General features: G+C 37.8%; 2 protein-coding genes and 1 long non-coding RNA gene across 6 annotated transcripts; 1 reads left to right on the plus strand and 2 right to left on the minus strand.

The window, feature by feature from the left end:
- Positions 1-15,465: 15,465 nt before the first annotated feature.
- Positions 15,466-32,828, minus strand: KIAA0408 (KIAA0408 ortholog). 2 transcript variants are annotated; one of them, XM_004469039.5, is made up of 5 exons: positions 32,715-32,828; positions 22,066-22,428; positions 21,896-21,975; positions 18,803-20,141; positions 15,466-16,554 (listed from the first exon to the last, which is right to left on the minus strand). In XM_004469039.5, exons 2-5 carry the CDS (start codon positions 22,390-22,392, stop codon positions 16,381-16,383), a joined length of 1,920 nt encoding a protein of 639 aa, XP_004469096.2. In that variant the 5' UTR covers positions 22,393-22,428; positions 32,715-32,828; the 3' UTR covers positions 15,466-16,380. The 2 variants fall into 2 exon arrangements, with proteins under 2 accessions (XP_004469096.2, XP_058163381.1); XM_058307398.2 differs by lacking the exon at positions 32,715-32,828 and adding an exon at positions 22,531-22,661 and having other exon boundaries at positions 22,066-22,452.
- On the minus strand, positions 26,343-92,796 carry MTCL3 (MTCL family member 3). Of its 3 annotated transcripts, none has more exons than XM_071218656.1 (7): positions 91,729-92,796; positions 91,012-91,236; positions 89,208-89,366; positions 53,119-53,190; positions 47,045-48,211; positions 45,338-45,646; positions 26,343-26,592 (listed from the first exon to the last, which is right to left on the minus strand). In XM_071218656.1, exons 1-6 carry the CDS (start codon positions 92,794-92,796, stop codon positions 45,536-45,538), a joined length of 2,802 nt encoding a protein of 933 aa, XP_071074757.1. In that variant the 3' UTR covers positions 26,343-26,592; positions 45,338-45,535. The 3 variants fall into 3 exon arrangements, with proteins under 3 accessions (XP_071074757.1, XP_071074756.1, XP_058163378.1); XM_071218655.1 differs by having other exon boundaries at positions 47,036-48,211; XM_058307395.2 differs by lacking the exon at positions 26,343-26,592 and having other exon boundaries at positions 47,036-48,208.
- On the plus strand, positions 91,836-97,074 carry LOC131280450 (uncharacterized). The gene is made up of 2 exons (XR_009188048.1): positions 91,836-93,216; positions 94,335-97,074. It is a non-coding gene; the product is annotated as an uncharacterized lncRNA (long non-coding RNA).
- The last annotated feature ends 47,105 nt before the right edge of the window (positions 97,075-144,179 follow it).

Genomic DNA, 144,179 nt, shown 5'->3' on the forward strand with positions numbered 1-144,179 from the left:
TGCTTTAGCCTTATAGTTCTGGCCTTGTTTGAAGTCTCTCCTCTAGGCAATCTGGTCTACTCATTGTCCTCCAAATTCCTGTTGAAGACCTTGAAAATTCACATTGCCACACCTTTTCCAACAACTTTCTCCTGCATTTAGCCTGACCTATGTATCTAGGTCCATTCAAATCCAGCATAAATACTCTACTGATCAGGTCATGCTTCAATTCTGATTTTCTAGACATTTAACTGCCTAGAATTCTCAGAATCATGAATTTGGTATCATATCTTATTTATTGCCAGCAGTGAAATCTTGGGCAAGTCTGAATCTCTCTAAATCTCAATTTCTTCACCCATTGCACCCTAATCCAATATGAATTGTGGTCATAATGTACTGTGAGGCTTATGAAACACTGTAAACTCTAGAGTTACAGATATATCATTATAATTTCTGCTCAAAAGCATGTCTTGCTTATTTGTTACCACTTTCTGTGTAAATATTCTATTTTTCCATCTCCATCAAGAAATTTCAGAGAATTTCTGATTAGTTCTTACATGTTGTCTACTCATTATCCCTGGTCAAGTGTCCTTTCTATTCTATATGAACAAAAATATTTATAAATTGATGGAGTAGGATTTGACCTGTGATGAAATGCTTCCAGGTATCTCATATTTGATAATCTATTGATTGGTTAGTAGAATGTGAAGCAGCACTTAACTATTTTTGTTATTGTTGTTAATCACTGGGCAGCTGGCTTAATTTAAAAAATATATTATTATGACAAAGAGGAGCTATTTCTGTTTATTAATACAAATTTTGTATACTCTTTTTAGTCTGTGCTTGAAAACCAATGCTGATTTTGAGCAGATGTAGCCTGTTATTCATTGCTTCAGTGTTACAAGTTAAGACATAGTCTTAATTCTCTTTCTGGGACTACAGGTTGACCTGTAATCCAACCTATTAGGTGCTGGCTGGACATCAATACACCGTGGCTTTAATTAGAGCTTTCAAACAGAGCTGACAAAAGTGGAAAAGCTGGGGGATGGAGTGGGAGAGGAGAGAAAAGATGCTTTGTTTGAGGAAGTTATTTTCTTATCCATTCATCACAGGACTTCAGTGGCTGCTTTAGGGACCCAGGCTAGTGGAGTCTCCAGGGTTTGCTTTAGTAGATCTCTAGGATAAATTTTATAAGGCAAAGCAGAACAAGAAAATATGTACTAGAACCAAATCGATTATTTGAAAAGACATCTTTCAGTTATTATCATAAAGTCCAGTAATCTATCTCTACATAAATATATAACTAATCACAACTTTTGTTTAAGTCTTTAAACCATAATCAGAGACAACTATTAAGATTCCTTCTCCTCTCATATTTAATAGCTGCTATTGGGTGATTAGTAATGGCTCATTGTGCTTCCAATGAGGACAAAGAGAATTGGATGTTTTCTCCCTAAAAAAGAAAAAAGAACAGGAATATTCCTTTTCACACTCACCAATGGTTTTGAGTTTTAAGGCATTTCATTAGAATAAGAAGTAGGAATGGTTAGAGTCATTTTAAAAAGTGATTGCTTAAAAGCAACCTATTCTATAGGATATAGTGTATTATTTAGAAAAATAAGGTGTTGGCTATTCAGCGACATCTATCAAAATCCTTGAAGTGTTAATTCTCATGTACTCAGAAATCCTATGTATGAACATAATAAACATTAAGAAGAGATTTCAGCAAGGCCCTCCTTTCTTTCCAAAGCCTACAGCTTTCTTTCCAAAGCCTACAGCTTTCTTTCCAATGCCTGCAGCTTTCTAGTGCTGCTTCCCACAAGCTTTGGAGTTCCTCTGCTTGGATCTGTCTCCTGTTCCATGGCAGTGCTCTTGGTCTCCTCCTGTACCTGCTCTTCCAGTTTCTGATGATGTCTGCTTTTTTCTGTGACCTTTGACTTCCTTCTTAAGGCCTCAGTAATACAAATTAAGGCCCACACTGATTCAATGGGCCACATCTAAACTGGATCTTTGAAGAAGATCTTATTCATAATGAGCCCACAACTTAACCGATAATACATCTGCAAAGGATCCATTTTAGAAATGGATTCACATACACAGGAGCACAGATATAAGATTGAAAACAGTGCTTCATTGGGGTACATAATTCAATCTACCACATATAGCCAGGAAATACATCAATACCATCTGGTGACAACTAGCAGCTCCACCAGCCTTTCTTTCACTGAGGTCAGATTAAGCCTGCCTGGCCTTTCAAAGCAACCAACTTAACATTAGTTCTGTTTAGACCTTCCTTTGTTAGTTTCTGCTACTCTGTTATTGAACTTTCCTTTTATTCTTTCTTTCGTCTATCCTCTGATACACTTTTGAGGGCTTTGAGCTGCATTTTATATATATATATTTTTTTAAAGATTTATTTTTATTTATTTAATTCCCCTCCCCTCCCCTGGTTGTCTGTTTTCTGTGTCTTTTTGCTGCGTCTTGTTTCTCTGTCCGCTTCTCTTGTCGGAAGCGGCAAGGGAAGTGTGGGCGGCGCCATTCGTAGGCAGGCTGCTCCCTCCTTCACGCTGGGCGACTCTCCTTGTGGGTGCACTCCTTGCGCGTGGGGCTCCCCTACGCGGGGGACACCCCTGTGTAGCACGGCACTCCTTGCGTGCATCAGTACTGTGCATGGGCCAGCTCCACACGGGTCAAGGAGGCCCGGGGCTTGAACCGCGGACCTCCCATGTGGTAGACGGACGCCCTAACCACTGGGCCCAAGTCCGTTTCCCAAGCTGCATTTTATATTGAATGTCACAGAATGACTCTATAAAGTTCAGCTGGATGGGATACTTTTGAGAGTGAAAAGGAGATGAGATTAATAATTACTAGGAAGACAGGTTTACACCAGGACTCTCCCAGGCAAACCTGGATATATATAGGATTGCCAGATAAAGTATAGGATATCCAGGTAATTTAAATGTCAGATAAACAATGAGTGTCCAGTGACAACCCTCCTTAAAACCCTGTAGCTTGCAGCTCTAGAAGAAAATGGAGCAGGCTGTGCTGAAGTTAAAAGAACCTCGGGTTGAAGGAATTTATGGCTCAGAGTAGCATAAATCAACAATATTGTTAAGAACCAAATATTAGTAAAAAATAAGTAAATGCAGTATTTGGGATATATTTATGCAAAAATATTTTTCATTGTTTTTCTAAAATTCAAATTTAACCGGATAGTCTGCATTTTTATTTGCTAAATTTGGCAACCATAGATGCATAGTCATCATTAATATGATTATTGAAACTGTTTTCACCATGTATGGTTATTTTGTGTTCAGGATTATGGTGATTAAGTGACTAATAACATTTTGCAGTCTATTATCTAAAATAAGTTAATAGGCTAAAAACAGTAAAACTAACAAATAAGGTATTTTCTTATTCTTCTGGTGAAAAATAAGTTAAATTACCAATGATGACACTAAAGGATAAACATTTGAAAGGCTACACAAAACAAATCAGATGCATTTTTAAAGTATTTTGGTTGGTTTATCATGCCAACTTGCATGATTTCCCTTCTCACATTTCTATTTCCACAACATTTTGAGTAGAAAATGCAAAATATTTTGTTATATATAAATCATCCCGTTACTTTCTTGGCATTCTACAACATAGCCACATTTTCTCCCCTAGAGTTAAAAGAGTAAATGCCTATTTGCTGCCAGATTGTCCTCTGAACTCTTCTTTCTCTCTCTCTGGATTGCTATTGTTCAAACAGAATAAGGAGAAACAACTCCAGACAGCACTGGAAGCTCATTTCTGCCCCCCTTTGGTAGTGAAGTGAGATACAGGTTTCAGTTTAACAAAAGGACCAGCTGATAAGAGTCTGTGCTACGGGACTCCTCGTGTCTAACGAGACCATACTTTCAGTGTCCCATGGCATGTCATTGTTAAAAGAAGCTCCCTTTATTGCGTTGTCCAAGCCAGGGAGCCATGCCCTATCTCTTCTTGTATCAATGTGTAGAGTGGCACCCTCTCCACCATGTGTCCTGTTCCCACTGCCTCAGCATGGCTCTGGGCGGTGACATTAGCCAATGGGATGCCATGCCCTTAGCTGTTTTGCTGCCTATGTTTCCTCAGGACACTGGCTTTACTCTTTTGCTTCTGTGTGTGTGCCTCTATTGTGTGACATATATTGTCTGAATTTGGGGAAGTTGACAGTGGTGTGAGCCAGGACTAGATATGCCAATTCGTTGTATTTTTAGGAGGCCCAAAGGGGCTCTGACCTCAAACCCAAACTGAAACCAAAATTCTAATCACTTCATTTCAATCAGTTGTAAGTTTTCCCTCTTTCCATTCTTAAAATCTCCCCTTGCTCTTTACAAAATTTCACAAAGTAGTAAAGGAGAGGGAATATTTTAAAAGATGAAGATATCAATTAATATTGCTCCTATTACAAGATTTTTTCCACCTTTTAAAATGGGCTTGATTATGAAAGCTTTGTTTAATAAGCCATGAACATTTTAGAGTGAAAACTGCAGAGTAAGAACAGAGATATATGGTGAGTAAATAAAATTTACAGGTTTTAAGTTAGTTGCCACGGGTTTTCAATTGGCCTTGTGAATTATTTTATGATGCTCTGGATTACAGGAGCTTGCTTAGTTAGTGCACAGGAGTCAAATGTAATTTAAGGAATAATCCTTAATCTTCTATCCTCCATTTGGAATGGACTGAATGCTTTTATAATGCAAGTCTTATACTTTTCTCTTCCCCTTCAGATGAACAAGTCAAAATCCTGACTGCACGTTGAAAACAAAATAAAACAAACCTCTGATTTTTTTCACTCGCAGTTTGAAAATTCTGTGTAGTCCATTCTGCCAACTTAAATTGTAAACACTTTTCACTGATTTTACTGAAAACTCTACATCTTATTTTTATGCTCTAAAATATTGAAATGAACAGAAAATCACCCACTGAATTACTATCATTCTACTATCATTCCTGTTGTTTAATGCATTTTATATCAAATATTTAATTTTATAAGAAGTTTTACAGAAGCGGTTTGGATTTTCCCCACCTGCCATTTTATACTCTACTCTGTGTGGCCTGGGCTGGGAAACTCCAAATACATTTTGAAGAATCCTTTAGTACCAGCAGGAGATCAGAAGCTTTTGGCCTGTAGCTCCTGCCCCGTGGTAGTTGCGGTAGTTGTTTTAATGGCAGTGGAGGTAAGGTGATTCCAGACTCTATAGTCTGAGTGGAACCAGAATTTTCTGTGTGATAGAATCCTTATTCGGTGTTTCAGAATCAACCATGACCATGCTTCCACTGGACCACTGGGTGAAAGTTCGATGACAGGATTATTAGCAGGTGCTGGTCTGTAGGTAGTCTCTCTTCTTCCTTTTTGCTCCTCTGGCATCCCCATCACCTTTTTTCTTTCCCAGACCTTTCAGAACCATTTATTAGTAATTGCTTGTTTGAAATTCTCCAAGTTGTTATTTATTTAAATTTCTAGTGTTGTTTCTGTTTTCCTGACTGGGAAAAAGTACGAATAAGGAGCTGCTGGAAATCCTGCACTACATTTTCTACAAACAGAAAATATTTGTCTTTGACACCAGAATAAAGAGGGACCTCAAAAATTATAATCATTTTGTAACAAGGTATACAATTTCAAAAAAAGTAAAATGGACTACCTTCATGCTTCTGAAATGAAAAGATCATATAAAGTAGGGTACCTTGTTATGAATTCAGCACTACTTTCTGGAAAATAAATTTTACATAAAGATTGTATTTTAAGAGATTTAATATCTTTTTCACACTTAAAAGTGTCCAGGCAGATGGATTTACTGGTGAATTATGCCAAAAACTTAAAGAATTCTTAATACCAATCCTTCACAAACTCTTCAAAAAATAGAGGAGGAGGGAATACTTCCCAACTCATTCTATAAGGCTGGTTTTACCTGCATACAAAAGCAGGCATCCTAAACCACACACCTTTTGCAACCAACACAAAATGGACAATAGATTTAAAAGTAAAACTATAAAATGTTTAGAAGATAAAATAGGGGAACATTTTGGGAACATAAGTTCAGGTAGAGTTCTTAGACTTGACACCAAAAACAAGATCCATAGAAGAAAAATTTAATAAATTGGACTTTATAAAAAGTTTTTTAAAAAATTGTGCTGCAAAAGACCCTGTTGAAAGGACAAGTTACAGACTAGGAGAAAATAATTGCAAGTCACATATCCAACAAAGGGCTTACATCAAGAATAGAGGCAAAGAAATCTCAAAACTCAACTGTACAAAAAGCCTAAATAATTCAATTAGAAAATGGACAAAGGACATGAATAACCATTTCACCAAAGAGAAGATAGTACTTTCAAACAAGCACATTAAAAGATGTTCAACAATATTAACCATTAAAGAAATGCAAATCAAAGCACAATGAGATGTCACTACACATCTATCAGAACACCCAAAATAAAAGCAATAATACCAAATATAGGGTACGATGTGGAGAAACATCCCTCTCCTAATTGCTATTGGCAATGTAAAGTACTATAGCTGATCTGGGAAAGACTTTAGTAAGTTTCAGAAAACTAAATATGTGCTTATCATATGACCCAACAATTCTATATTTTTTATGTGTAATTACTAATAGGAAAATTTGTTTTTTTCTGTATTTTGGGGTCTATTACAATGTTACCATTGCAGTACCAAAAAAGGGAAAGAACAGACTATGTTGTGCTTGTTACTCGCTTCCCCAGTACAAGAGCTGAAAAATGTGATTTCTTTGTCTGTCCTCAGATACTGGTGTATCCAATATTTGAGAAATTATTTTGTCACTGCATGAATCAGTGTTTTGTTTTAAACCTTTTGTTATACCTCATCCCCCAAAATAATTGGCTCCACAGTTGAGTTTAAGAATCTCTAACAATTTATACTTGTTACATATTTTGTTTTTTAGTTCTACTTTCTGTCAATAGAAAAAAGTACAATAATTTGTATAGACTAATTTTTTTCATTTATACGTCTAAAGTAAAATAATTTAAAATTATATTTCAAACAGGAAACACATTTTGTGGCTTAAAATGGGAAGTTTTGATTGTAAGGTTGCTATTGAGTAAAAGAAGAAAGGATGATTTAAAATTTTCAGTATAATAAGAAATCATAAAGATTGGAGAGATGAAGCTCTTCCAGTGAAATACATGGTGAAGATCTTAGACTACTCTCCATAGCCATCGAACTGGCATTAGGTAGCTGCCACCCAAAACTTACAGAAGGTGCTTAGAGTGTATTTAAAATATTGGCTTTTATATTATGGATCCACCAGTGGTCCAGTCTGTTATATCTTTCAGTGGATAAAACCCTTCGAATAACCATATGAAACATTATTGTTATTGTGGTAATGTTAAAAAAAACAATCATTTAAACAACCAGTAAATGTTGTACTGACAAATGAAAAAACTATTGACTATTAGTATTATGATGAAAAGGACAACTGAAGAGGCCAATTGCTTGATAATTAACTCAACATCTATTTCGGAATAGTGTTAGAAAGTGAAGTTCATGTATCAGGAGAAAACTTGGTGAAGTCTCATGTAGCAGTTATGGTCAAATATGCTTGGGGCCTACAATAAATTGGTAAGATGAAAAGAGTACACTTATTGAATGATGCCTAACCAAACATGCCCTAATGACATCCTGGAATGACTAGTTGAGAGATGAATGTTAACCTTGTTCTTTATCTTAAATTTGGAAAGTCTGGACACTGAATTCTCTCCTTTCTCTTCTGGATTTTGCTGCTTTCAGCTTCCAAAAAGAGTGAATTCTTTTAATGAAATTGTGAAATCTCTCACTTACTATAATAAGAGTAAAGCAGAATTAAAAAGAGTTGTGAAGAGTTGACTATGATTTTTTTTATTAGAGGATTTGTGGATTACAGAACAATCATGCATAAAACACATGATTCCCATATATCACCCTATTAATAACACCTTACATTGGTGTGGTACATGTATTACAATTGATGAAATCACATTTTTTATAATTGCACTAGTAACTATAGTCCACGATTTAACTTAGGGTTCATGGATTCTCTTGTCATGGTTGATTCTGGACCATTGAATAAGGATTCTCTCACATGGCAAATTCTGCTTCCACTCAGACTATAGAGTCTAGAATCATCTCACCTCCACTGACATGAAAACAACTACCAGCAGCTACCAGTGGGTAGGAGCTAGAGGCCAAAAGCCTCATGGATTTTTTAAAAAAATTTTATTTTAGTACCACAGATACAACCTAACATTTCTCCTTTTTATTGCACTCAGATAAATATTTCAGTAGTTAATTATTTTCACCATGTTGTACTACCATCACCACCATCCGTAACAAAAACTTTTCCATCATCCCAAATAGAAATATTTTAAACCTTAACTTTCTATACCCTACCCTCACTCCATCCCCTGGTAACTATATTCTATATTCTGATTCTGTAAGTTTGCTTATTCTAATTATTTCTTATCAGATCACACAATGTTTGTCCTTTTGTGTCTGACTTGTTTAACTCAACATGATGTCTTCAAGGTTCATCCATGTTGTTGTATGTATCAGAACTTCATTCCTTTTTATGGCTGGATAATATTCCATTGTGTGTGTGTGTGCATGTGTGTGTAATACTTTATCCATTCATCAGTTGATGGACGCTTGGGGTTCTTCAATCCTTTGGCAGTTGTGAATAATGCTGCTATGAACACTGGTGTGCAAATATCTGTTCAAGTCCCAGCTTTCAGTTCTTTTGGGTTATACCTGGAAGTGAGATGGCCAGGTCGAATGGTATTCTATACTTTCTGATGTACTGCTAAACTGTCTTCCACAGTGCCTTCACTATTTTACATTCCCACCAGCAATGACTGAGTGTTCCTATTTCTCCCCATCCTATCCAACACTTGCAATTTTCCATTTTTTGGGTTAAAAAAGGGAAATATTAGGTTGTATATGTGTTACTAGGATAAGATTTTTTTAAAAACCCATGCAACTGCACAACAGAAACAGTGAATCCTAAGTTAAACCGTGGACTATAGTTATCAGTACAATTATGAAGATAAGCTTTCGTCAATTGTTAACAAATGTTCCACGCCAATGCAAGCTGTTGATAACCGGGTGGTACCTGGGAATCCTGTATTTTATGCGTTTTCTGTAAACCCCCAACTTCTCTACTAACAAAAAAGCCTTCAACTTTTCCCCAAGATAATAAAACAAAAGAGACCACCTTATAATACTCTGTATATTTTAAGCCCTTGACCTTTTAGCTAAAAGATAGTTACCAAGATTTAATCAACTATCTGAAACATTCCAGAGTATTATCTCTTTGTTAGTGTTGAGGTCATCTTGACTGAGTGGTTATGCTGACAATACTTGCAAATCAATGAAAAATAAACAAAAAAAAGAAACTTTGAATCAGTAGCCAAAAAATTTTTTTAAGGTGGGTGAAAAGAAGAGAAATGACTTAAAATGTAAATTCAAATCAGGTCAATTTCATGAAATAAGTAAATTCAGCCCAGCAGGGATTAAATAAGGAAGTAGAGAGGAAAACGTTTTTGCTTTTCCTGATAGGGAGTGATTAAAATATTTAAAATTCAATGAATTCATTCAGCAAGTATTTATTGTGTACCCACTAAGGGCTGGCACTCTTTTAAGTGCTTGGCGCAATCCTTACACAAGACAAAGTCCCTATGTTTGTTTATGAACTGTAAAAAACTGTAAATGTAAAACCTCCAAAGTGCAAATAAATTTTCCCCTACAGTGGACTATTTCAGACACTGTCAGAGATCTTTGGATGCATTATCACTTTGCTCTGCTCCTATAGCAAACTTTCTGGAAGCATTCAAGAAACACAGGTCTAGAGTCTCTTTTCTCAGAAGGTACTTGGGTGAGGGTGGAAGTAGTGAGCTGATGGAATTGGGTGGCTTCGAGGGACATCTCTGTGGCCACGCGTCAGTCCGGGGACCCATCTGGTCCCACAACCGAATGACAGTCCTGCAGCCAGAAAATTCATGTTCCCAGGCTCTGCCTGGCCTTTTCTACTGGAAAGCAGTGTATCAGCACTGAGTATTCTTGCTCTCAGGTCCCTTCTGGGCTTCAGACAGAACTCAGAGCAGTCAAGTATATCTTCCTTAGTTACAATCACATTTGTTTTTCTATTTATTTGAGATTATATTCTTAATTCCCTTTGCAATTTGGGTATTCCCAATGCTCACCTCCTTCACGTGTGCAGATAATTTCATGCAATTTTGTTAAGTTTTTCTAAGTTCTCTTTAAAAATGGTCTAATTATGTGCCTGTTTTTGTCTTGAGGAAAATATCACTTTTAATTTCTGGGGTATCTAATTTTGCTCATTGCGGTATACAGTGGTCTGTTGTATAAGGTACAGAAAGTTTATTTTATTATCAGATTATCTCAATAAAAAGCACGGTTCTGGGTTAGAATCAGAGGAAAATAACAATAAAGAGCAGGTAGCTAGAAGAAAAAGGTATCCGTCTCCTCCTCGTCATCTTTGCCTGTCTCCTTCAGTCCCTCAGGGCAAGGTCCTTTGCTGGCCTCCCATCAATTCTAGTTTTGAAAATAATCCCAGATGAAGGCTCAAGAGCGTTTATTTTTTTTCAGCCTATTGGTGGGTGCTGACCTGGCTGCCCACACATGGATCTTTCGTTTGCTGCCCCAATTGCTTTGGCTCCCAATTTCAGGAAAGATCTGGCGTTCTGGAATGACCTCTGCACTGCGATTTCCGATGGCACTTCCTTCTCACCCCCTAGCTGTAGGGCTCAACTTTCCTCCGTGCTGGTTCCCAGGACTGGGTTTCTTGAGCTTGTTTTGCTTTTGTGGGTTTCCTTCCCTGGACAGTTCATGCCTGCCTCAGACCCCGACTCAGTGTCAGGTCGTTGCAACTTTATGAAGGAATTGCCTTATGGAGACTGTGCCTGACTCCTGAGCATTTGTCCAGCTGGGAGTCCTTGAGGTTGTGCTCTTCCCAGGCCCTAGAGCTACCTTGGAAAAGCCTATGGCCGAGTTGGGCACCTCAAACATTGATTTAGCCCGCCTCCCGTGGCCATGTGCCACCACCCTTTTCCCTTTGACCATGGTGACTGGCCAGGTCGCAGCGCTGCTCTCCTGGCCTAATCTTTCCTGGGAAAAATAGTCCCAGTGGTTTACCTACTGAATTTTAAGAGACTACTGCCCCCTTTTTTATTCCTCCATGTAACTTACTTTTACAAATTTTGTGGATGATTCTCTGGTCTGTGTTGCAGATTATTTCACTCCATATATCACAATCTCATAAAATTCTTTACTGGGTTAATTTTACCACAAAACTTCTTGCAAAGACTGATCAATGAAAACATTATCATTCACATTAGATGATCTGGTATTATTTTGAAGTTGAACAGCATGATAAAAAAAAAAAAAAACCAAAACAACCGCAAATCCCAAACTGCTGGTAATGTTTAATGATTTTTATAAAATAACTTAATTGGAGCATAAGCCTTCAAAAATAAGTTAGTGGAGTAAGACTATACGCTGGAAGTAACTGCAGGCTTCAAGTGAAACACTCTCATTTACTCTGCTACTGATGTAAATCATACCACATAGACATTTTCCAGGATTCTTTGGAAGTGTGGGTAGGTCATACCTCAAGAATTGGTGCTCTCAATGAGGATTGCTTTGGCTACTTACTGGCTTTACCTTTCACATTGGGTCCTACATACAGAATTTGCATTAAAAGCAAAAAAAAAAATGTTTTGATAGGTAACGGGTCTTGTTTTTTCATGACTTTTTGCAAACTACCTCTTGTTTGTTGAAACCATAAAAATCATGAATGATGACGTCTGGGTAAGATCGTTGAAAGAATTAAGATAAACTGTCCATGAGAATTAAGTAAACAAATTCAATGCCATGAATAAAAGATAAGCAAAAAAGAACTTTCACTCTTTTCCTTTCCTTTTCTCATCCAAAAAGTCATGCAATCTCATTTAAACAGTTTAACATTGGAAAAGAAGGTTGAGGAAGGAGAAGGAGCCTGTATTAGGTGTCTGAAGTGCCACCTATTTATTTCTATTACCTTGGGGAAGTGATAGTTTAATTTTTCCTTTTATAACTAGAAATCACAATGCCTGCTTTGAAATTGTGTTGTGAGAGTGAGGAATGTGAAGATGCTATGCAAACAATAAAGTCATAGAAGCATCTGGGGCATTTATACTGAGAGGCAGATCATGGTGTTTGACCTGGGAAATTTCAGTGTCGCCTTATGAGACACAGACTTCTCCAAGTATCAGGATCTTTACCTCTAAACTGAGACTGTCCTGAATGACTTCTAAGGTCCTTTAATTCTGGACTCTTCCCTCATCTCTAGACTCCTCCACAGGTTCATATAAGCAGTTTTTCTTTTCAGAATTTGCCAATCATAGTGTCACTGAAACATGTATCAGGTCTAAGTCTTGTGATTTTTTTCCCACTGAAACAAAAATTATTTATAAGAATTTGTTTAAATAAAATTGTTATTAAGTAGAAATCATCTTAGGCACTTGCCTGAAGGACCATGCACCTCACGTTTTTTTTTTTCCTTTGGTTTTTGATTTTTTACTTTATGATGCTTATTTTTTGAAGAAGGGTATCTTCTGAGCTATAATAAGAAAAATAAGTCAGATGTGGTATAAATTCTGGTAAAGGTCCTTGCTACTTTAACATGCAGAATTAGAAGCAAATAGCACTATAGTAGAAATCTGAATATATAACCAATTTCATCCTGTAAATTCAAATTTCAGAGGTGTCTGTGCTGTACAAACAAAAATTTAATCAGACTCAATTAGGAGTCAAATGGACAGAGTTGATGTCTGTATGGAGATCTATTTGAGGTTCTGTGATAGGGTGCAGGAGTTCAGGCAGGTTTGGCTTTAGATTCTACTAGCTAGAGCAGGGGTTCTCAACCTTTTTTGTTCCACAGAGCCCTGTGCCAGTCAGGTGAAAATCACTGACCCTTTACTAAGTCCACCCTATACTGTGCAATATTTAACAAATATATCACACCCACACCAACATGTCCCCACAAGAATAACGGTTTTTTGAATTTCAATTCAAGTGCACAGACCCCTGGTTAAGAAGCCCTATTCTAGAGAGAATTTGGGAGAGTCCAGGTTGAACTGTGTACATATTTGAATTTAGACTTTACAAGACTCTCAACTTTTTTTTTCCACTGCAGAAAAGGAAGAAAATAAAGATATTCTTAATGTATACAAATGCCACACTAGCTGTTTGCATATCTCTCTTATTTGATAGCTTCCAATGGCTGAAGGCGAAGGCGATCAAGTAGTTGTTTATCAGCAATGTGCCTAAAGGTAATTTTAAAAATCTTTTTATGGAAGCAGATTCTATCTTATAGGTGTAGATGACATGGATGACAGGATGACATGGAGCCTGGTTAAATTCCCCATGCAGAAGTAAAATCAAGGTTTGTGGTAAGATCTGCAAAATGAAATATGATCATGCTTACTATGTAAAAAGAAATCAAAATTATGGATACTTTTCAATAAAATGAATTATACAGAGCATCACTTTATATTCGCCTTTGTGAGGAAAAGGCAATATAGAGAACTGTTGTGAAGGGGTGTGTGCATGCACACACACACTCATGATCTCGTTTCTGTGCCCTGTTCTCAACCCTTCCTGAGCTCAGCCCATGATATTACTAATCTCCTGGTGAAAATACCTAAGATTATCCCCTGAACACTCAGCAAGGGAAAATTTCTATTCACAGAAGTGTTTCTATTCAAATATTTCTGGAGATGTTTACAATTCCCTTCCTTAAATCTAGCAATAATGGCATAATCAAGGATATGTTATTGAAAGGAAAATGTCCATCGAAAGTAGAAAAATTAACAGTTAAAAATCACAATACATCAAAAAATATTTTTCAAGGATAATTTCCATTTACCTGATAGTTTTTTTCATAAAATTTATAAAATACTTTGAAAGCAAGTACATTCAAATGATCTGTTTTAATTTCTTCATCTTTACCATCAAGCGGTTGAACTAGATACTGTTTTTTTAAAAATTTCATCTATAGTAGTCTATGATTCTAGTAAACACCAGAAAATTTAAAATGTGCCCCCAATGTTTTGTTTGAATGGAAATACAAAAAAAAAAAAAAAAAGTGGCTTAAAATTGTGAAGTCTGACAATATGACCCTTTCAATTTACAGACAACAAAGGTGAGGACCAGGGAATAAAGTGACTACCCAAGAGAACCCATCCATTTAGGGATGTGTTGTCAATCAATGTCATTGGTTCCAAATCTGCCTGACCCTCAAAAGGTTTTGCTTTGCTTTATTAAAGACTCCAGATTTCCAGTCTCCACCCCTGGGAATTCTGCATTAATAATTATGGGGTGAGGTCAAGAATCTCAAGTTTCAAAGAGATGCTCAATATTCTGACTTGAGTTAAGGGTAGGAACCACAGATCTATATTAGACCTGTGGGCACAGTAACAGAGAAGAATAGATCTGATGTGCTGTCCTTGGGCAGGCTCTCGAATGTTACACAGCAGCATCTTGCTAACAGTTGCACTGTTCTATGCCACAGGTTACCATCTCCCCAGTATTTTCTCCCTTCCAGGTGAATATGAAAAGTGACATCAGTTGGTTGTCTAGGTCATTATTATTATTTTTTTAAAGTCTTCTGTAGAAAAGCACAGTCCTGAAAGAAACAAGAATTAAAAGTGGATCTACAGCCCTTACTTAAATTCTTTGAACCTCACATTTTAGAGTTCAACTTAACTCCTGAAACTCTGCTTATTAATAAGAAAGTTTGACGCTATTTATTACCATGCTACAGTCTTGAACCTTTTAAGGTTGTCTGGAGTTTGAAAATTATTTATTACTTTACCTCAAATCATGGTATATAATGAAATGAATTTCTCTGAATGGTTAGAAAACCCTTTCCTTCATAAGGAGAAGGTTCTTTGAATACTTTGGCATAAAAACTCCTTAACCATTTTTTGTAGTAAAAGAGAAGAAGCTTAGATAGAATTAATATCTAACTAATAATATATCTGTTATTACATAGAGTCAGTGGAGAGCAATGTTGCTTCTAAGATCTTCCGTGTAGAATTCCAGGCACTTCAACATTCACATCTCTGTCAGTTCTCAATACAGATTTTATGTGTTCACTGTATGTGAGTTGTGGCCAAAACGTAAGTTTCTGTCCCTTATGCTATTGATGAATGCCAAAGTTTAGATTAAGGCTTTTTCTATAGCACACTATACGAAAGATACTATAATTCATCTCTCAATGAAATATCATTTCTGCTCATACTGTTAATAGAAAAGTGAAGTAGTCCTTTAGCTAATAATTTTAGGGAAAGGGTTAGAAAAAGGGAAAATAAATAACTTACCTCTAGATATGTATGACTCCAGATAAAGCAACTAAACAAAAAGCTTATTATAATTTTAACAAAAAAAAGTAGAATTCAACATAATTTAATTTTTTTTTTGCATCTCATTTAAGGAATGGTTGTTACTGACATTGACAAAGATAACTAATTATTTACTCATGTCATTTATAAGGTAGTCTCATGATACCAGGCTCTGAGGATCAAGTATAAAGTTAAAGCCATTATAGACTACCAAAGATATATTAAAAGTATTTCAAACATTTTATATTTGCTTAGAAGGCTGACCAGTTAAAACTGTGACATTTTTATTTAAAAGGGAAAATGAAGAATATCAGTGTAGTATTAGTATACCTATATATGAGTTAAGAAACTATGAGTTGTATTTAGAAATCCACCAATGTTAGATACATGTATAATTATTTTTTCAATGTGGTTGGGGCCAAGGAAGTGGTTAAATAATACATGTACTTCAAATGCCTTAAGCAGATACCTATTAAAAGGTATACAAAATATAAATAGAACTGCATATTTTCAAATTTTTAAAATAAACACAAAGAATATATAGGTATACGTGTTATAATTTCAAAGTCAACACTAGCACATAAGTTTTTCTCATCTAAATACATACTAGGGTACTTCCTATTTCAACACATGCACCTACAAACACAAGACCATGCACATAACCTTGCTTTCTGTCATTTGCAAGAAAGTTAGAATATACATTATTATACATTATTTCAACTTAAGCCGGCAAATTAATGAGGATGGCATTAAAAATTCTGATCTAAGAAAATCAAAACACAGGAAGATAATTATTCCATGGATTAAAAACACTGAAGACTGATGGAAAGTTAAGATTTAAATTTCTTGTCCCAGTGATCTGAAAAGACACAGAAGAGAAAACGACTGGCTGTAAGCACTCAGAATGCTCTGCTTGGCCAATGGGTCTAGAGCTTTCACAATCTAGCAATCCAGGCCAGAGACTCAGACCATTGATGCTTCCGATCTCAGAGAAACAGTATAGTTATGGGTAGTTCTCCGCAAGGTGGGTGGTGCTGATGGAGACCTGGAGGCCCATCTGGATGGGAGACGGCGATTTGCTGGCCTAGCAGGTCGGGAAAATCCTTTTCCAGGTGGAGATTTCACTGCCATGGATTCCTAGGATGCAAATGAAAACATGCATCTCACTATACAAGCACCAACAATGGCTTAATGTACTATGGATTCCAACCATGAGATTACTACATTAGCATATTTATAAGGAAGTATATGTATAAAGACGGTGTTTGCCTAATAGTTTGTGCTCTTGAAACGTTTTAATCAAAGCAAAGTAATTAAAATTTAATATGGAACATGGCATTTGATTATCTTTTATACACCACACTGAAATTCCAATCAATCTCATGTTGGAACTGTGAGTGATATGATGGAACCACAGATATTTGTTGGTGGAATATTAGAATATATTAATGTTATTTAAGAATAGCAAAGTAAAATAAATTATAGAAGAAACTTCTCTCATTTATGTTGCTAATGACAATTTTGGAGGTCTTGGGCAAAAGCTATAAAACAATTTGTCCAATGCCATCTTCTTTTTTTGCTAATAATTCTGTTACAGATTCCTCAACAGTTTCAAAATGATTATAATATTGTTAAAACTCTGTATATATAGCTCGAAACAGCAGCTATGTATGGTGGGGAAGCATTGAGAGATTGAGAAGTGAAGAATTTTATTATTTGTCTGCTTTATGTTTATTATTTTTATAGACATAATGAAAATGATCTAATGATGATTGAAGTGATGAGTGCACAACTATGTGATTATAGAAAATACCATTGATTGTGCACTCTGGATGAATTGTATGTTTATTAGTATGTACTATTAAAATTGATTTGTTATTAAAAAACTGTTAAAAGTAACTCCTTCCTGGTTCTAATAAACAATTGCTATGCGGGTATCTTCTGGAGAGTGAAAGCCTTTTCCTTTCTATCCTTCTTTCTTTTCCTTCCTTCTTTTCTTTGTTTTTACTTTAGTGGAAGAAAAATACCCTGTAATCTTTGCAATAAAAAATGAAAAGCTTTCACAACACATTTTATATTCTTGGTTCTTCCTGACCCTCTTAGCAATGCCCTTGCTCTTTCATCTGAGGTGGGCAGTAAAGATGGCCTCATGGTAACCTGCGTTTTCTTTTTCTCTATAGAGAGACTTGTTTTACAGCTGTTCCAAGTTAGAAAACAAACACAAAACTACTCCTAGGGATCTATAGTAAGGGGCTCCTTCTCCCATCCCCAATCAATGGAAAAAGGGGAAACATTGAGTAATATTTCTGCTTAGCTCATTAGAATTTTGGCTAGTTATTGTACACGTTTCCACTTCCCATGTCCTGCTACAGGATCTTACAGGTATTTCTGGGCTCAACTGTAAAAATAAAACAGAGACATATAAAGCCATGGTATATGAAGACATATAAAGCCTTAATTTGTAGAGGCAACTAGCATAGCTTAAAACTACGCTACATATATTCTGCACCTGGTAAAACTAGGACTTTTGAAGCTGTATCTAAAAACAGTAATAAATTACCCTGTAATATTTTATAAATTATGTTCTTAAAGATATTATACATAAAACGAGATGGCTGGATAATTCTTCACTGTAAATACCAACGTCTTCCGTCCTCCACTGTTGTATAATGAGGGAAGATTACAGTATTATGTAAACAGACTGGAACAAAAAAGGGATAATAGTTTATTTAATTACCAATGTTTACTTTCTTTTTGGCAAGCTCTGTGGTAAGAATATATTCAGAAGAATGGCCTCAAATTTTTAAAAGAATTATAATTCCGTCTTTACTTCCCATGAATTATATTAATGAAGAGACCTCTATAAGGTACTATTTTAAATAAAGTTTTTTAGCCATATTCACATTCATGTAACTAATCCTATGAGAAAAAATCTGAATCAAAAGCTGAGAATGGTTGAACCAATCACACTAAGTACAAGTTATTTAAAGATCATTCCATATATAATACTTTACTTAGCACTTAAAAAAAAAACAAAATTCTATACATCAACAAATGTACATTCTGAATATATTTTTTTCAAGAAAGAAACATTTTATCTTCTTGAGGTTCCTAAGCTATTTATTATATTTAAGTTACCCCATTTCAGAATTTTACAAAAGTTATAATGCACTCTTCCCAGTTTTAAAAACTATACTTTAAAGGTTATGTTGAGTTACAATCCTAGAGTATATATTTATTCAAATAAAAAGGTGAAGAAGTTAAGAAGATGCCAAAACATGTGGCAACAATTCTATTTATATGACTGGGTAACTGACTGACTAAATTCTGAGCCTTTGCTTAATGTAGAAACTGTTTTACCAAAATATGTTATTTGCCTTCTCACCTCTGTTATCTTCCTCTGGTCTATTCCTTGCTTCACTTGCTGTCCCCCCCAAATAGCTGTCTTTTGCTCAAGCTCTTGTTCCATTTGGAGCATTTCTAAATGCTGACGTAATGTGAGCCCACCAGTGACATCAGAATTACATTTGGTCCAATTATCCTGGAAGCATTTAGAAGTTTGCAGCGCAGACCCCGTTGATGTCTTGTAGGTTTTCAGAAGCTTTTCCACAACACCATAATTTGACCGTGGATCAGCAGACCTTGGACGGCCAGACAAGTTACTTGGTCTCCAGTGATGCTCATGGAGCATATTCCAATAACTGCCAGGACTTAGGTTTTCTTGCATTTGTGTGCTGACGCCTGTGGTGAATTTATTGGTAGGATTATCAGGCACATTTTCCACGGACACAGGCACATGGGCACTGGTTTTCAGAATACCAGACACAGTGTCAATTTCTGATATTTTACCTGTATGACTAATTAAGGTATCGCAGGACTTAGGCTCTTCAGATGATTGTGAGTAGCTCTGATTTTGCTGTATTGCGTGACAACTTCTGTCTGTCCTAAAAACAGTCCTGTTGAATTCATCAATCTTGGCTGCCAGCTTTTCATTCCTGGTGGTTCTTTCAAGGCTGTGACTGACATTTGTAAGTGGGCCACTATTCCGTGTCACCGTCGAGCTACAGTCATTGTTGACATGGAGATCAGGATGAGATTTAGCAGGGCAATTTGGGATCACCATTTCAAACTTCGGCTTATTGGGGCTAGAGCAGGTTTCTTGAAACCACAATGTGGAGGGGCTATTTTCTGCATCCATTCCAATGTTGCATGGCCACATGCTAAGTCCAGCATCTTCACCAGATGGAGGCTTGCTATTGATTTTGTCTTCTGCTACCAAAGAGGAAGATATGTTTCCATCATTTGAAGTCCTCCCTTTATGTTGACACAACACAGGCATCTGCTGCTGCCTCAAAAGGAAATGAGGACTGCAGTTCCTTTCACCTTGACCCTCATGGGCCACATAGATGCTGTTGTCTAAACTTTCCTTCCACCCATCATGGGTTTGCATACCTTCAGAATAGGAGCTGGGGAAATTTCGAGATGTGCTTCTTGGAGGAGGAATTGGTGGAGTTTCATTTCTGTGTAAGTCAATTTTATCAGGGCCACATATTTTCAGAGAATTGTTTTGGAGTGTATCTTTATGGCTCATATTCTTTACATTTTTCTGTTTTTCTTTTTCTAAACAGATTGGAAGAATGCACTGGTCATTGCTGATCATGTGGTCCCCATGAGGCCTATTAATTACATTTGGCATTTCCTGGAGAAAAGAATCTGACTTCATCCTAAAACAATGATAAAACAAAGCAGATTAGTGATCGGTTTATTTAGGATAAGCTTTCAAAAGAAACCAGGGCTTAAGCAATGAATTTTTGCCACAGTAGCCCCTATTCAAAAAATTCAAGGTTCTTTAATTGTAGGATAAATCCCACTTCTCTGTGTTGCGTTCAAGGCAACATCCTCTGTTCCAAATTATTTTTCCAACCTTGTCTGTCATTATTTCCATTACCTGAATGTTTACCTATACTCAGATTAGACTGCATAATGTCTTAGGTTTCCTGTATGGGCGGTCCCATTTCTATAAAATTTTCTCTGACAATTTCTTTACCTGGAATGCCTCTGCCTACTGAATTCCTACCCATTATGTATGGCGTGCTCAAGTTCTGTCCTTTGAATTTGAAATAACATTTTAAATTGTATAATACAAACATGAATAAAAATGCAATGAGATGTGAGTAATTCCAAATGGAAGATGTCATTTGGACTCAGGCCTGAAAGAAAAGAAACAATTTCCTGGATGAATAAAGGACACGTAAGCAAAGTGAACTGCACAAAAAATAGGGTGGCTATTCAGAAAAGGATGAATACTTTGGTGTTGAAGGATTACAAAGGAGAGTGGGAAGGATCATGGGAAATAGGAGTGAGGCATTAGGTCAGCGTAAAATTGTAATACCTTCAAATTATATATTAAGGATTTTGAAGTTTTTTCTAATGGCCCTAGAGCAACAGTGAAAGCTTTAAACGAGGTGTGATTTGTATAAGAGAACTAGCAAGTCTTTTTTGAGTTACCTAAACTAAACAAAGCAGCAATGTGGATTCACAAACCCAACTTAATCAATCATATTGATTTATTCATATCTATTCAACTTATAAAAGATTATGAGATAACATACAAAAAAGTGCAGATAAATACCCATTAACTGAGAATAGTAGGCAAAAGTTAAATGGGCAAGGAGAGTGGCATAAACATGGTTGATCTAAGAAAATGTAAAAGTATCTGTAAAAGTTCCCCCGAGCTTTCTAAAAGCTGGAGAAAAATAAAGAAACACAATTGTTTTAGCTTTCATAGAGAAGAATATAGTTCCACCAGGAGACTGGTGTTGATCCTAGAATAATCCATCTTTTATGCCAAATCTATTTTTTAATTTGGCTAAAGCTTACTCTTACCATTATACAGTGTTTCTGAATTGAAATAACAATTTTATGGCATTGTATATATGTGTGTACATATTCACAATATGGATGTTTGACTAAAAATTAAATATGAATCTATTATGTACATAATAAATGTGCAGAAATAAATGACAGACATAAACGCTTTCAATAGAACATCATGTAATTAAAATATCACATTGTTAAACCTGACAGATTAAAAATGAATTTAACCAGGTTAGTCCAGTCGTATACTCTTCCACTGGTCAAACACTCACTGAAAAAAGAATTACATTAGAAGACACTTGAGATAATTTAAGATAATTCATCAAGGGGGGTGGAATCTCACTTACCTAAACACCAAAGGAATAAAACATGCCCAACTATCCAATTTGCAAAGAGAATTGGAAAATTTAAGGTAGGAATTAGTAAGCCGAGAAATAGGCAATTACAATTTCTCTCTCCTATCCAAAATCACAAATTTTTATAATTCACTAGTAATTCCCACTAAAAAAGTATATGGCGGAGGCAGTTAGGACTTATTATCTAAAGACAATATTATTCTTGGTTTTCCAACATAAAAGAATCACAAGATGTACCAGCCTACCTTCTGTGGTTAGACCGCTTTTGAATTTCCTCTTGAAAGTTGCATAATTCTTCACTAACCTTAGCAAGTTCTTCAAGAGCCTTTACACATACAAGGAATAGCACACATTAGCACTTTGAAATGTAAACATTTCTTTAGAAACAGTTCTAGGACAACCACACCTGACTTACCGTGCTGAGGATGCCACAGCGGCTCTTGCCCTCTTTCTCAGAAATCCTCAGGTCAGGACCAGCGCCACATTCCCTGTGGCTGGTTGTGGCCACAGGATCTGTAAATCTGCCTTTTGTGTCTTCTGTTGTTTTTTGTTCCTTACACCCTTGATTTCCTTCACTAAGTAAGCTCTGCTCTGTTGTCTGTTCTCTTTCTAGACCGAGTATATAATTCATCCTTGTAAACTCACATGGTCCTAAAGTGGGGTAATTTGGAGAAGATTCCACCATTTTGTCTTGAACAGTCTTCTCAGGATCAAGATCAATGGCCTTAGCACGTTCACTCATGTTGATTTTCCTCCGGAGTTTTACTTCCTGGCAAAGCTGTAAGGAAAACAAAGATAAGATCTTCCCCTTGATTCAGTATAACAATATTCTTTATACTAAGCAAAGTGTTGAGTTCTTTGTCATATTACTATATACTACCTGAGGTACTAATGCTTATGCCTCCAAATAGTGCCTTTGCCTTTAAAAACTAGGTTAGCTGGAACAAAGCTGATGGACCATGAAGACCACTTTTAGTAGGCAAAAATGATTTCTGACTAGAAATCAAATCTCTGAAAAATAAAACGGGGGGGGGGGGGGCAAATGTAGCTCAGTGGTTGAGTGCCTGCTTCCCAGTACAAGGTCCTGGGTTCATTCCCCTGTACCTCCTAAAAATAAATAAATAAACAAACAAACAAATAAATAAATAAAATAAAATAAACTTGCTCCTATCCAAAGATATGATGATGTTACAGAACTTCTGTCACAAAATTTGAATGACCTACATCAATTATTGGCCACATTCTCCAACTCTTTTCAGATACAAGAGTTTAAGTAACATTAAAATTATTTTTATTTATATATTCGATCCTACTTCTACAACACCATTACTGTCTAAAATAGTTGGCAACCTCATACAGTAAGTCAGTTCATGTCATTTCCTAAGTAGATATTTAGCAATCAAAGGATGTTTCCTTTGGATGTTACATTTATGAGAGCTAACTATTATTCAGATCCTTTTTAATGCCAAGGCTACACATATTCCAATAATATTTCTGTCTCAGATTAAGATAAATGCGACCATGTTTTATGTGATATAATAGAATTGTAAGACTTTGCTCATTGATTAGTCAGTATTAAAGTGGACCCCAAATTATCTTTTGATTAGATGTCAGTTATGCCTGCAGGCACTTGGTCAGCTCAGCCCTGAAGAGAGGAAAGAAGTGGTCGTCTGTTCAGATATGAGCCCTGGGGAAGTGTGTGAAATTTGAAGATTGTCAGATAACCACTGAAGCAAATGGCTCCATATTTTACAGGCACAGCCAACACCTGTACTAAGGGTAATATTCAAGGAATATAGTAACAGACATACTGCTGTTCAGTATTTATCCAAATCCCAGGTGAGTGAAGCCTACACAAAGCTGATGCCTGAAAGATTTATAGTCCACTTCTTTCCCTTTATACTTACAAAGCTATGGATTAAGTCAGGACAGCATCAAACTGCAGCCCTGAATCAACTGTTTTGGCCCCCTATAAAATTTTTTTCACAGAATTGCTTTGGGCATTATGATTTTGCTGACTTCGAATGGTATTCTACAAAGCAGTCCTGAAAAAAGTGCTGGTCACACTGTCCTCTTTTTGAAAAGCCAAGGAAGAAAACACAATTGCTTTAGTTTCAAAACCAGAAAAAAAGTGTTATTTCTGGGAAATAGGTTTGTTTCTGTCTTCCAGATATTGAGAAATAGGCATCTGTCAATTTTTGGGTTAGTCTCCTGAAAGTGTAGGCTCCTCAGGTATATTTCATATATTATCCTTCCTCTTGTCTTCACTTTTGTTTTTGCATACTTTATCTCATATGTAATTTTCTAGGCCATTTTAAATCCTTTCGGGACTTAAGTGAGTTGCAAATATGTAACATAATATCACTGATGGAAAACTACTTATTTTGTATAAGGAAATCTGTGTGGTCTGGTACTCAGCCCTTGTTGAGGGTTATCTGATCATTCTACCTAAGGAGAGAAGCAAGAAAGAGTGCATTGCAATCAAGTTTCCAGATGTCAGTGCACTCTATCCAGAGTTTCTATCTGGATTTTTCCAGGCTTCAAATGATCCAAGTATGGACATCTTGGTTTTGCAATAGCAAATGCAATGATTGTAAATAGTGGTCAACAGAGAATTAGAGTCTTAATACATATCAGTAGAGCCTCTCACTAGGCAATAGTATCATTTGAAATCACTGAAGTTGTAAGTCTGTACTGGGGATCTATAATTACCTAATACATGGCTTAAAAATGTGCATTCAATTTAATACACAGAAGTTAGTAGTAAAGGTTATATAAATATAGTATATTGTCTTTAGGGAAAATAAAACTTTCCCAAGTGTTGATTTCTTAATTTTAGTTTTTAAGAATTGTCTTGATCCTCTCTGAGACATGTGACCTACTTACCTCCTGTTTTCTTCAGTCTTATTACCCTCAGCTTTGCAGCCGGTAAGAAAGTATCTTCTATACATATTTTAAAAGACATCATAAATATTTCCTATGTATTATAATTATATGTACGTATGTATATATGTTCACACACATGATAAGGCAACAAGTACAGTGCTAGTATTTAGCAATTACAGAGCTAGGGCATTCTGGGTAAGCACATTAAAACATATTCTGTTCCCAGCTATGGATATATATACCACAGGTTCTGTGGATGTCATGAGACCACAGGCCATGAATACAGCACTACAGCAACTGTCCAAGATGAAGAAAATACTTCTTCATTATAACCCTTCTGTCTCCTTGATGCAAAAAATATGGAGTCTTTAAAAGGACAGTATCTATATGAACCACAATCCCATGTTTAAAGTGTGTTTAATGCCTGCTAATTGATAAGGCTAATCTTTATCATAGATGGAATCTTCAGAGTTGTCAGAATTATTATTTGACAATAACAACTTTAACCACACACTGGATTTTTAAGCTAATGATGTTAAGTGTCTATACTAATTCTGTCTTCCTGAATTATATTGTTGGGATTCTAGAATTATCTGAGTATTACTAACTGGACCTCCCAGGCCTTTTGGGTCAGTGACCCATAACTACAAGTCAGCTTGTGACTGAATTGGACTTCTGGATTCTGCTCTGACCTGTGCATCTCCTTGCTGATCTAATCTGAGTCTCTGGATAGAGGAAGTAAGGGAGAAACCCAACACATTTTCCAAACTTTAGAGAGACAAGAAGTAGATTCCCCCAAGGAAAGAAAATACCTTTTTTTTTTGCCTTTCAATCTTTAATTATGCCCTCATTACAGGTTTGTCTTCTTGGTTCTATTTTAGAGGAAGGTTTAATAGCTACTTTTTTTTTTTCCTTTTATCCTGCAATTTGGATTTTAATCACAACCAGTTATGCAGTTGTTGGTAAGAAAAATATTGTGCTATAAACACAAAAAGTGCTTGTTTTGATTGCCTGCAAATAATGGCCAATGAACCTGTTAAAATAATCACTTTGGTAATGTGTATAAACTCATGAAAGTCAATCCTATGGAGGTCACCAGAAGAAAGTATAAACAATTTCCAGTTAGAACAAACCTGAATATACACTAATGCAAATCCCTGAAAGAAACATACCAGGCAGAGAGAAGGTTAAGGGAGATGAAATGACTATTTGTGTCAATCATGGCTTATCATTTTCCATCACCCCCTTCCTCATAAATGCACTAATAAATGTAGCTTACCTTGCCAGAATAAATCTCATATCTAGTGCCATTTTGTTTGCCATATGATACTCTTTTATTATACTGAGTTATTTAGCATGTAATTTCTCTTAGACATTATATATAAATCATTCTAGGAAAAGAAAGATCTATACTCTAATGCCCAATTGCAATTTTGCTAATATATGTCCCACCAATAAGTCTTACTCTCTTGAGTTTTCCTCATGGGACCTGGTATTTGAAAACTCATGCAAAACACATACCAACTTTTTGGTACCAAGGCTCTGTGGACATAAACTAATAAATGGACACATTTTAGAGTGACATTTCAAGATCTTAATTTCCATCCAAGGCTATAAAATAAGCTTAGGCCCTAAGATACCACTGGATAAGGTTATGCTATTTCTGGTCTAGTAAATGTCACTGAGACATGCATCTGTTAGGTTGGATAAGAAAAATAAAAATAGTTTCCAATTCAAGACAAAGTTTAACAGAATTTTCATCTGAGTGGGAAGTTTGCAACATATTCAAAACAAATCAACTTGTACCTCTTCTATCTTCTTCTGCATGATCTTCCATTGACTTTCCCATTCCTTCCTTTCATTGTCAAACTGGTCCAGTAATTCCATCTTTTCTCTGTGCCAGTCAGTCTCTGTGTTCTCCCACTGCTTATGGAGGTCCATGGCAACTGCGTGCCAGTGAAGAGGTCTTTCCACTCGTCTCTGCCTTCTCTTAACTGTTTCTTGGAAGCTTGGAGTTGTTTTATTTGAAGGGATCTCACTTGCCTTAAAATAAAGCCTAATATAAACATAACAAGAGAGAGTTCCAAATCCATGTGCTTTCTGGAGACATTTTATCATATGTCAAGGGCCATTAACATCAACAAACTATACGAAAATTGGACTTAAAAGAAATAGATGAAAACAATCTGCTTAGAACAAGAAACGAGCACAGTCTATAAAGAAGGACTGTGCCAAGTTTTCCCCCTTCCCCCATTTCTGAGATCAGACAGCAAAATTTACCTGGCAAGATGGTAACATGTACATGTGATACATAAGTATTCCTTTAACTAACCACCTAACTTAAAGATAGATTTTTTTCAAGAGTATGTAAGAGCTGAAGTATCAAATTAAACTGTATGGCCACATCTGTACAACTGCAGCAGATTCTGCTGCAATCTAATTACCATTTTGAGGCAACCTGATTTCTGTGACAAAATTCCTGATCCAGTGCTGAACTACAGTTTCAATTCTATATTCCCAGATCAATCCCATGCCAAATGTGATACTGCTATCAATTAAGACTCTAAAATTGGTAGTCAATCTTGCACTGACATATCACCAATAAACCAGACTAGATTATATAAATACATTTTCATTACAGTCTTCATCTAATAAAACTGGAAGATCAAAACTATGCTACAAGTGATAAGCTAAAATTTACCTAGGTTCTCTTTTCCTTTTCCTAGACTATATATCATAAACTGTTTAGGATATCAGAATACAGAAAATGGAAAACGTTTTACTCAGTTCTTGGAGAAATTTTTGATTACATTAAGCAGTGATGGAAATCGATTCTAGCATTTGGGTACGTGTATTTAGGGTTTCAAGATATAGTTTAATATATTAGATCTGCATCTCTGTTTCAGGTCACCTAAAATTTCTGATTTTCAGTTCATTTACATTAAAACAAGGATTTTCATGGGGTTATTATAAAGATTAAATGACATGTTGATTACAAAGTAGTTTCTAAATTTTAAAAATTTTCCCCATTTTTGCCTTAAAATTTTTGCTCTGCTTTAATTGATTTCTATAGTTAGAGGAGATGGCTGCATATTTCATATCCCAAATTAAGAGAAAAATTGAGGACTAATTTTACTTCTGTCAGATCGTTCTGAACATACATATCAGGGTATCAACATACATATCAGTTCTGAACATATACTTTTGACCTGCAATTTATCAATGAATTATAATATACTAGTAAGAATAAAAATGCTATTAGCCAGATATGTAGAGTTCCACCTCCAAAAGCACCTTAATAAAATTGAAATTTATATTGTGACTATTCTCTCAAACTGCCCAGCACTAGAAATTGCTTTAGCTATGGAAAGGGGAGGCTTTGTTGACTGGGCCATCTCAATATTAAATCATGAGTTGGTGGTTTTGGAATAGGTGATTTTTACCTCTTTTCTTGGCACTCACAATATTATGACTAATTTGGTTGCAAAAAATGAGTAATTTCAGATTGAGCCATTAAAGATGCTACCATGTCTCATTTTATCCACTTTGCCACACTCCATTCTATACTCATTCTCCATCCCTTCTGCCACTTTTTCTTCTTTTGTGCTCCCTTCCACACCTAGTAGGCAGTGAGTTCAAGTATCTACTCTAACAAATGCACAGTTGCCCAGAATGAATCTGCCAAAACGAAGAAAAACAGAAGTCAGTTTTTGTTTCTTTTGGTTAACGTTACTCTCACTGATCTTGATTACTTTGTAATCTTTTAGATTTGCTAGTAACTGCTCACAGGGAAATAGTGCTTATTTTCAGAGGCTGAAAGACTGCTTTAAAACTATATATAGGGAACTATATATTTGGCCCAGTGGTTAGGGCATCCGTCTACCAAATGGGAGGTCCGCGGTTCAAACCCCGGGCCTCCTTGACCCGTGTGGAGCTGGCCCATGCGCAGCGCTGATGCGCGCAAGGAGTGCCGTGCCACGCAAGGGTGTCCCCCGTGTGGGGGAGCCCCACGCGCAAGGAGTGCGCCCGTGAGGAAAGCCGCCCAGCGTGAAAAGAAAGAGCAGCCTGCCCAGGAATGGCGCCGCCCACACTTCCCGTGCCGCTGACGACAACAGAAGCGGCCAAAGAAACAAGACGCAGCAAATAGACACCAAGAACAGACAACCAGGGGAGGGGGGGAAATTAAATAAATAAATAAATCTTTAAAAAAAAACACAAAAACTATATATAATTAACTGTGAGCAGAATATATCTTGCTGACCAGAAGGTATATGCCAATGTAAGTGAAGGTATTTACCACTTAAGAAAGCATGATATATACATTTGAGATATATAAAAGTTTCACCCAGTACAACTAACAAGGAGGTGATGATGGACAACTACCATACCAAGGAACTGAGAGAGTCTACAACTGCAGGCAAGACAGTCCCATCCATTGGCTGTATGGTATCAAAGCCCCTTCTCAATTAGAGGTAGAGTGGACATCATCATCCCAGAATCCTCAGGATTGGGGCAAGAACTATGGACTAAAGTAGACTTACTAGTATTCTACTATAGACTTACTGTGATTCTAGCAATGGAAGAAATTATATCATTAGTGTGGAGGCAGTGGTCACTGTAGGCTCTGAGGGCAGGGAGGGGGAAAAACAGATGTAGTATGGGGGCATTTTCAGGACTTGGGAATTGTCCTGAATGACACTGCAAAAACAGATACAGGCCATTATATATCTTGCTATAACCTAAAGATAGTGGGAGAGAGTGTAAACTACAGTGTAAATTAATTCATGCTTAAGGGCAATGCTCCAAATTGTGTTCATCACTGGCAAGGAATGTATCACCCTAATGAGGGATGTTATTAATGTGGGAAAGTATGGGAGATGTGGGGAGCAGGGCATGTATGAATCATCTATATTTTTTATGTAGCATTTATGTAATCTAAGTATCTTTAAAAAAATTTTTTTTAAATAAAAAAAAAAAGGAAATAGTTGCAGTTTGGGGAGTGGATGTAGCTCAGAGGTTGAGTGCCTGCTTCTCATGTACAAGGTCCTGGTTTCAATCCTGGTACCTCCTAAAAGCAAACAAACGAAGAAAACTAACTCTTATTGGGGAGCGGATGTAGCTCAGAGGGTGAGTCCTGCTTCCCATGTATGAGGTCCTGGGTTCAATGTACAGTACCTCCTAAAAAAACAAACAAACAAAAAACAAAAGAAAGAAAGAGTTGCAGATTTAACTAAGGAAATTACAATATGGGAGCAGACCAATTTCAAATTATCTGGAAAAGAGGGGCTATGAGAATCTGGTTTATATTGTTTGTCGCAACCGTGTTTAAATATTGGCAATATTCAGAAATAATCATGAAGTGTTTCCTACGATTAAATGGCTCTTATTTTTTTCTCTTCTATTCCTAACTTTCCTGTAACCACACCAGAGCTAAAATGCAGCCAGACCCTTGTCTTTTTTAACCTACCAGAAGATCATCCTGGGAAACTATGCTAGGCTTGCTCCCGGTACCAGGCCTACACCAGGTAACATTCTTGAAGCAGACTTGGTCCCTCACTTAGTTGTGAAGAGCCAAACTCATCACATAATATAGAGAATGGGCAGCTGACAAAGCATCCCCTTTCCAAGGCCAGAGCAGTATCTAGTGCCAGGAAATGTGATGGTTATGGATCAAAAACAAGCCCCTAAAATTCCTGTGAGCAAAATTGGTGCCAACGTTTGTGGCAGAATTTATGTGGCCTTTTTAGCATCTTTGCCTTGTCATAAATATCAAGTGTAATATGGCTGAATATATTGCTTCCTCCTCTAAATATAAATGAGGAACTGTAGAGATGTGAGGATTAAAAAGAGAGATGATTCTTATTAAAAGCACACGGCCCTCTTTTGGCTCATAGCAAGTGCTTGATAAATGCCTGTTTCTTCTTTCTGAACATTTCCCCTCCCCGTATTATTATTATTATTTTTTTGTCTTTCCTCACTTCCTCCTTCCCTCCATATTTTTTCATTTATTTCTTTTTCTGGAATATATTATGATGTTTATCCTTATTTAATCAAGCAATTTATAGAAGCAAGTTCAATTGTGTGAAATCTCTTTCATCATCACCAGTTTTACTGTATTCTTCAAATACTTTAAGGATACATGGCAAATTAAATCTTAGGAAAAACTTCATTGTCAGTAAAAATTTGAATAAACAAATCATATATAAAACTGCTTTGGTTGGAACACTAACTTAAGTAATTTTAAAAAACTGAAAGGACAATTTTGTAGAGATAGAATGTTTTGTAATGAGAAGTTATGGGGAAAAGTGGTTCAGCAGATGCAAAAACTCAAACTCAGTGCTCTCTACTGAGGCAAACAAAAAGTTCTCTTTGTTCCTAGTTGTCAGCCTTTTACTCCCACAGATGTTGGCATCCACGTGGGAGAGAAAGAAGGATTTCTGATATCTGCCATCCTCCCCCATGTCTCTTTGATCCCCATTACACTTTAGTCCTTCCAGAATTTCATTCAGAATAAAAATTTATTAGAGCAGATGAGAAAAGACAGAGTGAGCTACATTACTTAGATATACATGTTCTTCTGATCGGGCAACTCTAAGCTAACATGACATAATTCCTTTTAACCCACTTACCCCTCCCCAGAGTTGGAATCCAGAATTGTAAAGAGTTTTGAGTTGGCTGGGCAAGTCTGGTGATGGGAGGAAAATAGTTCTGCTTACCTTCGGCCCTACTAATTAAGCAAAATTTCAAAGTAACGCTGTTAGGATTCTCACAAAAATTTATTTTTATTTCCCAAATTAGCTTGATCTGGTTATGGTAACACTTCTCCATTACTTGAGGGGAACTCCATTCTTACCACGCCTTCGGCATTGCCATTTCAAACCCCCTTTCCCACTGAAAACTGGACATTAGCCCAGCAAATGAAACCGTATTAGGGAGGTTTTCAATAGCTACTTCTCTCTTCTGAGAATTTTGTTCAGAATACATGTTTCTTGCTCTTCTACGTCCTTTTTCTAAACATATTACTTTTCACATCACTGAAGATTTTTCATTTATATGAGGTTACATGTTCCAGTAGGAACACCACACCCAGTGGGTACTGCCAATATCACAACTCTGAGAAGAATCATTTGCCCTGGAGATGCTTTGCTTCTGCTTAACTCTGAGAAATCAGGAGTAATGTACCTTTTGTCCCAAATCCTTAGGCTAGGCTGTTGCTAATGACTTGCATCATTTCACCTAATTAACAGACCTTATTCCTCCTCTACTGTTCACAGGTAAAAGCATTCTTCAAGGCATTTGTGGTCTGATTTTGTAAGCAGGTAAAAGGAATTATTTTTTATTGCTATTTATTGCTACTTCAGCATACTCTGCATGTTCCAGACAAGGTCAAAGAGATACTACCACATGAAATTCCAAAGAAATCAATTTTACCTTCTCATTAAATCATCTTTCCTTCCTTGAATTTCCTCTCCAGTTATTTACTCAAATGAGAAAACACCCAAGAAATGGGTGTACTCATTTTGCTTCTCTTAGCTGAAAAAATAAACCTTTTAAAGGAAACTACTAGCTTGGGTAAACAAAAGGTTCAAATTAACCATTAACCACCTTATGCAATAGAAGATATAGCGGTAGGATTCCTTCCTACCTGCAGACGATTAATCCATTATAAATGGTACAGACTATAACTCAAATGATAGAAATCCCTTAGTGTGCAGTGAAGAAAACGTTACCTTGGGTGAAACTACATTTAGTGTTATGGCAATTTTCAAATATCTGCAATCTCTTAGTTCGTGACATCTAGTTTACAAACTTTAAAAGCCAAAGCCAACATCCTCATAAGAAGAGCGTTCCAATAAATATATTTAGTGAAGCCCCACCATATGGAAGGTATTGTTGAAAGTACTAAGGAGCAGTGTTTGAAAAACACAGGCCCAATGAGCTGTCAACACCATCAGTCCAGAGCTGGGAAATCTACTCTCAGCAACGGAACAGTCTCGTCCCTGGGCTCAGTGCAATCCGTTATGCACCCCTCCCACTGGTTTAAGCCCAGACGCCAACAGAGGCAGACACAGGCAGTCGTCAAAATAACCCTCAGCTTAAACAGCATCCATATGTTTGCAGACCTAAGTTTTGCCACAATTAAGCACTTACTTCCAGACCGCCCCAAAGAAAACATACCTTTAGCAGTGGGTGGGGTGAAATCCTATGGACATTCAACCTCTGGTCAAGCTAGCAAGGGGAGGAAGTAGCACGGACAGCTAGTTGTCTTAGAGAGAAAAATTCCCGGCTCGGTCAATCTTGCTTCTTGACAAAAACGGCAATGCTAAAAGAGCACAACCATTCAACATAGTAGTACTGACAAGTCCCTTTGAAACCTTCACCACTTTCACACATCAAAAAGCTGCTCAGCTTAGTGTCAAAGCAGCAGCTGAGCCTGCCGTGACGTCAGCCACTCCTCCTCCAACCAGGGCTCTGTAACTTTAGAGCAGTGCCTGCTCTGGGTAAACAACTCCAGGTCCAGGACATTTTTAGCTTTTATAATGGAGCCTTAGTATTTTCAAAGTTGCCAAAGGAGCTGATGTCAATAGCACACAATGACAATGGCCAAGTTCAGATTTGTTTTATCTGGGAAAGTAAGCTCCTTTTTTATAGGAAGAATTATCCCCCTCCTTGCATAGTTCTCTCCTTCCTCTCCTTAGCTTGTGTCAGGATGTACTTTCAATGCCTTTGGGAGTTTGTGCCTGAACGTGGAAGAACATGTACAGCAGTTACTATATACGCATAAGTGTGTACACATATACATATATATATCTCTCTTTCGAAAGATTTGTGAAAACTTTCAACCTCACATCTCTTTGTGGAGTCTACAGTAGCTTGCTACCTACATCTACAATGATAATGATGTCTTTATGTTAGAAGAAACTGGAGCCCATGGGAGAGGACAGTTCTTATAATGGTAGGGAAAAAATTAAACAAGATACCACATGCTTGTTTTCAACTAAGTGTTGTTGCAGCCCAAACATGAAAATCAATCAGCCCAAGTGTCTCAAAGTTTCCCTAAACCAGGACCAAATTGGCCTGCCCTAGAAATGCTTGGAGACTCTGTCTTCCCAGTAGAATGTCAAGGTTCTAGGGTGGATTTTTAAATTCATACATCTGATTATGTTTGGTATAATTTAATCAAAGAAGGTGTCTAGAGCAATTCTGTATCTAATTCACCAAATAAGCCTGATTGAAATTTAAATATTAAGCATATCAGAAGAGCTTCCACTGTCTGGTCTTTAAAACATTATATATTCACTTTCACATTCTTTTTTTTGCCTGCTTCCAGATAAATATTTCATGGGGAGCTAAAAAAGCAGCCTGCACACAGTGGGACTTTATTACATGTAGAACACATGAATGAAATAACATTCTGTCTGAAAAGCTGGGCATTACAATCAAAATAGCAGCAGCAATGAGAGTAATAATTGGGATAAGATTAATCATTGAGCGCCAACTGTCTGCAAGGCTCTGCGCTAAGTACTTTGATATACTTCATCTCATTTCACCCTCATGGTAATTGTTCATGTAGCTATCATGAACCCCATCTTACTGCTAAAAACGCGGCTTAGAGAAGTAAAGTATTGTGCCCAAATTCACAGAAACTTGCCTGTGAAGAAGGGTAGGGCTTGGAACCCCTATTTCTAGCTGGAAACCCTGGACTATTGTAGAGATCTGGATTTCAATTCTCCGGCCATGACTCATCTGCGTGATCTTTGTGTTTCGGCTCCTTCTCTAAAGGGATATTTAATTTCCTTGATTGGGCTATTTTAAGACGATGAGGGGCTAAGATGCAGTGCCAGGCACTCAATAAGTGTTAGCTCATTTCTGCCTCTATCCTTATGTGGCAGGAGGAAGATGCTGGGGGCAGCGGAGGGTGGGGTGGGCATGTTGTCCCAAGTCATCAATGCAGAATTATCTAATAAATAGTCCGCCCTCCTCTCTTTTCCACTCCAGACTTCTTTATCTCTATGTGTCCTTTATAACACAAATGGTGTTAAGGCTCTATTCCAAAGCCTATCGAAATTCAGACATCATATGGCTAAACCATAGGAGACATTTTGTGGAGGCGTATTTAACACTGTCACTCAATGGTAACTATTTAAAGTGTTTTCTTCGTGGTTGTCCCAGTGATTATTTAATGTAGGTGTTTCACCTGCTTCTTTTCACGGTAAAGTTGATTTTCAATTGCACATAGATTAAAAAACTATGGAAGAGCCTTGATGAGTTCTTCACTCCAAGTCTACCACTTATTTCTGCTGAAAATTCTTCTTTATATTTTATTTAAAATTCCCATGCTATATTTCACTCCCCAAAAGAAATAAAGTAACCCAGTTAGGTGATAGGATACAAAGGCAACAAATATTTAGCACAGTATTTTTTTTTTTTAAACATTTTCTCTAAAGTCCTTTTTTAAGAAAATCTTGTTTTAAGAAAAGTTCCTAGAGTTACATACATCACATGAATGGATTTAAAATTCTGAAGGTGGTGTTTCCAGTCCCACAGCGACATTCCAGGATTTTGTACTGTGTGACATTTTCAAACAGGTGTCAGAATGACTCAAATCCTTATAGAAAAAATGGAATTTGTTTGTGTAAGCCAGGCTACTTTTAAACCATTTAACTTGTAAACCTTCAAATATGAAATTGACCCAAATTATTATTATTTTTTCTTTATTTTCTTTTAAATGTAACCCAAATTATTGTTCCATGTTTTGGAAATAATTACAACACTCATACCTGATGACACACTAATTCTCTTTCAATGTATAACATATGTAAATAATAATTAATGTAAAATAATTTATGGAGGCTGTTAAGAAACAAAAAAGAAAAGGATTTGAAAAGGATTTAAGTTCTCTGTTAATAATGGTATTAAGCCACAAACAAAAACATTTTGGGAACGGTGAAAGAAGGATAATGTATATAAATGTCACTATCAAGCGCTTCCAGACTTAAAGAATTTTAGAGCCAGAAAGAACCTCTGCAACCATTTAACCAACTGTCTCAATTTACAGCTGAGGAAAGAGGCCTTGATATTAAGTCTGCACAAGGTCACAGAGCTACTTAGAAGCAACGCCAGGAACAGAATCCAGGTCTTCCCTTCCTGGTAGCGTGCCTTGCAGTTTAAAATTCCAAGGAGTTCAGGGAAGGGAATATAATCTGAAGTCGATTTATGAGAGAAGAGAAGTTGATTCCTGGCTCTGTCAAATTTTAAATTCAGCTTCCTTCTGAGTCCAAATAAGGGAGGTGGTACTTCATCTTCCAAGTATAGCATAGGAGTTAAAGAGAATATTTGTCCTGATTACCACTGCTCTCAAGAAGCCCGTGTTTTTAGCTAATGCAAATCTTAGGTAAATAAACCCAGACAAAAGGATTTTAAGTTAGTTGTTGAAAAAACCTGGGACTAATTGCAGTAACTTTGCCTTAAGCAAACCAGTACATATTTAATTTATAATTTATGTTTGTCTGGAGGAATACCCTGAAATATCACAAAGCTTATAATTAATAAATAATCAAGCAAATAAATCACTTTTTTATTTAATCTCTTTAGGGCATGACAACCCTGGCTTTGTGTGAGGCTGGATGGCTTCTGAATTAGTGTTTATCAGTCCCTTGTTCCTTGACCTCTTCAACACATATACTACTTAAAGGAGTATTGTATTTCTATTTTCAATAGAGGGGAAAGGAGAAGACTTTTGAAAGGTTGAACTCATTCTTATTCATATTAAAGTTCAAAGGCCATTACAGGTGACCTAATTTAAGTAACCCTATCTTGTAGAATAATGTCTATTCTTCGCAATTTTAAAAAAAGTACTTTAAGATACACGATCTCGGTGGATTAGAAGGCTCTGGTATCTTAAACTATCTCCATTTCCTAGGGCAAGGTCTTAAGCAATTCAATTAACACTCCATTTAACATATTTTTTAGCACCAAATCTGTGCCAGGTACACAGTGTTACCCAGGGACTCCAAGAGGAAAAAGACAACGCCTAGTCCTCAACAAGCACAAGCTTGGTTAAGTCTGACAATTTCCTGCAGTGGGGTTTATGGAACACCGCCCACATTCTGAGCAGCCCGCTAACTTGAAACAAATTTGCAGAGTCTCCACTAGAAGAAGAGGTTCACAGTTCAGTATTTCTCTCAGCCCTGGCTGCATCCTGGAATTACTCAGAGAATTACTGAAAAACAAAAGAAAATACTAAAACTGGAGCTTTTGCCCAGACTTGCTGAATCAGACCATCCAGCTGTGAGGACCAGGCTTCTGAATTTTTAAAAAGTTCCACAGCTGATTCTGTTAATGTTGGTCCTCATGTTATCTGAGTACTAGGAATAGCAGAGTTTGGACTCTGAGGTAGTAAAAGAAAATATCATTTGAAACTTACAGGGCTCCGTTTTTGAGTATAAATTTATGAGGGTCACACAGAGCATTTATTATCCATGGAAGTTTCATATTGAGATTGTATTTTGGCTAATGTGCTAACTTCCCAGTCTGGATGTTCTCCCCCTTGAATCATGGTGGGCTGGCTCTCTCTTCTACTCTGAGGGCTGCGGATATGTCAAAAGATTTTTTTTGCCAAGTAGATCTGTCATGGGGCTTATGTGCAGGCATTTACCAGTGACAAGTATTCAAAAGGAACCGTTTCAAATGGTCTGTTTTAAGTACTCCTCCGTATTCTCAAGAAACAAGACAATAAAACATTTCAGAAATGTGGGCTATTAAAATCCGAGACAAATCTTGCTTGTATTTTCAAATTTGATTTTAGAATCTCATTATACTGTTTCCAGACATTATACTGTTTCTTGACTTGGGAGATGTTGATAATAACACTAAAGTAAAAATAATAAGAGGACCGTTTTAGGGCTTCTTCCTACTCAGAAACCAGAAAAGGGCTCTGAGAATGCCTGTTCACCACAAGAGGGCCACACTGAATCACTTTCGCTGTGCCAGAAAGTTCTGGCCATTGATCAGAGCTATGCGTCCAGTCAAGGAGTATGTCGTAAGGACACAGGAATTAACCCATCCTCCCCCCAGGGGGCTGCAAGCCCACAAATAGAGGCTATCGGAAATGCTGGCTTTATCACCAGGGGGTGATAGCATTATATTTCTAGTAATTGCCTGCTAAAATGCCATTCACACAGGATATAATTACTGGCTGTTCACACTGGCACAGAAAGGAAGAACAACTTGAACAGAAACGATTGGAAGGAGTGAGTCAACACAGGCAAGTTTTGACTGGCCCTGGGAAACGAACCTGCTTCATTCACGGTGGAGGAGGTGGGAAGCGTGAGGGAAGATCAGAATGGGGGGCTGCATGAGGGGATGCTAGGTTTGGAGAGTTCCATGTGAGAGTCCTGGTGTCCCAAGTGAAAAGAAATGTGGCAATGTGATGTGACAAGGGTAGAGTAAATGACCTGAATCTGAGGGTGCAAAAAAACGGAAGGTCAAACTCACATCTCACTGTAGAATTGGGCAACTCTGAGCACAGAACTTCTGCAGAGCCAGACAGACCAAGGTCGTCCATGTGTGCAGACAAACATTCACAAAGGAAAAGGTGATGGGTGGGAACAGACGGCAGCCAAACGGGGCTGAAAAACGTTGACGTGCAAGTAGAAAGCAGTGTTTTTTACACAAGATGCCTACAGCCTCACTCTTTCTTGTTCAACTCTTGAATTTATTCTGCTAAAATTAGAACGCACTTTCTACAAATTCTGCAACTCCAGACAAATAGCTATTTCTGAATTAATTACATTCCCTCTGAAGTGAAGAGGGTGACCAGAAAAATAAGTTTCCCCTCCTCGAGAGCTTTCTCATCTCAAGATTTGTGAGGTCCGAGGCTGGGGGAGCCTCACCTTCTTTCAACTACCTGTCTTTGGCTGCTTCACTGCAGCTATGTCCACTATATAAAAGTCTAAGCATATCAGGGTAATGCTAAGGCCCTCTCTATGGTGGCCCTGGTATTCCAGCAGATACAATTTTCCTTTCCAGTAAAGGTATTCAGATTCCTAGGAGTCTCTTGAGTGAATTCTGGTGACTTGTCATATTTAAACTCCCACCCCAAAGTTCTAAGATTGATATACGCCAACACATAGTATGTTCTATTTAAAGAGTTGAATTCTATTTTATCTCTGTAGGAGTTAAATGGTACAGGCATAATTACATGGATTGTAAAAATAAAACTGCACGTTTATGAGAAAGAGGGAATAAACCAGACACAAAACTGAGTTTTCTGACATTAAGAAATGAAAGACCAAATGAGGTTATTAAAAAAATTCTCTTAAAGTCCATTTCCTGAAAATTTGCAAGTAATGCTCTTACTCAGTCATTTAAGGAAGGGAGGCAAAAGCTGAATTTCCCTCTGCCCCTCACACCTCACACACACATTCTTGAATGCATAGGAGAAGGTGGGTTCTTTCCACCTGATCTGAAAGAACTGAACTTTAAAGAGACATCATGTTGGACAACCTTCAAGTAGGAACATTGTTTCTCAGTCTTCAAAAATCATTTGGGCATCTTTTCCGTTACCCTTAAAATGATAAGAAGCAGCTCAGCTCTCAACTTTCAGGAAAGACTACAGAAAATAATCTTGTAAAGCACACTTTATCTTTTAGAATCAGTGATTTTCAGAGCACGATCTCTGGAGTAGGCAGGATGTTAAAGTTTTGCCATAATGGTCAAAACACTGCACCATTCCTGAATACTTCACATTTTTCTTTTTGTTCCTTTTTTTTTTTTAAAGATTTATTTATTTCTCTCCTCTCCCGCCCCACCCTGGTTGTATTTCTCTGTGTCTATTTGCTGCGTCTTCTTTGTCTGCTTCTGTTGTTGTCAACGGCACTGGAGTGTGTGCAGCCCCATTCCTGGGCAGGCTGCTCTTTCTTTCGTGCTGGGCAGCTCTCCTTACGGGGCGCGCTCCTTGCGCATGGGGCTCCCCTTCGCGGGGGACACCCCTGCATGGCAGGGCATTCCTTGCACACATCAGCACTGCGCATGGGCCAGCTGCACCAGGGTCAAGGAGGCCCGGGATTTGAACTGCGGACCTCCCGTGTAGTAGACGGACGCCCTAACCACTGGGCCAAGTCCGCCGCCCTCCTTTTTTTAATTGACCATTTTGTTAAACTTTTCTGTAAGATCCTACTTTCAAAATTAGTACAATCTTCCAATTTACTGTTGAACATATCATTTTGGTGCATGATAAAACTGTTTAGTGTTTCTAAAAATGCACTGATAATTGAAATGAAAAATAATCACATCAAAATCAGAATTTTATGAATTGAGCTTGAAATACTCTAAAGAATTTAGGTTAGAAGATATTTGAAGATACATTGTAATACCTAAGTCGATAAAATTAGATGACTATTTTTGAAAAGGCAAAACAATTACTAAAAACCACTGAATATATGATATACCACAGTAAATGTTACGAAATACACAAAAGCTTGATTTTGATTAGATGCTGGATTTTGGTGGTACTCTAACTTTAGAAAAAAGCCAGAGGAATACATATACAACTATGGGCTTTAATAATAGTTGCAATGAAATGGAATAATCGGGAAATGACAGTAGCTTTACATGGATCAAATAGAAGTATCTGGGATGTTAGATAAGCTGAGGCTCTGTAGGACAACACATGCTGGCTCAATAGTGGGCATTACAAGGTAGAAATTTCTGAGTATTCTTATTTTCCAGAGGTAAGTGTCATCCTTGCTGTTCTCTGATGAAGCAAAACTATGACAATATTCTATCCAAAAGTTGTTCCTGGAAGATTTTTAAAAATTACTCACAACTTCGTTAGGGCAGCCATGAATCACTTCAGAACTGCAAAGAAGTAGAGAAACTGCACCTCTAATCAGAGAACCAGTTGACATGTATTAACTTACATGAACAGGACCTCTGGAGATTCTATGATTTTGTACCTCCCCTCAGAATGGCCAACATGTAAAACAGTCACTACTTCTCCTTCTACCAACTCATCAACACAAAAGTACTGTTAAGAAATATTTAATAGGATGTTAACCACATTTATTACTATAACTACAAAGGTTTTCCTGACATGTCCAGGCCATAAAGCATTTTTACTCCACATGGGTTTCACTCTGCAATTCCACAAGCTGGCTACTAGGAAAACCAGGGCCCACCCGTGAAGTGTTAGGTGTATCAAAATGTGTATGCAATCACTTTGTTTACAAAAAATCAGATCAGTATCACGCACACACACAACCAAAACGACCTTTTGTGCTACTTAATTGGTTTAAAACTTGGTGTTAAGCAGTGTCTTCATGACTATTGTTTTTGAACTGTACCAAATCCTAGTACTTTACTAAACAATCAGCTTTTTTCACATTTCTCTTCACCTCCTACATTCAGTTAGGCATCTGCCCAAAGCAGAACTCTATCAGATGAAAAGGAGGTATAGTTCTATGCGAATTTAGCTACTAACATTGCAAGAATATTTGAAGTTAAAGCTAAGCCACCAAACTGGCATGCCAAACCTCACTGGCAGCTGGTTAAATAACTGTATTCCAATCCACACCCCAAAATGAAGTAAGGATTGGGGAATGTGGGCCAAACACATTCCAGTCTCAACACAGAATTTTCCTTTGTTTTATGAGTTTGAGTCACTTTTGCTTAAAAATAGCCCACTGAATTCTTTAAAAAAAAAAAAAAAAATCTAGGCCAAATTACCAAACACACTTCTTCCTATGCACAAAAACATTCATGCAAGGAAACTTCCTACAATGAGGTTTGTTTGTTTGAGTTTACTTTCAGTGTTATGTTTAAATAGTGTAGTTTTGAAGATGCAAACATGAGAAGATCCTTTGGTTCAATAATTGAGTGATTGTACCCTCTTTGTGAACCAAGAAGCCTGGATAGAACCCTCCCAGAATTAACTGATTTATCCACAAAGATAATGCACAAAGGGTCAAAGGGGAGGCAAAGAAGATGCTGGGGACCCTCTTTTTGAATTCTTGGCCACCATCTCTGGTAAATTCTCTTCTTAAGGCCAAATCCTGTAGTGCAAGAAAGGGATGCAGCCTGGTTCCTTGGTGCCCACAGAACAGCCTGAAGGTTCAGGGAGAAGGTGGCAAGAGAGCACAAGTGGCTCACTGCAGAGTTTGCTGAGACCACCTCCCCTCCAGCTGGCCTCTAGCATGTTCTGTGGAAGGGCAGGTCTGACTTCCCTGGCTCTGGAAGCAGATCTCATTATATACCACAGTGTGGCAGAGGTGTTTGTGCACAAGGCATGGCTTGGAGGCCAGCTATGCAGAGAGAAGGGCAGAGTGGGAAAAAGCCTCCCTGGAATTCAACTGGGCTAAAAAGTTGTCTCACTTAGTTTGGTGGGAGTGGGGGGGGGAAGGGGGGGCCGGACTTTGAGAGTGATCTCAATCCTCAGGATCTGTGAACAGTAGCAAGTCAGTCCTATTTCTGCCCATTTCCTCTCCACTGATATCTTATTGAGGTTCCATATATGAAGGGCCTGGATGGAGTCCAAGATTCTCATGAAATTCACCTATAAAATCAATGCCCAAAGGGTTCACAGGTAAGCCCCTGTTGCAGACTGACTATAGTTCCTAAAAAGGAATCTGAAGAGGAGGCTGGTACCTGGTTGGCTTAGACAACTCTCTTTCCTAATTCAGCTCTCAAGTCATCCCTGAAGTATTTGCACCACCCCAGCACATATTTATGATGTCATCTCAGCTAAGAAAGCATAGAGATCTAATGTGCCTTCTTTGGGAAATCTAACATACCACAGTGTTCAATAAACAATAAATGACAATCACGAGTCTTCTTTGTACTTCAATAAAAGTGAATGCTAGATTTAGCTGTTTAAATGTCTGCCTTGCTCAATCGACTAATTAAAAACTAAAAAAGAGCAGGAATTAAACCTCATTTTTCTTATTTAGTACAGCAGACACTCAAAATGCCAAATACTCAAAGGATCCATCCCTTTTTTGCTCCATTCTCACATCTTTTGTACACGCTCCTTTCCATTTTGGTTTGGAGGGTAGAATCAGTCAGCATTCATCATTCCTGGTGGACTTGTGGGAAGCCATATTCTCTTTTGGGCTCAACATGGCAAGCTTTGACTGTCAGGATGTGTGTGTGGGATCATCTTGAGTCTTTAAGTCAGTGTGCGCATGTCCCTGTATCTGTGTGTGTGTGAGAGACCCAACACACATAAGACTGACCTCATTTCTCCTTTCTGTCACTTATTATCCCCACTTGTCTTCTCTGATTTTGCTGGCTTTGAGAGCCTGTGTTATTGAAAGGAGTGCTGTCTAATACCACCTCTACCAGTGTGGAAATAGAACTGTTTTGTCATTAGAGATCTTCTGGCAAAGGTGGTAGACCTACAGGGTGGAAATGCTTTAGAAAGAATCCAGACATCCACTGTGTGGCTGGAACTTTAAGGTCTTACTCAGACCCAGACAATTGATTATCCTGTAAATTTAGTCTCACACAGTTGTACATATGCACTTTAGATAATTCAGACATCTAAAGCAATGGTTCTTCACCCCCATCAGATGCCAGACTTACCTGACATCCAGAGTTTTAAAAAATTCCAACACCTGGGTCCAAGCATTGTTTCAATAAGTGTGAGGTAGGGCTAAAAATCTAAAAGTATCCCAGGAACTCTGATGTGCAGCCAGGGCCAAGAACCACTAGTCTAGGTATTTAGTTCTCAACTCCTTTGATGATATCAAAAACCAAAATACTAAAGCCAGTTTCTTAAAACCACATGGGGTAGTGAATATCCATTATACTTCCGAAGTGATCAAGTGCATTGCATCTCACCTTTTTTTCCACAGGGGCAATATTAGCGATTTGGACAGGACAATTATGTACAATGTGGGATTTTCTGGCATATTCCAGGGGAGCTTGAAATTCTAACCCCTTTTCTCTAAATGCCAGCAGGGCTTCCCAGTCACTATGATAACACCAAACAGCTCTATACACTTCCAAATGCTCCCTCCCAGGGTCTAAGAACCACTGTTTTGGCTGGGCATATCTGGCTCCAAAGGCAACAAACACTTCAGAGAAATTTCAGCCCTCAAACATTTACTTTCGGTTCCTTTGCCAAAATGGTTCCTTTGAGATGGTGGCTTGGAGGCTTACCAAGGATTTCAAAAACAGATTTTTGATTGTGAAGTGGTTGGTATCTCTACATTAAAAAAAAAAAAGTAAACACTTGAATAATTGATTACATAAGCACTTATCTAATTTCAGGTCTGTATGTCAGAAAGTTCTACCTAGACCTTTGGAGCTCTGAGAGGAAAAGTCAGAAGTATGTATTAATAGATTCTAACCATTGGGTCACCTCTTTCTACCCCAGGACTCCCTCCGAAAAACATGGCAAGTAAAAGTTATTTTAAGTTGAACTTGTTGCCTACTGCAAAGTGATTTTTGTTTGTTTGTTGTGCTTTTAATTAATAGTCAAATGGCAACAGCTGTGCTGGAGAGTGAGGCTGTAAGTAAATTGCAGCCCTTTGCAATTTAAATTTCTGGAATTCAAAAGGCTGTTAATAGTACCACCTTTTGTGGTAGAGCAAAGACTTCCCGCATATTCATATATTCTTTATGCTTAGGCACAAGATACTTCACCTGATTACAAATTTTCATATCCATCAACCTCTGAGTATCCGTAAGTACATGACATCAGCAAGTGCTGGGGTTTCTGAAACTTGGTTGGCACTGGTGCCTTACAGCTCTTCACTGGGTAAACTGCTAAGGAGATAGACAAAACAGGGCCTTCCATTTACCTTCTGGGTACATGGAACCTATCCAGCCCATTCTGAGTAGAGGAGGAAAGGGGATGCTTGGGTTCACCAGAGAAGAGATCTATGTCCGCAGAAAGCAAGATGCCCACTCAGACTACACCACTGGCCTCACCTTGAGAGTTAATAAAATTTTAGAGAATGACTGTATTTTTTTCTGCCTGCTCAATATTTTATGTACCATATGTAGTGGTTTGAAGCTGTTTGTACCCCAGAAAAAACACGTTCCTACCTCTAACCCTTTCTTGTGGGGTGTGAACCCACTGGCACAGAACCTTTCGATGAGGTTCCTTCAGTTAAGGTGTGGTCCAGCCCAATCAGGATGGGTCTTAATCCTGTTACTGGGGTCCTTTACAAACAGAATGAAATTCAGACAGGAAGCCACAGAGAGAGCAGCCAGAAGCTGAACATCAAAGGAACCCAGAAGAAAAGGGAGAGACTAGGAGAGGCTGCCATGGGCATTGCCATGTGACAACCTAAGGGAGAAGGATCAGCGTCAGTCTCCAGAAAAGCAGTTTTCAGGGAGAAAGCATCGCCTTGATGATGCCTTTGGGCTTTCCTTTAGCCCCAAAACTGTAACCTAAAAAGTCTCATTGTTTAAGTTGACCCATTGCATGGTATTTGTTTGAGCAGCCTGGGAAATGAAAACATCATATCTCTAGCATGTTTCCTGCTCTGGAAGCTATTCTGTATGGCAATCTATTATAGAGGGCAGAACTCCAGCCAACAAACTCAATTAGCAACCTATGGCTACAGGTATAATAATCAAAAGCACAAATGTCTGGTTTGGTCAAATATAGCAGGATGGGAATAATTATTTTCTTAATGACCTAAGACGTAATCCAATGTCATGCTTTCAAACACATCTCTTTATAGCAAACATCATCAGTGATTTATCAAGAAGAGTACAAATAAAGATATAAAAGGAGAAATAAAAAATTAAAGTGATTCACACCAAAAAAACCACACTTACTCCCTTACCTGAAATATTTTAGTGCTTGGGCTTCTTACTGAATTTGTAGTGGTAAGATGAGTTGTGTCTTTTTAGAGAAAAGCAGTCTTCAGTGTTTTTATAGCATTGGTTACTATAGAAATTATACTTCTTTGACTTCTTGTCTTGAAGGGTGAACAAAATAAACAAACTGAAAATACTACAATGAATGGTAAATGATGAAAGATTTACAGTACAAAAAACAGCGTAAAAAGGAAGACAAGTTTAAATATTGTTGTGTAAGAAAGTGATGAAAATAATACAAGAATGAGAATAAGTAAAATGATAGGCTGGAACATCTGGGAAGATAAACGCAAAGACAAAGAGAAGAATTAATTAATAATAACTTTATAAATTCAAGTTCATATCAACTAAGCTAGGTATTAATTCAACTAAGGAGAAAGAAGAATCCTCTGTTAAACCTATACTTACAAAAAGTACCTAGCTGAAATTCTATTACACAAAATGCTCTCTGCTTTTTATTTTTTTCTTTCAGGGTAAAATAGGAAATGAAAAAGCAATTATTTGGTATTATAACTAGAGAAAATTAAGCTACAACATTTCAAAATACAACCAGCTTTACCAAAAGACTTTAAAAATATACAGCATAGCAGAGCAACATGCAAGATAAATAAGCCATGGGTTGTGATATTTCTAGTTGTGGTTACTAACAAGCAGTTAATCTAATGCCATGCTTCTGTGTATAGACTGACACTTGAAATATAAATTTCTTGCATCTCTTTAAAAGCCATGCACACTGTTGCACTTCTCTGGGTTCTCCAAGGGATACAGAGCACCAGGCTTGGGGGGTGGAGGGGAAGCATTACCGCCTGTTTGGCTTTATAAATTTATCATCTCTTCTGTGGTTGACAGACAAAATGCACTGGCTTTTAAGTGGCTACCATACCTGGCCAGAGCAATGCATTCCAGTTCACCTAGTGTTCCTCTTGCAAATCAAGAGGAAGGAAAAACGCTAGTTTTCCTGTTCTGGAAATAGTTATTACTATTTCCCTGAGGTGGCAGAATTAGAGTTCCCTTAAAGTTACAGGATAAGGCTCCTTCCCGAGTCCCGAGATTCTCCATCATAGCTCCGACAAGGATTTTCTCTAGAAATGATGATTAGATGATTGTTACTTCAACTTGTGGTCAAGGACTTTCATTTGTTCCTTTTGGTAGGGCCCTAGGCACAGTATCACCTCTATAAGTACTGGTTTAAACATTCCCCAGTAGTTTTGCATCAGGACTGTTTTTTTTTTTTGCTGTTGTTTTCTTTTTGGTCTTAAACTCAGTTTGGATACTGGGTGAAAACCCTAAACTAACAACTGAAGAGTCCTATTCCGGGAATTCTTGCAGCTCCGTCTGTTACAATCAGTAGTTAGGGTAACCTTGAAAGTGTTGACCTTCAAAAAAATAATGCATTTAAAAATAGTGCTTCCACCACACGGGGGTTGGGGGTGGGGGGAGTTACATTTCCCTGAATGGTTTAGGAAATGTAAGCCCAGGCCTGAGGGAGGCCAGGGGTCAAGGGCAGGCCAGCAGCGTCGGAAGGCACAGCCCAGCAGCGCTCTGGGCCAGGCCGGGCCTTCCCCAGGGCGGGGCGCGGCAGCGGGGCATAGAGCCGCCCACCGGGCCCGCTGCTCCGCGCGCCGCCGCGCCCTCCCCGTGGCTCGCAAGAAGCAGAACTGTACCTGACTCACGGATATGGGCTCCTCCGCGCCGCGCTCGTCGGCGGACTTGGGCACCTCGAGGCGGTCGATGAAGGTCTGCAGCTCCTTGCGGAAGGCCTTCATCTGGGCGTTGATGCGGTAGAGCAGCTCGTGCTCGCGGATGCGGCTGCCGTCGTCCTCGTCGTCCATCAGTCCGAACAGGTCCCCGTTGGCCACGTAGATGCGCGCCTCGGTGATGATGGTGCTCGTGTCGGCGATGAGCCGGTCGATGGTCTTGCCCAGGCGCTCGGCCTCCGAGCGGATGTCCTTCATCTGCTGCCGGTCGGAGAAGGTCTTGGGCCAGGGGCCGGGCGCCGGGTAGAAGGAGCGGGTGGGCGTGAGGCAGCGGATGTTGCGCACCTCCTCCGAGTCGCTCTCGCCGCCGATGGGCCCCTCGCGCTTGCGGTGCGGCGGCCGCGAGTCGTCGTCGCTCTCCTTCTTGCCCGCGTCGCTCTCGGCGTCGCTGTCGCGCGGGCTGCCGCGGATGCCCAGGTGCGAGGCCAGGTCGTAGCGCTGCATGTTGGACATGAGCACGCGGTTCTCATACTGCAGCTGCATGACCTTGCCGCTGAGCTCGTTGATCTGCAAGCGCGCCGCCTTCAGCTCCTCCTGCAGGGCCTCGGTCTTGGCGCTGTCGTGGTGCCGCGCGCTCTCGTGGCTGCCGGACTTGTACTTGTACTTGTTGAGCTCGGCCGTGATGCGCTTGTTCTGCTCCTCCAGGTCCGCCACGTTCCGCCGCAGCAGCTCCGTCTCGTCTTCCACCAGCTGCAGGTGCTGCCGCAGCTCCGACAGGGATTCGCTCTGCTCCCTCATGAGCGGGTTGGCCGAGCCGTTGAAGTCATCGCCCCTCAGGTCGTCCAGTTCCGCCTTCAGGCCTCTGTTCTCCACCTCCAGTTCCACGATTTTCCTGCCCAGAATGTTGGCTTCTTCCTCCACCAGCCTCAGTCGTAGCTTGAGCTCGGCCTCCCTGGTGCTGGGAGGCCCCCCGGCTTCTCCTTTGGGCAGAGGACTGTCCAGATCCCCGTAAAAGGATCTGTACTTCTGCAGCTCGTGTTCGAATCTGTCCTTTTCTTTATCAATCTTGGCCAATTTCTTTCTCATCAAAGCAGCTTCTTCCTTAACGAACTGCAGCTGGCATTTCAGATCTTCATTGTCCTCCTCATGTGGAAAAAAGAGGGGGGAAAAAATGGAAGATCATTTTTATGTCAAGTAAGAAAACAACCAAAAAGGACACCTGCACAATTACTTTATTTTCTGGTAATTAAGATTTGATTTGAGAGAGAGAGAAAAAAAGAGATGTTGTTTATTTTCTCCAAAACGCTTAGATTCTTTGGAAAATAAAACATTAGGAGGGTATTACACCCTTGAAGAAAAAAGAAAAGGATCACAAAAAGAAAAAGTGTGATCATCAGTTTTCAGAGATTATTATATTTTGTAATAGCACGTAACTGCTTGGCAGTCATTGTAACCGCATTGCATTTTGGTGTGTGTGTGTGTGCGTTTTACCTGGCTTGAAATCCTCTAACTAATAAATATTAAACCTATTCCCTTAAAGGAAGATAAGGTTAATATGCAGTCACTGCCATTTACTGTGCACTTATTCTGGGCCAGATATTGTAAAATGCTTCACACATATCAATTAATGTTCAGAGTAAATTTATGAGTAAGTATTAAAATTCCTGGTTTAAAAATGTTAAGTAACTTTTTCAAGGTCACACAGCTAATAAGTGGCAAAGGATAAAGGTGAAATTTGAATTCATTTCTTTCAGACACTAAAGGTCAAGCTGATGATCATTATGCCAAACAGAAAATAATCTGCACTGCATTGTTTTCAATGGAGAACTTTTTTAGTGGCCCATCTGAGGAGAAAGTGGTAGACATTCTGTCTAGAAGGATTTTGAAATCAGATGTACAACCAAAAGGTTGAATTGGATAGAGTTGATTCTGCCTGGTGAAAGGTAATTAAGTAGACCCCAGAGTAGTGCTTCTCTCATATTCCTTTGCCACCCTTCAAGCATGATCATTGTATCTAAATTGAAAAGCACAAGAAGAGAAATGGAGGTAAACTCTTTCTCTGACATATACTATACAAGCACATAATTATGCTCAAGGAGAATATTAGGTCTGTCTGCTTCCAAACCCCATGTTATTCCACTGACCATGTTGCCTACAGAAAAGAAGCACAAAATAAAATAAGTAGGACAATGGGGTAAAATTTATGAAAGCAGATGCATTGCTTTTATATTTTCTTATAGCAGAGATTTAGAAGGAAGTAGCACAGAAAGAAAAGAGGCTACAACCTCTGCAGCATCCTGGGAGAAGAGGACAAGAGGTCATGCCACAGAAAGGTTTGGCATGAGATTCCATTTTGTAAGGGAAGAGAAAAGTTGCCCTGCAAAAGACTATGAGTTGGGATCTTTAAACTAATGCAACAAAGATGAAACCAAAGCAATATCATATGCAAGGTTGAATATTGCATCTGCAGAAAAATCAAAGATAACCTTAAAATTTGAGCTTAAGGGTCTGGCTAGCTTGTGCTGCCAATTACAGGGATCAAGGATGAACAAAGAGGAGAAAGGTTTGTGTGAAGGATATAGGTTTGAGTTTGGAAAATGCTGCCTTTGAGGAGTAGCAGTGGAGGCATACTGTAGAAATATCGATATCAACAGGTGTGTGAGCTCTTAGGCCAAAGGTGACCAAGTTTACACCTCTGGACCTGTAGAGAACTTAGGTCCAGAGGTGAGGATGTAAGACGTCATTATCATTGTAGCTGTAGGGAGCAAGCTAAGAATGCGATGCACAGAGGTGATGGTGAAGCTGGTGCAGTGGTTACAGAGATAGCCAATGAGAAGAAAAGAAAAGGAGACAGATGGGAAATGGACAGAAGTCAGGGTGGTGGAGGAGGAGAGTTAAAGGTCCCAGAGGCCCACAGTGAGAAACAATGGTTGAAGAGAAAAGTGGCAACAATAGCAAATATACTTTTAGGCAGGCTACGTGGTTTTGGGGAAAAAAGTGGATGAGACTGGGAAGGTAGGCTGGGACTACATCTATGGTAGAAGTCCTTGATTTCACACCAAGGCTTTTATTTGCTAGTACACACACACAAGAATTGGCATAATGCTGCATTTGAATCTAATCAAAACAACAGTGAGTATAATACACAAGTCACAGGCTGGGGCAGAATAACTGTTCACTGGGCTACGTTAAGCACATAGATAGTTTATCTGATTTGTGGGGCAGAATAACTGTTCACTGGGCTACGTTAAGCACATAGATAGTTTATCTGATTTGTGGGTATGTAAGCTCTCTTGCCCAAAGGAATGGAAACCCAAAAATTATTTTAAGACTTGGACATAATCTGCATGTCAAAAAGGCATTCTGAGGATAACAGATGCATCAAGGGAAGGATGGGCAAGGTAATCATTTCAGTTAATGGAAAAGAAAGAGTCAAAGTGTGATAGTTTCTGCAAGACTGAGCAATTAACCACCCTCTGTGCCACTGTGACTTGCATCCTCAGCTTGTAACCTAACTTTTTAGGCTGAATTGGGAACATATCTGATTGTAAATTATCAAACCAGAAATTGTAGAGAAAATGCCTGGTCCATAGTTACTGGGCAGCAAATGCTTGTTCCTACTTTCCTCCGTGAATGGTAGGCAAGAACATTAAAATTCTGTGAGGCGTGAGGCAAGTTGTCTCTTATTTTTGTTTAGGTTAAAGACTCATAAGAAGATACAAATTGCATATGAGAGTGTGGACATAAAGATGATGGACAGGAAAGAAGCGAGCTGAGCCCAGCTATGGCTTAAAGTAGCCACTACCAGAAGGTGAAATTGCTTTCTAATAAATTACATGTATTAACTCATTTAATACTTACAGCTACTCTCTATTATGAACTGCAATTTTGAGGCAAGGAAACTGAAAACAAGAAGTTAAGTTGTCTAAGGTCATACAGCTGGAATATGCAGAGACACGATTTCAATATAGGGAACTGGCCCTAAAGCCACTGTTCTTAATTGCTATGTTAGACCATTTCTCAGTAAACAAAGTTGCTGTGCTGCTGGCACATGTAAGGAATAGATCAAAGAAGCTGAAGAAAATTTACAAAGTGAAATACAAAGCTGTGCACGATAATATTAGGTTAGGCCATATGAGCCATATTTTTCAGTAGGATGTTGGCAATTTCCCAAGGTTCATCCTAAAAACCCGGGACATGGTAGTGAGCAAATCTGTATGTTCAACATGTGCAGAGGGCGGGACCTAGTGCTGGATACTGAGGATTCAAAGCTGAACAAGATGGCCCCTCCCTACAAAATGCCCGTGGCTAAGTAGGGGAGATAAGTGTGTAGCCAAGAATTACAGTAGAATATGATGCTCATGATACTAAAAGAATGTGGGCAGTGGTCCTTAACCGTGAGTGAAGAACAGAATCATCTCTGGGTCATTTTATCATTCAGATCTCCCACCTCAGACAGTATGGATCAATCTCCTGGGATGCATTTTTGAAAAGCAACATTCAATAACCTCTGAAAATAAATAAACTGGAAAGGAGGGCAGGGACTTCAAATGCCACAGCAGTATATTTATAAATTCTCCCAGGAAGTTGTGCCCATAAACTGAAAACTGGTGGACTGCAATATGTCTTGACTTTAGTGCAGTCCCAATTCCCACTGAGAAACCAATAAAGCTGTGGGTGTCTTGCAGAAGTTGCACACAGGTGCATGTGGTAATGAGTCCACAGAGCCAGGAACCAACAGTTAAACACACCTGGATTAGAGAATGTTGTTGAAAAGAACGAACTTTAACATAAGAAGCAGAAGAGCAAGACAAATAGTGATATGTGCATTTAAAAAAAATGAACTGCTGATTAAAGCTGATTTATAGTTTTAAAGCAGGGGGCATAGAGCATCTATTCCCAAAACAGGGTGGGGAAGAGGTTCATGGCAACATGGGAAATGACTCATGGTAAAATATTAAAAGGGAGGTGGCTAACATTATGGCAGAGACAGAGTGGAAAAGGTGGAGTGGCACAGCATATGTGGACTTATCAAAAGAAAGGAGAGAAAGGCACAAAAAGAGTAATGATCTTGGTATGACAGCTTGTGATTCTCAAAATGCTGAGGCCATAAATGTTCCTGTGCAAGTACCAGGAGAAAAATTAATCAGAAGGGCAAAAAGATCAGAGCAGGGAGAAAGAGGAAATTGAAGAATAATAAATATTTAATACTTTATTGAAAAATGATTGTGATCAACTTTTACGATATTTGAATGTTTAAAAACTTTCATTTAGTTATCATATAATGAGAAAATACCTTGTAAGAATAAAAGGTATGTACACATATAAAATAATGCAGATTCCAACTAACACATGTAAATTTAATATCCAGCCGCGTGTTTTGGAGAGCCTCGTGTAACACCACTTCTGCCCCCAATATTTCTTCTTCTATTTTAAGATCTCCCTTATGGCAACCATGAGCACTTTCTGCCCATCCCGGAAGCAGGGCTGGTCCTTTACTGTGGCTGTGTTTCTAAGGTTCTTAACAAGGCCCTATTGAATCCATCTTTTAAGTTTTATTTTCATTCCTTCACTTCTTTCTTTTGCTTCCCCAGTCACTGCTATGGAGAACTACTTCATTCTGGGGCTGTCTAATGACAGCCCTGGCCTCTTTTTTCCCTCTGCTAGCCCTTATTACAGCATTCCTTTCTTTACACTTGCCTGATACTATAGGAACAGCCGTTCTACTGACCTTACTAATTAGGAGAGAACAAGATTAGCACCATGGGTACAGTTCTCAAATACAGCCGCACACAAAATAATAAGGGCATTTTGCTATGCGCTTATCATGTAAAAGCAATTCTAACAGGGATGTTAGTGCCAGGTTTCTAAGCCCATACACTGATTGCTTTATACTGCCTCATCTATAGCCACATACCTGAGTATACATAATTTGACTTGCTTTTGCATGAGTGCATTTCTCTGTTCATATTATGTCTATTAATAAATGGAGTCTATTATGTGCAGTTAGAGAAGCTTGATTTACTAATTAAAATCTTATTTATACATACCTCGGTGGGAGTCTGTTGAGTCTTTTTTTCAGATTTTGGCAAGTCTTTGCTTCCTCTTCTTTTTAAGGATAACTGAAATAAAGTAGGAATATGGTTATAGTTTGATAAATATAAATTTTAATTCAATTTTGTGTCTGACATGTAAACCCAAGCTAAATAAAAGATTTATTTCGATAATGATTTAGGAGGAAAAAAATCCAAACTAGATGGATTTAGATATATTTTTATTTTGAACAGGGATACAAATCACAGTAAATAGTTGCCAATTATCTAATTAATTGTTAAAAAAAAATACAAGAAACCTACTGTGAAAATCCAGAACAACTCGTACAAAATTTAGATTGATACCTCAATATGCTATATAGTTCAAAGGAAAGAAAATGCTTGTTAGCATTCCACATAAAAAAAGGAATGTTATTATTAATATTTGCAGGGTTGAATTTAAGTCGTTATAAGCTTGAAAAGGCAGACTTTCAGTGGACTTTTGAATTTGAAGAATTTTATTCTTCCCTTACCATACATTCATGCAAACACACACAATATGTATACACATAGACACGGACATGTGAAATACACATAGGGAATGGCAGAGACTCCACAGTGAATGGAGAGGGCATGGTCCATCTAAAGGAACTGGAAATGTGGTGGGAAATTAGCATCAGATGTTCGGTGCAAAACAGCAATGTGGGCTCCTAGCTGCTAGGTCTTCATTTCTCAAGAGAAGATGGAAAACTAAATTTTTATGTAAATTCTCCCAGTTAATACTGGTTAGCTTGAATGGAAACTTAAAACAAATGGAATGACATCATCAATATGGCAAAATAAGACATCCCTTGGAAAAAAAAACACCCCAGGGTTTTCAGCGAATACAAGGACGAATTCTACTCGCTTAGACCTCTGGAGGGCGATAGAAACTAGAAACGGACTTCACAAAGGCTGAACAGAAGAAAAAGGCAAATATCAGGTAGGAAATTTCTGTCTCAGACCAGCGGGGCCTCTCCCCTTCCTCTCACTCAATCCCGCACAGCTTGGAGTTCTCCAGGGGCAGCGGCCTGGGTCCCTCCCACCAGGGACACACATTATAGTTATTGATGGCAGTGAGTTAGAACCCCATGCACATCTAGGCACAACCCCATACATATCCAGGCACAGGGAAGCAAGTCTGCAGGGATCCCAGGCAGAACACTAGCCACTGAGGAGTGCTACAAATGGAAGAGCTTCCAGAGGTGGAAAAAAAAGAGAAAGAAACCCCAACATCCAAGTGCTGCAATTATCCAAGCTGACAATTATTGTCAGCTAGACTCCCTAAATGCAAAACAGACTTTTCTGGAGAGCCCCTCCTTTCCGGATTGACTCCATTTGGTTCCCTGGGGCAGGATATCCTAACAGGGAAGAAACAAGAGCAGAAAAGCTTCACAGTGAAAACAAATAAAAAGAAGGAAGTTAAACTGATCTGTTTTAAGACTGGAGTGTCCCAGAACTGAAAAGTGTAAGGAAAATGGGACACTGAGTAAGGGAGAGAATTTAAAGAAATCATAGGAGCTGGGGAGAAAATATGGCACAAAAACAAATAGAACAGATCAAGGTTCCCCAAGAAGGAAGAGAAGAAAGGAAGCTTTCTCGTGGAGGTGAAACAATTACAGAAAAAGTACAATTTTAAGCATTGTCCCACATATCTGAAGCAGAATCAGACGAAGAAAAGGGCAGAGAAAATATGATCAGTCAAATACAGGCTATTCTAAAGGTCCAGAATAAATTGAAGCAAATGTCAAAAAAGAGCCTTAACACCAAGTCAAACAATAAAGCCCTAGACAAGAGGGAGAAACAGACTTCAGAGTTAACTCATCAAAATAATCAGAGGGCCTAGACATCATCAAAAAACTACCAGCCATACTAAGAAACAGGAAGATATGGCTCAGTCAAAGGGACAGATAAAAAAATTCAGAGGAGACTGAAAAATTGGAACTACTAATCAAAGAAGTTCAAACAAGTCTCCTAAATTAATTCAAAGATATTAATGAGATAAAGGTTAAGAAGACATAATGAGGCATAATGGGATAAACATTATTAAGAAGACAATGTGTGAGCATAAAGAATGTGAAAATATAAAAAAGAAACAGAAATTATAGGGATGAAAGACAAAACAGTAGAGATTGAAAATACACTAGAGGTGGCAGACTTGGCCCAGTGGTTAGGGCATTCATCTACCACATGAGAGGTCTGCAGTTCAGACCCCGGGCCTCCTGGACTCCTGTGGAGCTGGCCATGCGCAGTGCTGAGGCGCGCAAGGAGTGCCGTTCCACGCTGGGGTGTCCTCTGTGTAGGGAAGCCCCACATGCAAGGAGTGCGCCCTGTAAGGAGAGCCGCCCAGTGCGAAAGAAAGTGCAGCCTGCCTAGGTATGGTGCCAAACACACACGGAGAGCTGACACAACAAGATGACACAACAAAAAGAAACACAGATTTCCGTGCCGCTCACAACAACAGAAGCAGACAAAGAAGATGCAGCAAATAGACACAGAGAACAGACAACTGGGGTGGGGTGGGGGGGGAGAAATAAATAAATAAATCTTTTAAAAAAATACAATAGAGGCATACAACAGCAGATATAAACAGGTAGAAGAAAGAATCAACAAACTAAAAGTGCAATTGAAATGATATACAGGATAAAGAAAAAAATAGAAAAAATTGAACAGTGTCTCAGAGATCTGAGTGACAGCACGAAGCACACAAACATACATGTCATGGGTGTCCCAGAAGGAGAAGAGAAAGGTAAAGGGGCAGAAAAAATATTTGAGAAAATAATTGCCAAAATGTCCCAACTCTTAGACTTAAACATACATGTTCAAGAAATGCAATGTATTCTGAATAAAATAAATCCTAATAGACTCTGAGAAACATACTAATCGAATGTTAATTGCCAAAGATAAAGAGACAACTCTGAAAGCAGCAAGGGAAAAAGCAACTCATCACATACAAGTATCCTCAATAAGACTAAGTGCCCATTGTCTTATTAGAAACCATTGAAGCGAGAAAATAGTGATATGATATATTTAAGGTACTGAAAGAGAAAAACTTCTGGTTCAAAATTCTTAATCCGGCAAAACTGTCTTTCAAAAATGAGGAAGAGTTTAAAATATTCACAGATTACCAGATAATGAGAGAATGTGTCAATAAAAGGCCTGTGTTACAAGGATTATTAAGGGGAGTCCTGCAGGTTGAAAGGAAAAGACAGGAGAGAGTGAGCTGGAATAGTGTGAAGAAATGAAAGTTCAGAGAATATGTATACTATTGAAGTTAAGTTAGTATTTTTTCAAATAGTGGATTATAGATGTAGATTGTGCAATATAAACCCCAGGGTAACCATAAAAAAATAATTTTTTTTTAAAATACAGAAACAAAAATGAGAAAGAGATCAGTCAGATACATCACAAAAGCTCAACTACACAGAAAAGGAGGCTGGAAAAAAGGAAAAGAGAGGCAAAAAAAAAAAAAAAAAAAAAAAAAAAGATACGACATAAAAATCAAAGGACAAAATGGCCAAAGTAAGTATTGTCTCTATAGTAATAACACTGAATGTTGATAGATTAAACCTCCCAATCAAAAGATACAGACTGCCAGAATGGGTAAAAAAGCATGATCCAACTATATGTTGTTTTCCAAAGACTCATCTTAGACCCAAAGACATAAATAGTATGAAAGTGAAAGGCCAAAAAAAGATATTCCATGCAAACAGTAACCAAAAAAAGAGCTTGTGTAACTAATTAATATTGCATATAATAGACTTTAAGTCAAAAGCTGTTATAAGTGGGGAACATGTGTAAGTAGCTCAGTGGCTGAGCACCTGATTTGCATGTATGAGGTCCTGGGTTCAATCCCTGGTACCTCCTAAAAACACACACACATACAAACTGCTGTCATAAGATATAAAGAAGGACATTAAATAATAAAAGGGGCAAACCATCAAGAAGAAATAACAATCATAAATTTTTATGCACCTAGCCATGATAGCCTAGAAGACATGAGGCAAACACTAGCAAAACTGAAGGGAGAAATAGACACCTCTACAATAATAGTTGGAAACTTCAATACACCGCTTTCATAATAGATATAATATCTAGACAGACTATCAATAAGAAACAAGGAGCTTGAATAATATGCACTAGACTAACTTACAGATATATACAGAACATTGGGCCCCCAAACAGCAGGCTATACATTCTTGTTGAGTGCACATGGATGATTCTCCAGGATAGACCACAAGATGAGTAACAAAACAAGTATCAATAAATTTAAAGATTGATATTATACAAAGCATCTTCCCTGACAATAATGGAATGAAGCTGGAAATCAGCAATGTGGAGAAATGGAAAATCTACAAATATATGGACATCAAGTGACACACTATTAAATAATCAGTGGGTCAAAGAAGAAATTACAAGGGAAACCAATAAATATCTTCAGATGAATGCAAAGACCTAACTGCACATCTGGAGGAACCAGAAAAAGAACAGCAAAGTAATCCCAAAGCAAGCAAGAGGAAAGAAATAAAGATTAGAACAGAAATAAATGAAACTGAGAATTAAAAAACAATAAAACTAACAGGACCAAACGTTGGTCCTTTTGAAAAGATCAACAAAATTGACACACACTTAGCTGAACTGATAAAGAAAAAAGAGAAAAGATTCAAACAAATAAACTTAGAAATTAGAGGGGGTACACACTACTGAACCCAAAGAAATAAAAAGGATCATAAGAGCATGATCCTAAACAGCATGAACACATTAGTACGCCACTAAATTAGACAACCTAGATGAAATGGACAAATTCCTAGAAACACATGAACATTCTACACTGAATCTAGAAGAAATAGAAGACCTCAACAGACCAAATACAAGTAAAGAAAATGAATCAGTCATCTGAAACTTCCCAACAAAGAAGAGCCTAGGACCAGATGGCTTCACAGGTGAAATCTACCAAACATTCCAAGTATTAATACCATTCCTGCTCAAACTTTTCCACAAAAGTGAAGATAGGGGAACACCACCCAATACATTCTATGAGGCCAACAATACCATAATACCAAAGCTAGACAGATACTACAAGAAAAGAAATTTACACACCAATTCTTCTTATTAATATAGGTGCAAAATTCCTCAACAAAATACTTGCAATCTAATCCAACAGCACAATAATTGAAACTTAGCCTAGTATTATATGTGGCCTATATGTTACCCCCTGAGAGCCTCCATGTTGCTCAAATGTGATCTCTCTCTAAGCTGAACTCAGCATATAAATACACTACCTCCCCCCTTCCCCAGCCCCCGCCACCCCAGTATGGGACATGACTCCCTGGGATAAACCTCCCTGGCACCAAGGGATTATTACCAAGTGCCAACTAGCAAAGACCTTGACCATAAGGGGTAAATGAGAAATACAAATGAGTTTTTATGACTAAGAGATTTTAAAGTGAGTTTGGGAGGTCATCCCAGAGATTATGCTTATGCATGTCTCACCAGGATCTCATTGACTGCCACAGTATATATTGCCTCAAATAGTGGGGCTCCTGAGGGCTCTAGAGACACTATTGACAGGGTAGACAGCTCAGGAGTTTGGCATCCTGCCAGTGGGCCTTACTTTAGTAGTTTTGCTCCCCAGTTTGACAGAGTTGGTCTCATTTGTGATTTCCCTACACATGGCTCTCCTGCCTGTTCTATTTGAACCTATATTTAGTACTATATTTGACAGGCCTATGTCCAAGAGACTTAAATCTTTTATCTATCTATGTGCCATTGGGCCATGAATCTCAGCAGAGCTGTAACACTTCTTCTCCTGTTCATTGGACTCACCCAGGACAAATAACAAGGTATTAATGATGGATAATGCTCATCCCAATGAACAGCCAGAGTCTGCAACTAAAAACAACATAGTCCCATCCATCTGCCCCATGGGATCTAAGCCCCATCTTAATTAAAGGCAGAGTGGGCATCACCATCCTGAAATCGTCCAGACTGGGTAATGAAAAATGGACTAAATAAGCCCTACTATTATTCTACTGTAGACTTATTGTTATTCTAGCAATGGAAGAACTTTTATCATTGATGTGGAGGCAGTGGCCACTGGAGGTTCTGAGGGGAGGGAGAGAGAAAAATGGGTTTAATATGAGGGTATTTTCAAGACATTGCATGACGTTGCAATGATAGATACAGGCCATTATATATTTTGTCATAACTTACAAAATTGTGTGAGACAGAGTGTAAACTATAATGTAAACTATAATCCACAGTTAGTGGCAATGCCTCAGTATGTGTTCATCAACTGTAACAAATGTACCACACTAATGGAGGATGTTGTTAATGTGGGAAGGAGTGGGAGGGGGAGGGAGTAGGGCATATAAGAATCCCCTATATTTTTTATGAAACATTTATGTAATTTAAAGTTTCTTTAAAATAAATTAGTAAATAAATACATTTTTAAAAAAAGAATTATACACCATGATCAAGTGAATTTTATCCCAGGTATGCATGGATGACTCAACACAAGATATTCAATTAATGTAATACACTGCATTAGTAAACTGAAGGGGAAAATCAACATGATCATTGATTGACACAGAAAAGGCATCTGACAAAATTCAGCATACTTTTCTTTCTTATTTTTAGGAGATAACAAGGACTGGACCTGGGACTTTGTACATGGGAAGCAAGCGCTTAAACCACTGAGTGACACCCACTCCCTGGAAATTATTTTTTATTTTATTTTATTTTTTTGACCTCGTACATGGTTAGCTGGTGCTTAATCATTGAGCTACACTTGCTTCCCCCCAACATGCTTTTTAAAATAAAAGCACTTAGAAAAATAGGAATAGAAGGACATTTCCTCAACATGATGAAAGGCATATATGAAAAACCCATGGCTAACATCATACTCAATGTTGAAAAGCTGAAGGCTTTCCCTCTAAGATCTGGATAAAGACAAGGATGCCTACTGTCACCAGTAGGCACCAGTGTTATTCAACATTTTATGGAAGTTCTAGCCAGAGAAGTTAGGCAAGAAAAAGAAATAAAAGTCATCCAAATTGGAAAGTAAGAAGTAAAACTTCACTATTTATAGATAACATCCCCCTATACAGAGAAAGTCCCTAAAATTCTACAACAAAGCTACCAGACCAAATAAAGGAATTCAGCAAAGTATCATGGTACAAGATCAACTTGCAGACATAAGTACTATTGCTATAGACTAGTAAAGAATCACCTGAGGAGGAAATCAAGAAAAAATTCAATTTACAACAGCAAATAAAAGAATCCAATATCTAGGAATAAATTTAGCCAAGGATGTAAAGGACTTGTACACGGAAAACTACAAAACATTGCTAAAATTAATTTAAAAAGGCCTAAATAAATGGAAGGACATGGGTCAGAAAACTAAAACTGTATTTAAGATGTCATTTTTACTGCAAATGATTTACATATTCAATACAATCCCAATCAAAATTACAATAGCTTATTCTGCAGAAATGGATAAACCAATTATCAAATTTATTTGGAAAGGCAAGGGGCTCCAAATAGCCAGAAACATCTTGAAAAAGAAGAACCAAATTGGAGGACACACAAGTCCTGACTTCAAAGAATATTACAAAGCTACAGTGGATATAACAGCATGGAACTGGCATAAGGATAGATATATTGACCAATGGAATCAAATTGAGACTTCAGAACCACACCGTCACATCTATGGCCAATTAACATTTGACAAGGCTGTCAAGTACCCTCAACTGGGACAGAATACTCTCTCCAACAAATGGCGCTGGGGGAAACTGGGTATCCATATGCAAAAGAATGAGAGAAGAACCCTATTCTCATACCATATACAAAAATTAAATCAAAATGCATCAGAGACCTATATATAAGAACCAGGACTATAAAACTCCCAGAAGAAAATGTAGGGAAGCATCTTCAGGATCTTGTTAGTTAATGGTTTCTTAGACTTTTACCTCCAGCACAAGCAATGAAAGAAAAAATGGATAAATGGGACCTCCTCAAAATTAAAAACTCTTTGCCTCAAAATTTAAAAGACAACCTACTCAATGGCAGAAAATATTTGGAAACCACGTATCTGATAAGGGTTCAATATCTAGAATATAACAATAAATCCTACAACTGAACAATAATATGACAAATAACCCCAGTTCAAAAATGGGCAAAAAATTTGAACAGATACTTCCCCAAAGAAGATATACAAATGGCTAAAAAAGCACCTGAAAAGATGCTCGACATCACTGGCGATTAAGGAAATGCAAATCAAAATCACAAAGAGATATTTCAAACCCACATGAATGGCTACTATAAAATAAAACAGAAAACTACAAGTGGAGGAGAGGATGTGGATAAATAGGAACAGTTGTTGTGACAGTTAGGCTAACATGTCAATTTGGCCAGGTAATGGGTGGCCAGTTGTTTGATCAAGCAAGCACTGGGCTAACTGTAATGCAAGGACATTTTATAGATTTTAATCATCAGTGAGTTGATTGCATCTATGGCTGATTACATCTACAATCAACTGAGGAGATTGCCTTCAGCAATGAGTGACATTTCATCCAATCAGATGAAGGACTTAAAAGGAGATATGATTTCAGAATTCCAAGACAGACTTCCCATCTGTACTTCAGACAGCTGGTGTCTCCTGGGGAACGCAAGGACCTTCATCAGAGTCCCCGGATTGCAGCCTGCCCTACAGAATTTGGATTTGTGCATCGCCACAATCGCACATGACAATTTTATAAAATCTCATATTATATACAGATATCACCTATTGATTCTGTTTCCCTAGAGAACCCTGACTATAAATGCTCATTCATTGCTGGTGGGAATATAAAATGGTGCAGCCACTGTGGAAGACAGTTTAGTTGGCCGTTCCTCTGAAAGCTAAGTTTAGAATAACCAGATGACCTAGCAATCCCATTGCTAGGTATATACCCAGAAGAATTGAAAATAGAGACTTGAACAGATATTTGCATTCCAATGTTCATAGCAGCATTATTCACAATTTTCAAAAGACAGAAGGAACCCAAGTGTACATCAGTCAATGAATGGATAAATAAAATGTGGTATGTACATACAATGGAATATTATTCGGCCATAAAATGGAATGAAATCCTGATGCCTGCAACAACATGGATGAATCCTGAGGACATTATGTTGAGTGAAATAAGTCAGACACAAAAGACAAGCATTATATGATCTCACTGATATGAACTTACTATAATAAGCAAATTCATAGATTTAGAATCTGGATTACAGTTTACTAAGGGATAGACACTTTAGAGAATGGGGAATTGATGCTTAATTTGTATAGAATTTCTATTTAGGCTGATGGTAATGGTTTGGAAATGGATGGTGTTGCTTGTGAGAGTAATGCCCAGTACTGAATTATATAGGTAAATGTGGTTAAAAGCACAAACTTCAGGTTGTATATGATACCGGGGTCAAAAGATAAGACATAGCAGTGTATAACACAGTTATAGACTATGGACCCTATTATAGGCAATGGACTATAGCTAATAGTACAAGTATAAGGATGTTCTTTCATGGGTTTTCATAAATGTATGACACTAATACAAGGTGTGAATAGGAGGGTGGTACATGGGAAAATATACCTAATATTACTCTGGATGATAGTTAATATTATTTTAGTCATCTTTCATCAATCATAACAAAGGTAACTACTGTTAAAAATAATCAATTATAAAAATGTGCTATCATCTATAGTAACAAATATTCCACACCAATGCAAGTTGTTGTTGGTTTGGGGGACGGAGTAATCCTGTATTTTAAGTATGATTGTTATGTAAACCCACAATTTCTCTAATAAAAAAATGATACTTTATAGGTCAAGAATATATATTTAGTGCCAAATGGTTCCGTGGGCCAGCAGTATATGATCTTTGGTGCTCAAGACCATTTCTTAGCACCAATATAAAATAAGGAAGGTCCCTCCATAAAAATAATAACTTAATTATCAGTAAGTATGAGAATCTACCCTATGTCAAATATCAAGCTAGAAACTCAAGTTACATTTAGATATTGCATGTACCTTTGCGAAGTGCACAGTTTTAATGTAGGAGACAGTACAAGCTGGTAAATGTGATGGTGTGAGTTCTATGAGGCAGGAACTCTGCCTAGCTTGGCATCCCCACCATGAGAATATGCCTGCCACATGGCAGGTGCTGAAAAACATTTGCTGAATTAATGAGTGAATATAAAATATGAGGTTCAGGGGTCTGAGAGGAGGAAGCACTTCTTCAGGAGGTGGGTATGTGGACTGAGAGTAAAACCAGGACAGACTTCTCAAAAGAGGCGGCTTCTTGAATTTGCAAAGAACTGCAAAAATCTGGAGTTAAAGGAAGGCATACGTTCAGGCACAGAATACAGGGGAATGATGTAAGTGTACGGATTCAGTGTGAAACTGAAACTACAAAGCCAAATTAATAATCTATGTGGCTTTTAATTCCTAGTTCTTTACAGAAAGACCATTCTCTGCATTGCTTGTCTAATCTGGGAAATGCAAGTTATGGGGAAACGGTACACTACAACCAAAACCAATTTAGGAATCAATCAGCAAAAAGAGACTGAAGAAAAACAAGAATATAATAAGCAGAACTGGGGAAGTAGGTAACATTCTAGATGGGCTACCTATAAAAAGCCTCTAAACTCATTTTACTAAATACTTACTGAATGCTTTTATTTTGAATTCATTCCATTTATATTTATCTAGTGCTTACTAATGGACTTTATAAGGCACTTGTGATACAACAATAAGCAAAACCAACGTATCTCTGCTCTTTACGAGGTTCCTAATTTATTGGGATAGTGGTCTGTTCAACCTGCAACCCAATACAGTGCGGTCAAAGCAATGATAATGTAAAATCTGTCTTAGTTAGTTATTGACTGAGCACTAGTTCATGTCAAACACTTTTTCTAAATTACCTGAATTTATTCTTAAACCCCCTTTCTAATCTCACATTACAGATGCTGAAGCTACAGCTTAGAAAGGTTAAAGAAATCATCTCAGTCAGTAATTCTCAAATCAAGAGCCCCAGAACAGCAACACCACTGTCACCTGGAAACTTAATAGAAATGTGAATTTTCAGGACCCATTCTAGACCTACCGGATCAGACCTGCTGAGAGTGGGGTCCAGTGATATGTGGTTTAACGAGGCCCCCAAGTGATGCTGATACATGCCAATTTTGAGAACCACTGGTCTAAAGTCAGGTACCTGGTAAGTCAAAAGAGTCAGATCTGGACCGAAGACTTTCCGATGTTCAACTATTTTCTATGAGGATGCATAGGAAAAGGCTTATTCCAGCCTGGAGCTGGCATTGGTGTGGGCAGCTAGGAATGGTTTCTCAGAAGAAATAACATCTGACCTTGAACCTGGTGGGCTTGAAGTCAGTCAGGCAAAAAGGGATTGGAGCGGGAGGGAAAAGCAAAGCATTCCATGCAGAAGGATCATTTCTGGGATGAAAAGAAACTCGTTTTTGGCTTTAACTGAGTGTGAGGAGAGGAGTGACAAGTATAAATCAGATCTTTAAAATCATTGAGTAAAGTTAGGATTCTATCCTAGCAAGGCCAAATTATCCTTCTAAGTTTAATTAGAAGCACTGAAGGGTTTGAGACCATCATAGAAGAAACATAAAGACACAAAGGTAACAGTTCAAATGGCAACGAAGTTAAGGGATGACAACACAGGAATGGAATAAAGTATGTTCTGCTTTTTTTTTTTTAAGATTTGTTTTTATTAATTTCTCCCCACTCCCTGTTCCCCCTGTTGTCTGCTCTCTGTGTCCATTTGCTGTATGTTCTTGTGCCCATTTGTATTCTTATTAGGTGGCTCCAGGAACCACTCCTGGGACCTTCCAGAGTGGGAGAGAGGCGATTACTCTCTTACACCTCCTCAGCATCCCTGTTCTGTTGTCATCTTATTTTCTCTCCTCTGTGTCTCTTGTTGCACCATCTTGCTGTGCCAGCTCTCCACGCAGGCTGGTACTCCTACATGGGGCAGCTTTTTCCGCGCAAGGTGGTATTCCCACGCAGGGTGGCTCTCCTGTGTGGGGCTGTATTCTCACATGGGAATGGCACTCCATGTGGGCCAGCTTGCTGCATGGGGCCAGCTTGCCCTCACCAGGAGGCCCTGGGCATCAAACCCTGGACCTCCTATACAATAGGCGGGAGCCCAATTGGTTGAGCCACATCCATCTCCCTGTTCTGGTTCTGAAAACCTTTTTCTGGCTTTGTGTTTCATTCAGTCCAAAGATATCTGCTGAGCTCCAGGCATATATATGATACTGTATAGTATACAAATAAGACTAAGAAATGTGTTCTTTCTCCAAAGAGCTTTCTATGATGATGAAATGGATGCAGGCAATTAACAAAAACAGTGAATAAAATTAACTAAAAGCAATAAATGAAGAGCAAGCAAAGGACTGAGAGGGCAAAGGAAGAAGCTCTGAATTTCAGATCTGGGGAATCAGGGAAAATTATCTAAAAGGAGTGTAGTCACTGAAGGATGTGTGGGATTTAAACAGAGAGGAAAGTGAGTGAACAGCAGGAGTGAAGGCATGGAGGGATCAGTGAGCCTCAAGGGTGCCTTAGAAGTATGCTGACTTCTGAAAAGAAGTAATGGAAGGCAGATCACCACAGAGACAGATTAGAAGATGCTGGAAAGATAGAGGTCATCTTGTGGAGGTGAGAAATGTAGACATTATCCTGTGGGCAATGTTAAAATGAGCCCTCTAAATTAATATAGTAAAAATGCTGAAACCAGGTCATTTGTTCCTAAGAGGCACTTTCTACTTTACTTCTATTGAAATATCACTCAAGCAGAATGTCAAACAGATAAAGCTCTGGGAAAAGGCTTCCCCTTGTATGAAGATATATTGCCTTTAATGTGTCCCCACGACTGCAGATAACCTTTGACTATCACATTTAAATTTTCAGTAAATATTTAAGTATCTTTTCATATACCAGTAATTCTATTAACTTTCTGACTCCTAGGAAACAAAGATGAGGAGAGATTCATGTGGGTAGAGAATGTTAGAGAAATAATATAAATCTAAATAGTCCCTTTTTTTGGTGAGGATAAAATTGTGTCACTTCCCCATGTTCATTTCCCTAAAAAAAAGAGTGCTGCAGAGAGAGAAGTTTGGAAGCTTAGAAACAAATCTTAGATTTTCATCTTTGTTTGCAAAGTAGGTACTTGAAAAGGTTCTTTAGATAAATATGTCAAAAACATTTCTGATACGTTTCTTTATTCTTTGCATTTCCAATCTCTGACTGGCCAAAAGAGGCAGTTTTTTATCCATGTGAAACCCAGGAATTAGCAAGTTTTGCCAATAGTTATGTTGGCACAGCAATTATATAAAATGGATTGTTTCATGTTCTCAAAATGTTTTGAGACTGTCTTTTTTCCTAAATTGAAATTTGGCTCACTTCTTAATGTGCAGCATTTTAATTTTTTCAGCAATTAAACAACAGAAAAGTATCTTTTTGAAACATGACTAAAAGACATATTATATATTTAAAGTTTTCCCATTATACATTTTGTCAAAATGTATAAAATTGTGCAGTAGAAGGGTAAAACATAATGTAAACTATATGTTTCAATATATGCCCATCAATTGTAACAAATGTTACCACACTAATGAAAGATGTCAGTGGGGAAAAGTGTGGGAAAGGGAGGGGATGGGTTATATGGGAGTCTCCTATACTTTTGATGTAATATTTATATAATCTATAGCTTCTTTAAAAATAAGGAAAGAAATTTTAAAGCCTAGACTTTTGAAAAAATCAAGAAAAATCCTTTTGTATGGTGATTAAATCAAGAAACTATAATTATATTGCTATGTACATTTATTGAGCACTAAATATGTGCCAAGCATTTTTTCTAAGCACTTTATATGTATCAGCTCATTTAATTTTCATGATAGGTTTACCAGGTGGCTACTATTATCTGAAGCATACAAAGGTAATTCACTCAGTTAGGAATTGGTAGAACTATGATTCAAACCCAAATCATCCACTTTGAGACCTCTTACTCTTAACAATGACACTATACAGCTACTCCAAAGGAAGGAAAGTGTAGTCTAAAAAACAGGGTTATTTCTCATCATAGCCTTTAGCTAGAGCTGCACTATTTTACATGAATTATGCATGTGCAGTGTGTCTCTGTATGCTCAAAACAGAGGATGGCATAGACAGATATGTTCTCACTGGTTCTTATAGTCATCCTGTAAATAATCGTGGGAGACACTGGGATGCTCACTGAAAGGTGGAGAGAAACAAAGAAGCAGGAGGTCTGGCTCCAACATATTTTAGAAGGAATCAGAAGGCGCTCTAGTTCTTAAGTCTTCCTTCTTCTCTACCTCCCTGACACTGGAGAAGGGGCATGCGAGGACTCCCAGAGAGCCAACTTACAACAACATTCTTCCCTTTCTCCCCTGAAAACATAAGAAAGGATCCCAAGCTTTATGGAAAGGCATGATCACCTAGGGGTAAGATGGAGATGTGGTGAAGGCAGAAGCCTGGGGGACTGCTTAATTCTCCGATCAGACCGTGCCATTCCTTTGTGCAAAATCTTACAGCAGGTTCCCATTTCACTCAAAGTCAAAGCCATGCTTTGATAACACATACGAGACCTTGACTGAATACTAGATCTATCCTGGTAACACATTAAAACTACTTAATCGAGTCTCAGCCCAGACAAATTAAAATAGATTCTGAGGCTGGGTCCAGGCATTGTTTGACGCTCCCACGGAGAGTCTGTGTAGCAGGGTCTGTAAACCAATACCCAGCTCTACCTGGGCGTCCTACACCACCTCTAACAAGCTCTCCAACCTCATCTCCCACGCATTCCTCTCCTGCCTCTGGGCTTAGGTTTTCCTCTGCCTGGAACACTCTTCCCATATTCACTTTCATGACCACCTGCACAGTTTCTTCAGGTTCCCTAAACAGAGACCTTTCCTGACCACTTCTCATGAAATAGTAAATACTCCCTCTTTTGCTCCATATGCTCCTTGTCTTCCTTACTCCATTTTATTTTCTTCATTGCTCCTCTTCCTCCCTGACCTGTTGTGCGTTAGGTTTGTTTGATGTCTGTCTTCTCATTCTAGAATGTGAGCTTCATGAGAGCAGGCTCTATAATTTGTTTTCTGTTCTAATCCCAGCACTTAGAAAAAACTACATGGCACAAAGTAGTTATTGAGTCAACATTTGCTGAAGGAGGAAATAACTACTTCAGCCCCTGTGTTATTTCTTACACAGATTCGCTTTGGAAACATCCTAACACAAGAAGTTCATAGAAGACTAAAATTCTCATCCATCTATGACCTATTTTAAGAGGTCCATTTAAAAATGTCTGTTTTAAAGGAGGAAAAGTAAAAAATGTCTCAAATTTTTCACAGAAAGATTAAAGAGCAAAAATGTTTGAAATGAAAAGTATTTAGAATGGGGCATACATTATATGCCTTCATTCTATTCCAATACTCTTCTTGAATTTTACCAATCCATTTTCACCATTGTCAGAAATTACGAGTCTGGATCTCAGAATCATTTCTCCTCTCCCACTGGTCTGCTCAGTCCCCAGTGGCCTCTGTTTCCATCTTTCCGCCCTCTATTCCAGGTCTTTCCATGGTGCTCTCTTCTTTGCCCCTAAGGTATGGAAGGGCTGGCTGCACAGGAGTCAAGTCAATGATTCTCTGACTCCTTTTCCTACCCTTGAGGAAATATCCCTGTGACAATTCTGATGCAGACTAAGTTACTTCCTATGAAACATAGTTTGCCCAGGATTTACAAAAGGTAACCTGGAAATTATGGGCATAAAGGTATCTGCCATTTCAACACCAATTAGTGTCTATTTTATATTAGACTTAAGACTTTAGTTACTGATTAAGACTTGTCATGGTGAACTATTTACAAAAATGGCTCTATTTCTCCCCTCCCAGTTGGTAGATCTGTCTGCAAAGCACCTCATCAAGAGGCAAAGTTTATTTCTTTTCCTCTTCAACTGGGTTGGCCTGGTGACTGTTCTGACCGTTAAAATTTGGTAGGAATAAAATATGTTAGGAGAGACAGAAGGTGTGCTGGTTCTGAGCCTACTGTAAAAGACCTTGCATATTTCTGCTCACTCTCTCTTAGAAACCTGTTGCCTCATGTGAACAAGATTGATAGCCTTCTGGATAAAAACAGTCATATGGCCTAGTTGCTGTCATTGAACAGCAAGCCAGCTCCCAGAAGCCGACTGTCAACTGACTACAAGTACATGCATGAACCCAACTGAAACTGGAGGTGAAACCAGAAAAACCCAAATAGCTGATCCACAGAAGAAGGAACTAAATAACCGCTTGTTGTTTTAAGACACTGAATTTGGAGATGGTTTATTTCACAGCAAAAGCTAGCACACATTTTCCAAACACTTTTTTTTCACCAAATACATTATGGTAGTAAAACAGGACTGAATTCAGTTGCTATTTAGAAGAAAAATCTCTTATTCAAATTCCAGAAAAGCAAAAGAATGAGATGTAAAAGGCCAGGACAAAAGAGTTGAAGGGAGTTATAAAGCAGGAAGAATTAAAGCTCAATAGATTTTTATTGTTTTTTCTTTTCCTCTGCCTTTGCCAATATTTTGATTCCAGAAGTTAACTTTTAATGAAGCTGAGCTTAAAATAAATTATTTAAGAACTCACCTTCCAGTTCTAAATTGCAGATGATTCATTTATAAAAAGCAGGTGTTCAATTAGCACCAAGAGTGTGATATGAGTTAAAAGCTAATAAAGTTCTACCTAACATTCAATAGGGTCTGGCTCAGCACATTTTGGAAGTACATCTTCAATTTGCACTTACCTTTTATTCTTTGTCTTCAGGGAGAAGTGATGGACACATGTTCACAGTGCTCCCTTGGATCTAAGTCTCCAATTTATATCTGTCAATGCTACCCTTAGTTTTAGCAAATTTTGTTTTTCTTTCTTATCTATGATTTCCCTAGGCAGGTGAAGAAATATAACTTGAATTTTTATCACATTCCTTACTAAGTCAATTTACAGAATTGGAACCTATAAAGATGAATGAAGAGAAGTTGTGCCAAGAAAATTCTCAATTGTAATTTAAGGATTAGATTTCCTGAACTTCTACTGATTGCTAGTGAAGAAGGCCAACATTTAGAAGAGAATGGAACTGAGGAGGGAGGAAAAGAAAGTCATAAATCCATCAACTCCAAGAAACAGTCTTGAAAGATGTAAGAAAAGAGCTTGGTCAACAATTTAAATTTGGGATTTGTTCCCAGAATATAATAATAATTAGAGCAGTTATAGACTTTTCATTCTTGGGGAACATCATGATACCCTTCTGGGAGTCATCAGTGAGGTCCATGTCACAGAGGTAGAGGGCTGTATGTGGTATAAAAAAGTGCATAAATCAAACCTCTTCTGCCAGAAAATTATTTTCTCCCTCTCTCACTCCCTTCCATGAGCCCACACTTCATTCCAAATATCTGAGTTATGAGACTGACAAACTTTCTTTTTGTCTCTAGTGAATGCCTAAACAAACACTTTAAAAACTGGAAAAAAATTATTTTAATGCACTAAAAACCTCAATCTAATGCCAAATTGAATGATCTGGAATAATGTTATTTTAAAATTTTTACATTAAAAAATCCAATGAAATTTCCTTTTCTTTGTCCTTCATCCTTTTCTCTTTGTTCTGAAGTAGATATCTACAGCAGAGGTTAGATTAACTATGGATTTATGTGAATTCTTTATTGGTAAGGAATATTAAGGAGTGAAACTTGTGGAGCATGCTATCAAACCAGGCTGCAATTGAAGTGAAAATTTTAAAAACTTCTTTGCTGGAATCTAGGTTACCACATCTTCTTCAGACTAAATGGTTCTAGAGTTGCATAGAGTCTTTCCTTTCTAAAAGTCACCTTGATGACAATAATTACTTTAGAATACTTTTACTCTTTTTTAGCAAATTCCTTGTAAAGAGTGCTTAAGGGTCTTTAGTTGGGAACCCACTCTCCATGACTAGCACAGTACCATTTAGATAAGCCAAAAAGTTGAAAAGTAAAATACTGGATTTAACTCCAGAAAACCTAAGAAGTCTTAAGGGACGCTGGGTATCAGAGAGAAGAAAAGTAATGGAAGTTTCTCTTGGTAATGGGATGTGGTTGCTATAGAACCACAGGAAGTAGAATTGGGAAGAAATGGGAGATGTTGCTATAATAGTTCGGGTTTTAAATCTTTGTGAAAATATTTCCTTTAAAAGTCAGGTTTGGACCTGTGGTTCATATCATATGGTCAAATGTTTCCTGGATCCTTAGAGAGAACTGGTTTCTGTATTCTCCAAGCTATACTGGGGACATACAAGGGGCCTAGGCTAATATGGAAGTAGGTTCTGATACAAGTTACCCTTGCATCTTTGTAGAAACCCTCATTTGGAGCAAGTTATAGGTTAAACGATCTGCCAGATTACCAAGAATAAACTGGTACCAAAGAAGGATTACTCTGCTTAAAAAAGCAAATAATAGCATGATAATAAGTGTTTCTCTGATATTCACCTATTGCACTTAAGACAGATAACCTACAGAGACCTCAGAAAGCCCTAAATTGATTTAGAACTGGAAACTTCCTTGGCTATGATGTATTTTAAATCTGAAAACTTGGTTAATGACTTTAAAAATAATATTTTTAAAAATATTATTTTATGCTTCAGATTCTTGATCCACAGTAAAATGGATGCTGCTAACTCATGAATGATACCAGCAGCAATTTCTAGTTCTTCTGATTTGTTCCTGTCATACTGGGTTCCAAGCACCATTGTATTTAGCAATTAAAACACATTTAGAAAATTATGGCTGGGTAGTGAGAGCAGTTTCTTGTGGCCTTTCTCTTCAATGAGGCACAGCTTAAAACTTTAAACAGCATTTATTATTTATGTCCCAATCAGCTTCTAATACATTGAAATTAACATTATTGCTGCACCAGATCCCAAATCTTAGAAGAAAATATGCCTGAAGGGGCCATTAAAAGATAGCAGAAAGCTGGGGGAGGATGAGTATTACACAGATATTTAAAAATTATTCTTTAGGTAATTACACATTTTAAGATATTTCATAATAAAAGCTTAAAGGTAGGAGTGTTATTAATCCCAAAAACACACTGAAAGTGGAATAAAAGCAAATTTCTGGGGGTAAATACTAGATAGGTTAAAAAGTGATAGCTCACAAATGTGCTTTGCAAATTTTGGAATTAATTGCCAAATTCAAAAATGCAGACTATTTACATATTTTAAAATCCAGATTTCTAGTTTCTCTTAAAAAAAATGGAGACCTGGAAAAGTAGGGTCGAATTATGGTATGACATCCCTGGGCTGGAACAGAGTATTGGGACATACACCCTCTGGTTTTCCCCAACACTCTGCCCAGCTAGCTTCACTCATTCACATACCTGCCCTGCCCCTAGTGACACTGGAGTGTTCAGCCTTTGCCCTAGACTGATAAGGCCTCCTATGTGGACAGAGCCCAAGAAATCTTTCATTCAGTGCCTTACAAGAATCTTTTCTACACCACAGAGCCCCTGCCTGAGTTCTTCTGGTGACCTGCAGCTTGCTCCTCTATGTGGTAGGCAATGCATCTCCTCTAGCAATGGCTCCAATGGATACAAAGTTGTATTTTTTCTCAAATCTACGTTTGGTTAAATATCCATACAGTGAATCAAAGCATACATCTACTTTATAAGTCTTCAACAATGGAAGGGCGTGGTCATATCTCAAGTATTTTCTTCTACGAGTTATGCACACTCCCCAGTTCTTTCACACATTCCTCATATGGCATTGTTTTGCGTGTAAACAGATTTGTAAATAATAAGTCTTTTGTTGTAAATAGTTATGAATATATCTCTCTCCTTCTGTATTTGTATGAACTAAAAAAAATAAAATTATACTGAAGGATTTCACATTTATTCATGTGAAATTTCATCTGGTTGATGCGGGTTTACCGCTCTAACATGTGGACAGCATTCTGCTGCCTCATTCGGTCCTTGCCTGCATTTTTCTTTACTGCAACAAGGGTGATGTGCCAAGGCATGCTTTTAGTTGAGTATCAGAAGTATTTACTGTAAACATTATTGAAGTAACTTGAAAACAAATGGCATAAGAAATACTGAGTTAACTTCTTGTTTTGAGCCTATGAAAACATCATGACTAAAACATGGCAATCACAATCTTTTTGACTTCTATCCATGTACCAAGTAAGTAAGAAATCATGAAGAAAATATGATAGACTATTTTCTCTCAAAATCTTAAATGGATTCAAGAAAAATCTTGTGATTTTGATTCAATGATAAGCAGCTACTTCTGGTAAACTGGTCCTTTCTCATTTTTTAAAGATAAGGAAACTAGAGGTAGAAATAATAAATTTCACACAAGCTCCACAGAATATACTTTAAAAGGCAATAAACTTAACCAAATTTTTAAAAATAAAAATCCATGGAACATGAGTGTTTATATGTGTATGTGTGCATTCATATACATATGGGTGTGTGAATATGTGTATGTTAAAGCATGCGTATATATGTGCATCTGTATATATGTATGTGTTTTGAGTTTGGAAGGAATTTCAGAATATCCTAAAAATAGCTCAGTCAATTCTAAGACACACCAAGGACAACCACCACAAGCTAAGTTAACCTCTATCCATATAGTAAAGCTAGTATGAAATCTATTACAGACATCAGAACATATGCCCACTGAAGAATGTTATAATGCAATTTTTTTTTTAGGAGGTACTGGAGATTGAACCCAAGACCTCATACACAGGAAGCAGGTGTTCAACCACTGAGATACATCTGCTCCCCAAAGAGAGCTGTTTTTTAAGAGGCCTCTTGATATCCTTTGGAAGTGTATTCTACTTGATCAAGTCAACTGGCTCCTTTCAAAGTTATTTTGGAATAAATGGACAATAACTAACTTTCTGAATATTTAATTTGAATAAAAAACAAGTACCTTATTTTCAACTAAGTAAATTGACTTTGTCCCTTGATATAATGCTAATGAATATACCACACACACACATATTATTAAACCATGAAAACAACTTAACAGTTACACACATAGTAGTGATTTAATAAATAATAAATTCATAGCTGGAGAATGCATGAACAAACAAGAGCAAGGGATACCACTGGAATAGAAATAAAACATTCCATATATTAAGGAAGATATAAGAAGTAATAACAAATGAAGAAGATTAATTTCCTAAATATTATTTTTAAAGTAAATTTACCTTGCTCACATTGTTATTCAAATTGATAGAATTCAGTATTACTATGGGATCAAACTACCATTTTCATATTAAAATGAATTTGGAGGCAAAGATAAAAATGTAAGAATAGTATAACACTGGAAACCAATAATAACAGACAAATATTTGGGAAAATTTTCCTTTACCAATAGCATAAGTGCAATTCTACCACAGTGGGATTCGACTAAGAAATATCATCTAATATGTAATTTATCTTCTCAAAAAGAGATGCAGACCAATCAAAAACTAGTCCTATATGTTTCTTAAGAAGTTATACATATATATCATATCACATAGTAATTCTACTCCAAGATATATACCTAAGAGAAATGAAAACATATATCCACATAAGGATTTGCATAAGAATGCTCTTAGCATCGTTATTCATTTTAGCCATAACTTGGAAACAACTTGGATGTCCATCTTTTGGTGAACTATTTGGTGTCATGCAATGGAATATTACTCAGCAATAAAAAGGAATGAACTACTGTTAGATGGTACAACACAGATGAACCTCAAAAACATTATGCTTAGGGAAAAAAGCCAGACACAAGAGTTCATATACTGTCTGATTCTTTTTATAAGAAACATTAAAAAAAGGCAAATCTATAGTTGCAAAAGTTAGACTAGTAAAAGGGATCTTATTAATGTGATGAAAATGTTCTAAAACTAATCTATGGTCATGGTTGTCCAACTTGGTAAATTGACTAAAATATGATTGAACTGTACAGTTGAAATGAGTTACTCATATGATAGGCAAAACATGCCTGAATAAAGTTATATAAAAAAAACAAATGAGGAGGCAATCATGCCTCTGCACCCTGACCCTACTTTCCCCAATACATACATAAATACTGCACAGACACTGCACTACCAAGTATCTGGAAAAGTAACTCAGCAAATTTGCAATAAGCAGCAATCTGGTCATTACAATTCCAATACAAGGAGGAACCAAGCGAACAAGGAGCTAGATGATAAATTGTGCAATAAATCATGTTATATTCTTTCTTCGTCAAGAGCTTCACAGGTTTAGAAGCATAGGCAGAAAAGTTTAGTGAGCACCTGTGCTGAGGTTTATTGTTTTTAATATACAAAAGGTAGGCAAAGAACAACTGGAAGCTGCTGCATATTTTGCTAAGATGTTAATTTTTCTCACAGTCAGTGAACCTGAGTGTTGTGGTAAAACCTTTCTACTTCAGGCAAATAGGCCAAAGCTAGATATCTACACCTTTAGAAATTGGATTGAAGTTGTGCATATCAATCTGCTCTGTAGCTGTGGATCTGAGAAGGGCTACAAATAGGAGTAAGTCAGCAGTGAGAGGAACCAAGATGAAAGCTATACAGTGAGAATCTTGACCCAAGCTTGACTCTGTAGAGAATGTTTGATATTTTTTAAAAAGAAAGAAAAATGGGAAAAGGAAATAAAAGTGCATTGGGGTAAGGCAATTTAATGAGGAAAAGTCTTTTCAACAAATGGTGCTGGGACAAGTGGACATCCATATGCAATAAATGAATTTAGATCACTACCTGACACCATACCCGAAAGTTTACTCAAAATATATCATAGATTTGACTGTCAGAGCTAAAACTACACAACTCTAATAGGTAAACATTAGAGCAAATATTCTTGATCTTGGTTAGGCTAAGATTTCTCACATGTGACACAAAAACCACGTGATAAAAGAAAAAAATTATAAATTGGACTTCATAAAATTAAAAAAAAAACTTGTGCCATTCAAAAGATATTAAGAAAGTGAAAGACAAGGCACAGAAGAAAATATTTGCAAATCATCTATCTGACAAAGAACTTTAATCCAGAATATATAAAGAGCTTCAATTAGAACTTGATAAGTAGACAAAAAAATTAAAAATGAGAAAAATTTGAATAGGTATTTCACAAAAGAAGATATCTGAATGGACAATAAGCACATGGAAAGTTGCTTAACATAATTAGGGAAATACAAACTAAAACCACAATGCGATACCACTTCACACCCGGTAGAATATCTATGCAATTAAAAAAAAATAGAATACATATTAGCAAGGATGTGGAGAAATCGGAATCCTAATACATTACTGATACAAATGTGAAACGGTGCAGCCACTGCAGAAAACAGTTTGGCAGTTTCTTTTAAAAGTTAAATATAAGTTCACCATATGACCCAGAAATTCCACTCTTAGATGTCTATCCAAGAGAAATAAACATTTGTATGTGAATGTTCATAGCAGTGTTGTTCATAGCATGCAAAAAGTGGAAACAATCCAGATTCCATCAACTGATGACTTGATAAAGCAAAATGTAGTATAGCCATACAATGGAGAATTACTTGACAATAAAAAGGAGTGAAGTCCTAATACATGTTACTACAGAGATGAACCTCAAAAACATTAGGGTAAGTGAAAGAAGCCAGATATGAAAAAGATCATATATTATATGACTACAATGAAATGTCCATAATGACAGAGATTCAGAAAAAAGAAGAGTGGTTGACTTGAGCTATGGGTGAGAATGGACGGTGAGTGCAAATGGGCATAAGGGATATTTATGGGGCAACAGAAATGCTCTAAAATGGGATTGTGGTCATGATTGTACCACTCCGTACATTTAGCAAAAGTCACTCAAATGCATACTTAAAACAAGTGAATTTATGGTATGTAAACTACACATCAATAAAGCTGTTAAGATAAAAAGAATTGTGTCAATAAAATATCCAGCTAAAGAGAAAGGAAAAAACAAAAATATATCTCTGAAAAGAATTTACTGTGACAAACAGAAGACGGCTTTAAGATTGTATTCAAGATAAAATCAAATATGGTCTCTATGAACTAACAACAGAAAATCATAAGAAGAGATTAAACTCTAATAGGAATAGGAAAGAACAAAAAAGAAACCATAGAAAATTCAATGCAAGAACTAAAACTTGTACTGGAGTCATTAAACAGCAGAACTGACATGCAAAAATCAACAACGATATTGAGTGCCAACTGAGAAAATGTCTAAGACATAGTGGAAAAGAAAAAAAAAACTGAAGATGAAAGGAATGAGAAGATAGTTTATAAGAAGCACGAAACACAGCCCTCAATCATAAGAAAAAATATAACATGGTCATCAATTCTATTACAGAAGAAAACTTTTCTAAGCTGCTAAATATATGAACGTCAGATTAAAGAATTTACATGTTCTGGACATATTAATAAACAAAGACCACTACACTAGATATAGCCTGCAAATATTTTCCCTTAGCTTCCTAGATCCATCCTTGCCCCTTCTCTGCCCTGTCTGAACTCCAGGAGGCTGGCGTCCGCATACTGCTTTATCCAGGTTCCCCCTGGATAAAGGGGGACTCCTAAAGGATTCAACTGACTCCTACTTGGGTTTAACCAATAAAAGTCACCTGTAGGAATTTGAAGGGCTGGAGGGTGGGTAGATAGTTCAGGGTACTTCTCCCCACTCACACTTTTCAACACCACGTCCCCTCCAGACTCATCCAGTCCACTGGCTGTCCTGGTGATGGCTTCCAAGTGTTAAGTCTTTTCTGAATGCCGTGCTGGCCAGTATGTTCCCTTAATCCTGCCTGTGTCACTCTAAGTAATCCCTCTTTATTGAAGTCTCTTCTTTTGAACCATCTAGGGTGAATTCTGTTTCTTACTGGTGGATTCTGACTGCTATAAAAGGTAGAGAGAAATACTCCATAAACACAAACAGAGAAAATAATTTGACCTTGAAAGGAATCAAAGTCAGACTGATCTCACACTTCTCCAATAAAAAACAAATGCCAGAAGCTAATGGAGCAGAATATATAATGTGAGAGGGAAAGTATTTACTAAATAATTCTATCTTGCTACTCATGGGTGAAGGCTAGCACACGCTATTTTCAAAAAGCAAAGACTCAGAAATTATATCAATTGCACACTTCTTGAATAAAAAAAGAGTATAAGCTAATTAATTAAAAATTATTTAAAAGTAAAAATACAAGTAAGGTCTCAGAAAACCAATAGTTGTGGTTTCAAATCATTGAGAGTATTGAAATTTTTTGAACATACAGACTTAGTTATATGACTATAAGAGTGCATATGAAAGCAAAAGATATTGTTCCAATTCAAACTATATACTATAATAATGAATATTTTAATAGTAATAAGCAGTCTATAACCCAAATTAAATTAAGAAAGACTATGCAGTGATGTAAGGGTTTGGATTAAGTGAAAGAATTCTTAATTCTTTGTTTCATTCCTGATTTTGGTAATATGGGAAATTAAGATACCATAAATGTATTACAAAAAAAAAAAAACCTTGAAGCTAACACAAGTAGAATTAAAAACAGGATATCCACCTTCTGAAGCCCTGCAGAACGTAATTATTCAACATAAACTTAGCATAACTCTATGAAGAAATGAATCAAATAGTTATTTTATCCTTTAAAGATAATACTTTCCATATAATAGAGTCTCCTAAATGGACACAGATGGATGCTATTTGACAAGGCTATATGAAAATCTTTTCTTCCCCGTGCATGGAGTAAGTGAATAGGACCACACATCAGCATGTTAATTGCTCATTATGCACTTGAATATAATAATCAATTGGCCTGTCTAATTATTTCTACTATCATTCAAGGTTCTTGGCCAAGGTAATAATATGAATACTTACTTTGTGAAGGGAAGAAAAATAATGTAGTTAATTTTATTAACCAGTTAAGGCTATGATTAATTGGCTAGACAAATTGGAAATAACTGAGCTAGCCAGCAGATGAAGGCTGACTACATTGAATTTTTAATTTTAAGTGTTTCTGAGTTTAATCATGCTGAATATGAATGACCCAATTAAGTGAAACATATAAGTATAAAATGGAAAATGTCAGGAGAGAATCTAAATGGCATCTTCAAATGCCATTTACCATCTGGATAAAGATCAGTTTAACTGACCCTGAAATGCATTAATGGAATTAGAACAGAGACATCAAATAAGTGATTGTATTTCCATTAAAACGCAATTAAGTCTAAAGTTTTCAACATATGACTGAATTTTCAATTTGGAAAATACTTCCCAATGTATAATGAAATTGCATGTTATATTTACTCAAAAGTAACACAAATATTGGAAAACAAAGGAACCGAGTAATTTCCAATTTAAGGAACTAACAATGAGCTCCTTCAACAGAAATCTTAGCAATCTTATTGTCTCCAAAACCTCTTCCCTAGCTTAAGAATTTATTGATAGTTTTTGTATGGATAATAGTATGTTTGTGTGAATTTAAAATAAATGTTTTTAAATTCAGAAAGCATTGAATTTAACTGCACAGTCAATAAAAGTTACAAGGAAATCCTCTGAATAATTCTGATTCAAGAGCAGTCTTCCTTTCTCTGCCATGGTGTTTCCCTTCAGGAAGACTATTCATAGAGCAACAAGGTAGGAGAGAGACATTTAACTGGGCAAATCGGCATATTCAGCCCTGTTGATCAATGCAGAGGCAGACAGTGCAGCTGGATTTTCTGCACAATACCCATTAACAAATTCAAGCAAATAGGTGGTAAAGCAGTAAGAGCATACGCAGTGTAGGAGGGAATAGGACAAGTGGAAGAAGTCAGATGGCTTCATAATGGAGTGAGATGTAAAGGGGGGGCTTTACTCTCTGAACTCAAGAGTAATAGACATCCACGGGAAAAGAGAAAGCAAAATGTTCAAAGAATTGTATGAAAGCACTGGAGCCCTAGATGGATCAAATTTCAATCTCGTGGACTTAAAAAAAAATCTCCAGGAGTTAAGGTTTACTCTGCTCACCTAGAGCAACAGATTAATAATAACACTAACAACATCCGATGTCTATACAGCACCTTGCAGTTTATAAAGCACTTCAACACATATTATTAGCTCATGTTATTCCTGTGAGTAGACTGGATAGGGAAAATATTTTCTTTCAAGAGGTGATAAAATTGAGGCTCAGTTATTAAATGACTTATTTGAAATAACATGGCTATTAAGTCTGTTTAAAAAAAGGAGACAGAATCAACAGTCATGAAAATATTTTTTCTAGCTCTATTGTTTCTAGTTTTTACTCAGAAGATTTCCTTACTGTGAGATAAAATAGATGTTTATATTTATACCTTGTTAGTTTTCTCTCAGTTCTGTTCAGAGTATCCCAGAGATGCAGAACTTGGGAGATTCACGGACTCCTGAAGTCCCTAAAAATGGCAGGTCATTTGTGGGTCAGGAAAAGCATGGAGGGGATATCAGAAGGGGCAGCCTGAGTACGGGTCAGGAGGCCAAGTGGCTTTGGCTAGAGGAGCCAGGGACTGGGTGTGAACCAGCTGCTTATTTACTAGTGATATCCGTCCCTCTGAGTCTTGGCATTTTCATCTACAAAATGGTACAGTGACTGGCACAAAATTAGCATGTGACACAGGTGGTTACTGTGCAACTACAGACCTGGGACAATTTTCCATGTATCTTCAATCAAATTAACTGCAGATCTGACCGTCGCCAACATTGAGGATTTAAGGCAAATTCAACTGCATCATCTTTGGAATTGACAGGGCAGTTGTTTCTTGTTCCTGATGCCTGTTTCTCACAGGTTCTCAACAAAACACACAGAAGATAAGCAGCAGAGCTGAAGTCCAGGATGTCAGAGTTGTCTTTGAGTTCCTGCCCTGTCTGTTTTGGTTTCCTAGTTACTAAATCAAATAGCAATCAAAGGGTTGGCCTAACAACAGGACTGTATTAGCTCATGGTTTCAGAGGCTAGAAGGTTAGCTGCCCCCCACCCCCGCAGGCAGTATCTTGCCTGCAGTCTTCCGAATTCCTTGACTTTTTTGTCACATGGCAATGCACATGGCGGCATCTTCTTCTCTTTCCAGCTTCTCCTGTAGCTTCTCTTTCCATGTCTTATTTCCTTTGCTTATAAGGATTCAGCCATGGTAGATTAAGACCCATTCTTAATCAGTCTGGGCTCACCGTAACTAATAACATCTCCCAATGCCCTATTTACAAATGGAATCATACCCACAGGACCTGAGTTGGGAACCTGGACATATTTTTTTGGGGGGATGGGCATGATCCAATCCCAACAGCCCCCTTCCCAAGAAGCCTATGGGACTTTGTTTCAGGGATGACTTGTTGCTTCTGGAGGATAAATGGAGCTTGAGAGAAGCAAGGTGGAGCATGGAAGTTCCCAGGAGGTAGCAAAGTCTTAGGAGACTTCCGATTACAGAAGTGGGATGAGGCTCCCTTCCTGGTTTGCTTGTACTGCCCTAAGTACCTTTCGAAAGAGATCTTGTTCTTAGTCACATCTTGTTTTTCTTCTTCTTTCCCTGCAAAGCAGGGTCTAAAATGCCTCATCTAATTACCATCCATTCATTCGAAATTAGTTATATGTTATCAACTTGGTGCCACGTTCTCTTTTGGTTGCTGCAGACACTATGATGAAAAAGACAAACTCAGTCTTTACCCTCAGGGAGTTTGCATTCTAGTGGGGGGAAAGATCTATCCTAATTAAGCATGAAATAACAGTTTTTAAAATATAACAGAAGAATATAGACTAGGCGGGGCACTTAACTGGAAGTGGGGAGAGTGCCATAGGAACTAGGTATGGGCCCTGTCCTCATAGAGCTTATAGTCTAGTCGGTTTCAGGAGGATTTCCTGAGATACTGTACATCAAAGTATTTGATATAGTTCTGCATCTGTGCAGCTATTGTCAAAATACAGCATGCACAAGTCTGTCTTTTCTATCCGACAAGAATTAATTTGAAGGCAGGGACTACGCCCAGTGACATCATCTGTTACGCCCTTATAAACACTACATAGACATTCAATAAGTGTTTGCTAAAAAGCATTTGCTAAATTAAAAGCTGATGAACTATATTATAAACCTTAAGCTTCAAGGAAAAGGCTGAGATAGAGAGCAGAGGCTCGTTTCTGCCACTGCTAGGAACAAGGCCCTTCACTGCCCTAGCACTGCAGAGACCATGAGGTCACAGCTGTGCACTCTGAACCTCTAAGGTAGGGAACTGTGGTTGTTTAACGGGAGTCGATTCTACATGAGGGTTATGTCTGACATATGTACAAAGGGCAAGCAATCTCAAAGAGATTTTTATTCTGCTCTTGGAAATATAAAATATCGAATTTAAAAATCACCAGAGAAATCATAGGAAGATCAAAATAAATGAAATTTCAATAATAGAAAAATACAAAAGTTTGAATGTTCAACTGATGACCAGCACTTGTGAACTCATTGCAGTGAGAGCCTGGTAGCCTTCCAGGGTGGGAAGCTGGGGTAGACTTTACCCCCACAAAACCATATGGATAAAGAACCCACCTGGCAGAAATGAGAATGGCTAGATAACATCATTCAATACTTTGGTTTCTTTATTGGAAAAGTTGGTAAATTCTTTGGATACCACACCGTCCTTGTGGCCTCTTAGGTGGAGAGCTAAAGCCACATCAAAAGTGTGGGCCCTGGGAAGCGGATTTGGCTCAACTTATAAGAGCGTCTGCCTACCATATGGGAGGTCCAGGGTTCAAACCCAGGGCCTCCTGACCTGTGTGATGAGCTGGCCAACGTGCTGATGCATGCAAGGAGTGCCCTACCACGCAGGGGTGTCCCCTGTGTAGGGGAGCCCTACGCGCAAGGAGTGCACCCTGCAAGGAGAGCCGCCCCATGCAAAATAAGCACAGCCTGTCTAGAAGTGGCACTGCACACACGGAGAGCTGATGCAGCAAGATGATGAAACAAAAGGAGACAGATTCCTGTGCCACTGACAAGAATGCAAGTGGACATTTGAATGGACACAGAGAGCAGACAATGGGGGGGGGGAGGGGAGAGAAATAAATAAAAATAAATGAATAAATAAATATTTAAAAAAGTATGGCCCAGATTCTTCAGAAGGTACCACTGTCCTCAATCCCACATATCAAGTCTTCAGTTCTGATTTCTATTGTACTAAACTAGGCCCTGAATGCTACTTTAGGTCTCATATATTCTCTGTAATTAAAAACCCTTTAGTAGAGCCATCAGTGAACGCAAATTCTGAGTTTAATACAATGCTTTGTCCACTCTATCTTTAAATTCTCTGTGGTCTCTATATAGCTAAACTATAAAGAGGTAATAAGTTACTATTCAATAGTTATCTGTTGATTACATAAATTTTTAAAAATTATAGTAATGAAAAATAGTAATTAAACTGAAAGGCATATCTGACTCAGAATCAAAATTTCAGGAAGACTAGGGGTGGATAACAGCCAACAATGAAAACAATGTTTTTACAGGGACCTTGAGAGCATTTAGTTTAAATTCTGCATTTTATAAATAAAGAAACTGAGGCCTATAAATTTCATATTTTCAAGTTACTTGCTCAAGGTCACAGGGAATGATAGGTGAGACTTCAAAGCTAGTTTTTAGACACCATGGCACACAATCTTTCTACCACATGACACTCAAATTCACAAGTAATGAAAACATGCCTTCATTTTATTTTCTGCAAAAGCTTAATTCTCAAGTTATTGATTAAATAGATGAGAACTGACAATTGTTTAGAAAACTCATCCATCCATTGATAGTCCTGTAAAGTCTGTTTAAAATTATCAGTATTTTGCTATATTATAATTGATTTTCTTCATGGTTGCTGTAGAGATCCATATGAAACTCTGTGTTGCTTATATAGTTGTTCCCAACTTGAAGAGAGAGTTTCTTTGAATATTTCTCTTTTGCCTTGGTTGCTGCTAAACTCAGAGCTGCTTCATAACAACATACATTCCTTGGCTTATGCTTTCCTTCATCTTCTTAGCAGTTTTACATGACTCAATTTTTAAGCCCTTATTTCAGTGCTTTTAGGATTTTATTGTGAACATTTCAGTCCCTTTTTAAGGTAGGTAGGATACAGAAGTGAGGGAAGGGAGTGACCCTTTAATAACTATGTGGGAACAATATTGCCTTGGAGATATGTTAACACAAGTGAACTGCCTCTCTCTGAGGGACACATCACTCAGAGTTCAGCCTAGAGTCCTAGGACCATGTTCTACTGGCCTCCATGCAAATGTAGCCCCTGGGGATACAGTTTATCAGCAAATGCAACAAACATTTCAGTGTGCATTTATGAATAATTTCTATCCAGTGCATTACACTGCAAATCACAAAACCAGTAGGGAGGTATTTAAATGGGAACTACAAATGTATTCAATTGGAGATGATTAATCAGCTAAAACACGCATTTTTGGCAGAGTGCCTTAGAGTTTCAAGAACATAAATAAGACGTTTAAAATCCTAGTCAATAAAGGAACTGGGATCTGATCAACTATATAGGGTGTGTAATGCTGATGTACATTTTTATGTAAATGACTGGAAACCTGCAGTTTATAATAAAAGTTCAATATGTTTCACAAAATAATCCAGTGACAGGGACTGCTGATCCATATATGACTTTGCTTCTGTTGGGTGCTTGGTATTTGGGTAAAAGAGCCACTGATCCAAGACTGAGCCTGGAATCACTTCAGAGTTCATGCAACTGCATGTGTGATTTCATGAAAAAGAATGCAATTAAGTTTATAATTTTAAAATAAATACGTCTTTAAAAATTCATTTATAACACATGGTGTCTTCCGAGAAAGCAAACTTTCCTATGCTTACCTTACACAGTTTTTCTTATTTTTAATGTTTCTATATTACTGTCCCATGTTATTTGATAACTTATGGTCCCTGAGAAGATAAGACTGTTAGTGTTTAATTAATGTACTTAAAAACACTTATGATAATTTCTTTTAAAATGCCAATGACAACTGCCCTGTTTTCAAATTATGAATAAACTGCCAGAACAAGGGGAAAATATTCTAATGCCAAAGAAATTCATTGTTACTGTCTCTTAGGTTACTTCTTCATTGATATATCACTCAGCATTTCTTTCTTTGTACTTTATAACAAATATATATGCCCTACCAAAATTCAGTGTAGTTATGATCAGTTTTATATTTTACATCAGAATATAAATAGGCAATTGGAAACACACAGGGCAAACATTCGTCTATTAAAGTGTTGCCTATAAAGAGAATCTGGGTATGTAGATATGGTCTCAATGTTCCTTTAAAAAAAGGCACTATTGTTGAAATTGATAATATTAAGTATTTCTGTGTTCTAGAATGAAAGTACATTGTAACAGATAAGATATATTAACCAAATGCACAGAAATTAAAAATCTCCAAGTAGTTAAAGATTTATTGCAATTGGTTAGTTAAGAGCCCTCTAGAGAAAACACTGGGAAATGTTTAAAAAAAAATTATTTTCTTCTAAGATTCTACTGTGAGGGCTGGGATGAGACAACACAAAAAATACAGATTCTGAAATGAAAGGAAAACCTGATGAACAATTCTCCTAACCATTTCAGTTACTTTTTCTTTTCTTTCCGTCTTTAAAGGTTTGCTGCTGCTGATGTGTTTGCTGAAATGTCTGTCATCAATGTCAACCAAGCACTTGACCTTAAAGGTAATATAAGCAGATCCCTCCCTCCTGAAGCACACAGATGCTTTCAAAGCTTTGAAAATAAAGGTCCCTTCTACAGCAGCAAAACTTCATGAAAGGCAGCAAACCTCAATTTAACTGTAGCAAAAATCCTCCTATCACAGAGAAAGCATTCTATTGAGATTCCTCTGCACCCTTACTATATCTTACTTGGGCATTAACTCATCTGGCATTCAAGGAGCTAGTTGTATTCATGCAATAACTTTTATAAAAACTCATCTCTGATGGTTTGTGATAGTGCAAGACAGACCATCACTTTTCCCAGGTTACATAAAGGTAAAGGCATTTTCTACAGCAAGAAAGGATACTGCAAGTAGAGACTGATGTTTTAGAATCAGGAGGGCAATTAAAACTCCCAGGCAGCATCCAAAGAGGTCCCTCTTGTTTTCAATTGGAGGACTATCAGTTGTTGCAAAACAAGCAATGAGTTGCAGGAAATTCAACTACTTATCTGCACTCTCTCTCTGCTCAACCTTCCCCCTTGTCCCATACTTTACTACCTAGATAGATACCTGGGAGTAATTACTACTCTCCCAGGTGCCTAGTCTATACTTCTAAGGGGAGAAGATAAGCAGATGGATGTGAGCAGGTGCATGGGTCTCTGTGCAGCCACTAGCCCTAAAGGAAATTGGCGATACCCTTGAAGGCAGTTAAACTCTGAGTAAATGGTTTCAAACTCTAGCAGATGGCCTATAGGTCCCAGTGGTGCTGTTCAACATCTATACGACCATAGGAGGAACTAAAATCTGGGAAGTGGAAGATTGTTTCTCTCTAGATATTCTATTTAGCATTTTATGATTTTACTCCATAACCAGTGTCATTTTTTTCATAGTAGAAAGCTCTCCAATAGTGGAATGCAACAAAGGGATGAGTCTGTGTGATTAACACTCACCAAAGAACTTGAAATTGTTTTCCTTTTACAAAGAAAGAGGTGGTTAACTGAAGCTTTTGCAAGTCTTACAAAGACAAGTTGGACTTCAAATAGCCCACATCCCACAAAGCCAGTTTTTGTTGTGGCTCAGTTTTATTATGTATGTTCTTGGAGGATATCAAATATTTCCATACTAAAATCTTATTTTGATGAAACATTCCTGATTTATGAACGTATTTTTAAACTACTTTTTCCATTTCTGACACTTTTATGAACACTATGAAGGTCAACCTCAAGTGGATGATTACGGAACTTTCTTGCCAGAATGTTTTTTCTTTTTCCTTATTACCTTTAGAATTTCTCAGGTTTTTTTCACTCCTCCTCCCTTCCTTTCCATTTCTATTTCTCCTCCCTCCACACACACCCGTCTTCTCAAACTGTGACTGCTGGTTCAGATCCCATCGTCTTAATAAAAGGTGACTTAGAGGCTGATGACGCTCCATATATACTCCTAAATTCCTTATACTTTTGTTGTCGCATTCTTTAATCAGGAATTAGAGTACGGCTTTTATAATTCTGAGAACAATGTGAATTACCTCTTTGGCATGAACAGTTATACCTAATCCAAAGTTAGAGTGCTGAGGAGGAAATGGTCATGGGGTGGGTGTGTGGAATAGAATCATGGAAGTGAATCCTTACAATGATTCTCCTAGGGACATTTTTAGGTTCCAGCCCTTCCTCCTGGTAGCCAGCTTATTTTGGCTTTTAATTTGAGATAGAAGTCCAATTTGTCTGAGTATCCATGAACATCTTTTTCCTAGAAATTAAACTTGCATTTTTAGACAAACTTCAACTGCACATTTTTGTTGAAGAAACAAATACTTGCATATACATTAATATTTTATCACGTCAATTTAAAAAGAAATCTATCGTGCTTTTTAAGTGGAAATGTCCCAGATTTCATGCTAAAAATCTTACATAGCAGCAGGAAATGTTGACAATCATCAAAAACAGCTTTCAAATTTTACAACTGAATAAATTAAGGCAAGTAGAAGTTAGAGTCCCTTTAAAGTCACCAAACTACTGATTGCTGAAGACAGATTACCTGGCCCCAGTCTCAATGTTTTTCCACTGCAGGAAACAGGCACCCGTGGGTATTAGCCAAAAATTTCATTCATTAAAACAGTTTTGCCCTATTTTGTACTGTCAAAATTTTTTAAAAGTCATGACAATATACGAATAATCAGAAACTGAGATCATGAAAGAGTTTACCCCACTATAGCCATTTTCTATAAAGCCCTGATGTATAATATAAATCATGCTATTGATATTTTCAATAATACATGATAGGGATATTTTTTTAACATTTCTGAGATAAGCATAACAATGGAAGATGACTCAATACCTCAATTCTTTCATGGGAAGATTAGGATTTTCTTTGTTATTTTGAATATCCAAAAGAGGGGAAATTGGTCAGAGGAACACATGTCTACTTGTTAATTTTCACTCATAGTTTTCACAAGTTGTACTATACATTCTCAGGCAGTTCTCAATGAAAATATTATTTTAATTCAAATTAAACTGCTATATATTGACAAGCGACTTATTTCTTGATAGATCTTTTTCCCTCCGATTATTTTCTTCAATACTGATTCTGTTCTTGAGAAGATACAGGGGATACATGGTAGGAATCTTCCAGTACTTGATGTGAAAAAGAACTTTGATTCTTCTACCCTAAAAGGTAGAACTAAGATGAATTGGCTAAAATTACATCTAAGTAAATTCAAACTCAAACCAAAGGAAAACTTTTAAACAGAGCTATGCTGAAATAGAATGGATTACAACAGAAGATCTTGAAGGTTAGTTACTGGTGACGTTCTAAGCATTAGAGCATTTGGGAGGATTTTACTACAAAGAGGATTCAAGATAGAACTGGATACATTATATAGTCTTAATAGCCTTTTGCATCCTAAAAGTATGGGATACTATTAATTCAATAGTATTCTCAGAGGATTAGCTCTTCCCCTCCACTAACACAAGGCTTATTCCTTCACACTCTTGACTACCATTGTGTTTGATATGGCTGTGTAATTTATGTAGTTAACATATACTTAGATGACACAAAGATGAAACAGTAGTCACAGCTCCTACCTGCCAAGTTAGAGGTAAGGTTTGTATCAGAATGATACAGAATGATACAAAAAAAATTTTTTTAGGCATGGTGAAATCAAGTCTTTTTTATTATATTGGGTGAGAAAAGCAAAATGTCCTGTATAGTGGAAAAAATGGAATTATTTTAACAGTCATAGTAACCCTCTTTTAAAGAGCTGAAAATGTATTGCATCCATCAGATAAATGAATACTCACCTCTTTCATTTTTTCCAGTTCATTCTGTAAAGCTTGCTTTGCAATCTCAACTTCTATAAGCTGTTGCCTCAGTTTCTCATTTTCATCTTCTGTTGTTGTTCTCTTTTCTTCTACATTTTCCAATTCATGGTGAAGTCTCACAGACACATCTTTTGCAACCTAAGTTAAAGTGTTTTTAACAATAACATATAATTAGCGACAATACAGACATTATAATTGTGCTAAACTTTTATTCATATTGAAAGGATGAAGACCCAATACTCACCTAGCGCTTACCATGTGGCCGGCAGTGTTTCAAATGCTTTACATATGAAACATTCACACATCCAACTTAATCCTCACTACTAACCCATGATATAGACACTATTATTCCCATTGTCTAGATGAGAAAGTCAAGTTGCAGGCTTTCCTCGGGGTCATACAACTAACAAGTTGCCAGGTAGTTTGGTTAGAGACTCTGTTCCTTTAACCTCTCATTATACCTTGGTAATAAATGTACTACTGTATTTTATCACTTGTAGAAAAATTTCACATATGTCCCCGAATTCTACAACAACCCTGTTTTGCTATCACCCATTTTAAAGAATGGAAAGCTTCTGTTTTCCATTCCAAGTGGCGGGGGGGAGCTGGAATTTTGATCTTACAACTGACATTTCAGCTACTTAATATTAGGAAACATTTTAGTCCTTGGGAATTATTTTCTAAAATGATGGCATGACTTTTGCTCCAAGTTTTGGACTTAGGTTTGAAATTTCAGACCTTGAAAGAAGTAGAGCAGTCTATGGTAGAGATACAAGACACAGGTGTTTGTGACTAGGTAGGGAACCTGCCTGGCCACCTACTGGTGGCATTCCAGGGCTGGGCACTTAACCTCTGTAAAAGGTTCAGCTTCTGCGCCATAAAACGGTGCTATTAACGATGATCCCTACCTTACATGTTCTTTTCTCCTTAAGGACTAAATGAGATAATAATATATGTAACACTGCTTGCCACAGTGCTTGGGGACAGAGTGAATGTTCAGCAAATATTAAGAAAAGAAAAAGAAACAGTATAATAATGATTTTCTGAGACGTTTTCTTACAGCTTTCTTTACAACAAATATGGGATAATTACATTTGGGTTTTAATTTCAAAAAGGTCAACACATTTAAAAGTATATTCATTTGGTTGTCTAGGGCCATTAAGATAAGATCTAGTTTGCACCGTCAAAGAATCTGCTACTGTTAAACTGAACTGAACAGGCCACAACTGTCTAAAAATGCATTCAGGGTTGGGATTTCTCCACTGGGAGAGATTCTCTAAACTGGCGAAGTGGACCATTTTTCCTTGAGCGGCATCCTCAGTCTGATACCTTAAACCTTCCCACTGCCGTTGGTATCCTGGACCTCAACTCTTCTGGAGCCGTTCTCACCCTGCTGCTCTTGAGAGCCTGGATGCACCTGGTCTTCCCTTGGTAGACGGATTCTGGAGGCCAGATCAAGGCCATACCCTGCGTCGGCCACGCCCTTGTTACTGCCCGCCAAGGAGGTGCCCTTCCCACAGCTCGAGAAGAGACTCCGGAACTCCCGAGAGAGCCCACGGAACTCGCTCTCCACGAGGCCCTCCACATTCTCTCTATTCTTCATACCCATCTATCTGTTGGTACCCTTCTGGGACCCTGACATTTCGTGGTCGGCGCTGCGGAACTCCGTGTCCCCAAAGGTCTTTCTCAGCCACCACTGAAGGCCTTTCAGTGCAAAGAGTCCTCGACCAGAGTGCCCACCCACCGCCCCTGCCGCCCGTCCTCGAGACCCCGCGCCGCAGACCTTGAGGTCCTGCTCCAGGCTGCGCAACAGCTCGCCGTCGATTTCCCCCGTCTGCGCGTAGCGGAGCCTTTTGCGCTCTGCTTTGCGGAGGCGGTACTGCAGGATCCGGCAGTTTTTGTTGGCTCTCTCCAACTCGTGGCGCATTTCCTGCAGCTGACAGGCATCCTCCTCGAAGAAAGTGTCCCTCATCTCGTCCATCTCGGTTCTCAGCTCATCGATCTCGTTCTGAGGCGGTGACAGGCCGCGGGTCAAAATTAGCCTCGCCTCCCTCGGACAGACAAGACGCACACCCCATCCCTGCTCCAAATTCTCAGCTTTACCGCCTCTGAAGCTCACCCTCCCCCCACCTCATGAGACAGGGTGACAGGGGGCTGAGTGAAGAAGAAAACTAGAAAAACGGGCCCCCTAAGGCCTTAAGGCCTTCTCTCGCGCTCTTACGCTGGCTTTCTCCATGAAAAGGTGGGACAAACCATGATAATTCGAGTAACGAAGACCTAGATTTGGATTTAAACGATAACCTAACGCTACTAATCTCAGGTCTGCTTCAAACTGGAAAAGGCCTAGGCACCCCCTCCCTCCTTTCCGGTTCCCCTCCCTCTTTAAGGCTTTGGAACTGCTTAGCAAGACTCTCACCCCTGCGAGGACACGCCCTAGCCCCCCCCCCCCCACCGCGGCCCACTCCCCCCTCCCCCCACAGCTTCCCTCCACGCCTCTCACCTTGAGCGTCTCGTTCTCCTCGCGCAGCTTCTCCATTTCCTCCTGCATTTCCTCCTGTTCCTGGAGCTGCTGCGGGTTGGGCTGCGCTGAAGGGGGCGCCGCCGCCTGCATGCCGCCGCCGCTCGCGCTGCCCTCGGCGCTCTGCTGGGGGCCCTCCGCCGCCGCCGCCATTGAGGCGGAAGAGGCGGCAAAGGGCTCGCAAACGGCAGCGGCGCCGGCGACCGGGGAGCTGCGGCTGCTACCGCCGGCGCCGCCGTTCTTCGTGTGCATCTGAGCGGCGGCCGCCGCCGCTGCCGCCCGCTCCTTCTTGAGGTGGAACTGGATGAGCTCAGACTGCAGACATCCCTCCTTCCAGTAGCTCCCTCCGCCGCCGCTGCCGCCCCCCGCGACGCCGCTTCCGGGATTTCTGCTGCCGGGGCCGAGGATTTTGCCCGCAGAGGAGGAGGATGGCGAAGGGGAGGCCCCCTCCCCGCCGCTGCCGCCCCTCTGCGGAGTGCGCACGCCTTTCCCTCGCCAGCCCCTGGGCGGCGGCGGCGGCTGCGGAGCGGCCCCCTCCCTTTCCCCAGAGCCGCCGCCGGCTCCTCCCCCTTCCCCGCCCCCCACTCCTTCACCGGGCGGAGGGGGTTCCCCGAGTTTCGAGAGCACTGGCTCTAGCTCCCGGGGTGGTTCCTCCGGCTGGCCGGGCCTTCTGCTGCCCACAGCCGCAGGGGCTGCTTCAGCACCGGCTGCGGGGTGGACAGCTCCCGGCGCGGCGCCTTTAGGCGCAGGGGACGCCGCCTTCTCCGCCCCGCCTCCGCCTGCCCGGGTGCTGGCGAGAGTTGCTGCGCGGCTTGCGGTCTTGTTGCCCTGTTGCTGCTGAGCAGAATTGAGTTTAGTGCCGGTCCCCGCCGGGGACCGGCTGGACGTGGTTGTCTGCCTGGCCGAATTGTCCCTGGGTCTGGCTGGTGATTGAGCTCGCTGCTGCTTTCTGCTGCTACCCTCCGGGTGCAGGCGAGCCTGAGTTGCGGCCGCGGCAGCAGAAGCTGCGGCTGTGGCAGGGGCAGCGCCCCCGGTCTGTGGCTGACTCATGGCAATCTAGGAAGAAAATCTACCGGATGCAATTTGGAATGTTCCACCACCAGGTCATCCTCTTCTCTCCTCAGCGCCACCAACCTTCCTTTCTAAATCGGGACAGAAACAAAAGAAAGGAAGCACACAGCAGATCTGCATTGGTACAGAGAACAGGGTGATCTTGCTGTACAAGAAAAGTCCCTGATATGGTGAGATTTGGAAGGCGCTAACTAGAAGCTTTTTCTTCTTCTTTCTTTTTATTTTTCTTTTCTTTTCTTTTTTAATGGAGAGAAAGGACCAAGCCTTGACTTTAGGAACAGGACGCAGGGTTGTCGATTCTCATTTAGCCCAGCGAGGCGCTGTCTCCATCTTACTCCACCTGAGAAAAATGACGAGGGCTCTAAAAGCAGCGGCACCGAACAGTTGCATAAAACGGCAGTAGGTTTTGGAAAGGCTGCGATACAGAGATAGAAAGGAATTTATGGGAAAGGACAGAGAGACAGAGGGAGGGAGAGGGAGGGAGAGAGAGACAGAGGGAGGGAGGGAGGGAGGGAGGGAAGAGGGCGGAGAGAATGAATAGGAGACAGATAAGAACTAGCTTTAGAAGAAAAAGGAGTTGCCCATATACAAGACTTTTCCGTTAAGATTTTCCTCAGCATCAAATGTGCATCTAAAGCTCAGTTTAGTCGGAGCCAGTTTAATTTAATTGGTATTCCTAAGTTTCAATTAGTGAAGAAGGTTTAAGCTCCAAATCCTCGTGATGTCTTTGCTTAGAAAAAATTCACCCAATTTCTTTTAAATTATCACTGAAAGAAAATATAATTAATGAAAGGCTTTAACTAAATCAGCCTCTGTTTCAAGAGTATTAAGAATCACCATCAGATTTACTCACATGCAACCCTAAAGAGATATTATTTTTTAGCTCTGAGAAATAATTCTGTTAATTTTTGGAAAAGTTGATGGGCTGATAGGCACCATTTCTTATGATACAGATGACTTTTTCTACGCTTATGCAATGTCATAGTTCTTGGAATGGAGATAAACATCCCCATTCTTAATAAACATCTTCTTAAAGGCTTACATCATGGGCAAAATTGAACTTCTAAAGTGTTCATTTTGTCCTGTGGGGACAAATTCTAAGACACTGCACCGAGAAGGCTGGTGCATCCTCACTCGTGGTGAGGTGAATGGAAATACAGTTTCTATTGTATAGCTTTCCAAGGTAAAACCATTACTAACTTCGTTAATCTGGAAAATAGCATGCTCCCTGCCTTGTGGTTGCTGTTCCCTAGTGAGCCAGCCATCTAGTCAGCTGTTCAGCTAGGGGTCTTGTCCTAAGAAATATAATTTCCCTCTAAAACATTGAAAATGGCATGACTAGGCAGAATGTTCTCCTTTAAAAAAAACAAACAAGCAAACTTCCTATTAACAGAGGAGATGCCTACATTATTCATGTTATCATTTATTTTAAGAATCATAGCTTAGTCAATGTTGGGTAATTTTTCCTTTTCCAAAGAAATAGTATGGGCCGGCTCCCTTCCCCCTTCTCTTTCCAGGATCTCCTTTCAACTCACTTGGGAAAAATATGGAGAACAAAGAAGACATTAGGAAAAGTTGCGCATCAACTTCTTTTCTACATCTTATCTCGGAACCATGAAGCTCCTAGAATGTCTGGCCTAATCATCCACAATAGATCACACTAACGTGGCCACCAGCAAAGTTATGTTGCCAGTACAACCTCATTTTTGTTTTGAAACAGGCAGAGCTAAGGACCCATAGGAGAACGCTCACACCCGGCTCCCCTAAAATCTTTTACCCAGGAGAAATCTGGGATTCCTGGAATCCGGTTCCAAGATCAAAGGTACCTGGCTGCTGTCACGTGGTCCTTGCCGAGTGACAAGATGCTGCGTTTCTTGAAGGCTTCTCCCGTGCAAATCGACACCCAAGCAACCCCGGCATGGCCCAAACTAACACTTTTAAACTCAGTTATCAGCTCGCTGTCCCACTCCGTCGCTCACCCCCATCCCTTTAGAAATCTGGGAGAACTGCTGACTTCTCAGCTGGGGAGATGTTTCAAAGTTGAAGCAGATCGAAGCCGCTTTCCTTCTGCTCTTCCGGGGACCTCGGGATTTATTATGGTTTTTCAGGGCCGCAGAAAGTTCAGCTTCGTGGTATTATCTTCGATTTTCCCGCTGGACACGATTTTGAGCCCCGCTGTCCCGGGTTCCACACCCACTCGATTTCTCCAAACAAAGGCGTAAGTCAGACTCAGCAACCCCCAGCGAGCGTTACTTGCCGGCCACTGGGCTGGAGCAGCGGCTTGGAGGAAGGCAATGCGCGGAGTACCAAGCGGTGCCAGACGCTCCCCAGGAAGTGCAGTGATATTTATGAGCTGATCTCACCCGACTGGGCAGGGGAGGAGGCTCGACTGCAAGGGAGGCCCGGGTGGAAGCCACCAAAGAGAGGTTACTTTAGAGAAGAAAGAGAAGAGGGCGGAGGCGAAGGGGCGGTGAGACAAAAAGACAAAAAGGCCAGAGCCACGCCCGAGATGGAAGATCGGTAGCCGCGCTCAAGGTCCTCCCTCCGCTCGGGTATCCCGTACTTGGCGGAAGATTCCAAAATCGCTTGAAATCGGACGCGCTGGTTTTTTTGCAAAGCTTTGTCCTGGTCTGGGTCAATCTCCATCAATTATTTGCTTGAGCTCTTTTCCATCTTCTACTGGGAGACGCATTCGAACAGCCAGCCGGGCGTGACTGACGTCTCCTGCTGCAGCTGCGAGGCGCTGGCGGGCGGCTGCTGGGAGTTCTCTTTGTTCACTCACTTTAATTCTCAGTCGAGCTTTCCACGCGCTGCCCGCTCCCCACCCCCCGCCCAGGCGGAGTCAGCAGAAGTCGGTTTCACTAGGAGGAAATGGTTGCCAGACCCACCGTCCCACAGACAAAGGGCTTTTGCGAAGCCACGATAATTCAGTGCACTCTGAATAAATACCGGTTACCAGAGACCGTGTACAGACAGGCTTGCTCCCGGTGCATTTTGCTCCATTCTTTATTAAGTTTCAGTTTCCTCTGTGAATATAAGGAGTAATTCCTGGGTTTTATAATCTTTATTTTAGTGCTTGCAGATAATAGAAATCAGAGACTATATTTATAAGAGATAAGCTTTAAAGAGAATTCAGAATATATGCCTTTGCAATTTACAATGTCAAACTGTTCCATAATAACATTTTAAAAATCCGATTGGAAAGTTCCTTTTTCCCTTCCAGTTTTTCTTTTGTTTTTGGAATGGGGCCCTTCTTCCTACCAGTAAAAATTCCACTGTGAACTTAAAGATGAGAATAAACTGGAATAAAAATTCCCTTTGGAAAGGGAATTTTTTGAAATTATAGTTTTTACATTAAGTGCGGTAGTTTTGTAGGTAAAAAAGATCGGTATCTTGAAATAATACGCGTTTATGATAACATGAATTGTGTAGATTTTATTTTCCAGGTATAACATCTAAAAAAAGTGATTTACATACAAACAGTATTCTTATAGCAAAACAAAAGATTTTCAAACTCTCATGATTAGTATCTTCAGAACGAAATAATTCATCCATACACTTATTCTAAATATATATTGAGTTCCTTTTTGTGTGTCAGGTACTGTCCAGGGTGCTGGGGATGCAAAAATTAAACAAGAAAGAATCCTTGTCCTGAATTGAGGTGATTTTCTTATTCTCCTTAGAATATTTTTAGGAAGTAGAAAAATAACATGTGACAGCTATAGTGAATAGCTCAGACCTTGACTGGCTTGTCAAAAATTTTTTAAAGAAGGAAAAAGGATCACGATTTATTTGGTATTTATATTAATTAGTCAATTCATCTCTCTGTGCCCAAACTTAACTTATAATTTGCTTCAGAAAGATCCACACAGCTCACTCAACATGCCGGAATGGATGAAATATTTTTTCTTATCAGTCTTTACAAATAAAATACCTTTATTCTGAACAAAGTCTAAGGACACAAACATATTTGGTTGGCTTCTCTGAGAACTTGTACTCTGTTCAGGCTTATAAGTTTCAATTTCTTCCTAAAGTAGTAGTATTCACATTAATGTAAATAGTAAGTTATAAAAACTCCAAAGAAAATCAAGAATGGATTATTTTGCATGGTTAAATCAAGCAATCTGTGACTAAATATTTCATTTTATTATTTAATATTATGTGAATTCAAGATTAAAATGTAGTAATATAGAATATGTAAAAGCAACATTTAAGATAACTTCTTAACACATAATAAAATGGCAATATGATATAGAACTTTGGATGTGAAGTTTGTCTGATTTATTAATTTGTTTTCTGGCTGAAATTATATTTCTCCATTTACACAAACTCCAAATGATTATTCCAAGACTTTGCTAGAATTTAGGCAGACTTGGGCATTCATTTTATGGCAGGAAGACCAACTGACTTTTTAATGAATCATCCACTCTGTATCACAGCAAGATGTAGGTTTTCCATCAAGAGAGGAAGTTAAAGTCTCAACTTCAATGCCTTTAAGAAATATATAGCTTAAAATGTCTCCCCTTCTATTCTTATGACTTTAACTGTATAATGGTATATTAATCTACATAGCTTTAAAGCTCACAAAGTCCTTTCACTTTATATGCTCAAAACACTGTGAAGTATATATTATCTTCCCCACTTTAAACTTGGAGTACTGAGCTATCTTCAAAGACATACTCAAGTTCAATGTCACAATTGGAACTTGAACGTGGGTCCTCTCCTCAGTCAAATCTGCCTCTTATATTCTTCCCAGGTGCCTCATTTTATATCTGACTTAAAATCTGAATTTCTAAGTCTGATTTTGCACTTGTGTCCTAGTCCAATCTTTTCATCTATACATGGAATATCTTCATTTGAAGGTAACACTGTCACCTTAAATTCCATTTGAAATTTGTATCTCTCCTTCAGCTGCTATCTACTGCTATTCTATATCTTAATGAAATTACCATTCGATATACTTTCACACTTAACACTAGTTTCTTCGTTGCTTTATGTTTTTTCTTCTCTTCTATGTCCATATTTTCTTTGTTCCTTTAAATTGTCTCTCAGACTTATCTTTTCTTCTTTGTTTCCTTTGTAGTTACCATCAAAACCCTGACCCTCATAATTCTATGTCTAGACTGCTGCACCTCCTTCCTATGTTAAATGATAGATTTTTTTTTACTGCCAAATCCATGCTGCCCTATGTGGCCAGTTTACACCTTTATTGAACACCACTTTCCTTATATCACCCTGCTTACAGCATTACATCATGCCTTAACCCTTCTGGCTGGACTTCCAAGAACTGCACTGTCCCCATCTTATACCAAAATATGCTTCCTAATACTTTGCTACACATGCCCCCATCCCTGGTCAGATGATTGTCTCTTTTTCTCATAAGCAAGTGAAGATCATTCTACTTCTGTACCTTTCTTCTTGCCATTCCTGAGTCATTCCAAATTTTAAGATTCAGTTTAAGTTTCAAATTCTTCTGTCTTTGTGCAAGTTAGTTGAACATCATGAGCCTTAACTTTTTCACTCATTTATTCATCTATGTATATGTTTAACACATTGTTGAATTCATTTTATTAGTAGACCCAATTTATGTAATCATTATTATGAAATGACAAAGGCAATTCTTATTACAGAGAACGAGTTTTGATAATCATAACTAACAGTAAATGATGATTACTATGTGCCTGACATTAAAAGCTATGGATGTGTTAGATATCATTATTATTATCATTTTCTCAATATTATTATGCTAATTTACCCTAAAGTTTGCTATTCCTAATTCCTATTGAACTAATAACTAATGTCAAACAGTTCAAAACCCTTGTTTTCCAACTATTTCATAACTATCTATCCAGATGATAAATACTTTAAAACAATACTCCTGTTCCTCTCATTATCTTTAGCAGAGACTTGGGCACATAGAAGCTGATCAATGTATACTGATTGATTGGTAGAGTCCTAATTACAGAGGAAAGCTGATATTTTCAGATCCATCCTCTGTTTGGAGAGTCACTTTGCTTGGAGATGTGCCATTGTCCTGACCTTTCCAGGCATGCATGCAGTCACAAGCCACATTTGCTCAGTGAATTACATTTCAGATAATAATTAATGAATCATAGATTCCTTGGGTTGTAAACACCATGATTCATCTTTTTATCTCTAAACGTTATTATACATTGTGTTTAGCTTAATTTCAGACATCTTAATAAAGGCTATCTTACAATCTCTCAGAGTAAATGTACATGTTACAGCTCAACTTTATGGCCAACAATGTTTAGTTTGATTGACATTGCATTAAGGCTTCTTTGTGAATGGCAGAAATTGCTACCCTATCATGGATGCTTTTGTTATTCATGCTTTTGTCATTGTGTAATTTTGCATCTGGGCCTTGTGTAGTTAAACATCTATTGCATATCTTTTTAAAATGCTAATGAATATTCACTGTTGGTAATTAACGCAATGTCTAGCTACTTAATACAATCAAAATATTGTTGGGTACCTGATTTCAACCCCATTCCATTTTCAGTCTTGTCTTAATCTTAGGGAAGATTTTGTTAGAGTTTGGCAGTTATTATATAAATGCCATATGCACATATATTTTCCCCTAATATAACTCTTTAAAATAGAAACTCTCAAATTTTCTATATCAGTCACTGAATAATCCTTCATCTCGCATACGTGTGGGAGCCCTGCATCTGTCAATATTCATCAGTACTTAAACTGCACTGGTATGGGAATAGTAGACCAATTCTCATCATGCCATAATGATAAGGATGCAACCCTAAATTACTTTATACTTTTGATGATTAAGTACCCATGTCAACTTGGCCAGGTTATGGTGTCCATTTGTTTGGTCAAGTGAGCACTAGCCAATTGTTATTGTGAGGGTATTTTGTGGATTTAAATCATTATTCAGTTAATTGCTTCCATGACTGATGACATCTGCAATCAACAAAGGAGATTGTCTTTGAGAATGAGAGACGTCTCATCCAATCAGGAAGGCCTTAAAGGGGAATTGAAGATATCAGCAGTCAGGAAGAAGAACACCTATCTACTTCAGCCAGCTAGCTTTGCCTGGGGAACTCATTGAAACCTTGGCAGTCCCAATCCCCTGTGAGGGGTCTAGGAAAATAAATACCATTGATTAACTTTCCTCTCTTCCTCTGGTCTCCTGTTAAAAGGTTCCTATTGGCTGAACCAATGAAATCCAGAGGGTCATGGAGCCATTGGTATAGTTTATACAGACACCATCCTCATTGGAAAATATATCTTATTTTGGTTTGCAAATGGCTGCCAAGGCAATATACCAGAAATGTATTGGCTTTTACTATAGGGATTTATTAATTTATGAGCTTAGAATACTGAGGCTATAAATATCCAAATCAAGGCATCATCAGGAGAAGTTTTTCCCCAAGCTGCAGTTGTGGACAACCAAGCACATGGCAACATCTGCTTGTCTCTCCCCTCTCTTTCAGACCTCATTGCTGTCAGCTTCTGGTTTCAGTAACATTCCTCTCAGTCTGATCCACCAATTTCAGCTTCTAGCACCCAGGGACTTCTCTCTCAGCTTCTGGGGATTTCTTTCTGTTTCTGTGGCTCTACAGATTCCAGTTTATAAAAGATCCCAGTAAAAGGATTAAGATTCACCCTGGGCTACAACTTACTGGAGTAATCTAATCAAACAGTTCTGAACTCAATCTAATCAAATCAAAGGTTCATGATAGGTTCACAGCCACAGGAACGGACCAATTAAAAAAAATAATTTTCTGGGATCCATGAAAGACTCAAACTACCGCATATCTAAGAGGTCAAATATGTATAGCAGAACAAGGGATGATTTTATCAATAACTGAAGGACTTTGGAATTACTGACTCTACCCCTCACAAAGTCATAGCTATCATGTATGATAGTGACCATAAAATTTCTACTTTTAGAAAAAGCAGACATTTTGAGTCCTTTATTCCAATACTAGCAAGTAATTTTCACTGGAATTGCATATTAATTGTTAGAGTGATTATCATTTTTATAGCATAAATTTTACCACACTGTTATCATGGTGTTTAGTTTTCTAAAGGCTGCCAAGGCAATAGACCAGAAATGGGTTGGCTTTTACAATGGGGATTTATTAGGTTGCAAGCTTACAGCTCTGAGGCCATGAAAATGCAAAATGTGTAAATAATATAAAAATGAATAGAAACATTTTTCTAGAAATTCCTGAACAGTACAAAGTTCCTAGTGATGTTTTGTTGTTGTTGTTCTGGGTTCTTCTAACAGCCAAAAACTAAAATGCAAGATCTTCTGAAACACCAGGAATCATTGTTTATGTGAATAATATAATCCACCAATCTGCCTTACATGGCTCCTGATTCAACAATATTGGGGCAGTTATAGGAGCACTATATTTATTCCAAAGTTGAGAAATACATATCTAAAGGTCTGTGTTGAATTTGCTGGATCTACTCTCTCTTGCTTAGGTCACTTGCAGAACATCAGTCAACAACTTCATTCATTTGGCATGAGAAGGGACCTACTGTAACAAAGGGTTAATACTGACTACTCAATCATTACAAAGATGCCTTTTTACTTGTAGTAAATTATAAAACAGTCAAAGGTTGATATGTGAAATTACTGAAACTAGCAAGTCTGACTTCACCCTTGTATGGGGTCCAACTAAAATGCTGCCCTTGTAATGATTATTCCAGGCAGATCTTACCTTTGTATATGAACATTTCTATTGAAAGGATGACCACTCCACCTTCTTCTGTTTGCTAGCTGTATGAAAAACCTTGTAGCTGAACTTGGTTTTCAGTATCCCCTCTCCTGGATGCCTTGATCTTTGATAATGATTGCAACTTTGTGACTCACCCTGGTTCAATATTGACCTCCATCCTGTTCAACCCCTTAATGTTTATTAATGTAAGACCTTATACAAACTCTACACAAATTACTCATCAGCATCCTGATGTTATAAAATATTAGAATTTCTGCAAATTTAGGAAGCGGTTTTTGGCCATCTAAGATGGACAAACAATAAACTCTTTCTCTCTTTGAAACCCCGGTGTCTCAGGAATTTGTTTTTAAGGCACACCAAGAGAACAAACCCCGTTTTGCTCAGTATCACTATCATATTAAGTACATACAATATATTCTGAATTTCAATGGGTTTCTCATTTTTCCAACTTCATTCCCATGCTTAACTCTTTTTTTTTTTAAATGAAAGATAATCTTTACCAGTTTTCTATTGGTTTCTGCCTTTGGTTAACATAATTTGAAAGGTTTCTATCAGCCTGGGATTATTCACCAATATTTTTTATTTTTTCCTAGTATTTCTGTAATTGCATGCTTTTCATTAACTCTCTATATTCCTAAAATGTGTTCTTTTTTTTTTTTTTTTTTTTTTTTTGCTATAATATAGAATTTATTTTGCTGAGCTGGTGATCTATCTTGCATTTTAGTCATTCATCCCAACACGTTATTGAAGGATCAAGCTAATTTGAAACACTACATTTTATCATTAACTTGGGCCAATTTCTGGTCTCCTTTTTCTGTTCCATTTATTTGTTTGCTCTTTCACCATTACAACAGGTCTTGTTTCACTTTCTAATTTCTTTGGTTTTATCTTTTTCCCTTCTCAAATATAGGAAAGACTTGAATTTTCTATTTTTCATTCTAGGAATAAATTGCACTTCTAAACTGTCTCATTTGCATTGACTGCTCTTTATTTGACTCTTTGGATTTTCTAGATAAATGCTGTTTTTGTTTGTAAATAAAGATACCACCTGAATGGCTATTTTCAAAAGAAGGGCCCACCTGATCTGGCACCACAAAGGAAAACACTTCTCTCAATGAGAAGTGATTTGTTATTGAGTGTACAAGAAAGGAACTGGGGGAATCTTCCCCTAACCGGTTCAACATGAGAATGGGAGCTAGGGTTTTTATAGGAAAAGAAGAGGAGATAGGTGAAAAGAAAAACAAGTAAAAACAGAAAAAACTGAGTGATACTTCCAGGGGTCTTGTGAGATGAATACGTGCAATTTCTAAGTCCAACCTTGTCTCAAGCACATCACATTTGTCCTTGGTTTCAGTGGCTAATAAACCACAGTTTAGATATTGTTTTGTGGGTGCCTACATGTAAGGTCTTCATGACTCCTTTCTCAAGATATCATGCTTTTTTGTCTTGGAGGAAAGTTACAACTTATTGGGTCATATGGTGCTCCTGACACCATCCTGTCTGGCTTTGCTTTGAGACTTTATCTTATTCCTATAAACAGAACAGAGATGGTCTGGTTAATATCCTTCAGTGAACTAAGTGCAAAGAGTAAACTTCTAAGATGATCTTAATAGAAAACCAGCTTAGCTGGGCATTAGAACTTTCAGAGCTGCTTAAGAAAAGAAATTTTTAGTAAGCACAATTTCCAGCTATCAGTAATGATAATTTTAGCTTTCCCCCCATAGCCTGTTGGTTTCCTTCCTTCCCTCCCTCTCCCATTCTTTCCTTCCTTCTTTCTTTACAATTTCCTAAACAATGGTGAGCAACAGCAGGCAAGGGTACAACGTATCTTGTTTACATTATATTCTTTAATATCAATACCTAGGCTAGTTTTGCTTTTCCTTTCAGCTAAGTATGATTTTGCTGTTGGTCTCATTCACTGGAATATCATCTGGCAAAGTGCCAGCATCCAGGCACTTCCCCTTCAGCACTCATCATCTTCCCTGCTGCAGGGTCAGTTTGCTTATACTCCTTGACCCTCGACCCTTGATTGTGCTTTCAGATCTTTTTTTGAGCTGATGTCTGTTAGCCTTCTAAGTGAGTTATTGAACTGCTGTATGGTTTGTAATTCAGCAAGTTTAATATCATCAGTATCAAGTCATACAGAAATTGCTTGAAGTCATCCTTCTCAGATTTCCCTTATTATTATTTTTTCTTTCTTTAGAAATTTCTATTGGTAAACAAATCTGCTCCATCAATCAACTTGAACAGGTTAATGTTTTTTTTAAAGAAAATTTATCGTTTTCAATTTTCAAGGGTCAAAGTATAAATGAATTCTTCCTTAACTAATAAAGATAGATGGAAATAATTTAAACAAGCCCCTCCCACACACCAGCAATGATACTCCTTTAAAAACGTTATCCTATTTAACTTAATTAACAATAGATTAAGAGCTTTGGTTCTAAAATGAAAATATGAATATGAATAGATTGGCCCTTTCGAAAAGATAGGAATACCAAGTGCTTCTGTTAAAAGGATGCTTTTAATTCCTATTATTCTATAAATTGTTTTCTTTTTTTTATGTTAGCAAAGAACCTTCTTAAGAAACAATGTTGGGTTTTAGATCAATATGACATATTAATTAAGAAAAAATTTTTAAATCTTATTATTCTCTGTTTAAAAGAGTTTTTCTGGCAGGACCACTGTAGAGTTGTCCATATTAATGCTTGCATTTTCAAAAGATGTACGCCTTTTCCTATGTTTTACAGCCCTAGGTGTCATTGTCTTTCACAATGAAATGTTGTCATCTTTACTTGAACGTCATTTTTTGCAGGATGGTGTTCTGTTATAATCCATGAGAATCATGAAAGCCTAAGAGAGGTGAGAGACAGTTCATGTTATCTAGGATGCTTGTTCTTGAATTTTGTTTTGGCGTCTAGGAAATTTGCCCCTGCCGATAGCAGGGACATAAAAATTTCTTGTAAGTAGTTGCTCTCACTAAATCAGTTTCTCATTGCACAGCACTAAGAACTAGATGCCGCCTCTTGCCCCAACAAGTAGGTGCCACAAGCCAGCAGATGCTGTAGCTTGCAGGGAGCAGATATGGCTCAGCTATTGGACACTCACCTCTCATGTGGGAGGTCCTCGGTTCTGTTCCTGGTGCCTCCTGGAGAAGGCAAACAAACAGTGAACAGACAGACAAGAGAACCATTGGCAGGGGTGATAAATAAAGAAAAATAAAGTAAATAAATAAACCTTTTAAAAATAAATGAATAAAAGTGAATTTGGATGTTGTCTACCTCTGACCTATACTGCTGCACCCCACCTTTGTTCTTGTACCCTCCTTCTTCAGGTACCTTATGTTTTCATTCATTAGGTTCGTAAGCCAAACCTGCTCTGACAAATTAGTTCTAAATCTAATCATCCTTTCTCTCCGTTTCTCTTTGTTATGTTGTCACTTTAACTACTGGTTATGACTGTATGTGAAAGATGTCATAGTACAAAGGGCCCATATTATTTTTCAGGATTTGATAATTCTCTACCATGAATAGCTTGGACTTTTGACATTGCTGTTCACATTTTCAATCCAACTGATGATGATGTATAACTAAGGTGATATTAAATAAAGAAACTGCCTGCAAATGTCATTTCCCTCTTTTATAGCTATAAAATTGAAGTAACTTAACATCTCAAAACTCTATAAAGTCCTAAAACAAGTAGTCTTCAGTGACAAGAGCTCGTGGGTGGTAAGATTTACCATCTTGGCAACTTCTCAGGCAGTTGGAAATGTTTTCTCAAGAAGGCCTCTTGGGTGTGGCCACTCTGCAGGTGGGAAGGCCTACATGTTCCCTGAAACAGTTTCCTCTTTCCAATGGTCCCAACAATCTCCAGCTCACTCGCCTGATAGATCCATTTTTACAGCCTTTTAAATGTAGGACATGTCTCTTGCAAATAAAGCTCCAGATGAAAGAACTGGAATATCTGGGTTCTAGGCCCGGTTTTATTTCTGACTCCTTATGTGATTTTGGACAAATTGTTGTCTTTGGGCTGGACCTTATTTGCCTAGAAAGTAAAATGGGTGTTTTGGATATATAGTTTTCAATGTTACCATCTGTTCTTAAGCTTAAAACTCTCACTTGTCTCAAGCTTCCCTCTCTATTCATTCATAACTCAATGTCCTGGTCTGTTGGCTGCTGGGACAGAATACAAGGCAGGCAAGGCAACTATCAGCTCCAGATTGCCAGGATATTAAGTCTTAGCTCAGACATGTTTTCTTTTTCTCCACTGGACTATGGAGCTTTTCCCCACCTGGCGGTCAAAAGTTAAAATAGTAACCTACACTTGGAGAGAGAGCATTTTATGAGATCAATCCCAAAAGATAACAGTCCTTAGGGGAACTGATACACAGTCTAGGCCTAACATCAGATTCCAGATAATGGACTGGCATGGTTTGGACTATAGTATAGGATGTTCTTCTCCTACAGAAACTGCTTGGGAACTACAAAGCCTGAGTTTTACCTGTTTGGCTGGAAAGTCAGTAAAGGAATGGAAAAAGGCCTGTTTCTACGTATGAAGAACTTTGTCCCTCAGAGTGACTTGGAATTCTTTGTGTGCCTCAGTTTTACTGTTTCTCTGACTGAAGTGCTTCAGAGACAACACATGCCTGGATATTCTGACAGCATCGGAGGAGAAAAAGAACCTTTTGATTAAAGTTGAAACGTGAGCAGGACAAAGTTTATTTTTTTACAGTGTGGCACGTGAGTGAAGAAAGTCACGATCATTCTTGATATCAGGGAGCATATCATGGTTGAACAAGAGAGGGGAGGGTTTCTAATAGGTAAGACCTAAGGCAAAGTGAGGTGAGAGCAGGAACCAGGTCATCTTATTTTGCAGGGCTGGCTTCCTAGTATTCTTGTTTTCATGGACCCAAATTAGTTGACTCAATTATGAGTCAGGTTTTCACCAAGGAAATATATTCAAGTTTATTCATGGGGCTTTTCTGATTCTGCTAAGATGCTTTAGAACAGCAGACCCTTATCCAAAGGAGTTGTCAAAGGGTCATTTTCCCCTTTGGGGCTAAATTTCTGTTTGCTACATTCTTCAGCAAGGGAGTTGGAGTCTTTCTTGTTCTGACCCTAAGCTACCCTGTTTCCCACTACTCATCTCCGTTTCCTCAGTCTTCCAGCCAAACTCTTTGTAGAACTTATTCTGTGCCTCTCTTACTTTGGCCTATTGCTATCTGCCCAAAGTTCCCTCCCTCACTCTGCTCACTGAAAGCTGCTGCTTAACGTTTAGAGAAAATACCAGTCCTAACGAAGGTCTTTGCTGATTCCCTAAGTGGTTGCCAACCAGAGACAATTTTGCCCCCAGGGGACATTTGGTAATGACTGGAGACATTTTGGTTATCACAACTGGAGACAGAGGGTTTACTCCTGGCATCTGGTGGTTACTGGCCAGGGATGCTGTTAAAATCTTTCTATGCACAAGGCAGTTTCCACAGTTTTCATATGATCAAACAGCCCTAAATATTTGCCTTGAAGAATTTCAATAAAATTTTTTAAAAGATTTATTTATTTATCCTCTCCCCCTGCCCTGTTGTTGTTTTTTTTTTTTTTTTTTTTTTTTTTTTGCCGTGTCCATTTGCTGCATGATCTTCTGCATCTATTTCACTTTTTGTCTTCTCTTCTCATTTTTTCTCCTCTAGGATTCACTGGGATTTGATCCTGAGGAACTCTGATGTGGAAAGAGATACCCTGTCAGCTATGCCACCTCAATTCCTGGTTTCTGCTTTGCTTCACCTTGACTCTCTCCCCTTTGTCTCTCTTTTGTTGTGTCATCATCTTCCTGTGTGACTCACTTGCATGGGGACTGACTCACAGCATAGACATGCTTTCTCTTCTTCTTTTTCACCAGGAGGACCCAGGGATTGAACCCAGGTCCTCCCATATGGTAGGTGGAAGTCCTATCACTTGAGCCACATCTGCTTCCCTGTAATAAATTTTAAGTAATTCTTTTCCTTTAAGCATAAACCTCCTTTTTATTTCTGAAATGATATCTAATTTCAACTTACTTCAATTTTCAATAATCATATATTCATATAACTTAAAAGTCAATCCTGACTTGCACTGGAAGAGCTGACTGGTTCCATGTTCAGTTAAATTCTCACATGGAGTACTGTTCTCTGGGGAATCACTTTCCACAAGCTCAGAACTTTCTAAACTATCAATATCTGGTTTCTTTGTGTTCAGGAGTTCAGTGCTCAGCTTATCCCTTCCCTTTTGCCATTTTACTATAAGTTGCAAAGAGGAGCCAGGGTGCAGTTTCCACATTTAATTTGGAAATCCCTTCAGCTAAATATCCAGGCCCATCACTTTGAAATTCTGCCTTGCCCTCAGCATCAGAACACAATTCTGCCAAATTCCTTGCCACTTTAAAACACTTTTCTTTCAGTTTGCAATGGCGCATTCATCATTTCTGTCTTTAGGATCCATGTTTTTACCAGTCTCTTCAAAGCAACGTAGACCTTTTCTATCAAACTTCTCACAATTCTTCCAACCTTTACCCATTACCCAATTCCAAAGTGATTTCCACATTTTTGGTATTTGCAATAGCAGCACCCCACTAAAAATCTGTTTTAGTTTCCTAGCCAGATCAAGCAAATATTATGCAATGGGTATGGGTACAGTTCATGGCACCTGAAAACAATTCCAATAGGCACAGCAAAGATGACTTATCACATATAACCAATATAAAAAAGCAAATTATGCCTGTAATAGGATTAAGATGCTTCCTAATTCAGTTGGGCAATACCTTAACTGTAGAAGTCTCATCAAAATATCCTCTTTACAATGGGTTCACACTCACAGGAATGGATTAAGGTTTAGAACATATTTTACTGGGGTACATAGCTCCAAACCATCACATAACTCCTACTTTACTAATTTCTGCTAATGCTTTGTAGTATATTTTCCATTGATTCTATTGAGTATTTAAGGTGTAAAATAATATTTCTATTTTAGTTCTCTTTATTTCTTTACATTGACTGATAGGGTAATTTCAGTGTCAATTAGTATTACTGATGGGGGCAAATGCCCTCAATTTTTCTTTAGTAGAATAAAGCTAACCATTACTATCCAAACTTGCACCATCCAAATATTTTCTATAACTACTTACTTAATTTGCAAGCCCACTAGTCCAACAAATTCACATGTACACATAAGTAAAACCACTTGAGTTATTTGAGAATCTTCATAAGAATGCCCTGTGTCTCATCTCAGCTATTCTCCAAATATGACTAGATCTGTGTGTTGTGCATTGCTGCTTTGATTTTCATCATTTCATTTTCTTTAAATAAAAATATTTTTCAAGAAACTGGAGCATGTTTAATCTGATGTTTATTTTTGGCTGGAAAATAAGAAGAGAAGCTATGTGTATACAATATTATTTAAAATAAATTTTAGATTGTGAAGGCAAAGTGATCACTAATACAAATAAGTGTGGTCATGTCATGAGCTTCAAACTCAAAAACACACTTACAAGCTCTGGCTTTTTTATCAGGCAATATATCATTGCACAAAAAAAGGATATATACTACAGATACGGTGGGTAGAAATTTTCCCCACTGCTAGGTCTATGGCTACTGATATTGTTCATGGCATCCGCTTCTGGAGCCTCAAGTATGTGGTACCTTGGTCTCAGACATGGACATGGACAGACTTTGAGTGTTCACTGTTTCAATTTTACCAGGGCATTTTTCAGTCCCACCCAACAACAACAGTGACCAGAGTCTCCACTTGCCTTCTCTCACTACCAATCTCATTCAGACGGCTCTTTCATTCTTCATAGACTAGTAAGTGGTTTACATGTTTTTTTTATTTAATGATTTTAAAAGTAATCAGTTTTACTTTTTCTTGGTTTTTAATGCACACATTTACATTTTTATTATTAATTCCTTTTCTTTGCTTAGAAAAAACAGCAATCAACTTAATACTATAAAACCTTTATCTTTTCAGTATAAGAAAAATAAATAAATATTTTCAGAAGAATTGAAATTGAAAGCATTTATCAGCAACGGAATCTCACTACAAGATTTTCCAGAAGATGTCTTTCAAGTAAATGGAAAGTAATTCCAGAAGAAGGATCTGAGATTTTAGAAGGAATGACCCACAAAACTATATTGCACATCTCAGAAAACTGGTCATTCACAGCCATCAAAAAAGATTATGAAGAAGAAAAATCTGACTAGAAGAAGAAAAAATCTGATTATGAAAAGAATAGCTCAAGCAAAAAATAAATTAAGTTGTTTTTGAGATCTAGTGTGTTGAAAGAGTTTGCATGTGAAGGACCTAGAACTCTAGTTAGAATCATCGACAGGATGATAGAGTACCTCGAATAAAAAGCACATGTGAGGAGTATGAGGGACGGTTGGGGCACGTTCAGTGAAGGGACGTAGGGGAGGACGTGAGAAGGTGGGCAGGGACAAGCACAGGCTTCATGGGTTTTCCTTCCATTTTGTCTCCTTTCCCTCTTTCTACTCTTTGTTATACAATGGGTTTGCACTTCTGCAGCAGTGAACAGAAAAGACAGGGAAGAAGAAAATGCAACTTCAATAACCTCTAGGAGGAAAATAGAATTAAGACTGACACATCTATTATACATTTCAAATAAGGATGTAATTGGATCTAATGTCAGAAATTAGGCAATATAATAGTTCTAGTAATTAATCAAATACAATTTTGAACATATTATATTTCAGAAATATGTTCTTGGACAAAAATATTTAAATATATTCAATTTTAGGCATTCCCTCTTTATTATTTTCTCCTTTGTACACCCTTTATTCAATGTCAGGTGAATTATTTTATATTTCATTAGTGCTTCAAAATTTCAATTATGCATATTCCTTTCATAGTTTTTTGTGTTTTATTTAGTTTTTAAAACATTTTGAAATTACCTGTGAATGCAAAGCTATGGACATTGCTTGGAATGAACCGTTACACATATCATATTATTATAGATGTATCTGTTTGAGGAAATTGGTTTTTTGTTTCCATAGTTAGAAAAATAAGACAAGGTAATCATTAGTTTGTACATCTGTTTTCCCTACTAAAGCATGAATTTCTTGCAGGTGGGTTTTATTTCATATTCCTATTTGTATTCAAAGTATCCAGTACATTGTTCATTCTAAAAATCAAATCTGAAATAGTTTGTTTCTGAAACGTTTTTTTCGTAGCAAATAAGAGTGCTCTCTTTCATACACTGAAATCTAAAAGGATAAGTTTGAGAACTGTGAGGATTCTATTTGGAAACCCATCAGAAATTGTGGTGAACTTGCAAAGTTGATATGGCAACCCACAGCTTCACAAAACTATATAGTATTGAGAAAATCTTCTGCACATTTTTTCAGCTTTAGAAGAAGAAAATCATTGAAAAGAGATATTTCTATTAGCAAATTCACTAAAGTTGAAAATCTCTTATCCTAAGTAGATCTAAAGTACATTTGTGTTTTATCTTCTACAAATCTTATGATTATGGATATTTTATCTTATAACTCAGACTATAATTTCAATATATTCCAAGGAAATGCAAAACTTTTAATCAGAATTTCTACTGAGAATTTCTAAAATAGCAACATAAATGGCCTCATCTTAAGTGACCTTTTACTTCTTTCTAAAATAGTAAATTCCTTCCTTATTCTCTTGCCTCTGTAAGATTTTTTACCTCCTTTTTCCCCATTGTCTCTAATTTTTTCCATTTTTCTCCTGTGTGCCACTGAGCAAGTAGGTTAGTTACAGAGTTACTGGGAAGTTCAGAAGACTACATTCATGAAAGAAAGGCAGTGGAATGAAATAGGGCTACAGGAAGCTAAGGCCAACTACTCAAAATTCTGAAGCAAAAATATTCCTTGTTATTAGGTGATCTGAGATACTTGACTTTTTGAAATGGGTAGGATTACAGAAAGGAAATCTGAATAAAGTACAGACTTTAATTAAAAATTGTGTATCAATATTGGTTCCTTAATTGTCACAAATTTACCATACTAATATAAAAAATGAATGGTAGTGTAAATTGGCTGAGGGCTATATAGCAACTCTATATGCTATCTTCACTACATTTTTATAAATCTGAAACTATTCTAAAATAAAAATTTATTTAAAAATGCCAGATGCTGTGTTTAACAAGTGATAATAAGCTAAAGCTGATAAATAACCATGCAATTTAATTGAACAGCAGCCAAAGATGATCAACAAGTATAAACTCGGGTCCAATGGTATACTAAATCTGTACTGGATTTAAAGGAAGACTTTTTCATGAACAATGAACAATGGGATGTGTTTTAACCAATTACTTACAAATGTATATACCGATCCCACCCTTTGCAGGGTACAAGCTTCAATACTTTAATTACAATAAATATAATGAACTTCCCCTTCCTACCACATAAAGGCTCCTGTCTTCTCTTCAGGGAGTCACTCCCTGAATTTCTTTGCTGTGCTATTATCCTTGCCTGGGCAAATTAAGACACTCAGTGTTCATTTCATTATTCACTAGAAAATCTTTGTCATCCATTTAATATGAGTTCCCACTGAGTCAGTCTCTTAGCTTGTCTTCTAGATCAGCGTTTCTCAACCTCATTGACGAGTTGGGTCAACTAATTCTTTGTTATAAAGGGCTGATCTGTGCATTCTGGGATATTCAGCAGCATCCATGATCTCTGCCAACTAGATACTTGTAGTACCTTCCTTCCAAGTTGTGACAACAGAAAATGTTTCCAGACATTTCCAAATTTCCCCCAAGGGGCAAAAGCACACTAATTGAGAACCAGATGGACACAGGTCCTGAAAAAAGCTCATGACAGGACTGCTTAAGTCTCTGATTCTGTGGTCTGCTGTTCCTGTTGGTGAATAACTCAATGAAAATAGCTTTTTTTTGTTCTCTCTCAGTTTTGGTTTTGTCCTAGCCAGTCATCTGTGAGTGGTACACAATGCAAGACGATGTTATGACTTCAGAGTAAATATTTGCTTTAGTAAATACTTATTGACACCTCTTATGTGCCAACACTATGTGAGATATTAGGATAAAATGGTAAAAAATAATATTTATTACAGTAACTTTATTTATATTGAAGTTCATGCATAAAACAAAGGATTCACATATATACCCCTAGTATTAACACCTTGAATTGGTATGGTACATTTCTTACAACTGATGAAAGCAAATTTTTATAATTGTTCTATCACTATACTCTATAGCTTAACTTAGGGTTCACTGTTTCTGTTGTCCAGTGCCATGGATTAAAAAAAAAATTTTATTCAAGTAACATATATGCAACTTAACATTTCGCTTTTAACCACATTCAAATATATAATTAAGAGCTGTTAACTATGTTCACAATGTTGTGCTACCATCACTATTAATTATCAAAACTTCATTATCCCAAATGGAAAGGTCATACATTTTTAAGTCTTAACTCACTGTTCTGTACTCTCACTTCATCCTCTGGTGACCTAGATTCTCAATTTTAACTCTATGAACTCGCTTTTTCTTATAATTTCATATCAGTGAGATCATACAGTATTTGTCCTTTTGTGCCTGGATTATTTTACTCAACATGATGTTTTCAAGATTCATCCATTTTGTTCCATGTATCAGGACTTCACTAGTTTTTATGGCTGAATAATATTCCATTGTGTGTATATACCACATTTTGTTTATGCCTCCATTGGTTGATGGTTACTTGGGTTGCTTCCATCTTTTGGCAATTTGAATAATGCCACTATGAACCTCATCGTGCAAATATCTGTTAGAGTCCCTTCTTTCAATTCTTTGTGTATATACCTAGAAGTGGGAATGCTGGGTCATATGGTAATTCTACACTTAACTTTCTGATGAACTGCCAAACTGTCTTCCACAGGGGTTGTACTATTTTACATTGCCACCAGCAATGAATGAGTGTTCCCATTTTCCACATCTTTTCCAACTCTGATAATTTTCTGTTTTATTAATAGTAGCCATTCTAGTAAGTGTGAAATGGTATCTCATTGTGATGTTGATTTGCGTTTCCCTAATGGCCAATGAAGCTGAGAATCTTTTCGGGTGCTTTTTGGCCATTTGTATGTCTTCTTTGGAGAAATGTCTATTCAATTCTTTTGCCCATTTTTAATTGGATTGTTTGTCTTTTTTATTGTGGAGTTGACGGATTTCTTTATATGGTTTAGATATTAAACATTTATTGGATATGTGGTTATCAGATATTTTCTCCCACTGGGTAGGTTGTCTTTTGTCTTTTATGATGAAGTCCTTTGACGTACCAAAGTTTTAAATTTTAATGAGGTCTCATTTATCTACTTTTTCTTTTGTTGCTTGTGCTTTGAGTGTGAAGTCTAAGAAACCCTGCCTGACACAAGTTCCTGAAGATGCAGATGCTTACCTAGGCTTTCTTCTCAGAGTTTTATTGTTCTTGCTCTTATATTTAGGTCTTTGACACATTTGGCATTGATTTTTGTGTATAGTGTGAGGTAGGGGGTCTACCTTCCTTCTTTTGCAGATGGATATCCAGTTTTTCCAACACCACTTATTGAAGAGACTATTTGTTCCCTATTGAGTAGCATTTGTCCCCTTGTCAAAAGTTTCTAATTTCTTAATTTTATTCCATTGTATTATATGTCTGTCCTTTTGCCAGTACTATGCTGTTTTGATTACTGTGGCTTTGTAATAAATTTCAAGATCAGGAGTTTGAGTACTCCAACTTCGTTCCTTTTTCAGGAAGACTTTGACTGTTTAGGGTCCCTTTCTCTTCCACATAAATATAATGATTGAGTTGTCCCATTTCTGCAAAGAAGACTACTGTAATTTTGATTGGGATTTCAATGAATCTGTAAATTGCCTGTGGTAGAAACAACATGTTAACAATATTTAGTCTTCCAATACAGGAGCATGGACTGTCCTTTCATTTATGTGGAACTTCTCTGGTTTCTTTTAGCAATGTATTGTAGTTTTTGTGTATGGTTCCTTCCATTGCATTCTTGGATTGATTTATTCCTAGATATTGATTATTTTAGCTGTATTATGCGTGCAACTTTTTTTCTGTATATCTTCTTCTGAGTATTTATTTCTATTCACTATCCTATGAAATTCTAAAACAGGTATAGAACTACTGTTGTAGAAGTCAAGAGAGGTCCAATTATTTGTGTATAGAAAGGCCAGGACTCAGGAATAATTTTGGGAAGGAAAAATAATTTATTTATGACTGGCTGAGCTTAGAGCTTCTCATTCAAAATCCAAGCCCCGAACAAGTTTTTTTGAGTTTCTTTTATACAGAGGAAGGGCCAAATGGTTCTTTGTTTCAGTGCTCAATAAACTTGAATTAACATATATCTTCCACATCCTAGGTAAGCTTTTAGCATGGACTTCATACATTCTAGATAAGCATTTAGCACATTTGGTTTGCATTTTCCCCGAATATTTAAAGTTTATAAAGTTTGCATTGTGAAACTGTTTCTCTGGGATTGGAGTTGTTGTCAGGGTTACTAAGGGCAGGGCTGCAGTTCTCACTGTCCCAAATGCACAGCTCAGTCAGGTTATCTATGAAGAGATGAACAGCCCCCCCCCCCCACCTATAGCCTACATCATTTCCCCCCGTTATGACAGCTTGTCTTGCTAAGCTTTGGCATAACTATTGTTGGAGTTATGAGGTGGGTGGCTCTTTCTTGTTTTGATTGATTATCCCACTTATCAATTTCCCAGTGAGGGCCCAAAGACAAAGTTCCTGGGTAACATCCGGGGTTTATCCTATTTCCAGAAGAAGTTCTCATCCTGGACAGTAGAATCCTGGGGTTGAGTGCCCCAGCAGTTATCCTGGGAGTTATTTGTGCTTATGTGGATTTCCCATCAGACTCCAGATCCATCTATTAATTTTATTTTACCCTTGAAGAGTTTACACTTTTAATCTTAAAGGGGTGTTGAAGGGAGATGATGTCTTTTCTGTACTTCCTGCTGGCCATGGGTTGTACTCCTTACCTAACAAGGTGTAAAAACTTTGTTACTTTATTTTGACTGGAGGAAGATGGATCTGGCATTCTGCACGAAGCTGGATGAAGTTTTTGTATAGTTAATAAGATGTTCATTCATAAAGAAACAAACTTAATTAAAATTTTGGAATACCTGTTTTTAAAAGAGGACATAGAATTACAGAGGTAGACAACATTAGGTGCCTATAAAGACGGCACCCCTTTTAAAAATTAGTGGAGAACAGTGTGTGTGTGTATATATATATATATTTTTTAAGTTATTTATTTTCAGAGAGAAATTGTAATAGATAACAGTATTAACTAATTAGCTTTGTTCTGAAGATGCACTTTAGGCTGTTTAATGATTGGCACTCATGTGCTCCATCAGATGCTTCTGGTGAATTGGCACCTTTTGGGCTGTTGGTTCCATTCAGGATTAGTGCACCAAGTTGGAAATTTCTTTAGGTTTTTTTAGCTGTGGGAGTGATCAGAACTACAGAATAAAGTTTTTTTCATTTTGGTTTTAATTGAATAATTTCTAGTAATTTTTACTGTTCAATAGGTGACCCATCACTAGCAAGCAAGCTTCATCTTTGCTACACAGTAGAGTAGAGTAGAGTAGTAGGGTGGCTGATCCTGGCACCAGTTAACTGGCTACCTGCAAGCCACTGGTGGCCCCATTGTTTTCAGTTGAGACTGCCACTTTATTTTATAGACATGTTTATTAGCTATTTAGAAAATGAAGTTACCAGGAATTTAGCATGTCTAATGTACTTTGTACCTGATCCAGAATAGAAAAGATAATGTTATAATTATTAGGCATATATTTAGAACAGGATAAAAACACAGCACTTAATATTAATTAATTTATTACTAAATGCATAAGGATTCTGAGTTGCAACTAATAGTTTTAAGTTTCAGGTTTGTAATAGCTTACATGCTATCTCTCCATGGGAGCAGGCCATAATGCGAATTGTGTTTTAAGTTTTACTTACAGTATTCTGGTAATCATGGCTCCACTTAGCATGTTCTTCACACAGTGAGCAAGTCGTAGCATCGTTGATCCTAGAGAGAGTTTCCAGTATTTTACTGGCCTGGTGCACAGTGCTCTCTGGCACTATGGAACAGTGTACGCTTGGCTGTACTGAGCCACCATTGGCTGCTTGCGGGAGCTTGAAACTGCAACATAGTTTCCGTCAACTTCAGGAGCATAATCAGAGGCTGATAAAGCAAATATTTCCATTTGAGAGGTCAGTGACCAGCCTAGCCAATAACTCACATGGAGAGTCAACCTGTAATGTATTCAAGGCCAGGTGTGAATACACAAGAGAGTTTGACAATGTTAAAGTTTATCCCTTGATTTTATATATATTTTTAAACATTTAAAATGCAATGCAATATATATCAAATAACTTTGTTTATTTTTTACACTTTTACCATGAAGATATTAGCAGATGCTTTACCTTAGTAGTAGAAGAAAAAAAACTATTTTTCATTGTTAAAATGAAAACAGAAGATTCCCAATAGAATTGAGGTAACATTTCATTACCATTTAGTTAAATATGCACCTTGCGGTGAGCTTCAGACAGGTTTTATTATCACAAAGTTATTCTTTGCCATCAATACCAATCCAGGTTGTTAGTCAACAATGGCTTCTAGAACTAGAACCATTTAAACGCTTCAGTTTGGAAGATGCTTTTACAAACTCTTTGTAATTGACCACAACCACATAGACTAGTTACCTTACATTTAAATAAACTTATTAAATTACAATTACCAACCAAAGAAGTTTACTTTATTCATTTAAGAGACCATATCTACAATTTTCTTCTTTAGCTTAATTTCATTAACATGAACTTACAATTTTAATTACTCCAAAGATTTTGTACATATAATGTTAATTTATTCAATGGGCATTTTATAAACCAAGGGAGATTACACCCAAATAAATAAAATTGAAACCATTATAGTTTTTGCAAGTAATGTTCTCTTTCCTTTTTTACAGGAGGCTAAAACCTCTTTTCTTGGTTTAAGTTCTGAGACTGTGACTAATTTTAAAGCACACTGACTACTAGGTTCTGAAATATATTATAGTTGTATAATTTGTTTAATCATAATTTAGGAAGATTTTTTTTATAGCGTGTATGGACCCTTTTTACTTACTGAAATTTGGGAATAGAATTATTAACCACCCTTATTTTAAGGCTGTTAAAAGATTTAAACTGGGGAATTACAGGGCAAACTGATTTTTAATTCCGCAACCTAGGAGATAGTTTTAATATGCCACACCTAGCTCCTCCCTCAAAGCTCTTGCAAAGAGAAGTCCCTTTCCCAATAATTCCTATAATCAGATTTCTATATGACCTTTCCATCCTGCTTAGTCTAATTTGGGCTCCAAGAATATTTATTCACATATATAACTGCATATTTAATTTTTAACAATTTGAATAGAGTTCTTTTAAGAATTTTCATTTGTTAATTTGATATTCTCATCCTGATGTATAAAGATATACACTGAGCAAATAGGCAGACACAAATAGAGTTAGACACAGAAACACAACTCATTGATGTTATAATTTGCATTATTTTATATGCTGTTTAGTTTAATTTAGGTTCTAGAAATATATATTACTTATATAACTGCATATTTAACCTCAACAATTTGAGCAAATAGGCAGACACAAATAGTTTGATACAGAAACATAACTTGACTACTTAAAACTTTCATTTTTAAAAAAATTTGCACTATGACCATGCAGTTTTACAAAAGAATTTTGTTTCTTAGCTAATGGCTTGTAACCAAAATGTTTCCAATGCTTTAATATAATTTTCTTTTGTTTCAGAATTTTATATTTTACTTTGATTTTAGTAGATTTTTGAATGCGCAAGACTAATTCTATGTATATTTACTGAGGCTATCAAAGCCTCAGGGAAACTGGTTTCTCTCATGAATTGCCACTCTTAGGAACCCTGACAGTCAAGGCAGGAGGCCTCCTTCATTTTTTCAGTCCTTGGAGATGAAAAAACTCCAGTGGATGTTTAACCTCGAGGGTTAAGAATTCCACCAGGGAGCAACTTAGCTCACATTTTGGAATCATGAGAGAAAGCAGGGTTACTAACACCAGTAGGACAGGAGACGGGGATGTCTCACGTTTGCTTTTCCTAGGGCTATAGGGGCAGAAGCTGTTATGAAATAACCATAAGCAAAGGCAAGGGGTGAGGCTAGGCTTGAAGTGACCATAAATGAAGGTAAGGTTAGTTTAGAATTTACACTTACAATAATAGGTTCAGGTTAAATTCACCCAGTTATAATTTTAGTTATTATCTTTCTACTGTTTTATAATGCAAATGCATCTATAAATGATCTTAACTCTTAGTTACAGTTTTCATTAAGTTTTAACCTTAAGGTGAATTGGATACCTTTATTAATTAAGTTACAAGAATTTTATTAGTAACAATCCTGTGAAGTTCTGCCTTTTCCTACTAACAGAACAAATTCTCATCTGTGAGTTATGCATTTAATTCACCAGCAAGAGAGTATTGACATTTAAAGATTCATTTTTAAACTACCTTTTACCATGAATTCTTAGGCACAAGCAACTGATAAAAAGCCAAACACAGATTTAAAAGTTGGGGTTTATCCTTTTTTTTTTTTTTTGCAGCTTTACGACCCTTACTGCTGATTTTCCCAGCCAGACCATTAAAAAGACTATCAAGTGATTAGAGGTCTATTGTTTTTAAGCAATAGCCTCCTTCCTTTAGACAAGTTTACAGCTTTAAAACATTTTAAAGCATTTCTACATAGACTCACAGGGAGAGAGATTTGGAAAAGCAGAACCTGGGCAGAATTCAAATTTATTTTGGCCTTTGACACCTTAGGAAGGGAACATTACTGCATTTATTTTGATCCTGCTCTGCATCCCCGTCATATCCCCCCTTCCAGGCAGTGAGGTGCATAGTGATTAAACAGGAATGTGGCTTATGAATAGAAGGCATGGACTCACTGGAAAGGGGCAAGCCGCTCCCCCTTCCCAGCTTTCTGCTTCCATTATGTATCCTCCTATAGGGAGGAGGGGAGAGAAGACAATGGTGGCGAGCTCCAGGTTGCTAAAATTGACCCTAAAGAATTTTTCAAATTTGGCTCCTTTTCTGGAGACCCCTTGTCCTGGCAGGGCTATGATGCAAGTTACTGGCTCCACCAGCCACTCTGACTAGGTCAGCTTCAACAAACTGGGGGTGTGGTGCAGACACAACACAGACACAGACAATCCCTGAGTTCCTGCAAAAGGGGCCGATCCAGAGAGGCAAGACAGCAGAGCATGCGCACACACATTCACGCTGTGATTTTGCTTCACAAACTGTGATCAGATCACTCCTCCACCAACAGCAAGGGAGGGTTCCAGCTCAACTGAATTCCACCACTTTACATAACCACACAACTCCAACACCAGCATTGAGCTGACACAGACAGAAGCACAAAACTCATTAATCTGACCCACAAGTTCTATATATATCTTCTTCAGCATGGCTGCCCCCACAGCCATTACAAACTTTAGAAAGAGAGAACTCTTAACATCTGATATAAAGTGAGTTCATTCGCAATTCAGCACCATGACAAAAGATTCCATCTAGATCTTTTCACTGTTTAACTTTACACCCAGACCAGGCTCCACTAAAAAAAGGCTGCTGATTCATTTTCCTGTAAACAAGTTTTTCAAAATCCAGACCAATTTCCAGGATGTTAGGACTCAAACCTATAAACATCCCTTCCTATTATAATTAGGCCTTTATTACCTCAGTGGAGACAAGACCAGTACCAAATTCTAACATGCAGTTAGACAAACCCCACAAACACCAGACTTTTTCCCTTTTTTCCCTCCTTTTTGTTTTCAGACCTAAAGAGAATGGCTTCCCCTCAAATTTCTTGAGGTACTGAAGCTCTCTCTTGGGAGGTGATTGGGCTCTCCTACCTAGCAATTAAAGCAAGGGTTTTCCTATGCTTTCTGGGGAGACTTACTTATTCCATGTTTGGAGTCTTTTTCATTCCCAGAATTTTTTTTTTTTCAGACCTTCCATTGCTCTTGATTTTCATCAGGAAGATTCCGGTGGAGCCCACATCTTTTCTGGATTAAATTTAATCAAGGGGTGCCCAGATTTCGGATTCACCTGAGTCCTCCCAGCTTCCTTGGGGATCTGGAAGGGGTAGCGAAATGCTACTTTCTCTGACCTTCATTTGCAAAGCCCGGGAGAGCCCCCAAAAATGCTGCAGAAGTTGAGAAAGGTATAGGAAGGCCAGGACTCAGGAATAATTTTGGGAAGGAAAAAGGATTTATTTATGACCAGTCAGGCTTGGAGCTTCTCATTCAAAATCTGAGCCCCAAACAAGTGTTTTTTGAGTTCCTTTTATAGAGAGAGGAAGGGCCAAATGGTTCTTCTGTTTCAGTACTCAATAGGCTTGAATTAACATATATCTTCCACACCTTAGGTAAGCTTTTAGCATGGACTTCATACATTCTAGATAAGCTTTTAGCACATTTGGTTTACATTTTCCCTGACTATTTAAAGTTTTTAGAGTTTGCATTGTGAAACTGTTCCTCTGGGATTGGAGTTGTTGTCAGGGTTACCAAGGGCAGGGCTGCAGTTCTCACTGTCCCAAATGCACAGCTCAGTCAGCTTATCTATGAAGGGATGAACAGCACCCCACCCATAGCCTACATCACTACTGATTTTTAGGTGCTGAAACTGTACCTGCCACTTTGCTGAATTTATTTATTAGCTCTAGGGGATTTGTTGTGGATTTTTCAGGATTTTCTGCATGTAGGATCATGCCCTCTTCCTTTGGATGGGTCATCATTTCCTGTTTCTTTGTTTGCCTTATAATCTTCTGTTGCACTGTGCACATTTTAATATTTTAAAATGTTAGCTCTTGGATTTGTTCTCTGAAATGAATGTTTCTTGACCTTGTAACCAGCTGGTGATATGACAGATTTTCTTGAGTGTCAGCACTCTTTACAGGAAAGTCTACCCAAGGCAAATGCAAAATGCAAGGTCTTTTCAGATCCTGTGTCTTGTCCTAGGCTTGTGCTTGTTAGTGGACTTAGAAGTTCCCTTGTTTACAGGAGTTTGAATGCCCCCCTTCAAAGTCACAGACCTTCTCCCTCTTTAGGGTCATCATCTGTCTCAGTTGTTTCTTATACTGCTTTCTTGTCTCAAGCTGCTTTTGTCTGGAGGGCAAATTCCAGGAGGACAGCATGCTGGAGAGGAGTTTCCTAAATCAATCTAATCTGGCTGGAACAAAACCCACAAAGGGAGCACAGACTGGCTCCAAACTGCCCTGGGGAGGGGACGAGTAAGGGGCCAGGAGCTTCTTCAATGTTCCCCAAAACTGAGTTCTCTTGATCTGCCCATCAAATGAAGCGCTTCAACACTCCTCTTCAGCTCTGAAGAAGCATAACACCTTTAAGTCATCTGCCACCTTTGTTGGTTGGAACAATGAAACAATGGCTGTGCTCAGGGTTGGGCACTCAGCCATCAGAAATAGCTAATCAAGAGCTGTGATCAGGGATTGGCCCATGCCTACCCTGGATCTTGGGAAAGTGGATTTTTGTACACTTTTATAGCACTAGCAAATTACTCCAGGGGTTGGATACCACTGGTGCCTGGAGTGAGAGTGGGGAATGGGCACCCATAACTACTACATACAGAGAACAATTAACTGGTGCTTACCATAAACTTAGCAACTTATTCCTTCTGCTCTTTTTCTGGATGCTGTACAGTGTTCTACTGGATTCCAATGTTTTGACATGGTTGATTCAGACAGATACCCCATTGTCTGCTCTCTGTGTCCATTTGCTGTGTGTTCTTCTGTGCCTGCTAGCATTCTTGTCAGCAGCACTGGAATCTATCTCTTTTTGTTGCCTCATCTTGCTGCATCAGCTCTCCATGTCTGTAGCTCCATACCTGGGCAGGCTGTGATTTTTTCATGCAGGGTGGCTCTCCTTATGGGGTGCACTTCTTGTGCATGAAGCTCCCCTACACAGGGGACACCCCTGCATGGCAGGGCACTACTTGATGCATCAGCACTGTGCGTGGGTCAGCTCACCACATGGGTCAGGGGATCTGGGGTTTGAACCCTGGACCTCCCATGTGGTAGGTGGATGCTCTATCAGTTGAGCCAAATCTGCTTCCCAAGTATCATTTTTAATATGATAATTTATAAATTATTAAAATAGAGGCAGGTTATATAAACTATTTCATAGACACTTATAATCTATGTCAACTTAGAAAAAGTAAATCTATAAGGATGGACATATCTTTTAAATTGTCAATATTTATGGATATATATAATGGACTAAGTTGTATTTCAAAAATAAGTCAAGAGACTTCTTGGAAGAGGCATGGTAAAGGTAGATAGAACCCAACTCTCTTACAAAACCAATGGAAGAGGGGCAAAAACTGTCTGAGGGATCTGCTTTGGGTCCCTGCAGACCAGGAGAGTTTATATAGACCTGCAGGAGGGTGAGGGACACTGAGACGAAGAAGCCAAAATGAAAATCATGAATCTCACAGTTGGGAATAGCATGCATTTTCCACCCTCAAGGCAAACAGCCTGGATAAAACTTGTGGCTCACTGCAGTCAACTGAGAGGAGAACACACATCTTCCTCTTTAGGAAGAGGGGGGGTACAGCAAAGGGTGGAGAGTGGTTTCTCATCAGTGAATTAGGCCAGCAGAGCTTGCTTTGAATCTTGGCTCCAGTCAGACCAGAGTCATGGGCAAGTGGAAGTTTAAAGAGTCACTTCTCTGGAAAGATTCACCTATGAGTATGCCAACGGCTGGCCAGCCAAGAAATTGCAAGAAAATAAACTGCTATTAGATGTTTTCTGTTCCAAACTCCTGGGAGTGGATCTGCACACCACATTATTGAGTCCCTGGCCCTGTTTTAATAATTTAAGCTGGCAATTTTAAAGACTTATAATAAGTTGAACCAAAAATCAAAGAATAGCCATGGAACAAAACCACTAGGCAAGAAAGAGAACTTGATTGCCAAAATAAATTTACCAACATATTGAGATGCCTACACATCAGCATGAATTTACAGATAATACTAAGTAACATGAAGATATGGCCCAGACAAAGGAACAACCAAATATCCTAATAAGATACAGGATTTAAGACAACTATTCAATGATAATCACAAAAATCTAAATCGATTCACATTGTTGAAGGGCAATATGACAAAAAAAAGAGAAAGGTATTTAGAAAACATCTGGTGAACATAAAGAACAATTGGTAAGCCTGCAAAGAAAAGTAACACAGCATATGGGAATGAAAGACAAAATGGATGAGATTAAAAATACATCAGATGCATATAACAGCAGATTTGAATTGAGGGAGGGCAGAATTAATGAAATTGAGGACTGAACATATGAACTTGAAAACACAGGAGAACAGAAAGAGAAAAGAATGGAAAAAATGGAACAGGATCTCAGGGAATTGAATGACAATGAAAAATGCACAAACATATGTGTTATCAGTATCTCAGAGGAGGAAGAAATGGAAAAAGGGCAGAAAGAATATTTGAGGAAATAATGACTGAAAACTTGCCAACCCTTACGAAAGACATAAATATTAATACCCAAGAAAGAAAACACAACCCAAAGAGAAAAAAATCTAAATAGGCCTACTCTGAGACATCTACTATTCTCAAAGACAAATATCAGAGATTAAGAACAGATTTTGAAAACAGCAAGAAAAAAGCAATGTATCACATACAAGGGAACCTCAATAAGACTAAATGCCAGTCTCAAATCAGAAACCATGTAGGTGAGAAGAAAATGATAAAATTGATTAAATGAGTAACAACATTGAACATTAATGTATTGAATTCCTCAATCAAGACGTAGGCTGACAGAGTGGATAAAAACATATGAGCCTCCTATATGCTGTTTGCAAGAGACTCACTTCAGACATAAGGACACAAACAGTTGAAAGTGAAATGTTGGGAAAAGATATTCCCTGCAAATAGTAATTTAAATAGTTTGGAGTAGTGATACTAATATCAGAGAAAATAGACCATAAATGCAAAACTATTATAAGAGATGAACCAGGTCATTATATATTAATAAAAAAGGTAATCACCAAGAAGAAATAACTATAATCAATATTTATGCACCTAATCTGGGTGCCCCAAGAATCATGAGACACAGAAGGTCAAAACTGAAGGAAGAAATAGATGACTCTATAATAATAGTTGGAAACTTTAATACAGCATTCTCAGTATTGGATAGACTATCTGGACAGAGGATAAATAAAGAAATAGTGAGCTTGTATAGTATGATAAATAAACAAGACCTAACAGACATTTATAGAGCATTATACCTCAAAACAGCAGGATATATAGTCTTTTCAAGTGCTCATGGATCCTTCTCAAGGGTAGACCATACATCAGGTTATAAGACAGGTCTCAATAAATGTAAAAGATTGAAATTACACAAACACTTCTCTGATCATAAGGGAATGAAGTTGAAAATCAATAATGGGAAGAAAAAGTGAAAATTCACAAATATATGGAGATTAAACAACACACTCTTAAATAATCAGTGAGTTAAAGAAGAAATTGCAAGAGAAATCATTAAATATCCTGAGACAAATGAAAATGAGAACACAACATAACAAAACCTATGAGCAAAAGTAGTGCTGAGAGGGAAATTTATAGCCCTGAATTCTTACCTTAAAAAAATAAGAAATTGATAAAATTGAAGACTTAACTGCACACCTTGAGGAACTAGAAAAAGATCTACAACCTTATCCCAAACCAAGTTGAAGGAAAGAAATAATAAAGATCAGAGCAGAAATAAATGAAATTGAGAACACAAAAACAATAGAGGAAATCAACAAAACCAAAAGTTGGTTCTCCAAAAAGATTAAAATATACAAGCCCTCAGCTAGACTGCAAAGAAGAGAGAAAGAAGATGCAAATAAATAAAATTTAAAATGAGAGGAAGGACATTCCCACTGAACTCACAGAAATAAGACAGATATAAGAGGATCCTAGGAACACCTGTAATCAACAAACTAGATAATATAGATGAAATGGAGAAATTCCTAGAGATACAAGAACAACCTACACTGATCCTAGAAGAAATAAAAGACCTCAACAAACCAATCACAAGTAAAGCGATTGAAAGTCATCAAAAACCTCCCAAAGATGTAAAGGTCAGAACCAAATTGCTTGACAGGTGAATTCTACCAATCATTAAAAGACAATCTAATACAAATCTTGCTCAAGCTCTTCCAAACAATTGAACAGGAAGGAATGCTACCAAATTCATTCTATGAAGCCAACATCACCCTAATATGAAAACCAGATAAAGATACTATGAAAAAAGAAAATTACAAACCACTTTCTTTAATCAATATAGATGCAAAAATGTTCAACAAAATACTTGCAAACCTAATCTAAAAACACATTAAAAGAATTATACACCACAATCAAGTGGGTTTATCACAGATATGCAAGGGTGGTTCAACACAAGAAAGTCAATTAATGTAATAAACCACATTAATAAATTGAAGGAGAAAAATCACATGATCCTCTTGATTGATGCGGAAAAGGCATTTGACAAAATACAGCATAATTTCTTGATAAAAACCCTCCAAAAGATCAGATTAGAAGGATGCTTTCTCATCATGGTAAAGTGTAAAAATGAAAAACCCACAGCTAGTATTGTACTCAATGGTAAAAGACAGAAATCTCCTCACTGAGATAGGGAAGAAGATAAGGATGCTCACTCTCACCTCTGTTATTCAATATTGTGTTAGTAGTTCTAGATAGAGCAGTTAGGTAAAGAAAAGTTACCCAAATAGAAAAGGAAGAAGTAAAATTGTTACTATTTGCTGATGATATGACTTTATATCTAGGAAATCCCGAAAAAATTCACAACAAAGCTACTAGTACTAACAGATGAGTTCAGCAAAGTGGCAGGATATAAGATTAATATGCAAAAATCAGAAGCATTTCTTTATACTACAGAATGAGATGAGAAATCAGAGGAGGAAGTTAGAAAAAAAATTCCATATATAATAGTGACAAAAAGAATCAAATATTTAGGAATGAACTTAATCAAGGACATAAAGTTCTTATATTCAGAGAAGTACAAAACTGTTCTGAATATAGTAGGGAACCATGTAAAATAACAGCTTCCCACCAAACTGAGAATGATACATTAGACCAAAGAAAGACCTGGACAAGTCCAGCATGGCCAGCAAAAGACCATGTAATAGGGGACTTACATGGGGAAGTTCTTCACAGAGTGGTAGATCCAAGCCTGGTCATGGCTAAATCCTCACTGTGGCAGTGGGCAGGCAAAGAGTGTGGCACTTCTGAGGCTTGAGCCACACTTTTTACAATTCAAGAGGGTTCCTTAATACTACAAGTCTACATGCAGATGGGAGGGGCACAGGAAAAGGGAGTATGATTAAAAAGTACAGTGCTCAGGACAGATAATAAAGGACTGGATACTCACAGTGTTTCTCAACATGGCAGAATTTTCACTTTCATAGTAACTACATAAATTGAGCATTTACAGTGTTTGCAAGTAAGGCTGAAGTTATATCTTTCTATTGATATGAAGGTGGTCAAACAGTTCACAGTATAAATTATTCTTGGAGTTTCTGGGAGAGAAGTTTAAGCATACTTATCAGTCACAAGCTCAGAAACATTATTTCTCAGGGCTTGTTGTGTAATTCTTAAGAAATGAAATGTTGACTAAAAGGGAAAGAACTGGAAGAGAGTGGGAAAAATGCAAAACCATATATACTACAAAAAAGAAACCAAAGAAGACCTAAATAAACGGAAGGACATTCCGTGCTCCAGGATTGGAAGACTAAATATCATTAAAATGTCACTTATACCCAAACAGATTTACAGATTCAATGCAATCCCAATAAATATCACAAAAGCTTTTTTTTCCAGAAATGGATAAACCAATAATCAAATTTATTTGGAAGGGTAATGGGCCCCAAATAGCCAAAAATGTCTTAACAAAGAAGAACCAAGTTGGAGGAGTCTCACTTGATGACTTCAAAGCATATTTCTTAGCTACATTGGTAAAAACAGTGTGGTACTGGCAAAAGTTAGACATATTGACCAATGAAACCAAATTAAGAACTCAGAAATAGACCCTCACATCTATGGTCAGGTGATTTTCGACAAGCCTGTCAAGTCCACCCAGCTGGGCCAGAACAGTCTATTAAAAAAAATGGTTCTGGAAGAACCAGATATTCATATTCAAAAGGAAGAAAGAGAACCCCTATCTCACACCTTATACAAAAATTAAGTCAAAATGGATGGACCTAAATATAAAAGCTGCCAACCATAAAACTTCTAGAATATGTAGGGAGACATTTTCAAATCTTGTGGTAGGCAATAATTTCTTAAACCATATACCAAAAGCACGAGCAATGAAAGAAAGAATAGATAAAGGGGACCTACTAAAAATTAAACACTTTTGTTTTTCAAAAGACTTTGTCAAGAAAGTAAAAAGGCAGCCTACTCAATGGGAGAAAATATTTCGAAACCATATATTTGACAAGGGTTTGACATCCATGTTGTATAAAGAGACCATACAACTCAATGATAAAAAGACAAGTAATTAAAAAATGGGCAAAAACTTGAGCACACATTTTTCTAAAGAGGAAATATAAATGTCCAAAAACCACATGAAAAAATGTTCAATATCACTAAGTTACTAGGGAAATGCAGATCAAAACTACAGTGAGATACCATTTCATAGTTTATAGAATGGCCATCATCAAAAAAACCCAGACAACTGCAAGTACTGGGGAGATATGGAGAAATAGGAACATTCCTTCATTGTTGGTGGAAATGTAGAATGGTGCACTCTCTTTGGAAGACAGTCTGGCATTACCACAAGAAGCTGAACATAGAACTGCCATATGATCAAGCAATCACATTACTATGAAATAGAAGAACTGAAAACAAGGATGAAAACTCATATTTGCACACTGTTATTTATAGCAGCATTTTTCACAATTGCTAAAATATGGAACCAACCCAAGAGCCCATCAATCAATGAATGGAAAAACAAAATATAGTATGCACATACAATGGAATACTATATTAATAGCTGAAAGAAGAAATGAAATTGGGATGCATATGACAACATGGATGAACCTAGAGGATATTATGTTGAGTGAAATAAATAAATCAGACACAAAAGGACAAATATTGTATGGTTGCACTAATATGAACTAAATATGATGAGTAAGCTCACGTTAATAAATTCTAGAGTATAGGTTACTAGGAGATAGAATGTGGGTTGAGAATGGGAACTAATGCTCAAGGTATATAGAATTCTTAATAAGGTTTATTGTAAAAGTGTAGAAATGAATAGGGTTGATGGTAACACATTATAGTAAGTATAACTAACACTGTGTATTTATAACTGAGATTGCGGCTGAAAACGGTAATCTGTGGATGTAAATGTCAGTTGTAAGGAAACGAGAGAATAATCTAGGGTATGTATAATATAGTGATTTTGGTGGTGGATGAAGATTGTGGTTAATAGTATAAATGTAAGAATGCTCTTTTACAATGTGTTAAGGATGTGATGATACACGTGAAATTATAACTAATGTAACTTATAAATGCTAGTTAACAGAAATATTGTAATCTTTTTGCAGCAACAGCAAGTAAGATGTATCAATTCTAAGAGACAATTATAGGGGGTGTAGCAGTTTGATATTATTTATGAATTCCAAAAATAGATATTGGATTATGTTTGTAAACTGGTCTCTTCCTCTGGGTGTATTAGATTGTATTAAATTCAGAGGTTTAAATTTTACTTGATTAAATAATGTTTAAGCCTTTGATTGAGCCACATCAGTAGGACATTGAGTCCCTGTCCCCTTGGTGGGTGTATTTTCCTCCAACCCACTTGATTATTATTATTTTTTTAATAATAATAAATATTATTATTTATTATATATAATATTTGCTGCGTCGTCGTCTTTGTCCGCTTCTGTTGTTGTCGGTGGCATGGGAATCTGTGTTTCTTTTTGTTGTGTCAGCTCTCTGTGTGTGCAGCACCATTCCTGGGCAGGTTGCACTTTCTTTCGTGCTGGGCGGCTCTCCTTACGGGGCTCACTCCTTGCACATGGGGCCCCCCTATTAGGGGGACACCCCTGCGTGGCAGGGCACTTCTTGCGCGCATCAGCACTGTGCATGGGCCAGCTCCACATGGGTCAAGGAGGCCCCGGGTTTGAACCGTGGATCTCCCATGGACGCCCTAACCACTGGGCCAAGTCCGCTTCCCCCACTTGATTAAAAACAGTCCCCTTGGTAGGCAGGGACTCACAGAGAAAATGACAGGACAGAAAAGTTAGTTAGGGTTTTGACGCTGGAGTCCTGGGAATAAATACACAGAAGAAGAACGCATAGACACTAATATGTGATGAAAGAGAGAAGCTCCATTAGACATGGCAGGCCCAGGAAAGAGAGACGAGCTGGTTGCCTGACAGTTTACAACTGGCCTTTTGAGAGAGTGGAGCAGCTGAGCCCAAAGGGAAACAAGCCCTGGGAGAGAGATGAGACTTATCCCAGTGTACAGCTGAGATTAGAAGAAGCTCAGACCACAGAGCCTTAAGAAGGAGGAAGGCTGAACCTTCACAGATATTGTCTGCCATCTTGTGTCAAGACGTGCCAATAACTTTGGGTGAGAAAGTACCTCTTATGGTACCTTGAGTTGAACTCTTTAGGGTCTTATAACTGTAAGCTTCTACCCCAAATAAATATCCTTTATAAAACCTAACACGTTTCTGGTACTTTGCATCAGCACCCTTTTGGCTGACTAATATGGGAGGGATAAGGAAGTATGGGTTTTCCCTTTTGGAGCAATGAAAATGTTCTAAAATTGAGGTGATGACAGTACAACACTCTGATGAAAATGAGAGCCACTGAGTGTACACTTTGAATGAATTCTACAAAACATGGGCTGTATAACACAGGGAATCCAGTGGTAGAAGATGGATTGCAGTTAACAGGACAAATATGAGAATGTTTTCCTAAGAACCACAAGAAATGCTTAATACTAATACAGGTGTTAATAATTGAGTGGGTTGGAGGAAAATACACCAAATGTAGTATATGGGCTATAGTTAATATAGTGGTCTTCAATAGCTTTAAACAAATGTTCACAATTTAAGGTGTTGGTGCTGGGGTAATGTATGGAAGCCCTGTATGATGATATGCATGTTTGTTTTATAAGTTCACAACTTTTACTATGCAGTTATTGTTTATGTATGGTCATGTATGAATGATATACTTAAATAAAATTATTAAAAATACACATTTGAAAGAATACAGAAGGATATTTGTGTTAGATAAGGTGTTGAATTAGTCAGCCAAAGGGGTACTGATGCAGAAATGGTTGGTTTTTATAAAGGGTATTTATTTGGGGTAGGAGTTTACAGATACCAGGCCATAAAGCATAAGTTATTTCCCTCACCAAAGTCTATTTGGAGCAAGATTGCTGCTGACATCTGTGAGGGCCAGGCCTCCTGGGTTCCTACGTTCCTGGGGCTTGCTTTACTCTGGCTTCAAGGTTCCTTCCTTCCTGGGGCTGGCTTCTCTTTCCTCTGTGTGCTGACTTCTCAGGGCTCCAGTTTAAGTCTTTGGCATCAAACTCCAAAACCAAAACTCCAACATTAAAAGCCCTCAACTCTGTTCTTCGCCATGCCTTTTATCTGTGAGTCTCCACCCTAATCATAACTCAGTCATGCCCAGGTACAGATCAGATTACAAGCATAATCCAATATTTCCTTTTGGAATTCATCAATTATATCAAACTGCTACAGTATTTATAAGAAACTCTTAGCACACAATTGATAACATTGCTGGTTTTGTTTTGATATTTATCATCATCGTTAAGGTCTTTTGTCTAAATGAATGAGTAAATGAATAAGGAAATAAATTAAGGTTGAGATTTTCAAACATTTTGCTACTTGCTTTCTAAATAACTTTGTTCTTTGTACTTTTTCTTTTACAAATAACATGATCAGAAGTTTATGTTAAAGAAAGATCCTGGAATATAAAAATCATTGTCATCGGTTTTAATTGTCCTTTTAAAGTGTAGTATAACTAGAATATTTGCAGTTATTGAACAATTAGTTGATATCGTAAAAAAAATCCTTCTCAAAATCTACAATTATGCCTACATCTTTTGGTTCCTTCTTTCAGATGGGACCCAGTGCCTGTTACCTTTTGCCACATGGTGGCAGCATCTGTACAAAGCTACACATTTCTTCCTGGGATGTGCCCTGATTAGGCAAAACCTAGTTCTGTGCAATGTTATCAGAACAGCACAACTAAGTGAGATGTCTATGCCTAGACCACAAAAGTGTTCTGTAATGCCATTTTAAAGAAGTGTATCTTAGTTTTAGGAGATTAGATTGTCATCATATGAATGTTCTTGTATACAGGATAGGACATAATTTCCACTGTCATCATTGTCTTCCTGGAACCTAGCACCTTGTATGGAAGGAATAAATAAATTAATGATGATCTCCTAATCATCTGATGATTGACATGTTCTGGAACTTCTGTTGTGTCCTAGTATAACTATAGAATGATCATAAAATTGTGCAAGAAAGATATTTTTGAAATGGATTTTTCTTTTTACGTACCTTGAGTGCATTTGTTTAATATACATTTTAATAAAATCCCTTTAAAATTCTTTTACATCAGTTCACTTGCACTGTGTGAATGTGCTTTGGTAAACAGAGTTTTTATATACCTGTTAGATTTGTGGCTCATAGTGAGAGAACATTGTGTGAAATGACTGCCATGGTCATGTAAGATCAATCAATACATCATCATTGCATTATTTAAGGCTAAGAAAAGAGTCTTCGGAATCTCAGTTTAGTCACATACTTACCAAAATATTCTTGTACAAGTTACTTAAATTATCTAAAATTCAGTTTATTCATCCATAAGATGAAGAAAATACATCTCTTATAGAGTTTGGGAAAGATGCAATGTGATGTGTGCAAAACATTTAATATGGTGTCTGGAGCACAGAATTTGTTATATACGTTGCTCTAGTTGCTATTATTGTGATAAAGACTAGAGATCATATTGCTGCAATTGGGAAAAATCAGGTTTATGCATTATAGTGAGAATTACAGTGGTAAAGAAACCCAATAAATGAGGCAGACTGTGCATTGAGATTCATCATCAAGAGTAGACATGAATTAGACATAAAATGCATGTGTGTATGTGTGTGTGTGTATGAGAGAGACACAGAAAGAATTAACCATAAAACCATAGTACAGTTGGTGAAATGGACTATTACCAATACTCAGTCTCATTCTGGACTCTGTTTGAAAAAAAAGATAAGAGGTGGGACAAAAATTACTGTGCCACTTTAGAGAAATATTATCCCACCTGTATTAGTCAGCTAAAGGGGTGCTGATGCAAAATACCAGAAATTGGTTGATTTTTATAAAGAGTATTTATTTGGGGTAGGAGCTTACAGATACAGGCCATAAATCATAAATTACTTCCCTCATCAAAGCCCACGTATTGGAGCAAGATGGCTGCCAATGTCTGTGAGGGTTTAGCTTCCTGGGCTCCTCTGGGCTCAGCTCTTCTCTTTTCTCCACAAGGTCAGCTGTAGACTATGAGGCTTTTTAGACTTTACCTCTCTCCACAAGGTCAGCTGTAGACTATCAGGAGAATGGCTCTCTCTCTCTCCCTGGGGTTTCTACCATGTCTAAGGAGCTGTCTCTACTTCTCTGTGTTCTTCTCCTGGCTCAGGTCCTCTCTTCCCAGGGCTTGCTTCTATTTCCTCTGGGTGCTGACTTCCTGGGGCTTCAGCTTAAGACTTCAGCATCAAACTCTTACATCGGAACTCCAACATCAGAAAACTGTAACTCTGTCCTTTGCCATGTCTTTTATCTGTGAGTCCCCAGCCACCAAGGAATGGGAACTCAACATCCTAATGATGTGGCCCAATCAAAGCCCTAATCATAATTCAATCACGCCCAGGTACAGACCAGATTACAAACATAATCCAATATCTATTTTTGGAATTCATAACCATATCAAATTGCTACACTACCCTGTGTTTTGCTGTATAAATATATCTCAAAGTTATCACCAGTGCAGACTAGAAAACAATGTTTTCCACTCTTACTTTTTATTTCAGAAATTTTTGGCTATTTTCACATGCCTGCTCTGTAAGGTGAATTTTAGAAGCTTTTGGCCATGCTCCCAAATCATTACCTTTTAATTTGTTGGGATTGCATTAAATTTATGAGTCATAAAATATCCTTCTAAAGCAAAACTTGACTAGGTCAGCCTTGATAAAAATCTAAAATTATTCTTCTTTTCTTAGATGAGTAAATTCAAACTCCTTAGGACATGTGCATTAAATAGTCTGATCCATGCTTACCTAATCATCTAATTTCCTCCAATTTACCACATTTTTCCAAATTTCCAGCCATAACAAACTATTCCTGTAAGAGACACCTGTGACTTCTACTTATTCTTTCAATGCTTTTTAATTAATAAATAAAGGAAACAAAGGAGTATATGAAGATTTGAGGGAACATAATGAATTTATTTGGGGGAAATTGAGTTTGAGTTTTTTTATGTTGTAGATGTATAGATATGACGTTTGTAATTAGACAAAGATGTAGATTGAGAATCTTCCATTGTAGATAATAATTAAAATGGTGAAGGAGCAAGAGATTACTCAGGTCAATATTTGAGAAAAAATCATGGTGAGATCTGGAGGTTGGTGTGGGATGCAGATTAGGAGATAGGGATGTAGACTCAGCTATGAAAGAGATAAGAAGAGAAGCAAACTAAGGATGGAGAATGTTCCAACAAAGAAATGATTAAAAATTGCAAATATAATGATGTCATAAAAGGTAAGAATGACAAAGGGATTATTGGATTAATAATTAAGAGGTGACCAGTGACCTAAGAATGGATTGTTTTGGTGTTGAAAGTTTAAAGATTGGCCTGGGTTGAGAATTAATTGTAAAGCATGTTAATAGAGCTAGTATAGGTGGATCTTTAAGGCAGCTTATTGATAACAGAAACAACAACAACCCAATAGCTTATGGTTGTGCAGGACGAAGGAAGTTTCTTCTTTATAATGGTGGGGGAACTAGTCATATTTTATGTCTGAGTTAGGTAAAGGACCCCAAGAAATTGAGGATGCAGAAATGAAATGTATAATAGATGCTTGGGGGCTTGAAAGAGGTTAAATAGGAAAGACTCAACAACAAAGATGATGGAATAGACTGGGAAAAATAAGAGAATCCATTTTTTCTCCAAGATAAAAGATAAGCAAAGTGGGATGATTTTCTTTTGTTAATTACTATATCATTTTCCCTCAATTCTTCTATTAGAATAATTTCTTCTGCAACTTCAGTGACCAATCAACAAATTAATCAGGTTTTATCAGTGAGTATTTATGTATCTATACTACTTCATTCTTAAAACATTAATGTACTACAGTAATTCATAAAATTTAAAGCATGTCCTGAAAAGGAAAGGATTTGCAGTGCAAACCTTGTGATTCTTTCTTTTAAATGCTTGTGTGTCTAAACTAATTTCTTAGCAAAAATTGGGCGAAAAAAATTAGAAACCCAAACCCATATTTTTCCCCAATCTTAGAATGCACATGCATTCCACCAGATTGCTGGAAAGTTATTGGTTAGAACTATTTGTTCTAGTACTAGTTGAATCTTTTAAACTATAAAACTATACAACTTGGCAATACGTTTTTAGGCAAAGCATCCAAAGCAAATTAATTCCTGAAAAATGGAGAGTTGGAACTTCAGTAAAACTAGAAACTTCTGCTCTGTAAAAGACACTTTTAAGAAAATGAAAAGACAAGTCACGGAATTGGAGAAATTATTTGCAAAACACATATCTAATAAAGACTTGTATTGGAAATATGTGAAGAACTCTTAAAATTCAATCAGAAGACAAACCACCCAATTAGAAAAATGGGAGAAAGATCTGAACAGATACCTCACCAAGAAGATATACAGAAAACAAATAAGTATATGAAAAGATGTTCAATAGCATATGTCATTACGGAGTTGGAAATTAAAACAACAATGCTCCTATTAGAATGGCTAAAATTAAGACAACAACAACAGACAACACCAAATACTGGTGAGGTTGTAAACAAAAGGAACTCTCATTCTTTGCTGGTAGGAATGCAAGTTGGTCCAGCCACTTTGGTAAATAGTCTAGCACTTTCTTACAAAGCAAAATATAGTCTTACCGTATGATCTAGCAATCATGCTCCTAGCTATTTACCAGAATGAGATGAAATGCATGTCCACACAAAAATTTGCACATGAATGTTTATAACTGTTTATTGATCATTTCCAAAACCTGGAAGCAACCAAGATATCCCTAAATAGGTGAACAGATAAACAATCTATGATACCATAGAATATTATAGTTATACTATTAACTATAATGCATAGTTTACATTAAGGCTCACTCTGTGTGTATAGTTCTAAGTTGTTAGTTTTTAAAGTTTTTATTCTGGTAACATATTTATGACCTAAAATTTCCCATTTAAAACCATTTCAAATAAAAATTCAGTGGTGTTAATTATGTTCACAATTTGTGCTATCACCACCCACACGTTATACGTTATTTATTTTTATGTTTAACTCTATGGGGTAGGACCTCCAAAACAATGCTGAATGTATCAATGATGGGACACCTGTCTTGTTACAGCATTGGAATAGAATATTTCCATTATTAGGAATGATGTTTAATCTACGATTCTAGAAAGTACCTTTCATCATTATATGATGATACATATTTACTCACTGATTACTAAGCATTCTTTTATCATCCTGTGAAGTTAAATATATTCAATGCATCAATTATTTTTCTCCTTTACTCTGTAAGTTTAGTGAATAAAATTAATATATTTTCTAATATTAAACAACTTCGAAATTCTGAGACAAAACCCAGTTTGTGGTATGTGGTGCCATTTTGCCACAGAATATCTTCAAAAATTATTATTCAGTTTATGAATGAAGACAATTGCTAATGTTGTCTTTAATTTAAAAATGATTTTTAGGCAGTGTGATGGTTGGATTAATGTGTCAACTTGCCAGGTAATTGTGCCCTGTTGTTCAGTCAAGCAAGCACTGGGCTAACTGCAATACAAGGGCATTTATGGACTTTAGTCACCATTGACTTTACTGTAGTGGTAAATCATAGATAGCTGATTACAATTACATCAGTCAGGGAGATTGCCATTAGCAGTGAGTGATGCTTTATACAATCAGCTGAATGCTTTAAAAGGGGAAGTGATTCCAGCATTGGGTGAGAATTTCCCAGCTTGTTTTTGGACAGCCAACGTCTCCCAGAACTCAAGAACCTTCATTGGACTTTCATTGGAGCCCCTGGTTGCAGTGTGCCTGTGGAACCTAGACTTGTGCATCCACACGGTCATGTGAAAGACTCTTATAAATTTACATACTATTGACAGATATTTCTTGTTGATTCTGTTTCCCTAGAGAACCCTGACTAATACAGGCAGGATGCCAGGAAAACTAAATTTCAATCAGGAAATATCATTGAAATAGATCAGTAATCTAGGAACAAAGTACAATACCTAATGTGAAAGAGAAGACACTGAAAAGGAAAATATTCTTATTTAGCATTTGAGTTTAATTTCTTTCTTGTAGTAACATTTACTTTATCTCTGACAGACTATAATCAGATAGGGGCTATATAAGCAGCTTTATGAAATGATATTGGACAGACATAAAATGAGGCAAAGAACATTTCACCAGCCTGCAATAAAAATAAGTTATTTTACTTCAGTTCACATGTATACAAAAATATGAATATTTGTTACCTAAGTATATAGCTTTATCTGGAATAACATTGTATTATCAACCATAATGTTTACCATGACAATGCACCATTCACCAGTTCACATGGTACTGTGAGATCATCTATCATAATGATGACAGCTCAAGGTTTATATTCATTTTTATAGGGAAGTCAATAGAAACAAAAAATTATAGCAGTTGTATTTAATTTCACTTTTTTCTGTATCTTGGTGGGGGAGAGTATTTATTACATCCTTCATCTATAATGGAGTTCCTATAATCCCTTCTTCTTATCACACAGATATTGCAGGTGTTCTAAAGAATATAAATCTGGGGGATTTGCCTTCCCAGAGAGTCAGACATATTATAAAGTTGTAGTAATAAGGAGTGGCAAATTAATGGATCAAAAATACAGTGGCTTAAACAAAGCAGAAGTATATTTTTTTCACTGGTGAACATGCAGGCAAGTGGGTGGTCTAGACAGATAGGCAACTCTGCCATCCTTAACACATGACTGGCCATCTCAATCCTTTACGGAGACAGGGGGATGTAGAATTTAGATTAGTAGCCAAATGCCCATCTAAAACTATTAACTTATTTAATAATTAAGATGGGATAAGCAGTAATAACAAATTGCCTTTCTCTGGCAACCTTGCTCAATCTCTGACAACCAATGCCATGCCTTCTCCCATCATAAATTCTTTGCCCACCACGCTTGGACTTCAACACTTGGCACTAGCTTTTCCTTTTTTGTGAATACCCTTCTAACTATGCTGTAATTCTAATACTCTGTGCTAGGCCACCCCACATGTGTGCCCTTTCTCACTATTCTTGGTCTCTGACACTCCACGCAGGTATATATGGGTGCCCTATTTACTCCATCTCTGTTTGATCACTCAGCACTGGGCATTCCTCTCACATGATTGCCCTCTACCCTTCTGGGGCTCTGGCACCTTATATTGGGTCATTTATTTGAGCAAGCACCTACTTTTCTCTGCCCCACTTAATGACTTTAAGAATGAATTGCTTGGGAAGGAAAAAGAAAAGGAAGGAAAAAGGGGGAAGGGAAGGCAACAGAAGGCAAGGAAGAGAAAAAAAATAGAAGAGTCTATCTTTCGTTTTTTAGGATAGATTCTTCTTTTTTTATTAAAGTAGTCGTGTTTACATAACAATCATGCATAAAATATAGAGTTCAAATATATCATCTGCTATAGTTTCCTGGGTTTCTCCAAGCAAATACCATGAAATGGATTAGATTAACAGTGGGAATTTATTGGCTTACAGTTTTGAGGCTGAGAAAAATTTCCAGATCAAGGAAATGCTTTCTTCCTGAAGACTGGCTGCCAGCATTCCTTGTCTCCTCTGCCACATGGCAAGGCACATGGTGGTGCCTGCTGATTTCTCCCTTCTCTTCTGGATTTCATTGATTTCACCTTCTTTATTCCGCGGCTCTCTCTCTCTTTCTCGTATTCATTCTGTTTATAAAGGTGTGCTGGTTTGAGAGTTGTGGACCCCAGAAAATCTTGTTCTTAAAGCAAATCCATTCCTGTACCTATAAACCCACAGTAGATGGGGACTTTTGATTAGATTCAGTAAAGGGACTTTTTGATTAACTCACTTTTGATTAGATCATGTCAGGCCTTTAATTAGATTGTGGGACCCAGGGTGTGTCTTAATCTTCTTAGTGGAGTCCTTTGTAAATGGAGAAATAAAAAGTCACAAACACACAGGAAAAAGTTGCTGAGACAGAGAAACCCTGAGCAGCTGAGAGAGAGGTCTGGGAGGCCAGAGGCTGGAATCAACAGACCACAGAGGCACAGAATGAGGTTCCTGAGAGTCTGAAAGAGATGAAGCCAGAGAAGAGGGGAGAAACAAGTTACATGTCTAATCAACCACAGCCAAGCTTGGGAAGAAAGTGAGCCTGGAGTAGAAGGCAGAGACCCAGACCAGAGAGCCTCCACTGTGTCTTGTCATAATGGCAGGAGCACAGGCTCTCTAGCAGCCAACCTCTGATGAGACAGCTTCTCTGATGATGCCTTGATTTGAACATGTTCAAAGCTTCAGAGCTGCAAGCTTTTAACTTAACAAATTCCCATTATAAAATTCAACCCATTTCTTCCAGCAGCTGTTAGTAAACTAGAACAATTTTTAAAACTTATTCCTAGATATTTGATTCTTTAGTTGCTATTGCAAATGGAAAATTTTTCTTGATTTTCTCCTCAGATTTTTCATTACTGGTATATAGAAATACCAGTAATTTTTGCATGTTGATCTTCTACCCCACAACTTTGCTAAATTTGTTTCTTAGTTCTAGTTGCTTTGTAGTAGATTTTTTGGGACTTTCTATATATAGTATCATGTCATCAGTAAACAGTGAAAGTGTTACTTTTTCCTTCCAAATTTGGATGCATTTAATTTCTTTTTCTTGCCTAACTGCTCTGGCAAGAACTACAAGCACAATGTTGAATAACAGTTGTGACAATGGGCATCCTTGTCTTCTTTCAGGATCAGTGTACATTGTTCATATGTTTCTAGGAATTTAACCATTTCCTCTAGATTCTCTAATTTGTTGGTATACAGTTGTTCATAATATTCTCTTATGATTCTCTTTATTTCTGTGGAGTCAGTAGTAATGTCGCCCCTATCATTTCTGATTTTATTTATTTGCATCTTCTCTCTTTTTTTCTTTGTCAGTCTAGCTAAGGTTTTGTCAGTTTTATAGCTTTTTCAAAGGACGAACTTTTGGTTTTGTTAATTCTCTTTATTGTTTTATTTTATTCTCAATTTCATTTCTTTATGTTCTAATCTTTGTTATTTCTTTCCTTCTGCTTGCTTTGATTTTAGTTTCTTGTTCTTTTTTTGAGTTCCTCCAAGTATGCAGTTAGGTCTTTGATTTTAGCCCTTTCTCCCTTCTTTCCCTTCCTCCCTCCTCCCCTCCTCTCTTTCTTCCTTCCTGTCTTCCTTTCTCTCTCTCTCTTTCTATGTAGGCATTTAGGGCTATGAATTTTCCTCTCAGCACTGACTTCACTGCATCTCATAATTTTTTAAAAGATTTATTTATTTATTTCTCCCCCACCCCTCCATTATCTGCTCTCTGTGTCCATTTGTTGTGTGTTCTTCTGTGTCTGCTTGTATTCTCATTAGGTGGCTCTAGGAACTGATCCTGGGACCTTCTGGAGTGGGAAAGAGGTGATCATTCTCTTGCATTACCTCAGCTCCCTAGTCTGCTGCATCTCTTATTATCTCTCCTTTGTGTCTCTTTTTGTTGCATCATCTTGCTGCACCAACTATCCACGTGGGTCAGCACTCCTGCGCAGAGCAGCACTACTGCATAGGGCAGCTCTCCACATGGGCCAGCACTCTATATGGCCCAGCTCGCCACATGGGCCAGCTTACCACATGGGCCAGCTCACCACATGGGCCAGCTTGCCTTCATCAGGAGGCGCTGGGTATCAAACTCTGGACCTCCTATATGGTAGATGGGAGCCCAATTGCTTGAGCCACATCCGCTTCCCATCTCATAAGTTTTGATAAATTGTTTTCTCATCTTCATTTGTCTTAAGATATTTACTAATTTCTATCACAATATCTTCCTTCATTTCACTGATTGTTTAAGAGTGTGCTGTTTAGCCTCCATTTATTTGTCAATTTTCCCTTTCCTGCCTATTACTGATTTGTAGCTTTATTCCATTATGATCAGAGAAGGTACTTTCTATAATTTCAATCTTTTTTAATTTATTGAGACTTGTTTTGTGATCTAACATGTGGTCTATCCTGGAGAAATATCCAAGTGCATTTGCAAAGAATGTATGTCCTGCTGTTTTGGGGTACAGTGTTCTGTGTGTCTGTTGGGTTCAGTCCATTTATCACCTCATCCATGCTCTCTGTTTCTTATTGATCTTCTGTTTAGATGTTCTATTTATTAAAGAGAGTTGTGTGTTGATATCTCTAATTACCATTGCATAGACATTTATTTTTCCCTTCAGCTTTGCCAGTGTTTGCCTCAGGCATGATGAGGCACCATGGTTGGGTGCACAAATATTTATGATTGTTATTTCTTCTTGGTGGAGTGACCTTTTATTAATATATAATGTTCTTTTTGATTCTTTTAACAGCTTTGACTTAGTCTATTTAGTACAATATTAGGTGTAACTATTCCAGCTCTTTTTTATAATTTCCATGGAATAATTTTTTTCTTCCTTTTATTTTCAACTTATTTGTGTCTTTGGCTCTAAGGTTATTCTCTTATAGGCACCATATCATTAGGTCATCCTTTTTATCCATTCTGTTAGTCTCTGTCTTTTAATTGGGGAGTTTAATCCATTAACCTCAGTGTTTATTACAGTAAAGGCTGTATTTACTTCATCCATTTTGCCCTTTGGTTTTTATATGCCATCTTTTCTTTGGATCTTTTTCCTTTATTGCCACGTCCTTTTCTGATCTTTTGTGATGTATGTGACTGCTTTTCTCATTTCTGTTTTCTTTGTATTTTTAAAATACCTTTTTTATGGTTACCCTAGGGTTTGTATTACACAACCTACAATTATAAGCTACTAATTTGGGCAGCGGACTTGGCCCAGTGGTTAGGGCATCCATCTACCACATGGGAGATCTGCGGTTCAAACCCTGGGCCTCCTTGACCCATGTGGAGCTGGCCATGTGCAGTGCTGACACGCGCAAGGAGTGCCCTGCCACTCAGGGGTGTCCCCCTGCGTAGGGGAGCCCTATGCACAAGAAGTAAACCCCATAAGGAGAGCTGCCCAGCACAAAAGAAAGTGCAGCCTGCCCAGGAATGGTGCCGCACACATGGAGAGCTGACACAACAAGATGATGCAACAAAAAGAAACACAGATTCCCATGCCGCTGACAACAACAGAAGCAGGCGAAAGAAAATGCAGCAAATAGACACAGAGAACAGACAACTGGGGTGGGGGTGGGGGGAAAGGGGAGAGAAATAAATAAATAAATAAATCTTTAAAAAAAAAAGCTACTAATTTGAAAAGAGTCTAACTTAACTTCAACAGAATACATAGTCTCTGATTTGATATACCTTTGTTTCCCTTATTTGTGTTGGCTTTTTTCCCTTCCCCTCCCCCCACCCTGCTGTTTTTACTGTCTGTGTGCCTTCACTATGTGATCCTCTGTATCTATTTCTCTTTTTGTCTTCTCTTCTTGCCTTTCTCCTCTAGGATTCACTGGGATTTGATCCTGAGGACCTCTGATGTGAAGAGAGGTTCCTTGTCACTTGTACCACCTCAGTTCCTGGTTTCTGCTGCACTTTACTTTGACTCTCCCCTTAGTCTCTCTTATCATCTTGCTGCATGACTCACTTGCATGGGCACTGGCTCACAGCATGGGCACTCGGCTCATTTTGTGGGCACTCAGCTTGCTGCATGGGCACTGGTTCTCTACACAGGAATACTTTCTCTTTTTCTTTTTTACCATACTTTCTCTTTTTGTTTTTTACCAGGAGACCCTGGGTATCAAACCCGGCTTCTCCCATATGGTAGGCAGAAGTCTTATCACTTGAGCCACATCCACTTCTCTTTAGGTTGGTTTTGTCTCATTTTATCTCTTATATTTTGTATGTATATTATCAGGAAATATGCCTTTTTTTTGTTCAATTGCATTCTAACACAGAAATTAAAGAGTAGAGTTGTATATTGAGGATATAATACCATTGGGTTTTGCATTTACACTTTTAGTTACCTTATCCAAAGATCTTCATTTATTCACACTTCTCCAAGTCACTGTCTTCTATCTTTTCCTTTCAACCTGCAGAACTCCCTTTAGTATTTCTTGTAAGGCAGGCTTTTGTTAATGAACTCTCTCAGTTTCTCAACGTCATAGGATATTCATGGTGATGGTGATGGTTTTAGTTTTCTGGCTGCCAAAGCAAATACTATGCAGTAGGTTTGCTTAAACAATGGGGATTTATTGCCTGACAATTTTGAGAGTAGGAGAGTACAAATCAAGGCATCCTCAAGGTGGTATGTTCTTCCTGGAGATGGGCATTCTGGGACTGGCTGCTGGTGATCCTTGATTCTGGGTACCTCTGTCAAATGGCAGTGTAATGACTTCCTCCCCTAGCTTCTCCCTTCTCTTCCTAGTTGTGTTGATATTCAACTTCTGGATGCTCCACTCTGGCTTTATCTTTTTCTGTCTGAATATCATTCTTTATATAAAAGACTCTAGTAATAGGGTTAAGACCATTCTGATTGAATTGGGCTGCACCTTAACTGAAGCAACCTCATCTAAAGATCCTAATTACAATGGGTTCACACACACAAGAATGGATTGAGTTAAAGAACATATTTCTCTGGGGATACATAACTCCAAATCATCACAAATGGGATATGGTATAATCATTTTAAACCTTAATTTGGCACTTACACTTTTCTTGGAAGGGTGCCAAATTACTTTATTTGAAGGGATGAGAGAATTGAAAGAACTTGGTGGATATTGAAACAACTTAAAAGAAAAGATAAAGATAAACTGAACATGCACTTCTGTGGTGACCCTGGAAGTCCCTCCGTGGCCTAAGGCTCAGCTCTGGTCATCACTGTTTCCCAGTGGGTTTTTGTTAAAGACATACTCTACCAGGCCAGATTCTGGGAATTATATAAGCCCCAGAGGTCAGACAGTTTCTTGTCAGTCACCAATGCAGGGAAGAAGGCCTGTAGCAAACCAATGAAGACCCAGAGGGCATGCAGTGAGGTGAGGAGTCTTTATCA

This window comes from Dasypus novemcinctus, chromosome 11 (genome assembly GCF_030445035.2).
Source record: "Dasypus novemcinctus isolate mDasNov1 chromosome 11, mDasNov1.1.hap2, whole genome shotgun sequence".
Lineage (NCBI taxonomy): Eukaryota > Metazoa > Chordata > Mammalia > Cingulata > Dasypodidae > Dasypus > Dasypus novemcinctus.

Coding starts and splice junctions, on each gene's coding strand:
- KIAA0408 (XM_004469039.5), bottom strand. CDS start 22,392: ATGAGTGAACGTGCTAAGGCCATTGATCTTGATCCTGAGAAGACTGTT. Junction 20,142..21,895: donor AAGCGGTCTAACCACAGAAG/GTAGGCTGGTAC, acceptor TCATTGTTTTAG/GATGAAGTCAGATTCTTTTC. Junction 16,555..18,802: donor ACCAGAGGAAGATAACAGAG/GTGAGAAGGCAA, acceptor TTTGCATCCTAG/GAATCCATGGCAGTGAAATC.
- MTCL3 (XM_071218655.1), bottom strand. CDS start 92,796: ATGAGTCAGCCACAGACCGGGGGCGCTGCCCCTGCCACAGCCGCAGCT. Junction 89,367..91,011: donor GCCTGGAGCAGGACCTCAAG/GTCTGCGGCGCG, acceptor ACTTTAACTTAG/GTTGCAAAAGATGTGTCTGT. Junction 45,647..47,035: donor AGCCCATATCCGTGAGTCAG/GTACAGTTCTGC, acceptor TTATCTTCCCAG/ATGTTCCAGCCTATCATTTT.